General features: G+C 43.7%; 1 protein-coding gene across 1 annotated transcript; it reads right to left on the bottom strand.

Annotated features, from left to right (window-relative positions):
* Positions 1–20036: 20036 nt before the first annotated feature.
* Positions 20037–108132, bottom strand: FOXO3 (forkhead box O3). The gene is made up of 3 exons (XM_021553805.3): positions 107416–108132; positions 36055–37489; positions 20037–24159 (listed from the first exon to the last, which is right to left on the bottom strand). Exons 1-2 carry the CDS (start codon positions 108007–108009, stop codon positions 36089–36091), a joined length of 1995 nt encoding a protein of 664 aa, XP_021409480.1. The 5' UTR covers positions 108010–108132; the 3' UTR covers positions 20037–24159; positions 36055–36088.
* Between the last annotated feature and the right edge of the window lie 2246 nt (positions 108133–110378).

Genomic DNA, 110378 nt, shown 5'->3' with positions numbered 1-110378 from the left:
TATTTGTTTCTATTCGAGTTCTGCAACTGTTAATATAAGCATTTTTCCTCTTTTAACTAAAATATTTTAATTTTAGCTGAATGCCCTACATCATCTCAAACAGTCCAACACCATATGAATGAAAGGATATTTATCAGCCAGCTTGCACATTCTGGTCAAGGACACAGAAACCTTATTCAATGGTCTGGTCTTACAACTATTACTCATGTTATTCCTTATACTTTCCTGCCTACCCTTATCAATTACTTCTCCCATCTTTCATGACACAGAAAATGTAAAGTAAATACTGCAGGGGAGATTCTGCATTTTTTTCTGTACCATGTTGTCTTTATCACACACATTTGGAAGGATGAATAAGTAAAAAATGTTTCAACTGTCCAGGTTTCCCATTGCATATACATTTATAGCATTGCCAAAAAGACATCTAACTTGTGTTTAACCTCTGAAAACCGAAGTGTTGCAGCTTAAACCATCTTTCTATACAGTTCACTTCTTATGAACACATCCTACCTAGAAAACACAGAGGAATAAGTAGGTCTTCAACTGAAGACCCATCTGAAATGTTTTCAAGGCTAGAAAGTGAGAAGCAGGGCATGGAATCAGGGCCATCCCATGTGAGAGCTGTGGCTCAGTGTTGGACCAAATCCATGACTGTTACGAGTTATCCTGGCTCCCCTGGCTGTTCAAGCACAGCAGTTTCCACAGAGTGAGAGTGCCAGTCACCAGCACTCTGGTTTGGGGTCTGCTAACCAAAATGCAGGCCTGGGACTGGATAATTTCAACAAACTCAGACGCACAGCTCACTGTACAGTTGGAAAGGTCTACGTGCCGTGCCCACCTCCTGTTGTTTCTGCCACCTGTTTGGGCAGAAGCAACAAAATAGGTTTTGTGTGTGTGCCTGTGTGTATTGCATAATTCACCATCCAAACTGAATCCAGAATATTTGGATGATGGCCTGCCCCACATTTGCTTGGTGGAGCTGGAGAGGCATGCCAAGAGCAGCATCAACAGCTGGTGGCCCAGGATGCTCCGACCCCCAGACTGGAGACACAATCCAGAGACCTTACAAGCAAAAAGGGTCCTGTTTTTATTAAGTCAGCTCTGTAGGCAGCTGAGGTTTGCGGCAGTGAAAGCAAAGTGAGAGGCTGCTTTCAGCTCAGATACAGACCACCTCTCCTACCAAAGCTCTGCAGGTCATTCATTCCTTGCAGCATTTTATTTTGGTGGTGACTGGGAATCATTTCACAAGTCACTGCTGTTGTACAGGGGGAAGCTCAGCTGAACAACACCTGAGAGCAGTGAGGTAAGGACTTGTAGTGTTTTATGCAAAACTGTAAATGTTCTTTTGCCTTTCAGTGCTGCTTGCAACCCAAGATTTCATTTGAGCTGGTATAATACATACTTGCATCATTAACAGTTACCAGTCATTGTTCCATTTGGATTTCTCATGCTAATTAGATTCACTCCGACAGTCTGTATGGCCCATAAACACAACCCCAAAATAGGGTATCTTCCCACAGTGAACAGAATGGAATATGAATAATCAGTTTAATAATTGTATTTGACTTAGCTTCTCAACACCAACGTGTTAATCAAGAGCCTGCCAGGACTTCCTGGTGGGAGAGTCCCACTCTGCTCCTGACTGTTCTCACGAGAGGAGCCGGAGCTTGCCTGACTGCTTTGTCAAGGCTGCAAATGCCACGTGGGTCTTACACAATCATTGAGAGCCACCACTTTTCATTCTTGCAGTTTTGCATGAGCACCCACCTTTTCTCTGTCTCACTCTTTTCTCACATTCTTGCCTTTCTCTCTCACCCCTCTCTTTAGAAATGCAGCAGTGATGGAGATAATATTAGCTCCTAGAGGAGCTGAAAGAATTCTGGAATGTAACCTTGCAGTCCCTCTGCAAAAGATCCTACAGCCCTGAGCACTTCTGCTCCCCTTGCTGACCTGAGTACTGGGGCGACAAACCTGGGCTGGAAACCATTGCTTGGCCACTTGCTGGGCCATGTCTGACAGCTCACTACAGCAGCCCCTCTCCCAGTGCATCTCAGCAAAGACAACGATGTAGCTTCCAGACCCAGGCTGTTCCATGTCTGACTGGCCTGAGGCACAGCCAGAGGGTCAGGTTGTGCTCGTACCTCTTTGGTTAGGCTTCACCGGGGGCCCTCCTGCAAATTCCCTTCTCCACAACACATGTATGAAAACTCTAGTAATTGCTAGGCAGAGCAAGAGATAGTTGGTTGCTTTGGCTATGAATCATGCAGACAGGCAGTTGTTTTTATTCATTTTTTCATTGCTTTTCCAAGCTTAAAGGAAAAACATTAAAACAAAAGCAATTGCATGCCACTACAACTGCTCCTCACAGAATGCCACTGTCACTTGGACCCCTGATGCTACAGCTCAGCTGCCACAGGCTGGAGGTGGAAGAGCTGGCAGCTCCCAGGACAGAGAGTGGAATGTGGCTCCATGAACAATGATTCATTGGTACCAAAGCACTGGGAGGCACCACTGAGCTTTTCTCTTTCCTCCACCCTACCCCCATTTATGCTTCTTGTTCCAGGGGCTGCTTTTGACCCTAATCCAAAGAAAATAGATGTGGATATGCTAGTGGTTGGCAATAACTGGGGGCTGGCCTTAGGTTGGAGTGGGGAGCACTTGGATACTTGTGACAGCAGAAGGGTGCCTGTTTCATCAAACTCCATCCCCATCACCACATGCATGTGCTCCAGTAACGCCCCAGGAGAATGGCCTCCTGGGAAAGAGGGTCTCTGGTCTCCCTTGCAGATCTTCTCCGCTGCTCTGCTGTTAATACATCTTTCCCAAAAAAAAAAAGGGTAGGAAGGAAGGAGTGTTGATCTGGGCACTTCTTAGTTGGAAATAGGTGCAACATCAGAATCAAGGTGGCAGCACACAACTCCCCTGTGAGTACCTAAAGCTGATTTTTCTTTTTCCTCTGTTCTTTTCCCAATTGATTCACTCTCTGCTAATAGCAAAAGCCACCTCTGACATCAGTTTTCACCTGCATGACTCTTTGTCTTTTACTTGAATGTCACCCTCCTTTTATTACAGCCATTCTCCAGGTGCCCTGCTCATCCTGCCTGGCCTGCAAACCACCTCCATGCCAGCAGTGCCTCATGGCTTTGTGCAGCACATTTCATCAGCACAATGCTCACATGGGCCAGAAGCATGCCATTAACGCAAACAGTGAAACAAAACTGGTCCCAAAATTCCTGTTTGAAGAACTCTCACAGACAGCTTCTCCTAACCTGAGATCTCCAGCCTCAGCACTCATTGTCTCCTCCTCTTACCAACAACACAATTTCTCTAATAATTTATTTTGTCTCCAGCAACATCAGTGGTTTCTCACTTGACATCACAGCAAATACATTAAAGTAGTCTAGATAAAGGAAATCTGGCAGATATCACCTGTCTGGAAAAATAATTGTTTTATCAAAGAGAACCATCGGGTTAGTCTGGCAGGATGTGCCTTTAGTTGCATTTCATCCAATTTTTGATGTGCCTTTGCATTTTTAATTAACCTTCAAGGCATGTTCCAAGGCCCTGCATACCAGTGAGGTCAGAGTTACAAGGGCGCCGATGGTTGGCTGGATTATTTTTTAACCCTGCACAACTGAACACGTTGTAATGGATATCCTGCAGTCACGGGGTCCCTCTCTGACTTGGCAGATCTATAAAAACAGTTGCTAGCAGACGTGCTACCTCTCATGCTGGTCTTTCCAGAACTCCTGGACAGGCATGACCTGCCTTCCTGAGAGGAACACCCCCTGCTCTTTGAGCACGGTAACAATTCTATTTACATATCCCTGTTCCCATTAACATTAGCCTTCTTTTACCCCTAGGATTTGTCTTCCTTAAACCTGAGCAGTGGTAAAATGCTCCTTTGATTGCAGGCCATGCCTAAATTATCTTTAATATCATTTACTGCACAACAGTCTGACTTTGCTTTTCTTCCTTTCTTACTTGGAAGAAGTTTTTCCCCATTTTTTCCTGGAATGCTTTGCAAGTTTCAGTTCAGGTTTGCTTCTGATGCTTACACTTAATATTTTTCGGCCTCTAAATGATAAAGTCATCTTTCTACAAGGCTCTCCAGGATTAACCAGAGAACTGAGCAACCCAGTCACGTGGAGCGAGCAGGCAGGGTGCAGGATGCCTCACCTCCACACCCTGTCTGTGCCTCCCCTGCACAGAAGCCTCCACTTTCTCCACTTGAGACAGCTTTGCTGAGGAACGTTGCCCCACTTGTCAGCTTGCCCACTGGCAAACTGAGCCTCAGACACACACATATTTGTGTTTGTTCTCCCCATTTGCTTCAAACAGGGAGAGCTACTTAGTTCAAAGCTCTGCTCTGTGACTAGATCTCTAGTAACTTAATTGCACACCAAAACAGCATCACTTTGTATGACTTCACTGATGAAGATGTTTGTTGCTTGTCAAATCCAAGGGTATCTGGGCCTTACCATTGCCAGCTTGAAGCATCATTGAGTAATGGAGGCTCCTCAGATTGCCAAAGCACTGAACAAAGATATGAATAATTTCCAAAAGAGTTTTTATCTCAGCCAAAAACACGAACAGCAGCTAAAGGAGTCAAGAGAAAGTGTACTGTGACCCCGCAGCTTTGTTCCTGCTGAGTTTCAGAGGTCATGGGACCATCAGAAATGTGAAAGCTACTCAGCAAAACATTGCCACAGATTTCTTTGCTAGTAAATTTGTGCTTATCATCCTGAGGTGTTCTAGCATGTCAGAAAATGCTCCTCACTACCTGAAGAACAGCAGCAGGCTAAGTCCGAAGGGTATTGGAGAAGGTTTTGAGGTTTTGCTTGACTGTTCTCTCCAGTGCAGATGAGTGTGTGTTTGCACCCTCTGCACAAAGGACTGTCTGGCCTTGACTGCATGAGGTTGGGATAAGTGTCAACACTGATTCTTTCAAGATCTGCTCTTAATTTCATCTGTCCTCATCAAGTACTGCTGTCTTCCAAATCCTGTTGGATGTGTCAGCCTAGCAGTAAAAGAAAACATCTTCTCCTCTCAAGAGCAGACACACCACAAGTGCTGTCATGTAGAATTTCATAGAATCATAGAATGATTTGGGCTGGAAGGGACCTTAGAGAACATCTTGTTCCAACCCTCTGCCATGGCTGGGGACACCTTCCAGATTACTCACAGTCCATCCAGCCTGGTCTTGCACACTTCCAGGATGGTGTTTCCACAACTTCTCTGGGCACCTGTTCCAGTGTCTCATCACCCTCACAATGAAGAATTTCTTCCTGGTATCTAATCTAAACCTGTCCTCTTTCAGTTCAAAGCCATTACCCTTTGTCCTTTTACTTCATGTCCTTGACAAAGATCTCTTGTAACCCCTTATAGGCACTGGAAGGTCCTGTAAGGTCTCCCCAGAGCCTCTGCTTCTCCAAACTGAACAACTCAAACTCTCTCAGCCTGTCTCCACGGGAGACGTGCTCCAGCCCTTCGGTCATCAAACTATACAAGGACTGAAAAAGTGAAGTCAGTCCATGCATCCTACAGCACACACTATGGGGTGCTATAGGACACCAGTCACATAAAACATCTGAGATGCTCCCATCTGAATCCAAGCCTTAGCAGAGATACCCTGGCATGGCCTGCTCCACACCTTTCATTCCGCATTCAGCAGCAGGATGCGAAACAACAATTACATTGTGAAATGTCATGGGTCTACTGGGAAGCAAAAACACATCAATATTGTCTCCTGGTTGCATTGAGCCATGATGATTTTGCTTGACTGCATGCCTGGATGAAACAACAGAGAACACAAACAGAGATGGGGCCAGAGCTTGCATGTGCACTAGTTTATCTTCCTGCCTTTCCAGTGCACCCATCGCAGCAGCATCTGGGTGATAAGTGTGTCTCTTTGCAAAACAGGAAGACCGTGGGCTGGCTGGCTTCTCTGACGAGCTATAAATTACAGGGGTTTACCTGGCTGCCAGCCTCGCTGTGCACTAGGTAAGGCAGGCGTTAATGCAGGGTGCTGCGGTGGCCGGCGATAGGATAATTACTGTTATTGCATTAGGAGAGAATAGCTGGGACTTAAGAGCCGGAGGGAAAAAGAGTCCCAGAAATTGGAGCACTGAAGGCATTGCTAGCTCTGTGCACACAAAGGCGGCCGACCTATAAATAATCTGACCTCTTTGTTCCAGTAAAATGGCACAAGAATTAAGACCCCAGTTCAGGAAGAAACTTAAAATGCATGACTAAACCCGGCATAGCTGAGCAGACCTATTGACATGCCGGGGGCCCGAAGGCATTTCTGCTCTGTGAGCCTTTGTGCTCACCTGTGAGAGTGGCTGCTGGAGGTGTCCCGCTGGCAGAGCTGCTTTCCAGAGGCTGTGGGGGGCCAGCTTAATTACTGCAGGTAAAGGAGCAAAAGCACCCTGTCAAATTTCGAGCGGGACTTCTCAATAGTCTCTAGTCTTCCTCTGCTTTCTAAGCTACAGCTAAAGAAAGAGACCTCTGTTAACCTCAGTTACCTGATAGTAGCTGGCAATTTGAAAATTAAAGGCTGACATGTAGAGCAAAAATATGAAGTGTTAGAACATGAGCCTAATGCATATAGCCCTGAAATATTCCAGTAAAACACACCCAAAAAAAAAAAAAAAAAAAAAAAAAAAAAAAAAAGAGATTAGCCAGCAGCAGAGCAGGTCATCTCAAGGTTAGCTTCACCCTGAATGTATATAATCTCTCAACTTTTGGGAGAAAACCCACCCAAAGATGTGCTTGTTCAAATAAAGGGCTTGTCATTAGGCTCAGAAAGCCCTTGGAATCCTTGATAAAGTAAAACTAGAAGTATTTGTGAAAAGAAAGCTTTGATGGTTGCCTGAGTTTCAGACTAGCGCCATTTACAAATATTTTTCTCCTAGCTCTTGATCACAGAGACCTAGAAAAAGTATATCTGAAAATTATTAGTGAATATAAATTTATTATAAACCCTTCCCTGCTCTTGCTTTTTATCTTTGCAGTAGAGGGAGAGAAAATAACTATTCTCCTGATGCTGGAGGTGAGGAGTAAGCATGGAGAAGGTGCAAGACTGACTTAGTGTCACCCACCACCAGCCTCTAAGCTGGCCCCCCAAGTCTGGGATCCACAACAAATACATGTGTCCCAGGGAAGACATATGCAGGGGGCTGTAAGAGCCATTTTGTTCCTTGGGAGGTGAGTAACAGGGTTTGGTAAGCAAACTTGGGTCAAGTGGGGTGTCTGACTTGATTGTGTGCTGCTGGTTCAGCAACTTAGCAGCTGGCTGGCAAAACAATAATCCAGCAGCCTTTTTCCCAGGTGAGGGGGAAATAACAGTGATCTGCCAGATCACGGTGATCTGCCAGAAAGTTTGCAGTGGAGATTTGGACAAAAGCAGGAAGTCCAGCCACTCTCATTTGTGCTGTGAACACCTGGACAATAGGGAGCTCTCAGGTGCACACCTGTCCCTTTTGCCTGCACTGTTTTTGTTGCATCCAGGGACAGTAAGGGTGAGGAAACAGCCACATTCTTCTCTTATGACTGCTTATCCCAATCCACAGCGCCTCTCTACCAGCCTTCCTCGTACCCCACACGTATACACAGCCCCTAAAGCACGCACTTTAAAACTGGAAGTGTAATCCAAGTTTGCACTGTAATTCTTCCTAGGTAGTTGGGTCATTAGTTACTGTGGCGCAATTAGGAGCTAACAGGTCTAGCAGAGAGACACGGTGTTTTCTGGTGGCTTTTTCCAAGCTCCCAGGACAATTTTGGCTGTTGTCCTGGGTGGTTCATAGCCCCACCACAGTGTTATCTGTCAGAAACTCAGTGGCCCCAAGCTCTGCAGCACAGGTTGTGTGTGCCCTGTGCTTGTGCCATTTCCCTCTCGGAGCCGTGATGTTAAAAGCCGTATTGTCCGCCTGCTTCTCACGCTCCTCCCGCGTGCCTGGCCCCAGCGTCCCAGAGAGCCTGGCGGCTTGGGCTGCCAACAAAGCCAAGAGGCAAAGTTCATCTTTTTGTTCTGAGGCAGCACAGCGCCTGGCACAACTATTCCTGGTCCCTGACTCAGAGCTCAACCATCTTTGAAATAAATAAAACGAAGAAGGAGAACATCTCTGGGCCTATATTTGACACTTGTATTCCCACACCACTTGGCTTTATGTAAACATATGAATTGGTATGGTGGTTAGTTTGACTCATCTGCTTAGCAATCATTTTATTTTAATCAATATTTATTTAACTCACCAGCTAGACAAAAGCTCCCTAATTTCTTCATCTGATTTAATTGATGTTCCCTGACAGAATGAAGCTAGACTGGATAAGACAGTACAAGCTGTGCCAGTCTTCTTTGGTTTGCATCTCTTTTAACAAGTCCTGTGACTGTCGCAGAGCCAAGGCACATCTTACATCTCGCAGAGGAATTGGGACCATACGTGGCTGTATATCCTGGGACAAAGAGCCAAGAAACACGCCAAAACAATAAGTGTTGACACAATAATTAGCATATTGATTCTCCATGCAAATTACCTCTTCATACATTGTGAAACACTTTGCATTGTCAGAGGACTTCAGAGGAACCTGGAGTTTCTTACAGGCATCACAATAATTAAATACGCATCTTCAGTTGTAACATTAAAATACAATTCTGGGTGAAGGATCATAGAAAGAAACGTGCATGTTGTGCAGATAAAAATGGATGGGATAGACACCCCTACCCCAAAAGAGGGACCATAAATTATATTCCTGAAGGAGCTTTCAGACAATGGATATTTCAGGCCTTCAGAAGAACATTTTGCTTTTTATTAGAAGGAAATGATCTGTACCTTGTGTCACCTCAACCTCATATCAAGGGTGAGGAGTGGCTGCAAGTAGAAGGATTGGATCACAAAGCTCAATCTTAGCCCAGTACTCCACTTGCCTGGAAAGAAAGGTTCACTTTAGCAAACTGAAGGAAAGGCCTAAAGTACTGTCCTGTGATAAAAAACCCACCCCAAACCCAAAAGAATGTATAGGCAGAATAGTGATAGGAATTTGCACTTTTCCTGCCTGTGAACAATAATTCATGCAGTTAGTGCTTTATCAGAACTAATTTAACCCAGTTTTTCATTTAAACTACAGGAAAGCAAGTTCAAATAGGTTTCTCTAACACGAAGGTCATCTTTTAACCCAACTTTTGCTCCTGTTTACCCCACCCCCACCCCATGCTATTAAATGGCTCGAAACATGACACAAAAATACATCTTATCGTATCAGTTGGCTTCTCTCACTACAGCAACCCTTATCAACATTCAGCAGCCCTATTAATGCAGTCCCCATAAACCAGCATGAAAAAGTAGCACCCCACAGATCTCTGATCTGTCCCTTCCCAGTATCCCAGGCCATTTCTGGATGCCAAATAAAGAGCAGGAGCTCTTTTAATGCCAGCAGTTTGTTCCTTTACATCTGGCCTGCATGCCCATGGTCCACAGCCCTCACAGCTTGCTCCATGGCAGACCCTGGAGGTGCCAGTCTCACATGAAGCTTCCCCAGATGCAGCTGTGGAGCCTGGCCCTGTCCCACAGTGGCAAGGCTGGGAGAGCCCTGTGCTTACGCTGTTTGTCCAGCACGAACTTTTAGGGGAAGCTTTACCTGTGTAAGTATTACATATATTGCACTGATAACTGCAAACTGCTCTGAAAAGATAGATTCTTGAGAGAAGTGATAGAATAAAGTTCTAGAAAAGCATTCCTCATGAGCTGCCAGAATTTTTGTAGAAAAGAACTATGGAGACCCAAACCTACAGAGACTACTGCAAGAAGCAGAGCTTCAGGAGTCAAACTGTTCAGGAACTGGGAAGTGGATACCCTCAAGGAGCACTAAATTTGACTTACAAACCAGAGAAATCCAGACTTTGGCAGATATATCTCTGTTCCTTTTAGTATCACTATGTTTACCATGTTGTAGTTCTCATTGGATATATTGGCAAGCCTTTTACTAAATTTTCCTTTGGGTTATTTTCATTTCATGGGCAGTTGAATTTAATTTAAGATTCCCAAAAATCTACAAAATAATGTAAACAAGTGTTTTCAAAATTGTTTGCATCTCTCCTATTCCCTCCCATGGAACTGGGTTGTCCTTGAGATATACTGAACCTTAGCCAACAAACTGAGAAACAGGACTGGCAAAAACAGAGGAAGGATGTTACAACATATCAGCTGAATCTTTTCCCTTGGGGTCTTGAGTTTGGCCTGGCCAGAGAGGTTGGCAGGAGGTGAAGGGGACAACCTCTCCACTTTTGCTCCATGCAAAGGGAGGTTTGCAAGGAGGAAGCCTGTTTTCTATAGATGCCTCTTGAGCAGAGTTTACACCAGGTTTGAGAGGTTATCTGGGGTCTGCAGGACACCCCAGGGCCGTGTTTTTCCCCTGAGGCCCCATGGCCCTCTTTCAGGGCATGCAGGTCAGGTAGGGAGACACAATCTCTGCAGACAGCTTGTGTTGCAAGATAGAAACTGCAATGCATGGTTGCTAGCTATGAAAAACTATCCAGGGAGAAGGTTTCTCTCTTACGAAATCCACCTCCTGATCATCCCGCAGAAATCATTCTTGCCCTTGCTGGTGCTGCCATTCCTCAGCTTTTCAGTTCTACCTTTGACTTCCTTACAAGCTTTTAAGAACGTCCCCACATGAGGCTGCCAAGCAGTGACAGCTTTGCTGCCTTTCCTAAAATGTGCACTTTGAGTTAGAGGAAAAGAAACCCCAACACGTATCTCAGCTTCATAGTATTGGTGCAAATGGTTTAAGCCTTACTGGGGCTTATCAGATAGAATTCTAGCTAATCCAAGGTCAGTTTCTATAGCTAGAGTGTTAGTTTATTATTTTAATGCACTGTTTCGTGATGTTATTGACACATAAAATGGCAAAATAAATGGTGCCATGATCTTCCCTTCAAATATTTAGTCATGTGCACAAAAGAAGAAAATTTGTACTTACCTGACCATTTTGTTTCTCTATTTCCAACATTATCCTCCAGTGTCTGGAGAATTATTACATACAAGAAAGAATCATTCCACAGTTAAATAAAAGCACATGTGCTTTATTTGTAGGAAAGGAGGAAAAAGCAGATATTTTTATATTGCCTCTAAGAACTGTTAACATTGTAGGAATGAACTAAATTTGGACCAGTCACCTAAAGCCCAAACACAAGTATTGCCAAATCAGTGCCCTTTTTCGAGACTTCTACTTTGCAGTAGGTTGAACATTAAAACAATTTCTTAATGTTCTTAAACGTTAAACTCCCTCCACTTGGTACAACTGCAATTCAAAAGGTGTAAATTGCTAACATTTGTGGAGACACACTTATTTAGCTGTTAATCTAGGTAATCATAGGTTCTCAGTGCCCTCTATGTGAAACTCCTCTGTTTCTTACCATCTGCACATTGTCATCATCAGGGCAATTAGTGGTGATAAAGAAAACTGTAAGAGAAAACTTCTTCCAGAACTTTTGGCTTTGATGTTTACAAGGCACTGTGTCTGTCACACAAGAATTCAGTCCCCAGAACTTCATATTTATATGAGGTGAACACCATTTTCTTGGGGAAAAGGAACAAACCCCTCTTGCCAATCAACTTATTAGGGTTTTTCATTGTTTTGATGGAGTGATTTAGGCATGACTGGGGAGCAGGCTCTTCAGGAGCCACACGCACATGGATTACACAACACACAAAAAGCTTGATAGTGTCATTACCACACCTCTGTTTTTTTAAATACACTTCCTCCTGCTTTTAGGTTGGGTCCAGTTATTCATAGGGAACACCTGGCTCTGCACAAGGAAGTACTAAATCCTTTGCCTTCAAAGCACACAGACAGCAAGGAAGGTCAAGTATTATTCAGGGATTTCTCACCAGATCTTCTGATCAGATCTCTTATTTTCTCAGTAAAATGCAGCACAGAATTTTTGCACGTTCAGCTCTGGAGCTCTTGATTAAACAAGTGAAGCTAAACCACCTCCCTGAATGTCGCTAAAGCAGGAAACATAAAAATCAGCATTTAAATGTACCATTGAGCAACTAATCCCACTTAATCCCAACAGCCCCTGAAAGTCCCTAGCGGCACAGGACGGGCAGGGAGCAGCCATGTCCTGCAGCCACGGATGGTGCCAACAGCTGCACAGCCAGGAATGGCACCTCTCACCCAGGGGCACAGGGGCTGCAGTCCCATGGCATGCCAGGAGTCCTCAACACCCCACCAGTGGGACCAGCAGAGTAGTCAGCCAGAGGAAATTTCAGAGTAGCCCTCAGCACCTTGTTTGTCCACTCATTCTCTCCTGAGACACTGAGTCGCCCACCCCTCAAAACACCAACACCAGCACAAGGGAGCAAGAGACTAATTTATCATAATTTGGATTGAACGGCTCTAGTTTTACTCATAGGTAAAGGCAGTTGTAGATGAAAGAGCAACAAGGACAAGGACAGACCCCTGGCAGGTTTTTTGCCAGGTCTGTGCCCTGGGCAGGGCAGGCAGATAGGATCTGCAGCACCATAAATCACCTCACAGCAAAGGGAGAAGAGAAACGGATTGTGAAATGAACTGTAAAATAAACTTCTAATGTAAACATGGCACAGGCAGGGGGTTGTTTTTTCTGTCTGGGAGTCCAAGTCTGGTACAGTTTACTGGCTGACTGTGCTGGGACCTTGTTTGGTGAGGTTACTGCTGGCCCTATTGCTGGGCAAGGAGGCAGCCATCACTCTTGTTTGCCAGCAGGAGAGGAGGATGGTGCTGCCATGAGCATCTTCTCGTCCTCTGGCACAATTTGCTCGCTCAAGCACTGGAGCTTTGCCCACAATTGCCTCTACAGACTGTCTGGATCCTCCTGCCCCAGAAAGGCACCCTCCCAGACATCTGCCTTGGTGGCCTGGCAACAGTGATGGGGACACCCCAAAAGGTTTCAGCCTACATCTTTCACCAGGGCCTCTTTCTGATAAGCAGGTGTTCACACAAAGCTGCCTTTTCCTGACATGTGGCTGCCCACTCCAGTCCTGCTGCTCACAGTCAGTGGGGCTTTGCTCCTTGCACCTTTAGCTGGTCTGGCCCATTGTCCCTTCCAGGAGGTCCAACACATGTCCTCAGCAGGGAAAGCAGGCTGCCTCTGAAACAAACATGACCCAATGCAGGAATATCTATATTTTCACCTGCATTTATACGTCTGGTCCAGAAGGAGTCAGACTCCATGATTCTGAAGGGTCCCTTCCAACCCAGCAGATTCTGTGATTCTGTGATTGTGCTGTATCAATACCTCCCTGGGGTCGGGGGCACACCCTGGCTCATGCGTCAGCACAGTGGGACAATATTACTCAATACCTGTTACAGTCAAACCAGCAAAAAAGATAACAGTTTGCTACTGTACATAGACACCTGTGCCTTAGGTAGGAAAGTACAGGAGCCTCTGTGCCTTTTATTTTTTTTTTCTTCCTTTTTTTTTTTTTTTTTTTTTTTTTGTCTTGTTTTAAAGCCACTTTAAGTCCTTAAGGCAAATCATAGGAGCATGACCTCAGGAGATCATCCTCCTGCTCTGATGCAGGGCCGTGGAAAACATTTTGCTCCCAAAAAACACCCTTAATGAAGAAAAGTCCACACCTCTAGGAGATGTGTTAATTACCTTCATAGCTAAGGGAACATAACCTAAATTTCCTGCAGATGAAACATGGCTATGTCCTCTCCTTAGTGGGTATGAAGGGTGGGCAGTTTTTAAGTAATTTTCTTCATGAAGTAATGCAAAAATATTTTGTGTCCCCTCGCAACTCCTTCTAACAAATAATATCACCCTTCTCCTCTTGGTCCCCATTCTCACTGCCTTTGCTCATTCTTGCTTCTCTTCAACCTGGCTTAAATAACCAAGGGGGCACCAGTGCCACAACTCCACAGGTGAAGCTCAGACAGCTTCTACCTCATTGCTGCCCACAACACCTTTTTTCCAAGGCTGCTGCTTGTGCCCCACTTGGCGTTTGCCATCTGGTCTCTTTCCTCAGCACAGCATCTTTGTCTGCTGAATCTCACCTGGCTGATTTTCCCTCCCAGATCCTCATGCTGGCAGGTGGTGGCAGTCCTTATTCTGCATGTGGGCCTTGCTGGGTGCTGGGCACATGTCCTCCAGCTGCTGGGCTGCCTGACCCTGCACCAGACTCAGAGGCTGCTGCCAACTTTTGGCTTTCCAGGGCCCCGCAGCCATGGCATCCAGCCAAGGCTGGGTGGGTCAGGTGGCAGGAGGACCAGGGGGACAAGTGTGGCACAAGATTAGGCTCACAGGAGGAGGATAGAAGGGACAGCTGGGAGGGGAGATAGCACATGAGTCCTACTTTTAGAAATGCACACAAGCAAGCCAGTAGTTATTGAAGTGTCTTGGTGAAAAAGTAGTTGCTATCTCCAAATTCCTCTTCTCTGGTCAAGCACCTTTGGATTTTCTGACATGTGGAAGGTAGAGGTGCTGAAAACTGACAATTGGCCAAAAGATTTGTGGGATACAGTGGAGAAATACCCAGGATGTAGGGACTGGTCATTTTTCCCCAGCATGACAGTCTGCATGCCATAGTGGCCTACCCAACATTTGTGAGTAGACTGATTAAACACAAAGTACTTCAGCAATTTGTCATAATTCAGGTTTCAGTAAGAAGGGTCAGAACACCCTCTTATGTAATTCTGCTGCATCTCTTTCTTCAAACATTTCTTTTGTCAGACTCTTATTATTATCTTATGTTTCAGGTGCCAGATTCAACCCACATCTAACATTTCTAGTATAGCTTTATCCTGATACTCTGGGCACATGGGTCATGTCTAAGACAAGGCTAGACCAAAAAGAAATGTGAGTGACCTCTGAGTGCGTGTGTGTACAAACTTAGATAGGTCACCTTTAGATGGTCTTTCCTCAACCATGAGCTCACCCAATCTGCCCATACAGTAAATTTGACCTTTAAGTTAGTCTTGAAATGCTGAACATGTGCCTACAGAGGACTGCCAGGTATTGTGGAAAAGATAAGCCTTTTGTTAGCTTATGGATGAGGTGATCAGCATGAAATTCTGATAACCTTCAGCTGGAAAAGTCTGCAGATTCTTGAATCACTGAACTAGAGAGAATCATAATTTTTCAGTTTTATTTTTCAGATTATGGCCCAAGGAAGTATTGCAGGTCACATGTGCCAGCACTGCCAGAAAACAGACACCGCTGTCAACTTTGCAGCTGGTTGTTCTGGGCTGCACCTAAACTGTACAAAGTTACTTCACAATATAATTTCTCATAGAAAATTTTGGCAGAGCATGAAGAAAGAGAGACACTTTCTAAAAGAGCAAGGCATTCATTTCCCTCCCATTTATTTGTCTGTAGCAGTTTGCTCTGAAATGGTGGGCTCACATCCCTTTGAACTGCCATACCTGGCAAGAGGTCCATAAACCATTTGTACTCTCAGCTCTACATCTCCTCACCTTACCTGTGAATACAACCACCAGAACACACTGGCTGCAAACTTACTATTCCAAGTGAAGCAATGTTCAGGGTTTAGCCTGTGTTAGGAAAGGGTGGCTGATGCAGCTAGAGTAGGAAACTTTGTCTTCAGACTCAGGTGTAGCTTGTAGCAGATAAACAAGGAGTGTTTCTTCCCAGTGCAGCTGGAATGGTGTGACTTGTGGACTTGTGCTGGCAATGAGTTCTAACTGTGTTACCTGGGCTTCTTGCTTAAATAAAAGCCTTGTAAAAAATAATCATGTCCACAACTTACATATTAACCCAACATTTTAATAACTGGCCTTAGAAAAGCAGAGAATATGAAAAAGTAAAAAGAAAAGAAAATAAAAAGAAAAAAAGAAAAAAAAAAGTATTTCCAGAAAAGATTAATGAGGATTAAAAGATAGGAAGAGCATTGCTGGAGAATTATTACATACAAGAAAGAATCATTCCACAGTTAAATAAATGAAAATCACTAGTGACTTTAGATATGGATTGAAGAATGACCAAAGGGAATGAAAAAGTGGCTCCGATGCCCCCATGGCATTGTATAATTTAAAGAGTTGCATTTTATGAAACCCTTTCCACTTATCACTTTGTTTTTCGCTCGTGTGTGCTCACATCTCTTGAGATTTTCTCTGCACGTGGATCACATGCATGGTCCATGAGATCCATAAGGTGGGAGCTGGACACTCCCCTGCTCCTTACACATCCCTTTGTGTGAGAAAACCAAACCTTGAGAGTCTCCTGCTAACAGCAACATCATCTTGTCATCCCAGGGGCCCTTTTATAATAAGGGAACAAAGTTTTGTCAAGGGAAGGTGAAGACATTGTGGAAAAGCAAAGATGTTCAGGTAGGAAATTTAAGAGGCTGGAAATGCAGCCACATCCCCCAGGACCCAGCAATTCAGGGCACTTTCTGCAGGCAACTTCTCACCTTGACGTCCTCTGGTGAAAAACTGAGTGAAATGGGCTCACCCTGAAGTGCTTGTTCTGGGTGAGAAGGGAAGAGAGGCTGTGCATTTGTGTTACTCCAGGGAAACTTCCCACATGACCGCTGCTGTCTGTGTAACTTGGTTGGTGGTGGCCTTCTGGTGACAGCCACCGTATCCAGACTGCAGAGCAAACACAGCTCCACTGCACATCCCCTGTGCATCCAACTCCTGACCTCCCCTCTGCTGCCTTCTCCAGAGGCAGAAACTTCAGAGAAGACACCCAAAGGTAGCTGCCTTCCTCAGGAAGAGACTTTGATCCATCTCTGAAAGCCAGCATAATTTTACAACTGCTATGGCAGAGTAGAATTTCAACTTCAATTGTGGCTTTTCCATGGGAGGCTGCTAGGCTGAGTGACAGTGCATGGCAAAATCTTCTGTATAAATGAGACAGCCTCGCCATAAATTTTGACTAACAGATGCACAGTGAGACTGATAATGATATTGCAAATATGACTCTCCAGAGAAGTGTGGATGAATGACAATGGGTTTAATTTAATGAGTAAAAGGACTTTGGGTTTTTTTTTAATTGTATGTCTTTTATGAATTGCTTTATTGCTTGCTAAGCAGAGACTTTTCTCCATGACATTCATCCATGAATTAGTTAATGGTGTACAAGCCTGGTTAGCCTTAAGAGAAGCTTAAGAGAGATTTAAGATAAAGTGCTGGTGAAGTATGAATTTTCTATTGAAACAACAAATCCAAGACAAATACTAGGCCAGTCATTCACAGCAGGACCTCTCCCTCCTGAAGGGGAAGGTGTCAGGAGCAGCTTCCTCTGCTGCTCTCCAGGGAGCACCTCTGAGGTGACTCTGCCAATGCACACTTTTTCTCTATATTTTGCTTTCGAGGTCAGAGGTAGAGTACAGCTGTATTTCTTAACTAGCACTTTCTAATGCCATCCTTTTCCAAGGTGGTTAGGAGCAGCAGAAGGAACCATTGTTCATGCAGCAGGCAAATCTTCAGAGAGGTTCTCACACACTAGAGCAACGTGCTGGCACCTGCTGTGTTTGCCCACACTGATGTCCTTCCCATCCTCCCATGCTGGGCCTCACTGCACCAGCTACGGGATAATTCAGGGTTTACAGTGGCCCTCAGAGCATGAAGTAGAGCCAAATTCTGACATTCCTGTGGTGCCAGGGTGCACAGGTGCCAGCAGCAGCCTCAATGCCCATTGCAGACAGCACTGCCGGAAGGCTAATCCCCAGGGAAAGGCAACATGTGGGAATTGCTCTGTGCTTTAAATTTCAGCAAAAACGAAGTTTTAAGGTATTGCTTCAAAAAGAGTGAAAATTGAGGGAAAATACTCCTGATTAGCATTGTATTTGTCTTGGAAGCTGGAAATATGTTTTATGAGATTCATGTATTTTTACAGTTTTTCCCCCATTTCACCACGTCACTCATAGGACATAGGCATCTTTAAACCTGCATGGCATAATATAACATTAAAAGAATGTTACAACAGTTAACCTCATTTATGCCAGCTGTTCCTACTGAATTGGGACATTTTGTCTCATTTTCTAGATTAAATCAAGTCCTTGATATGTCATCAAACCATCAAAAAATAAAAGCAGGAGATGCTTTGTTTAAGTAAGTAAATGTTTTGACATATGCAAAACTGCTCATATCATGAGTATGCAAGAAAATCCAGGTGCAAAAATAAAAATTCCAAACTAGAGGTTCTGAATTTTGTCAAACAACTCCGAAGTTTCTCAAAGATTTAAACCTCTGTAAAATTTTTTTTTAAACAACTTGGGTTGTTTGTTGCTTTAGTGGAATTTTCTCTGCTTTGTACTTATGTGATAAACACGTTTTCATTTTTAAAAATTCCACATGCAGACCCAGTGGGGAAAAAGCTCTGTGGGCTGGGTTGGGCAAACAGAGATACCATGAGACAGCACAGAACCCACTGGCGATGGGGTGAATGTGTATACCAGCAAGAGCAGTATCTACTCCATCTGGCTTGGGCTCCACTTCATCCAGGAATACTTCCTTTTGAACGGGAGATTCCAGTCATGATGGCTCCAACCAGTAAAAGAGGTAGCCTCCCAGATTTACTTATCTCAGCCTTCTTGAAAGCACCCCTAACTTCCTTGGCAGCAGTAACCAAACACAAGCTGTAAAATACTGTTTTCCCTGGTCTGGCTGAACTCACAACTCAGCATATGTGGTGGGGAGCTCCTAAAATAGCTCTCTGTTGCCTCACCAGCCTTGGCAGCAACTTGAAAAGTCTTTTGCCTTCTGGGACAATTGGAGAAGTTTTAAAATGTTTGGACTTATTTTGAAAGTACTGTGAAAGATAAGAATGATCTATTCCAAGGCCATGCAAACTGAAGGTCTCGGCTAAGGCATTGCACAATAGACCCAAGTAGGTTTGGCACAAAATTTGCTCAGGAGTTGATCAGCTCATCTTCATTGCTGTGACCATCCCTGCCTAAATTCAGGTTAAAGCTGAGTCCCTTTGACTTGGCACCTCACTAGGCCAAACAATCACAATAGTTTGTCCCAAACATCAGTGGGGTGATGCCAAGGCAGCGGGCACAGGTCCTTCCCTTGTTGGAGAAGACAGATCCTTGTTGGAAAGCCTTCTGAAAAAAACCAAGCAAAACAGCTCTGTTTGTGAGGGGAAGCTGTAGTTGCTGCAGGACAAGTGCACTCTCACTCTGGCCAGTTTAATGCACACTTTCTCCTGGTCAAAAGCTATTTATTCTCTGTCTGGATCTTGTCATGTTTTAGGCTATCTCTAGTTACAACAAAACCTGAACAGCTCTTGCTATGTTTACCAAGGGATATCCCCAAGCTGTTCTTTACTGGTGCAGTACTTCAGGGCAATGTTCCTGTGGGCTCTGCATGGACAATATCACGTTTTGTCCCCCTTAAAAGATGAAAACCCCCTCCCCCTTTTTCTTGAAAATATAATTTCCTCCTGAAAAACAACTCAAAAAGACCATTATACATCTCTGGCTTCCCATCAGGATGGAAGAAGAAATTTTGTTGACATGTCTCTCATTTCTGAGCACGCTCTTCAGTGCCTCTGCCAGAGCCCTCAGTATAACTTTCTGCTGAGTCAGGCTGCTGGTTTTATTATCCCAAATCCCAAACGGGTGGTTTCAAGCACTCCAGGCATTTTTCAAAGACAGTCTGAAACCCAGCCAAGCCCATGGTGGGGGGTGTAACCCTTCTCAGGACAGGTCTGCAGCCGGACTGGTTCTCTCCCAGGTCAGGCGAGCTGGTCTGCAGCTGCAGCGTGCAACTGCCACCCCTGGGGACAACCCCGCTCTGTCCCCAGAGTCAAGTGAACTTTGTGATTTTTTAGCAGCAGTAAATAATCCCCTGGGGGTTATCTGACCTCCAAAACTACACTGGCTTGGCTGAAGGATTGAAGGGCCGAGGCCCATGTCAATATGCATTGACAGATATTAGAGGATGCAGGCTTGGGACCCCTGCCCAGCCCCAAGCACCCCACCAGCCATTTTCACTTACTGCTTGAAAAGTCACCCCCTCTCCAGGTCCTGTGTAAACACGTCTGTCTGTGGCACAATAAAACAGAGCAAAGACAAATGTGCAATGTAGAGATCCATTATGCTTTATTTACATGCGTCACCATCTCTTTTACAAACTAGATTACAATTTAAAATGGAATACACAAGGCAATATCTACTAACACCAAGTGGAGTAAGCACTGCGTCTCTACTTCATTTGGAAAGGGGCAGGTTTTGCTCCAAAACAAACTTCCTTTCAACCTCTGAGTAGTAAGGTAATATATTCCTCCAGGGCAGCATCTTTTTTCTTGGTTTTCTTTTTTTTTTGTTGTTTTTTGGTTTTTTTTAAATATAAAATCCTCAGTAAGACTGCAACGTGAGAGTGTCTGCTTTCAAATGAAAGTACAAGATAGCCCAAATGAAAAATATAAACTGTTCAGCTCTTCAGTATGTAAAGACGGCCATGCGCGATAAGGCTGTGGATTTAATATTCTTCCAATTTACATGGCTTGAAACAGAAACAGATAAAACAGTTTTACAGATACTGTATACATATTTTTTCCAATCATGCAACTTTTGTAAAAAAAAGTTAAACATGTGAAGCCAAATGTACAATCCATTTTTTCCAACCCATAGTTACGAAATGTATCTGGTCCCCCTTCGCATCTGTTGGCAATTCCAAAGGTATATTGTGTACTTGAAACACTTACAGGACACCAATTGCCAAGCAATGATATAATTTTGGAGAAATACATGACCTAAAAGGTAACTTTTTTAGGCAATGGCACAAAAATTTCTGGAGTTAAGCAGTGTTTAACTATCTGATTATTAAGAGAAAATTTCTTTTACAAAATCATTAAATCAAGCCCCAGCCTGTGACTAGAAACTGCATAAATAACACCTTTTTAGAACTTTTGTTTAGACCAAGTGTTCAAAAAACAACCATGTAATTGTGACCTTGACCTTCATCTGTTTTACATCGTTTCACAAGGACAACTTCTAGGCATAAACATGTTTAAAGACTCAAAGGCCAAATTTTCAAAAAGTAGGTTCCCCAAACTAGCTATTCAAGGCTTAATTTTGACACCTAAATAACTGGACCTTTGAATTCAGGGAGATTTATTTAGCACCTCTGGAGTAAAGGGCCTTTGCTGGGCACCTCAGCAGGTGAAGAGGGTGATGACCTTGCCCTGGGCCTGGGGGGACCTGTCCCCTCCCCTTCCTTCAAGAAGCCATGAGAGCTGAGCAGCTCATCCCCTGTGACCACGCTGGAGTCCCTGATGTTTGGTGCCTGACACCAGGCACTTCTGCTTGAAAATTTTGGCCCCAAAACTGAGCAATAGAAACCAAACCAAATTGAAGAGGCTGGCCAAGTCCATTCCTCTTCAGTGAGTGCTGGGATGCTCTTCAAAGCAGGGGCCCAAGCTGTCCCAGCCACACCAATGGAAATGCTCCCCTTGACATTGCTGGGAGGCTGGTTAAGCCTTTCAGCCACTAATGCTTTTATTATTTCTTAAAAAAAAAAAATAAACTTCTCTGCCATTGATGGGCTGTCTCTAAATCAAATGTTTTTTCTCAATTTTCCAAACAGAGCAGGCCATAGTTTTGTTTCTCATTTCTGCCAGTGGAAAGCAGCTCCTCTGAACCCAAGCAGACTAAGTTGCTGGAACAGAGCAGAATTTGCAGCCATTTCATTTAAGCTTTCAACAGGCCTTCCCTTGCCTTTGACAAGATCTGAATCTGTACCAAGAAAAAAAGAATTATGGGGTTAGGTCACTTTGGCCATACCATCAAGTCAGGCTTTACAGATCTGTCAGTGACAGTGGGTCTTTGGGCAGCACCACAGGTCTCACTGGAGGCTCATCTGTATAGGGATCAAAAGCTGCACCTCAGCCCGGGAAGCCACCAAGTGAGCTCTGCTGGCAGCCAAAACCAGAGAAGCCTCAGCAAAAGAAACACCAGAGGGAAGTCCTTCAGCATACACTCAAATTTTGGGGTGTGCCAGGAAGCTAAGAGCTCATGGCACACACTCAGGGTAGGCCAGTGATGAACTCCTGACCAATTTCAGTAAAAGGTGCCTACAACTGGACTCAGGTCAGCAGGGTGCCCAGCTGTGCCACACATGCATCCTGGGAAGCAGGCTGCTGATAGACATGGGCAATGTGCACCAGCCAGCCCCAATGAATGCAATAAACTAGGCCACTTGCTAGCAAATAGAACCCCTCAGTGTAAAAAGAAAAGTTTTTTTAAAAGGCAAATGATAAACCCTTGGCTGCTTGAAAGAGTTGATATGCTACAGGTTTATGCTAACCACAACTGCACAGAGCCTACACAGTCGTAACTGCAGGGAGAAACCAAGAGGTGCATCTTTATGAGAGAACAGCATGGGGGCTACGGTACAAAACCAAAACTTCCATCACACTAGGAGTCGTTGTTTCACCAAAATCACCTCAGGGACCTGGAAAGTAAGGAGTGTGGAAGGGCCCACGAATGCTTGTGAGTGTTGGTGCATGACTGTGCATGTGTGGTGGCAGTGGCAAGAGAGAGTCACTCCACATTGCATGGGATATGGGTCGGTGGGAGCTCATGCACTGAGACCTTGGGTTAAAATGCTAGTTTTGTTTTCCTAACATCCATGCATAATGATCCATTTCTGTACATAATAAAATATATTTATATATTTATATGCATAATGCTTTTATGCAAAGGAAAAAAAACCCTCATATATCGCTTTGGAGAATTATGTATACACTGTCCTATTCAGAACCTCTTCATACCAAATTCCTATGTACCACTGGTGTCTTCCCCTCTTTTTTTTATCCCTCCCCCCCGATACTAATAAAAAGTAATCAAACTTTCCAGATTATAGAGAGGATCTATACAGCACCATACCTTTTATTCATTATTATTATTAATTATTATTCATTTTACAAAAGAAAAATCTTAGAAGCAAAATATATAAAACTGCCTTGTCTTTCAGTGTCATTTATCCTGCTACAATCTGCGCTCGTATGAAAAGCCATTTGTATGATACTGTCACCTTGCCATTCCTACTCCTGCTTCTTCTGCCACAATGGATTATACATAAAGAGAAGGAAAAAATAATCAAGGATATGTCCAAAACAACAACAACAACAAAAATAAACAGGATCTCTAATGCCATAACACACGCTGCAGTGATCTGTGCCTCAGCTCCTGGCACTGTCACTGCAAGTCACCTGCCGATGCCCGGCCGCTCGGTTTCCTTTAATCTGTGTTTCCGAACACATCTCTACAGGTGACTGCATCCACCTTGCGTGGCAGCTCAGCCCAGAACTCCTGACCAGCTCTCTGTGGCAGCAAGGGCAGCTTTGCTAAGGTAAGGCAGGAGGGAAGCCTGCTCCAGCCGGCAGGAAAGGGGCTCCTGCCTCGCTGCGCTCGAGGGCAATGGCACCCGCTGGCAGTCCGTCCTTGTGAGCCAGAAAACTCACTAGCTTCCCTTGTTTTGCAACCAACTCTGGGCTGACCCTTATGGCAAACAGGGGTGTACCATTAAACTTAAGGAAAGAATAAGAAAGAAACAAAGCAACCAACCCAACAAACAGGCCACGCACATCCTCTCTCTGGAATCCAGCCGGCTGATAGGAATAACAAACGCTGTACCTTCAGAAAACCCCGACACCTGAGCAGTGTTGGGTTACAGTCATTTCCATGCACGTGCACAGTGCCTCAGATTCCCCAGGGAGAGAAAGCAAAAATGGTTAAAAATCTATGGAAATCAAACTGGAGGCTGTAGGGGGGAAGGTGGGCAGATAGGGAAAATCTCTAAAGCCAACTTAAAACAACCCATAAACCATTAATATATTGAAACACCACATACTCATTGACAAGTAACTAGTGTAAAGGCTACACAGTATGTTCTTAACAGGATGGTGCTGAACATTGTCTCCACAGCAGGTGCTTGGCCATCCCAGAAAAGGAAGATTTTGCATACTTCAGAATGAGTTCAATTTTCAACAAAAAAAAGAGAAAAAAAAAAAAAGAAAAGAGTGGGGTGGGAAAATAGGTTCTTCACTCCAGTAAGGGGCCTATTAACAGTCCGCTTCATTAGGAAAATAATGCAGGGTTCACAAAGGTTGTAAGCTGTAAACAGTATCACTGTCCACTTGCTGACAGCAGATTTGGCAAAGGGTTCTCTCTCTACATCTCGTGTCAGTTTGAGGGCCTGGAGAAGAAAAAGAAAAAGAAGAAAAGACAGTGAGATTACTGCATGTAGGGAAAAAAAAACAAAACAAAAAACCTCACAACAAAAAAGGCAACCAAGCAAACATCCAAACAGAACAACAGCTTACACTGAGGAGCAATTCAGATATGTTTGCACCCAGGAGCTTGAAACATATAGCAAGGAATAAGATGACCCTGCCTGAAAATACTTTTCCCTTGCCAAGGTTCATGTGCTGTTGGAACTCAAAATGTCTCTCAGACATTTTTAGAGATTCCAGGCCTTGGTCAGGAGCATTTTAGACCCTGCCAGGCAGCTGGAAACAGCTGTTATTTTGAGTTTGAGCCATGGAATGAGTTACCAACTTTGGAGGTGGAACAAACAGTCACAAAGGGTTAGATAGTATAGTAAAAGTAGTTACAAACCAGAGGGGAAATTTTTTTAGTATTGTACAGGGGGGTTTTAGCACCTGTACAGGGGGTTTTACTTTGTACATGGAGGTCAGAAGTTCTAAGATGGAGGAAAGTGGGCTGATCCTGTTCTTCTTCCTTGCCTCCATGTTCTTGGTGATGCTGGCACTTATGGATTGGTTTAGAGTAGAAAAGCACCTTGTAATATAGGTAGTAGGTATTGGGGGGAAAACTATAAACATGTAATACGTAATATATCATATAAAAGATAGCAGCAGCCCTGGGCGGGGAGAGAGAAGAAGACAGCAGCAAACAGGGAGGATGTCAGTGTGTGTGTGCCTCTACCCGGGCCGCTGACCAAGCAGCCGCAGCCCGAGAAGACAATCTTTTAGATAATTAACAATAAACTGCCTTGAGACCGAACAGCAAGAGACTGCGGAGTTTTTCTTTGGAAGCATGGGTTGGAGGAGAGACTTTACCACCACACGAGACCCTAGACCAAGCCCGGGGTTCTCACAAGCTGCTACCAAACAGGACAGAAAAAACCCTCTCTGCAATGAAAAATGATGGGCAAGTCTGATTTACAGAAACCCAGTGCACTGTCCATTTGTTAAGCGTATTTACAGGTAGAAGCAATGAAGGATCTTCCAGCTTTTCTCCATTTTTCATGATCACCTTTTCTCAGCATTTGCAAAAAGCTGAATAAATCTTCTGTAAGTGTTTGTCATCCACCACGACCCTTGAAGGACAGATGAAGAGGATGCTTAAGACAAACAGTAAGGAGTCATGAATTTCAGTGTGGACTTTGGGGTTTTCCATTTTCCTGCTCACACAACACACCAGCAACACACAGGGTCCACCTGGCTTTAAAAACTGGTTTATCTATCTTATTCTCTAGCCAAGAAACTTCTCTGAGGAAACAGAAGCATGGGGAAGAAACCTTGGATACAGCATGGTGATGAGTATGAAGAAACATGATAAGTAGGTATAGCACTGAAAGCAGATGAACATTCCAACCAAGGGAGTCAAGGGGACAGAGTTTTAAAGGTACTCAGTGGCTTAGAGATACAGGCAGGCACCACATAGGGTTTTAGAAAGTATGTACATTTAAACATTCCCATGAAATCCTCTCACTCTTTTAGAAACTTCCCTTGGTAGACATCTGTGTTGCTGGGCATGTAGCCTCCAGCTTTGAAATACCTTCTGAAAACAGTGCAAGAACAAGGTGACACTTGAAACCAAAAAGCCATTGAGTTGATTTACAGGAATGTCTTTACTTTCAAAAGACCCTGCTAGCAGGCACCCTCACGAAAAATGGTGGATTTAGTGGAACTTTAACCAGGATGAGCATCTCCTGTAAGGAGACGTCTCCTGTCTAAGGTGCCAGGCACCTATCCTATGATAACAATTTATTCAAATGACCTATTCTGATAATGCTAAATGATTGATGGAAATTTAATCATTTTGCCTCAAGGTTATTAGAGCAACAGCATGACAGCTGCTCTCTGTGCCATTAAGGGAGAACTTCATTCAGCACAGCTTAGGGAGCAGACAGATTGTGCCTTTCACCCAAACAAAATTTGGCTTTAACCTTAATTATGTGGAGGGGTTTGGGGTAGACTGTTTTGTGAATAAAGGGATTTCTGACTGGATCAACATATTGATTTCTTCATTTTCAAAGGGCAAATTAACGCTGGCCGTTCGTTAATGTGACTATCTGCCAATGACTCCATTTGGTGTGCCCCGATGGCCGTAACAAGGTCAGCAGAAGATACCCAGACGGGCCTGGCAGCCCCCAGTTAAACCTGGCTAGTGGCTTGTAAGCAGCTCAAACAAGTGCAAGCCCATTTCTCTACTTCTTAAAGCCTGAGCACCAGAGGGGGCTGGAAATGAGGTCCTCCCCAAAGGACAACATTCTCTGAAGGCAAGGCTCGTGTCCCACAGCTCAGCAAGTCAGCTCCTTCTCAGACAGCTGCCAGTTAATGTTGAGCATGAGCTTAACTGTGGAACATGTGAGACGTCTTGCTGACTTTGAATAAAACTATTTATTAAAAGTAAAAGAGTACAGAAATTCCCAATAAAGAACCGGAATATTGCTTAATGTTTAAATCAAAATCTCTGTGAAGTATTATACTGTGAAACCAAGTGATGAGAAAAAAATTGGAGATGGGATAAGTTGAGCATCTTTTGTGGACAGTGGCACTGCCAAATATTTTTTCTTGTGGGACCTGTACTTCAGACAGTGCCAACATTTTGGAGACAGATGCACAGCTGAGGTGTGCATCACATAGCATGACAAAACTATGTTCCATTTTCACAGCTCTGCTTACATGAACTTTGTAAATGGATTAAAAATGAAAACAGCTATATCAAAGTCTTAACCTGCCTGCCTTCAAATTACCCTGTTAAAGTTTGTAACAAACTCACACAGTCTTGCTTTCTGTCTCACCACAAAAAGCCTATTTACCCTGACTTAGCAGCCAGATACCCCACAGTGATGAAAACTGTATCAAGGCAGGGAAACAAGTGGTCCAGTTATATCTTCATTTATCACAGAATCACAGAATGGTCTGGGCTGGCAGGAACCTTATAGATTGTCTAGTCCAATCCCCCTGAAGTGAGCAAGAACATCTTCAACTAGATCACGTTGTTCAGAGCCCCATCCAACCTGGCCTGGAGCAGTTTCAGGGATGGGTCATCCACCACCTCACCAGGCAACCCGTTGTGTTGTTTTACCACCCTCATTGTAAAAAACGTTTTCCTTTTATTTTATCTAAACCTACCCTCTTCTGGTTTAAAACCATTTCCCTTGTCCTATTGCAACAGGCCCTGCTAAAAAGCTTTGCAAACAGTCATGCAGGAAATGAGATGCCCCTTTCTTCTGTCCTATTCTCTGCCCTCCCATGCTCTACCTTGCTACTGACCAGTTCCAAATGTTACTCTCATTCTACTCTGTGGCCAAGCTGACTGGTTCTAATTTCCCACCAGCAACAACATTTCTTCACCTCTGTCTCACATCATTCCACCACTTAACTGGACTCCCAAGCCCCATGCCAGCTTGTGCACCATCAGAGCAGCTCTGAAGAATCATTTGCCACCTGTTACTTTCTCCCTTTGATTCCCAGTGGTGCCAATTATGACACTGGACATTTCTTCAGAATAGAAAGGTGACACAGTGATGCTCCCCAGAGCAGGGCATAGATAACATGCCCTGGTTTATCAGTGAACCAACACAGCTCTAAAGTTTTCTGTTTATAATTATGGTACAAGAGTCTGCACTGCCAACACACAGCTCCTCTGTATGGCAGCCTAACATGGATCTCCTGATTTGGCGGGGAGGCTTGCTGGGTGGATCTCATATTGGAAAATATCACCTTTCAGAGGTCTGTAAAACAAGCGTCCTCCCTGGGTACCACTTTGCAACAACTCTCCAAGGACAGGAATTCCCAGTTACTACTTTTACTGTCTAGACACTTGGGGCACAAACATTTTCAAGGAAACTTGTGTCCTTTAGTGACAGATGTGCATTTGTTCTGGTGCCTCTGCCTTTCGATTTGTCATTGCTTCCAGCAACTGAGCTTCTACTCCAAAGTGGGGGTAGGCTCAAAAAACAAGACTTGATTATGTGTGGTTACAAGTTAATATTCTGCCTGAGGTTTCACAGCTGAAGACTGAAAAATACACAGAATTTGCTTAAAAACAAGTAAGAAAGGTAACTTCTGTGGCCAGTCTTTCTGTAACGACAAAATTACAGCACGAAGCTTATATTTCAAGCACAATAAAAATTGGAAATCCCAATGCCACAGCATGTATGCCACAGTGACAGCCTACAGGCTTCGCAGACACTGCATGAGGATGCCACAGGATGGCCCCATGCTGAGGGACAACTGTGAGGTATGAGGACAAAGCCCAAGGACAAAAAAAAGAGGTGGCAACTTAATGTGGCTTTATTTCCTGAACTTTCAGGCATGTTGCAACTTTGCTTTTTCTCTTTAAATTCTGCTCATAAAAATAGATTTTTCCCAGCTCAGAAGTGGGAGCAGAGACTAAGGGTTGAAGGATGGAAAGAAGAATGCCAGCACTGAACTAGGACTTATGTGAGATAAAATGTTGCAGTGCTTGTAGCTGCATAAGCACGTAAGGCACGAAAGCGTCTCTTGTCCTTCTGTTGCTGTTCTTCTTCCAAGGAACACTGCAAAACCATAGGATGACCAAGTATTTTGGAAGTAAATGTAACTTAAGACAGCAGATCATTTTCATATCCTGCCCTGGGAAAGAAGGCCAGAACTGTAGTGAGGTGCCACAACTATTTATAAGCAAGTTATTCTGATATCCCACTGCTCTACAGCACCATATAAAAGTCCAGGCTGGAAGGGACCAGCATCGTCTGGTCCAACTTTCTGTTCAAGGCAGGGCCTTAGGTAAGACTGTTCAGAATCCTGTCATATATGGAGTATTTCCAGCACAGGAGAATCCACTGCTCCTCTGGGCAGTTAATTTTACCCACAAAGAGTAAAAGTCCCATTGTAGGACTTTACCACAAAGGGTGAAGTCCCATCTACCCATTTTATAGTTGAAAAGGAAACTCTGAGCCCAAGCACTGTTGATAGACAATTGCTGTTGAGAACCATCACATCAGGCTAGGTTTAATCCTCTGCCCTGGCTAAGACAGGAGAGCTTAGATCCAGGACAACTTCTTTCCATAAAGTTATCAGGTTTCTTATTTGACAACTTTTGGTCAATTTTATCCCCTCTATTTTGCTCAGGAGCCCAAGGAGGGGGATGGAAATCCTGCCAGTTATGGGTGACACTGCCAATGACTGAGAGACATTAGCCCAGGTGTTCAACACAGCCCTCTAAAAGCAGGATGGACTAGATGAAGAAGGCCAAAAATACTTACAAAATACATCTTTTTTTAGGGGTAAATCCCATCAGTTGGAATAACTGTGCTTTCTTTAGGCACTTGGGAGCACTGGGAAGGAGATGTCTACAGTGGATCACAAAAAGGTGTGTACCTACTACACCTGTGCACGACCAGAGAAGGATTTTGCTTGCATTTTTGAATTGGAAGAAAAAGAGTCACATTTTAGAGTGAGAGGTGCCTGCATGGCTAGAGACATCCTGAATTATGGGTTTATAGTGCTATGGAAACATGCTATGTACCCGTTATTCTGAATGTGCTCACAGACAGGTTCTTTTTCTTTGCTAGGTACCAACCCTCTTCTAAAAACATCTTCCCTGCTATGGAATTTTCTTGTTTTCCTCTGTGGTAAATTGAAAATGAGGCAAATACCATGTTGATAAAAGACAGGACATCTTCTATTATAACTTACAAGTAGCAGAAAAGGCAAGAGAGGAAAGATCCTACCTCAAACCTAGATTTTATCTACATTTGTATGTAGATAAAAGCCAGGAGACTAGGCAGTGCAAGGGAAAAACAATGGCTAAGACATTCAGCTCCACTGTAGAAGTGCATAAGCACAAGGCATTCTCCACAGCATCATCTGGGAAACACGGCCTTTTTCCTGGAGTCATGGCAGACAGCCGTGGCTGCACAGCAGCTTCCACCAGCCGAGCTGTGTCCCCGTCCAATTCCTGCTCAGCAGATGTCCCCTCTGCCAGACTCCCTAACTGCCACCCTGTGCAGCAATCTGAGTGGAAAAGCTGGTTAAACAGCCCTGGCAGACGGGACCAGAGCGGGGCACTCCCACCAGCCACCACAGGTACCTGATTTAACGGGGAGAGCATCACCACACACCGTTCAGGGGACAGTGCTGATGGGAGCATCCTGCTGGAGATCCTTCACCATTGGTGCCAGGAGGCCAGGGTGGCTCCTTCCTTCATCCCCCTTCCCCAGGCCAGGACAGAAAGGTTGGCTTTCGTACTGTGTATTGGCACACAGTACTACTCAAACATGCACTCCCACCGCCCACACTGTACCTGGGCTTTTTGGCTGGCATCAACAAAAGACTTAAACCTCTCCAGCTGTCAGTTCATCACCTGGGCTGAGTGCCCAATTGATATGAAAAAAAGATCCTGACCTTTCCTCAGCTGCATGACGCTATGTTTCTAAAAAGGAGCTCTTATTACGCACTTCTTCAAGAAAATATGCTTTCCTGGAGGCTATTTAAAAGTCTGGCTCAAAGGAAGGAATGAACAAAGAAAAGCCACCTGTAACCAGCCCAGTTATCAGGCAAACCACATATCGAGGGACCAACACTGATCTGCAGCTCTAAACAATCATTAAGGCTCATTCACATGAGACATAAGATTTGCAAAGACTCATTCTGTAACAAAACCTGTTCACTGCTGATCCAAGGAGGAAAGCACTGGGGAGACCAGTTGATGCGGGCTGTTCTAAAAATATCAGTTTGTGCTGTCATCTGTGAGAGTATGTCATCCTGTAATCTTAGCATCTACAGGGACAGCAAGTTTCTGCTTAATTATTGCTGCTGAATCACATGACAAATCATGAGGTTCTAAAAAATACATCTATATAAAACACCAACAGAAGAACACCCAAACCACAGGATAAGACTGCTGTCCTGGCTTCAGCTGCTTTACACTCACAACACATGCCTGTGGAGCCAATCCTGGTTTTTACAGATCTTTTCCCTGCATTCATAAAACCCCAAACAATAAACCCAGATTAAAACCATACCAGAACAAAAAAGCCCTACTCCCAGAAGCAGTGAGCAATTCATTGTGTTTGTGTGTCAGCTCCTGCTGTCTTCACACAGCAATCACAGCATCTCTGCCAGCCCAGGACTGGCCTCTGTATGCAAGGGGCTTTGATGAGCTTCAGTGGGACCTCAGGGGGGGCAGTCACAATGGGGTTTGCCCCAGTGTCCCCTCTCCTCCTCCCTAGCAGCCATGAGCACAGAGTTTCTTCCTGTGCCACTAATATGTTCCCCAGCCACTGAGGAGCCTGCTCAGGGTAGGCCCTCCTTGGAGTTGAAGGGATCCCTGTTCCCCACAAAATACATTTTCTACATAGATATTTTTGTTCAAAGACTAAACTTGGCATGTGTGGAGTTCAGCTAGTCACAAAACCACCTTTCAAAACTTGGGCTGGCAGAAACAACATTTAAATGTTACAAGTGCCACCACCTTAACCACTAGCCTACTAGAAATGGAGCAGAAGAATGTGCTGCTCTTGAATTTCTTTTAGGTTTTTTGAAGGCAGACAGCCCCACCTTAGCTCTGTGTAAGAAACCTGGCAGCCCTATCCCTAAGAGCTCATTTTTGAAAATAAGAAAGCAGGAAGTGCAGCTATGGTTCTGAGGTAGTCACTTGTCATCAGGTAAGAGGTCCAGCAATTCAGTTTTCATGGGCAGAAGTTTTCTGGCAGGAAACAAAAATCATCTGCTTTGTGACAAACTATGCAGAACTCTCTGATTCAAAACTTCATCCAAATAGAGATCTTCAACTACCTGTTTTTGCTTTTAAGATGGTGTTGTAAACATGAAGTCACCCTCAGATCAATTTGTCTTAGGTATGAATTGTACACAGAAACAGGCTGAACACCAATTAACAAACTGGCAAGTATTCCAAGCTGATATGGACTAATGAAAGACTAACAGACATTTTGTTAGGTTTCCTAAGATTTTTTTTTCACCAGAGATGTTAATCATCAAGTGTGACGTTGCTATTTGCAGCTTGTGTATTCTGCAATAAGATGTGGGACCTAGATGATACTAGTGGAAAATGAGTGACTTTAACTCATCTGTCAAGTATTTTACATGTAATTTTCGAATAAGTCAATGTGAGTCCAGCACAGCTCTGTTACAGAGCCCAGAGGCACCCTGATAAATGACACATTGAAATCTCTTTCAGAAGATGCAGCTTAGATGAGTTTTTCAGACAATGACACCAACTCAGGAAGTTCTTGCCCTGCCCATGCTGTCAGGGTTGGGCTGCCCATGCCCAACCCTGACAGAACTGCTGCCTACATGATGCCATTGTAAACTGGATCACTGAAACAATCCAGGTAAAAACAACTTCTTGGATGAGTTTTGGTGCTGGAGAAAATGTTTGCACATGCAGCAACTGCTCACCAGCTCCTGCCCTTCCAGGCAGCAGCACATGTCCTGAATAGTCTTCCCTGATGCTCTTTTGGGATTATTCTTTGGCAAAAGCCAAGTCCCTTTGAACTTGCCAGGTGAGACAGACCCCGGAGCAAAGTGCAGAGTTGTGGGAATCCCAGACTAAGAGAAGGACCCATTAATTTCAAAATAAAAGGTATTCTAGAGAAAGGTGAGGGAATAGTGATGTCTATTTATTGCTAAATCTGCTGAAATACCAAGGTGATGATTATCTGAGTGGGTGGAGGACATTATCCAGTGCTTTTGGAAAGCAGGTAGAGGGAGAAGAACAGAGGCCCCAGGCAGTATAAGTGGAAAAAATTATGGCTGAGTGAATAAAGCAAGAAAAAAAAATTGATTTTCTCTATTCCTTCTTGTAAGAGAAAAATAACCAAACCAAACCCAAATTCATCTATATGGCTCAATGAGGGCCCTCTGAAAGGCTGGGCCTGGGCAGCCTCATGGGCACAGGTTGATGGAGATTGAGCAGGGCTCTTTGCAAGGACCATGCACAGGCTTGCGTGCAGCAAACGTGCACAGCCACTAAACCTGCAACAGTGGCATCTCCTGCAGGGTTTTTTGATTTCCCTATGAAGAAACTGTAGTTGATTTTTTTCCAAAGTAAACCTCCCTCTATACCTAAGTATGTATAAATTAAATATCTGTGTATTTGCCTTCTTTCTTTTCTTCCTGAAAACTGACTCCAATGTTTCTCTTATTTTTAATAGAAAACACAGCAGTCACTAGGTATGCCAATAATCCACTGTAACTGCTTTTGCCTGCCTGCAAAACACACCTGGCTACCCTAGTGAAATGGATTTAGCATAAGCAATTGCCAGGCTGCTCTGCCGAAAGTGTTCTCCAGTCTTTGGGCTTGTAAGGATTCATTACTGGGGTCATGAACATTGCTGAGAGAAGATTTTCATTCAGTGGAGAGTAACCAAGAAAAGCAATTCAGAATGATTGCATCTGATGTCATGCGAGAAGCCCCTATCAAAACACAAGATGCTCTCAGGGAGGCAAATTCTCAAACAGCGCTGCTTAACAGATGAGAAAGGGTGCATGATGAACCAGCTCAGCAAGAAATCATCTGTGCTTGCACCTGATACCAGAGGCACCCCACAGCAGCTGGTCCACTTGTCAGGGAGGGGGAGAGAGGCTTCCACAGATGACTGGACAGTAATCCACTGAGGAGAGCTGTCTCGTTAATAAATCTGTCCTCTGCAATGAGACTCCGCTCACACAGATGTGTCAGTTCCTTTATTCAGAGGGAGCAGCCTGAAAAAGATCATGGCAGCTATGCTTTCCATAGATGCCAGAGGCTGGGGTGAAGAGGCAGCAGGGAGCATCAGTGAGGAGGTGGGGTGTTGTGTCTCCTCCACACTGCCCATGCAAGTCCCCCGCGGTGGCTGCTATGGCTGCTACCTACACACAGCACGTGAAGCTATGGAAGCAAGAGGCTGCCCTATTTGCCTGTGTCAAGCAAGACCATCAATAACACCTACTTTTCAGGACCCATTTGACAGATTGTACTTTTGGATGTTGCACAGCAATAAAGTCCCTACAGCTGGTTTTTTCACATCATGCAAAGAAGGTTTTTAAATCCAAGCAGCTCATGCACCTGAAGGAAAAGAGAACTGTTCAGCAAGCATGACCTGCTATAAACTTTTGCTTCCTCAACCTTGAATCAATTCTGGTTTTTCTCCCTTTCTTTTCCTAAATTCTCCAGTATCAGAACTGAAGAAATCCCAAAATTCATCTTTGGCCCTGGTATTGCCAAGTTGCTGCCTTGCTCGGGGTCCTTGGGACGCAGCATCCTCTACAGCCCTTCTCCACAGCTCATTTCCTGGCTGTGCACGGCAGTGCTCTTGCTAAGAGTCAGAAGATGTGCAAGAACCAGAGGAAATCCTTGCACTGACAGAGAAAGGACTGTGCACACCAAGAACTTCATCAGAGCAGGGCAGCTTTGCAGATTGACTGAAAGGAGACTGCCTGGGCAGTCTTGTTCTCCCTCACAGACAGCAGACCACAGCACATCTCCTGAGGTGCTCCATACACACAGGAAACAGAACAACATTCTCCACGTTCACCACTGCTGCTCACCTACCACAAGGCTTCCCCTTGAACATTTAAATGTGCAATAGTGAATGAAAACTTAATTAAAGATGAAAGGGGTAAATTATGCACTGTAAAGTCAAAGGACACTGACTCCTTTCTGTCCGTCACCTGGAAAATAAGAAAGCTTGAAGTAAGCTGTAAACTGCATGAATGCCCCATTTAACCTCACCACTGAGATGCTCTACATACTATTCTGAAGTTAATAGAACACTTTCAATAATTTATAGCTAACCTTTTATCCTACTACATTATGAAATTTACTCCCTTATACTAATAAATAAACAAAGGAGAAAGGGCACTTTGTGTGGCACCTGCCCTATGAGTCAGGGAATATGTATGTGTGAGCAGACAGAGGTATGGGCAGGATCCTGAAGAATCACAAAAGAATGACAGAAACAATGATTACAAGTCCCCAGCTGTGGAAAAAAATAAATGGGAAAAAACATATCAATCTGGAAAAAAATAATCCGAAGAAGTTAACATTTAAAAAACACCTATGTCAAAACCCAAATCTCCAGATATTCCCTTGGTGGAGTTCAAAAGAAAAAGATACCTACCCCATTCAGGGGCAGGGAGAGGAGGAAAACAGTTATTGCATACTTAAAACAGTAAGTAGACCAGGACATTCCTGAGACCAGGATCCCACCAATATATAATTCCTCCATTTGATACCTGTTTTTTGGCCAAGAAATACAATTTTACAAAAAAGCAACCCTAACAACTTTGCTAGTGTTGCTATGCCACCGCAGATCAGCAGAATCAGCACAACTCCAATTCTGCCCAGATCTGTCCCACACACCTGATCCCAAGTGAGTGCTGTGATCCTGCAAAGACACACTTCCTCCTCCCCCACAGCAACACTGCTCCACTGACTGCAGAGCCCCTCGCCCCATCCCAGTGTAACACAGCTTGGCTACACGTGGCTTCAGCTGCAAGAGGGAATCCATCTGTTGTGACTTCAAAGAAGACAAGCTAGAGCTCTGTGATTCCTAAAAACCACAAATATTCCACCTTGGTTTGCCTGATTTGTGATTTACATTTCTCATGCCTAAATTAAGAAGGGTGCTGAACACCAGATGCGTGATCAACAGTGTTGCAGTCAAGCAGCTTAGCCTCGTTTCCCTCCACACCTCCACGTTTCTTGGCTGTGCCTGTTGCATACCAACACACAGCAAGCCATCAGAAGCCAAATTACTATTATTAGTGTGCACTAACTATTAAGGGTTTGGTGAAACTCCAATAAAACTAAGGAACCAATCATTTTACCACATCTATGGGGCACTGACCTGTTTGCCCGTTTTCCCTGTTCTCAAAGATCCTTCAGCCTGGTACCCAACTCTGTGATGAAGCCTGTTTAGCACCAGTGAAGTTCCCCACATTCAGACTGACAACGTTCTGAGCTGAGATGAGGGAATCAAAGTTAAAATCCAGCCCATCGGCATCCATGAGTTCACTGCGGATAATGGACTCCATGTCACACTCCAGGCTCCCATTGAAAATATCCAGGTCCAAGTCACTCGGGAATTTCTCATGTCCCATGACCGGGAGGTTCACGCTAGAGGAGTACAAAGAGGAGCCTGACAGCGGGTCAGAAAGTGTTTGCATAGACTGATTGACAGGTGACTGCTGATGTTTGCTGGATCCCAAGCTGCTGGAATCACTCAAGCCTATGTTACTGATGGAATTGGACAAGGCACGGCTGCCACTAAGAGAGGAGTTGTGGGACTGGTGCTGGTGATGGGACAGGTTCTGATTGACCAGACCGCCCTGGCTGGACTGTGCGGCAAATGACATCATGGGGTCGTTGCGGAGCATTATATTCCTGCGGGAATTCTGGGCGGACACAGCCGTGCTGGCTTGTGACATGAGTGGGTCAGACTGCGTCATCATGACATCGCTGTGACTAAGCGCATCAGAGGTGAGGAGATCCTGCAGCGTCTGGTTGTTGTAATGAGAAATGGAAGAGAAGGTGGCCTGCTTGTTCTCCTGAATTGTCTGCATGGGTGACTGGCGGAGGGAATTCAGGGACGACGGCCCAAACACAGCATTGTTGAAACTACTTGATGGGGAGCCCAGTCCTGAACCTTTGGAACCATAAGGAAAACTGGAGCTTCTCTGCATTATCCCTCCTGTGGGTGACTGCTGGGAGGGAGGGAGTGTTATATTGTCCAAGAGATCATCCATGAGGTTATCAGTCAGTCCATCATTCAAGTTCATTGTCCCAGCCATATCAGTCAACCTAGGCAACTCCACAGTACATGGTTTGTTTACTGATGGGGACAAGCTCGATGGACTACTGTACAGCATGGGAGAAAGTGGAGCATCATCATCTTGAACATCATCGAGCTCGGTGCTTGCCAAAATTGGTGACAAGCGGCCACTGATCGTACTGGCATTTGAATTTGTACGGGAGCGAAAATCTGTCCACGCATCCAGCTCGTCGCTGCTGCGGGAGGTGGGACTCCCTGGCCACTTGGAGAGCTGGGTAGGGCTGTCCTCACTCGTCTCCTGGGCTGTCTGCAGGGCTGCCTTTTTCTTTGCTGCCCGCCCTCTGCTCTTGGTGTACTTGTTGCTGTTGTCCATTGACACAGCGCGTCGCCGGGGCGCCTTGCCGCCTTTTCCACCATCTGGATTGATCATCCACCAAGAGCTTTTCCCAGTGCCTTCATTCTGCACCCTGACAAATCGGCTATGGAGTGACAAGTTGTGCCGGATCGAATTCTGCAGAAAAAGAAGAAAATAAAGCATCAAGACTGGCACCCCACTTCTTTTACAAGTCAAATCTCAATCATTAAACCAACATCCCACGATAACAGCAACATGAATAAAATCATTGGACCCTCCTGGACATCTCCATGAATTTCTCTGGTGCTGGATATGGGAGAACTGGAGTGTGACTGTGGCAAGGCAGCGTCCTGCTGTAAAGCAAGCCCCAAGCTTGCACTAGTTGTGCATTCCTTATGCCTATCTCCACATCCCTAAAAGCTTCATCCTAAGAAAAGGAGAATTACATTCCTGCTAGAAAGGAGCTAGATGTTTCTCCCTTACTTTTTACTCAAGACTAACTATTACTATCAGTAATCTTGCCATCAGTTCCTTGAAATAAAAACTGCAAAGGCACAGCAAAAATCTGGCTGGAGGGATAGTCACACTCATCGTAGCCTCTGCAAATGTCTTTTTAATTCTTCATGGGCACGTGTGCTGTATATTTGTTATAATAGTTCCTGAGAAAACTGCAAGTGCTGCTGCTCCTCTCCCACAGGCACGCTGTGCATGACTAAGCTGTACTTTCTCTCTTGATTAGAGGCACCAGAATTACGCCCATACGGCAGTAGCTGGCCAGCTGTCCCCTCGCCATAGTATCCTCACAGTCTTCAAAACGTGATGTGACACAGTATGCAACGATATCCCTGTCCCTGTAAGCTGCTGGATACAGAGCTGTATGAAGCTGCTGTACACAGCTGGATACTCCATGCTGTACGGGATGCTATGGATTACTGGGCTCTCAGGGGAGCCTGCACAGCTTGCTCTTGCACCCTACCTGCTCGCACTAGTCAGCAGCATCAAACTGCCCAAACACCATGTTGGCTCAAACCGATGATAACCACCTCAGAATCAGCAAGAGCCTAAGAAAACCAGCCCATGGTACCCCCAGAGAATCAGCACCAGATTTAAACCAAAATAACTGAGATGAAAAATCTCGCTCCACTCATCCTGCTGATCTTGTGCTTAAAATATGGATCAAAGAAAGGAAAAGCAAATAGTATTTGTTATTGCGAATGCTTCCAGGTTTGGTAAACCAACATTTTTTTCCCATGTGGAAATCAAAAGATTTTTGGAGCTATCCCATATTCCTTTGAGAAACCCCTTGGGCTATTCCTCTAGGCTTAAAGAGTGCAGAGGTTTGTTTTTTTTTTTTTTTTTTAATTTTGGCAACTACCAGGTGTATCTATGAAAAGGATAAAATAACATTTGTCCTATCAACATCTTTTAAAAACACAGTCAGCAAGACCATAACACAATTCAGAACAAGTGCCCTTCATTTACAAAAAGCTGAAGAAACTCCAGATTTAAATAGGTCAAGAATGAATCGATCAACAAATCATTCACCAGCACCTCCTTAAGAAACATGAATGCTTGACATAAATAAACTGGAGATACATATAAAGTACAGTCCAGCTTTTTTTTAAACCATTCTTTTCAGTATAAAATGCCCTTCTTTCCCCACTGCTTTGTGGTTTTTGTCAGATTGTGAAATGGAAAACATGCCTGAAGTTCTCGCATGCAGACAGCAGACGTGGTTGTAATTATCACTTAATGAAAAGAGAAATCATATGGACCACGCTTCAAAACAGCAACTGTTATGTTTTAAACAATTTACACAAAGCAACTGATCAGACTTTGCTGACATGCTCAAGAGAAGTTTGGGTCGGTGCCTCAGCTATAAACATGTCCATTTCTGAGGGACTATCATACCATCAAAATATGGTGGATTGAGTTGCACCATAATAATTCTTCATTCTAAGGAGGGAAAAAGCTTTTTATTGTTTAACTGATGGCATTTTAACAATATTTTGAGTGTGTCAACAGTCTAACTTCTAAAAACTAGCTACCACTCCTTACTTTCTCAGGTTTCTCCCTGTAAAACTGGCTGGAGAACCAATGTTTTTTTAAAAATAGCCTTTCTTGATATTCCAGCTTGTACTGCATCTCTGCAGGTAGCTCTCACCCTCAGTCCCTGTAATTTCTATGGACAGCCACTTGTGAGAACATCTGTATGGGGATTTCTCCATTCAAAGTCCACACCAGGCTTCAAAAGCCATACAAACCATGCTGTTCTCCACCTAAAAATGCCATGTATAAGAACACATGGCATCATGACTCTTGCTAATGAAAAATGAATCTTAGAGAGGAGAAACACCTGAGGTGGCACATGCAGTATGCCAAGCACACCTTCAGATATAAAAACACTCAGCCAAAGTGCCAGCAGCTAACAGCTTTCAGCCTAATGTATTCTCATAAAAGGGCTTATTTCTGCTGCTGGTACCTGTAGGATGAAAGTATTTGGCCTAAAACCATGAAAAATCCTAAATAGTAAAACTGTGAGACTGAGGCACCTTTCAGGACGAGGACTCCTGCATGTGTGGATATGTATGTGCACATGTGTAATTTTCTTCTTACTATATATTTTTTCTAAGTGTCGGTTTTACACAAATAATAAAAGAATGTAATAATCCTTCTGCATTGAAAATTGGTAGTTATAAAAAATCCAAGCAGTTTGTTTTCCTTTACATTAAACACTATGCCACTTACAATCCTGCGTCTGTTTTTCTTTGCTTTTCTTCTGCAGGAAGATTTTCTTAAGCATAACTGTGGGCTAATTTATTTTTGTGTACCCCATCTCCACCCTCTGTTCAAACACTGCCTTAAAACCCACTTCTTTCACGTAACCTCCCCCACTAACCTCTTCTGCAACAGTATCTGAGTTTTTTGGTTTCTCCTTCTGTTGGGTGACCTGCCAAATCAAATTAAGGCTGGATCCTATTATCCTTTCTCATGCAAGTTTTGCTGCGGAAGCCACCAGGATTGACAACTCACATAAGTAAAACCTGTTGCACTGTGCTACCAGGTGGCAATCTGGATGGAAATAACTGTCTTTTCTACCTGTTTTCTGAGCTGTCAAAAAATATTCCCATCTGCTTAAAAGACAGGAAAGTATATGGGGACAATCACTGCTCACAGCTACGTGCATTACTAATATATGACCATGCAACAAACCACAAAGGAGGTGGGGAAGCAAAGAAAATACAGTTTATCATTTGAACCCACTGCTGATGAAATTAATGGGGATTTGTCTATGACTTATGTGGGAGATGAATTAGGCCATGATGATGGAAACTTAACACATTTTTCCATGCCAAAATGCAATGAGAAACTTTAAAAGATCCATAAAGGAACTTCCATCATCTGTCCTGGAGACCATATGTAGATGGGAGAGATGCTAGCCAGGCTGCAGACAGCTCGGATACCACCGATGGGTACAACATATGGACTGTACTTGAGCAGAGCAAAAAAAGAAATATGATGAGCTCCTCCCTTTATTAGTGTTACTATTTATATTGGATTTGAAGAACGTTGTGCGCTCTACTGAACACCAGAAGACTGAGGTTCCTGCAGATAACATCTAGAGCATCATGTACTGCCCTAAGGCCAGACCAGCTGGGTTGAAGTCCCCTTTGAAAGTGGTGCTGCAGGAAGAGGGACTATCCCTGGAGACAAGGAAGACTCAGGGCAGAGGAACACATGAGACTGGGCAAAACTGGTGTTAGCAGACGATGGTGCAGTGCCACGGCAAGCAGTGCTGCTGTCCTCCCTTGGCACCAGGAGAAAGGGTGAGCTGGGTGCTCAGAACAGCCAGGGCAGCAATACCAGGGCTTATACCCCTTTCCTCAAACTCAGGGACATGCTCTCAACTTCAACAAATGTTGATCCACTGCACAGCATTTTATTCAGTTAATACTCCTCAAGGGATCCAGCTACATTTTGCGCTCAAGAAAATCCCCTGAGATCAGCTAGCATGTCCTAATTACACGAGTCTCTCTCAATATTTTGAAAATACTGCAAACAGGCAAGCTGACAGAGAGGACACTCAAACATTTCCAAAGTGCCCCATTCCTAATCTGATACAAACAACTAAATGAGTCTCCCAAGGAAGCTGGGACTGCATGTTATTTCAACACTCAGACCTGGTCAGACAACAGCAGCAAATGCTTGAGCTTTTAAAATGGAGAAAATTCGCCCTCCCTGTGCCCATTTCAGCTTCTTCCAAGTAGTGTTTACCTTGTGGAGCCTGTCCACTAACTCAGACACCAGCTGCAAGTGCTTCCATGGCAGTACAGAGTCTTTTTTGTCTGGAAGCAACATGTGGTATCAATTTATCATCCTCGACAACGCAACAAGGAATCCACTTGCTTTAAAAATAAAATGAGAGTTGTGTAACTTAACTCTTAAAAGTCCCTGCTTTAAAAAAAAAAAAAAAAAAAAAAGCCTGAATATTAGCAAGCTGAAGAGCAGCTGGTGGCTGGTCTGTTTTTCTTCAGTGTTTTGTAGTGAGTAGCAAATTTGTAATTTCAGATATGGGCTCCTAAATTCTAAAGTTAGGGCTAAATATCAAATGCAGTAGTTTAACAAGTGGGATATTAAGACATGGTGGGAGAAAAACAAACACTAGCTGCAGACCCATAAATTCTGCTAATGCTCACTTGGGAGAATTACACATTATTTTATCCTGTATTAACATATATAATGTTTTTATTCCACCATATGAAGTTGTATGGTAGCCATGCAGCAGAGAAAGGCATCAGATCTAACACCACTGAAAAGAAGCCATGAAAATAACTCCAGCTTATCAGCCTCCAGCTGAACAGAGGGAGTCCAGCTTCTCCATGGCTCTGCTTGCTCACTTGAATTTCAGTTTTCAGCTTATGTCATCTTGCTCAAAAGGTCATACAGATCTCATTTGGGATGAACACCCCTAGAGACAGCTTCCACCAAAAATTATTTTCTTTAAGAAAACCCTACTTTTTTTGCATTCAGTAGTTGATGAAACTGGAGTCTGTTAATAATTCAACACATTTTGCCCACCTGTCCAGACCAGTGTCTGTGCCTTCTCATGAAGTAACTCAAAACTTGCTTCAACTACCAGTTTTCACAGAATCACAGAGTATGTTGGGACACATCAGAATCATCAAGTCCAACACCCAGCCCTGCTCAGGACACCCCAAGAGTCACACCATGTGTCTGAGAGCATTTTCCAAACTCAGACAAGTGATGCTGTGACCACTTATCTGGGGAGCCCAACCACCCTCAGGGTGAAAAACCTTTTCCTGATATCCAGCCTAACCCTCCCCTGTCACAGCTTCATGCCATTCTCTTGGGTCCTGCCACTGGTCACCACTAGGAAGAGATCAGTGTCTACCCCTCCTCTCATGAGGAAGTTGCAGACTGCAATGAGGTCTCCCCTCAGTCTTTTTTTTCTCCAGGCTGAACAGACCAAGTGACCTCAACTGCTCCTCATACAGCTTCCCCTCAATGCCCTTCCCCATCCTTGTGGCCTGGTTTTGGACACTCTCTAATAATTGCTCAATGTCTTTTTTATACTGTGGTGCCGAAAACTACACACAAGACTAAAGGGGATGCTGCATCAGTGCAGAGCAGAGTGGGACAACCACATTTATATTTTACATATTTTACATTTTGTTTGCTTTAAAGTCCCCAAGGAGATTCAGTTGCAAGTAAACAAGAAAACAGATGCAGTGTCTAAAATTGCCAATTGTGTGCATGTACATAGGAATTTCTGGTGAAAGGGATTTGCAAGTCTAGGGAAGCTGATTTTTAGGAAGTACCAATCTATTGGTTCCATACAGTCCCTTGTTACTTAGCTGCATAAGGCTACAGTGCCATTCTTCTCAAAGAACTCTGAAATCCTAATGTGGTCTCAGAATTTACTCCTCTTTCCCATGAGTTTTTGCAAACCAGAAGGATGTATATAATTTAATAAAATAGTGAGGGTGCTCTGTAGATACAGAAAAATCAAGAACTAAAACATAAAGAGAAGTCTCCCACAATATCTACCTAGCCATGTTCTGATACACCCCTACCAAGCACACCCTCCTTCAGGAAAATGGAAAAAAAAATATCCCACAGATTTAAGAAAGTCAGCTCCACATCTGAAGGGTGGCTCTGTGGTTTCCCCTCCTCCTCCTGTCTTCAAAGGAGTTTTCTGAGCTTGGTGGTAGGGGAAGAACACCAGAAGAGGCTTCTGCTGTGATCACCTCTGCCTGCACCTCTGCCCATCATTCTGCACCCTAGAAGAAAAGAGCCTTGAGGGACTTAAGCTCCTTGGGAGAACATTAAGTCCAAAAAAGGTTTATCCCCTGAAATGTGCAGGCTCGGATAGGAGAGCAGTACACGGACCTGCCTCCTGCGTCCCGCACACGGGGCACCGCGCCGTGCCAAATTCCAACAGGAGCAAGTGATTAGCACAGGGAAAACAAACCCTCCCCAACACGCACACCACGCTCCTCCAGCCGTGCTGGCCACGAGGGCAGGCAGCGAGAGACCTGCCCACCAACGGGGTTTGTGCCCTCCTCTTTAAAAAGGAAAGCATCACAAAGCATGGGCCTATGGGAATTGAGTCATGACTTGAAAGTTTTTCCTTAAAAAAAAAATAAAAGTAAGAAAAGTTTAAAAAATTAATTCTAGTTAAAACAACCACTGCCTCTCGCTCTTTGCAAACAGCGATATTGCAAATTGCTATGCTGACGTAAATAAAACTTAGCTGAAAATATACACTGCCTGGAAATTGCCTCAGAGCACCATGCTTCCAGTTAGCAGAAAAATCTCCAGTTACTTTACAGTCAGACATGCTCTGACCACATGAGGACTCTAATAAGTAACATTTGTTTGCTGTGAGTAGAGCATGCTGGTTGTCATTTACACTGGGTGTTGGGAGATGGGAAGCAGAGTGCAAGGAAAATGCTGATACTTTAATGCAGCTGCAGAACAAGAAGGTCAGGCTCTCCAGCAACCCCCCACCCTGACCAGTGTCAGGAGCCAGGTACCTCAGCACCCTTTGCTATAGGAAATCCCCTAAAACGTAAAGTGTTATCTTCTGCATGCTATGGCAATGCTTTTCCACATTAGAATCGGATTTGGGAATCAGAAGGCAGGCACTGCCACTGAGGTTGCTAGGGCACCTTGTCAAAAGGCACCTTTTTCAGTCTCTTCCACCCACTTTATATTGTGGCTGCCCAAAATTCAAAACCACTGTTGATTTAAATAAAAGGATTTAAGTTAATTAAGAGCAAGAATTTACTGTGAGGCATTGTTCTTTTAAGCTGAAATCCCAAGGCAATTCATCACAGGCTCGACTGGGACATGAACAGAGTCAGCAAGAAAATGGGAGGTGTTGCCCCTCATTGAACTTAAACACAAGGAGCTGCATACAAAAAGGCTGCAATGGACACACAGGGCTGGGTCTTTGCAGAGCCAGAGTAAAACAGTTGTAATTTCTGTTCAGGAGTGACCAGCAGATAACATCTTTATTTTCTCCTACTGTTTCTCAATGGCAAGCCCCAGCATTTCAAGTGTTGCTACTGTAGGAACTTTGGAAATAACACGATGCTTTATTTGTGGAGCTCCTTCAGCACAGCATCGCTGCATTTCTCCTCCACGCCACAGAGCCCCTGGAGAAGTGCAGGCACACACAAGTAATCAACCTGAACATGTACATAACAGTAGCACCCACAAAAACAGCTGCTATTGTCAGCACAGCCCCAATCCACCAGCAGCTGAAGCTACTGGAAGAGTCCTCCCAAACCTCAGCGGTCATCCAGTTCAACCTTAATGAAAACAATGCAATTTTACTGCAAGGCAGACTTTCACCATTAAGACTTTGGGTTTGTATTGCTAGAAAGAAGATCTAGGGGGAAAAAAAAGCCTCTGTTTTTAATTTCTTAGATACAAAGATTCCAGCACAACTCTCACGCAGCATTGTGGAAGCCAGAGTGCTCAATTCTATTTTTATTCATTCTCAGCATATGGCTGTTACTATACATTGACTATTTAGAAACACGTATGGGCGTTCTTTCATGCCTTTATAAATAAATGTGAGTGATGCTACTGCTTATAATAATTCAGTAAAAATAGTAGCTTCCCATGGAAGATCACAAAAGCCTCTCACTGCTGAATCACCTATTATAAATCTTCATTTTTTGAAATTTTTTGCAGTCACGGGTTGATTTTTTTAACACTTTCTATGAAATGCAACTAAACCAGCAACAACTCCCACCACACAGTGACAGGGGAAGAATAAAATCTATGTGCCTGGAGACAGCATTCCAGGGCTCCTGGAAGCCAAGCTCAAGGCTGCCCTGCATGCGGCTCTGCAAAGTGCTAGCTCTGAAATGATAGATTGTTAAACACCCGGCCTGGATTAATTGGAAGTGTTGAGCTGCACACACTAAATTGTGAATCTGGTGACAGTTACAGCAAACATGCGACTGATGAAGAGGAATAGATCTGATGCACTGTCGCCTGACTGAGTTTGATCAGGCCTGAGCAAGCCCTTCAGAAGCCAGCACAGGCACCTGAGACCTTCTCATGAGAAAGCCCACAAGCATCCTCCAAACCAGCCCCCAGCATTTCTGCTCTGTTAACTAATCTGAAACAGGACCCCTCTCCTGTGCTATTTTAAGCACATAATTACTTTATTATTGAACCAGAAGATGCTATCTGATTTTTTAAAAAAATAACAGTGTTTTAAAATATTATTTGCTTCAGCTGGCAGCTGAGGTGGCAAAAGGAATGGTGCTGCTCCATAGAAATGAGCTCTGGGGGAAGCTAGGGATGCACCTAAGCGTGGCTCTCAATGGGTCTGACCCACTGACTTTTACAGGAAAAAAACCCTTGGGAGCCTCACAAAGGGCAGCTGGTGTGGGAACACGCAGCTGTGACTCCAGATATCCACCGAGTTACTGCAGCACTGCTGTGGACAGAGTGGGAATTAGGAGACAAGGGATAAGTGAACAGAACAACTTGAAAAACAGGTATCTCCTTCACGACTCTGGGCTGGATGGCCACCAGTAAATACCTAAGCACTCTTCAAAACGTAATGGCAGCTGTAAAATATTAATGCCCTTTGAGTGTAGAAAGTGATCAGTTTTCCTTCTGATGCATCCTGATGTGAGTTCTGCTTTCATCCTGAGAATAACACATGGGTCCTCCCCAACCTCTTGGTTACACAGATTCCTGTATTTTCCCTCTGCATTGGGGAACATAGTTTAAACACTGCACTTAGAAGCATATTTGAAGAATCCTACAGATTTGCTTTCCATATACATGAACACAGCTCATGCTGCGCCAGGTGACATGGGTGGACAAAAATACCCATCTCCATACCATTTTTACAAGAACAGTAGCAAGGTGGGTTTACTCCAGAAGTCTTTCCACAGCCCTTCTTTGATCTTCCACTGATACATTGCAACAGGGCACTCAGTCCCAAAACCAGGTCTGCCCAGAAACTCACCAGGAAGGCTCGTGGCGTTAGTTTCCATGCTGCGATGCCCTTGGAGGTAATCTCCAAGTTGATAGCACTTGATTCTTTTTTCCCTCCCTATGGAATAAGTTTTTCTGCAGACTTAAAATCTGGGCAGATCCAGGTCAGACCTGAGCTAGTGACACCAGCCACCTTTGGGAGTCCTGGGGAGAAATGGGCACCTCCACTGAACAGGCCCACCAGTCTGTCTTCCTGCTCTCGTCTGAAAGTGCCTGACCCTCTCTGCTGGTGGGGGTAGATCTCATCCTCTGGCAAGCAGGTTTTGGGATGGTGACTCCCAGTGCCTCCCAGGGCATGGCAGCTTCAGAGAGCTCCTCTGCACTCAAACCAAACTCTACAGTTCTGCATTCATCCCAGCCTCACCTAACCCCACTTATGAACTGTTTTAGTTTTCACTGAACCTCACCTCACTCAGATGACGTGCATGTTACTGGTTCTACAGGATTTTTAAAATATATTTTCTGTTTACTGCAGGGGAAAAATATACCTGAGGAGCTGACAAAAGGGAACATGACACCTATTACAATGCCAATGAATCAGCCCTTTGCTACAGCAAGCAGGACATTCCTGTTTCACACGTAGCTGGCAGCAGCACCATCCCAGAAACCCCACAATCCAGGTAAATGCACAAGTATGAAAGTATTTTTTTAAGCTGCTTACCTAATTTGAGAAAATAAGACCACCATCGTCAATACAATCATAATCCCATGTGCTGAATGTTGAGCCTAAAGCTAGACTGTGTCAAAATGCTTCAGCACTCGATGCTTTGTTCAAGCCTCACCCCAACACCAGAGCCTGAATAGCAGAATGATGAGTGGAGGAGCCTTTTCATGTTCTGCATTTCAACCTGCACACATGAGTAATCTCTCCTGAGGCCAACAGTTGGGCCACAATGGGGTCCTTCTATTGCTTCATACCTGCCTTTTTCAGAGGCAGCTGTGGAGCCACAGGGCTATGAGTTCTAGGACCTTAACTGTGTCAATAGAAAAAGTCCTCCCTCACCAGGTAATTGACAACTATTATTTACCCTGTAGGATGAAGTCTGGTTGAGCTCCAAGTGTGGGAAGGACTGCACCAGTAGAAGGCACTTGCATCTGAAAGTTTACAGCATCAACAGGCAGACAAATAAGCACTAACTCCATAAAGATTCTACAAAAAATAAAATCAAGAGACTCGTTTTGCTTTCATTTGCTTGCACAAACCAGCCTTGTCCTCCCTGCCCTTTGGGACAGGCCTTGAGCCAACTTCAGACACCATCTTATACTCTGGAAAATTCAAAGTTCTGACTTGCTGAATCAAAATTTATACATTTTGGGATTGCAATAGCTGTACTGACTCTGAGATGGTCCTACAGTTCCTCCAGATGTATTCCCTCACAGATAACTTTCTGCTTCTTAGAGAAACTATCCTGGATCTCACATGGATTGGGTGGACACAGGCCACATCTGGTTTTTAGGGGAAAACTGATGAGTTTTATTAGTGGAACTACACTGCTTGAAGTAAGCTTTTTTTCAACACCTACATGTTCAAGACACAGGGCAAATTTTAAATGACAATGCAAAGAATGATGATGCCTTTGTACATAATCTTTTTCTTATGACACTGTGCACAGCATTCATAGCTCAAGAATTCAAGGCCTCCTAAGTATGCCAGGTATCATTTTCATAAGCAAAGCACACAATAAACAAGCACCTTCAAGTTGAAGTTGAATAGATGAGGGCAAAAAGAGCAAGCAATGGCAAATACTTATGGGGCTATTTTCCCTCCTTCAGAAGGGGAAAGGACCCACTACCCCAAGAACCTTGAGATGTACATACATTATGACAGGTCTGCTAATACTTTTGCAATATGAGACAATATGAATAATATAAAAGGGGGTTACTAGTTTAGTGCTTTTTATTTCCTTCTTCTTCCCCTCCCCCCCTGCAATGATTGAAGTTTAGAGAAGATGGGATATCTAGAAAAAAAGAAATGAACCAGCCACTTTCTGATTAAGATTAGAAAAAGTGGAATGAAAAAAATAAAGAGATGAAAGAGTCCACACTCATCTCCAGTTTGACATTTTTCAAAGCCAGTGGAAATTAATTCTGTTTATGAGGATCTGCTCATGTGCCTGTTGCAAAGTGAGATTCTCACCTGAAAAGGCTTTTCTGCATGTCTAAATGCATATTAACTACTTTGTGTGCTTGAACAGGAATGCCCTCAATGTGCACCAGCCTTTGCTAGACTCTGCCTTGTTGACAAGGATAACATGAGGAGACACAGAAATTTCCAATTTTGTTCACAGGCAAGCTTCAAAGCTTGCAAAAGTTAATGAAAACCTTCTAGTAGTTTTGTAACAGGTTCTTTTTGAGGTGAAAATACAACATATTAATTATTTTCAGCAGAATTAATTAATTAATTAGTAATTATCTTCAGCTAAAATAATTAATTAATTAATCCATTCCAGCAGAAATGGATTTTTGGTGCCATCCAATCACAGCTATGACACCAGCAGCCCTTCTGCAGAAGAGTGACAGCTGAGTGACTAATGCTAAAACAGAGATAAGAAAAGGAAAATTAAAAAGAAACTAGGCTACTTCCCCTGAGGAGCAAATACACTATTTAATGGCATATTTTTATAAGGTTAACAAATCAAATGCTTCAGCTGTGAATTGTTGCCATCATCATAACTACAACAGGATGACCTCACACACACTACCTCCATGTAGGTTTTTTTCTCCCGTGACACATAAATAAGGAGGAAGAGGCCGGGAGCAGCCTGGCCTTTCACCATACTCTGGTCTTTGGGGAGACAGGTTGTGAGAGCCACACAGGAATTCAGCAGGACAAACAGGAGGGAGCAGCTGGGTCCTTGTCTTTTCCTGCATCTGCAGCAGCTGCCATCTTCATCAGCTGCTGCCCCTGTGGCATTCTGCCTGCACAAGCTGGAGCAGGCAGCACTTGGGTTCCTGTTGTTTAACTCACACTGAAGAGTTGTGTCCCCTCCGTGTCCCACTGCCCTTAAATGAGTGTGTCAAAAGCAATTAAAGTCAGGATGGTGAGAAACCTTAAGGCTCTGTGTACAGAGGAGCATTTTTTTACCAACACTGCAGAAATGTTGGGTACTTTGTTACAAGCTGTATTTTAGTAATGTAGCTAAGAAATACATGCATACTCTAGAAAATACCAGTTCAGCAGAAAAGTAAGGACAGAAGCCAATTCTACACAAAATCATCTGACAAGGCCTTCTGTATTAGGAGACCCTATATACAGTCGTAAAGTTTTAGAGCACAACAGGATGAAATTTTTGCTTGCTTATCCAACATCATGTTTGCCAGCAATAGCCCTGGATCAGGGTTGCACCAGCAGAGCTGCTTTTGCACCTTCAGGCCCCAACAAATGGTTCTCACTGCAAGAGCCAACAATGTAATCACAAATGCAATATGATCACTGGGTGGTTCAGAACGCTGCCTCCTGATCTGATAGCCAAACATGGGAGTGCACAAGATACTGGCATGCAGGGAACTGGGCCACCTGGGCAGATAATTCCTGGCAAGATCATGTGCTAGCCTTCCTTCTTGAGGGCAATGCCAGGGAGTGCAATGTTGGACACTGGTGGCACTGCATTTACATAGTCTTTTAAACACTTTCTCCGAGTCCTAGAGTTTGGCCAAACCCAGTCATGCTTGCCAAACACACGAAATTTCAATTTAATTAATTCCATGCATGTCTTCAGCAGACTCCCTGTTGAGCCGGCTTAAAGCACTCCATCCACGCCTTATCACAAACTCTGACCATGTTTTCATGACTACTTTAAGCATAATTTGAGCATGATGCCAAATAGCAAATAAGTTGCTGTTCGTGCAAAATGTCTGGCTGACCTCTGTAGGACTCTTCACATGAGAAAGTTTGCAGGATTAGGACCAAAGCCTGGAAGCAGGGTCATCTCTTCCCTCTGCCCACACACCCTCTCCCTTGGCTGCAGTATCCAGTACATGCTGTCCTCTTCATTACTTCAACACAGTCCTTAAGGCCTTAGATCTCAATGAAGAAAATGAGCAAGCTCTGTGATTCAGGGTATTTAAAAATGGAAAAAAAGGGCAACTGTTAGGCAGAATCTGCTAGGAGGAGGAGAAGCAATTGGCAGAGTTCCAGGAGACAAGAGTCCATAGTCTTCAAATTTCAAAGGTTTTCAGGATAGATGACCTCAAGATACTTTCACAAGCTAGTTTGAACAAGTCACAGTTTGGTAGTCTGCTGGTTCTTCCTCCTCCTTTTTTCCACCTGGATAACTTTGGATTTTTTCACTTGGTGAAAGACAAAGTAACTTTAATAACTTCAAATAACTTTACTCCCCCGTGGCACTTACATGTCAATTAGCTCTGGATTGCTGCTATATACAGGGACAGTGTACATGCTTGGGAAAGCGTCCCTGGGAATTGTGACACCATAAAATACCTCGGTGCTTCAACCCTACCCCATCATTCTGGTACACCAGTCAGTGAACACAGAGTGCTTTCTTCTGCCGTGCCCCTCTCTGTCCCCCACTCCATCCACGGAATTAGGACATTGCTGGAACTCAGCACAATGCTATTTGCAGCCATGCATGTTTGAAATAAAACATGAAGTCCAGGATTGTACCTCAGGCTGCCTGAGATTCAGCACCCTTCTGCTGCCCAAAATCACAAAGACAGTGTTTGCATGTTTAGATAACAATTATAGCAAAATGAAGACTAAAGCTGCAAGCAATCCCTTTTAAATGTAGACAGGGCAGGGAGTGACTGCCAAGACACATTGGCACTAACCAGAGGGAGCCTTATGAACATTTGGCTTGTTTTACCCACAGGTTTCCCCCCTGAGTCCCAGGTGCATGGAAGTCATCTGGGGACACTGCTGGGTTTGTTATCAAAGAACTCCTGGACGCTCATGTGTCAAATGACAATGAGCTCTGCTCTTCTGGTGAGGTATTTTTAACTTCAGCAAGTACCTTGAGAAAAGCTGGGGGATGAGTCCCATGAGACAAGTTTTCAGGGAAGCTAATAAGAAAAATGTCTGGGCAATGTAATGGTGTCATGCCATTGTCCTGTTAGATGGATATCTGGACACTGTCACACACACTGCAGCAAGGTTTCCACCCCACAGCCCAAGCACTGCAATAAAGGCACTTAATGGGTTAAATCACATCAGTCCTCCAGATTTGCAGTGGTTGATAGAAACAGGGCTGATTCTTCTTCAGGGAACAGGAAAAATCCCAAGCATCCTACAGGATATGATCCACGTTTCTCCATGACTGTCCCAAAACATAAGGGTAAAATGAAAAGCCTGGAACAGACGTCAGCAGCTCCCAGAGGCCTGACAAGCACTGGGAAGGAGAGCTTTCCAGCACCAAGAAAAGGCTGGGAGTATCACCTTCCCCTGGGTACATAGCAACAGTTGCTAGTTTTGGCAGGCAGCGAGATGCAGTGCAAGACGTGAGGGTGACATCATTTGATTATCACCTCGCTTCCCTTGGATTCAATTGGATTCCAATAAGAAATTATTTTTAGAATCGCTACAGACAAAAGCCTTTAAAACTAATTTATTACAGATTTGGGTAGAGGAGGCTGGGGACTATATTAATAGCGGACAAAGCCTTAAAAAGGCCCAAGTATTTGGAAACCAAAACTACATCAGGAATAGCACGTACATATTAACAGCAAAGATAATTAACCTTCTGAAAAACACACTTGAAGATGGGGTGGATTCTCCATTGCCTTAAGTTTTTGCATTTAAGGCTGGATATTCTTCCAAAAGGCGGGATGAAGCTGAAACTGAATTTGGGATTTGTTGTTGAAAGATCTGATGGGAGCGCTGATACTTTTACTCAGAAGTCCTGCCCTTAAAAAAAACCTAAAAGCCTGCCTGCTGCCCATGCTTGGGAAGTTAAGTTCCAGTTTGCTGAAATAGGAATTTGCAGTTTCAAAGTTAAGAATTACTAGAAGATATAATGGCATATGATGTTAACTCTCCAGAGAAAAAAAAAAAATAAAAGCTCTCCAAAATGTTAAGCCTGAGGTCCATTGCTTTTGCCCTGAACATAAGAAATTAACAACATAATTTCCTGTTACTCCATGACACTGAGAGCTTGAAAGTAATTGATCTTGCCTCCAATTTCAAGTTAGCCAAGGTGTTTGTTTAGGAGAAGAGGCTCACATGACAGGCTGGAGCTACTGAAGGACACCTTTCCCTGAAGTGGTAGCAGCTCTCTGGAAATAAATAACTACAGGGATCCCCAGGCAGTTGTGGAATTGTCAGCAGCAGTCCACTGCTTGGTGGTGCACAGCACTTCTTCATTATGTTTATACAACTACAGGTATTAGTATTTACAAGCAAGCAGCTTCTTTTTACATCCCTTACTTTGAATATTTGATATCCTATATGAACTCTAATGGACTGTTATACTGTCTTCTGGTTTTTAGCTTGTCATTTAGTATGCTTGTACAGTGACAGACAAACTAATGAGTGACGTGAGGAAACATGTAGTATGCCACAACAAACTTGTTTTGTAAAATAACAGGGCAGAGGTTTCTCCACTTTTATAGCAAGGACACAGACTCTGCTCTGCTTGCCCCAAGCAACAGTAAGAAAAAGTCTTTTGAGCAAGAAAGAAGGAAAACCAAAAAGCAGAACAGAAGCGAAACTGCACTGTCAGGTTTTCACTCTGTCAGAGCCCTTGTAATCAAACCCAGGAAGGCTACCCAGTGAAGGGCCCTGGGCTATCACATCATTCCCACTGCAAAACTTCTGACTGACGTAAGCAATTGACTTGTCTGCTAATTTGATTTCTACAACTCACTGCATCGGGACGTGACTGATAAACGCTGACTAGGAATTCCCAGAGACAGGCATTTTGCAGAGCCTTGCATGCTGTACAGTGTGGCCAACTCCACCCATTTCTTTCTGCACATGCCACTGTCACCCACAAATCTGAGGCAGACACACACGGCTCTATCAGCAGGACCATATGTGTCTGCAGAGATAGCAAAAGCCAGAGACTGCCATAATTTAGCCAAATAAACAACTTCACATACAAGAAATGACATGTGGCAGAAGAGATCCAGGAAAGGACATGATTTAAGCCTCCTAAATTCAGAGGCTTTATACTTCAAGTAAGAGAGCAGAGGCAAGAGGCAACCCAATAGCCACAGATTTCTCTGCAACACCAATTTCTATTAGGGAGAAGTCAAGGAGGACAAACCATACCCAAAACAGAAGATACAGACTTCTTCAAAACTGATGCTTCAAAATTGAGGATTTTTTGTGTGCCTGAAAGGCCTTGGATAAATATTTGGGTAAGAATTGGGAAATGAATAGGAAAATCAGATCAGCATGTAACAGGAGTAATGTGAAAATATTTGGTGGGGTAAAGTGGGCAATAAATGATGATCCATCTGGCCAATAGAGATTTATGAGAGACTGTCTGCCACTGAGGCTAGTGAGGCCAAGATCTCCTTTTTCTGGAGTGCAATAGGAGAGGAAGCACAAGGGCAAAGACTGAGACTCTTGTTCACTGGAAAAGTATATTCTTAAAAACCCTCAGAAAAGGCAGGAGGGACTTCAAAGTAGACTGCAAAAGCTCAGGCCTCCTGGAGCTACATGCCTTAAGCTGAAGGCTGTGCAGGTATGTGTTGCCATAACTGCCTCAAACAAAAGATGCAGCACTGCTGCGGGAGGGCTGGGAAGTGCCTGACCTTATCTGCCCAAGTCTCATTGCACCCTCCTTCTCAAGGGCCAGCAAGGATTTACTGCTTCCCCTGGGGTATGCAGGGGTCATAGAATCACAGAATCCTTAAGGCTGAAAAAGACCTAAGATCATCAAGTCCAACCACTAACCCAAACCCAGTATGTTCAGCACTAAACAAAGTCCCTAAGTGCCACATCCACACATTTTTTAAATGCTTCCAGGGGTGGTGATTCTACCACTTTCCAGGGCAGCCTGACCAACCTTTCAGTGAACAAGAAGGGTCAGTGTACAACAGAGCATCAAGCTGCAACAGACACTCTCCAGTGTGGCTGCATCCTTTCTCCCTGTCCAAAAATGACCACTGAGGCTCTGCGACCACAGCTCTGAGGAGTGGCACTCAGAGACCTCGAGTCCTGTTGGCCACTGATGACAGTGACCCCATGAAACAGCTTTCTCAAATCAAGATATGATTTACTAGTAACAGAAGGTAGGCAGTGTAATGCTTTCTAAAACTGACTCAAAAGAGGGTATTTGTCTCTCCTAGCTTGGTCCCATGCCAATACATGTTCCAGGAGCTGCTGAGAAGCTGAGATTCCTGCAACCTTACAGGCACGGTGTCTGATCCTAGCAAATGGCTCTCAAACTGCCTACTTTCTGCCTGAAGAGGTTTTTTTTAACTCTTGGCAGTTCCTTTGACCTGTTCCTCCTTAACATTGGCAAAAAAAAAACATAAGCTGAGGAGGTAGCATCTTCCCAGCTTCCGCATTGTATCTTAATCTCTCCTGAGGCATCTTCTCAAAGTTATTTTACCAGCAGCTGCTGTCCTGCCTGCCTGGTTGTTCTAAAAACTACTTTGATACCAAACCAACAATACACACATCCCTGAAGCAACCATCCCAGTACTAGGGCATACATCCTCTCCATCCTCAGCTAGAGATGCATGTCATGCTGGGGATAGAGAGCAAGGAAGAGAGGGACAAACCCCACGGCACACCTTTAGGCATTCTGAATGTCCAAGCTGGGAGTAGAGGCTAGTGAGGGACCTGACACTTGAGGCTTCTTTCAGAGGTCCCAAGATCAGAACTGCCCTGCTGCTCATATGAGGCATAGAGACATCTGAGGCTGGACCATAGTGATTTTGTCCTCTTCTCTCTTCCTGGAGATATTTTTTGAGTTTCTCCCTTTTCGTTGCTGGGATTACAAGGTCTGTGCAAGCTGTCCTCATATGCTTGCATACCCAGAGAAATAAACCAAATCGTAATAATAGCATATGAAAAAGCAGAAATTTATCTCAAGATCATGGTATTTTTATCAAGGCGACTGGAGGTAAACACTTATGCCCCAAATGATGGAGAAGGCAGGCAGGAAGAAAGGTATGAGAAAAGGAATTAGTAGTAGAAACAACATGATAATTCATCTCTATCAACAAAAAGGTTCTTGCCCTTCTCAAATAAATGACTTGTAACAAACAATAAAGGTTTGTCTAACAGTAAAGCAGACAAAACACTTAATATCTAATTTCAGCCTCAAAGAATAAACTATTTAATCCTTCATTTTTTAAATTTCTTTTAATTCTAAAAAGGATCACTAGCTCCTCACTCTGGTGCTTCCACAACAATTTAGCAAGCATCAAATGAGAAGATAAACTGATAAATCTCAGTCCAAAGGAGGAATCTGTCTACCCTGACTCAGAGGAGAAACTTTCCTGTTCAGCTCCCTCTTGAGAAAAGCTGGCATAAATAAATACAGTGCTTTTCCTACCTTCCTCATTTAGGAACAAAACAGCATCACCAGCATGTGATACAGACTCAAGACCACAGCTTTCTAGAAAGAAAGGTCAAGCGAAACAGTTCTTCCTAAACAGCTTGCCTGACTGCAGAAACAGGATCACACCAAGCAATGAGCAGCAGAACAAATGCATTAAATCACACATCACAGGTGCTTCTCCATCCTCCATGATGCCAGCATGGACAGCAAAGGAGTGGGGAGGTGGGGAGGAAATACAGGGATGCTGTCACAGTTTTCACACTAACCACACTTTTGCCTGACAGGTCCTGGAAAAGGCAAGGCCACCTGGCCACCAACAACAGCCAGGCGTTGGACCAGGCCAACAGAAGCCCTCTATCTCCATTCCACTGAGGTGGAGGCATGACCAGGTAGAAGAGAAGGCAGGAAGCAGTGATCAACTGGAAAACTACCATGAAAAAAAACCCAAGGACTACTACAAAAACACGAAAACCCAGGGAAAAAAAAAAAAATCTAATAAAATACTGTAATATATTACCTTTATGTGAATGACTCTTCACGCTCGCCTAGACTGAGTCACGCTGGGAACTGCCTCGCGGTCCATCTGGCTGCCAACTCCTGGCTAAACCTGAACATCCTGTGACTGAAATGAATGCATCAAAGGCTAAGGCGCCGCAAGGTAACAAGGTTCTCTTTGTCCAGCACTTCCAGATGCACCAGCATTCCCCTTCTGCTAACTCTCACATATCCTCTGGGTCTGTGTTTGGTATATTTCTGACTTTCAGAGGCTGTAAAGAAAGGGTAGACTTGAACTTTGCCTCTCACCCTAACTTCGTGGACCTCCTCAGTCCATCTCTGGCCATGTATCAGTGATAGTATAGTTCTGGATACATATTTGTACCCAGAACTGGATACAATTACTACCTGGAAAATTGTTTAAAATTTTTCCTTGCTCTGGACATAAAATTTTGCTACCACTTATGTCAACAGCTTTCAAATACTGGAGGATGCAGTTGTTGCAGATGAATGCAGGCATGGAAACCCCTCTGACAGGATCATACAGAAAGTGAGACTGCACTTCTGGATACTGCACTTCCACAGATTTTCAGCCCACTTACAGTTGTAGAGAAGGGGAAAGGAAAAAAAAATACATAAAAAAGTATTCCTTACATTCCCAGCTTTCCTCCCCAAATCAGAAACACTGCTATCTCTTAGGTGGCAATATTAACTTAAATAATCTTTCCTGCCCTCACTAAAACTATTTTTAAACTAGTAGTGAGGTACAAATGTCCCAGCAGTCAGGTACCAAACAAATGTCCCAGCTAATGCAATGTGTATTACTCAGTGATGATAAACACTATACACCCACCTAGACTTTTCACTTGATGTGGTTGGAAACTGCTATGTAAGGTGGAAAAAGTAAGGCAGGCTGCTTTATTTTTGGCATTTACTTTAGAGTTTAGACTTACTGTAAGAGTACATTTACTCTGGCTCTGTATGCTGCTTCCAGCCAACTGTGTAAAGCTATTTAGTGGCTAGTTTTTTGTCCGGAAGAAAGAGGTCTCACCCCCACCTCCCTTGTGTCTCCTACTCCGCCACACTGCCAGACTGCAAGAAGGGAGCGCACTGGGAGGGGACCTTCTCCTTCTCGTCTGACAGAGCAGAGCTCAGCAAGGTAAAGCTCTGTCTAGCCAACAAAGCTCTTTACCACAAATATCCTTATTAAACACAGCCTTATCAGAGACCAGTTTCTGCAGTCTGAAGCAGTCAGGAATTAACTCTGTCAATATAAAATTTCAAGCCAGGATTAGAGCCCAGACCCAATGGGATGTGCTCAAGCGTTCAAGCCCCAACAGAGTCACCTGACTATGCTCACACCATGTCAGGGGGCTGCCCCAGGGGCCAGGGCTCAGGCTGTGCACCCACCACCCTGGTGCTACCCCAGCCCCCTGAAGGGCTCACTCCCCAGACTGCTGCAGCAGGAGAAGGGGGATGCTGAAACTTGTCTGTCTAACAGGATGGAAGGGAAAGGTTCTACCAGCACTTCCAAGAGAGGACAGGTTGAGAGAAGACCCTGGTACAGCAGCATCATCTGTGTGCAGAGGGCATGAAAAGCCAGCCTGGAAGGGGTAGACAGCACTCCACAAGTGTAGCCCAGGACTGCCAGCATGGGAGGTTCACCAGCACCTCCCAAAAGCATGCCACCATCCAGCAAGGTGCATGGCCAAGATACAGACTCATTCAAGTATGCACCTTTGTCAGCCTCTGGCTGTAATCCCCACCCACAGGATCAAACTGTGTCTTCTGCCTTATCCACAAGACGAAGCTGTCTATCCTGACACAGCCCTCAGGGCTGTGGGACCAGTGCTGCCCGTGCCTTTGCTCCAGGGCGAGCCTCCTCCGCTGGCACGGCACGGCCGCCTGCCCGGCCTGCAGAAGGTGTGAGCTTTGCCCCACAACTCCATGAGTCAAGGCCTTAAGGGTGACCTTGCTTCTCCTGCTACATATTGAAAGCTGGCAATGCTATTGATGGACTCTGTGAAACATGTTTGTAATGCCAAGCTAATAAGGCAGCAGTGAGGCTATCGTGCCCTGTCATTAGCAATACCAGTGAAAGAGCTTTCATGCTGCCCTTCCCCACAAAATACCTGTCTGCCTCCCAGTAAGGCAGAAGTGCATTTCAGTGCATGCCTAAACTATAGTAATTTTTAAATTCTTTCCCTGAGCTTATTTTATAGCAGTTACTAAATGGTTAAGCTCATTACCGAGTCCAAATATGAACATGAGGAAAATACTTCCATCGCTTTTGGCACAAAGTAAGTACAAAAGTTGCCTTTCTGCTTGACTAAAAGCCTGAAAAGCAAACAATGCACACAGCATACATTGTTCAAGAAGGGAGTGCAAACAAGCCTAAAAGCAGATTAACTTTGAAGGTGTTGTGCAGGAGCAAAGCAGGCAGCACCTACTGTTCTCAGCCCAGCACCCCAGGCAGCGGGTGCAGAACGCAGCACCAGCTGGGATCCTGACCATTAATCTCCTCATCAGCACTGGGAAAGCTGAAGTTGCACTTCAGAAAACAAGCAGCTATTAAAAGAAATTCAAAATATATATTAAAAAAAAAAAAAAAAAAAAAAAAAGAGGTACAGTCCTAAGAGCTTTAACAAGACAAGGCCTTCACCCCCAAAGAGCAAAAGAGCACACATTCCTTATTTTAAGACTTATTCATCCTTTTCTAAACAAAATGAAGAAGCTTTCAGTGAGCCAAAACCTTTGGGGAGATTTTCAGTCACCACAGGCAGTAGCATATGCTTTGATTCCTACTCAAGTCAGCAGAGATCAGGTGCGTAACCCATCTGCACCTCTGAAATCCCCTCAGTAACAGCTTAATGCCACAAAAGGGAGAAGCAAATGAGTTTTGTCTATAGGCTGCTTCTCAAACAAAGACTACAAATTGCATGTGACGTACTGCTGCACAAGTTTGACTGTATGTGTCTATGTGCAAGTGGAAGGGCTAATGGAGAACTATGCCAGCTTCAGAAGGGCATATTGCTGCCATTAACTTTTAATAAAAAATAAAATTTTATAAATATAGCATCCCAGAGATTCTGTAACACCCTATTATGCAAGACCATTGATTTGAGCAACCTGCAATTTAGAAGTAGCATGTGCCACTGCCTGCCCATGGCCATGGACCCCATGAGTTACACAGCTCAACCATCAGAACTGGACTTGACAGCCACAGAGCACCAACAAGACTTTCAGCCTACTGTCCTAAGAGCTAACCCCACTCAAGCCCAAATCTTCCTCCTTTTCTTTAAAGGCATTTACCTCCATGGCCCAATGCATCTGTTTAGAGCAGCACAGCAACTCCATGGCCACAGCTGTGAAACAGACCTGCTGCCCAGACCTGCCCCTGGACTGTCCCCCTGGATTTTCTGGAGATGATTAGGTGGTTGCATGAGTGCATCGTTTCCCACCCTCAGCAGCTCCTTTGTCAGCTGCCTGCCTGCACACAGGCTCATGTTGGGGTGGCACTGCTTCAAACAGGGTTCTCAGAATCCACTTGTCTCTTTTTTTAATTCTTCTTTATTTCTCTCTGTGCTCTGCATCGTGCCTCAGTGAGCATGCGACCACTTTGGGAATTCACAGCCATGGCTTCAGACGAAAACAACCAAGCACTGAAAATTCAAGTTGTTTTGTTTTTTTTTTTAAAGTTTTGGTTCATCTTTCAAAAGCAGAGAAAGGGCACAATTCAAAATGTAGATTTAATCTTCCTATGTAGGATGTCTGGACTTAGGTAGGGAGCCAAGTCAGGCACCTATGAATTCAAGTTCTCACCTGGACCTGCTAGCTTCCAAAAGGTTCTTCTGCTTGTCATATCACAACACTAGCAATTGAATCATCATCCTCCCCACCCTACTCTTTATCTTCTGCAAATCTCCCTGGGTGATAAACAGTGAAGTTTGTAAACACACTGGCATTTTGATGTGGATTTTCAGTTCAAAAATATTCAAAGTGACACACGTTTGGCAGTACTGGAGAAATCATATGCAGAAGGTTCCATCCTCACACTGAGCACCTGGGGAGAAACATCCAGCAAGGTGCTGGGTGTGCTACTGTGAAATCAGTTTGTTAGGGAATAAGTTTGTAAGGGCCAGCACCTCCCTCAGTTGTTAGCATTTAAAAGAAGCCACGGCTTTCAGAGGGACCCAAGACAGACTCATAGAATTTCAATTAGTTCTTCTAAATCAAGGTTCTTCTAAAATCAAATCCAGTGCTTACACCTATAATCATACCTAGGTTTTGAAATACCTTTCTCCTTTTGTGTATGTGCAAGTCTTTATTGGGGAAAATCTTTCATGTGGATGGTTAACTACAATACTTAAGTATTTCTTGAAGTAAACACAACTTAAGCTCATTTAGATTTAAGTAGGTGCTTGCCCACTTGCTTTTCTGAAGGCAGATGAACTTAATTACATATGTACCTATTCTTCTAAACAAGGGCCCTTCGGACATCTAGCATTACTTTTTGCAGGGTTTCTTTTTTTAATCAAGATGTTCACACCTCACTACAGAGTTTATAACCTCAGTTATATTTATATCCTTATAATATTCTCAGACTGGAATACATGAGTACAGAATATACTTACGTACTTGGAATACATTAATTTTCATCTGAAGAAAACCATTTACATATACCCAGTTTCACTACAAATTTAGGCAATGTATGATTAGCACTAATTCCTGGATATGCTGTTTTACTGTGCAACACATTGATTTTCTAAAACCTTGAATTGTAATGTTTAATAATCTGTTCCTGAACAGGGGTCTAAACTTGGCTTCTCCCCATGTTTTGCCTTACTGTATTTGACTTGTTAATTATCTGCCCAAAAGCAGCACTCAAAGGAAAGTAAAATGTAAAGATCCATGTTAAGATAGGCGTATTTAGATTCATCTTGTTAGAAATCAGTAATGCTAACTTTTACATTCTAAGTAATGCTTAGATGAAAAATAGGCACTAAGTACTTTCCATTGACATGTGCAGACAGTCCCTATGTAAGATTTATAAAAAAAAAAGGTACAAGCACAGCAGACACTGAATGACCATTCTCATACACATCTGTGTCTAACTTCTCAGGAACTTGTACCTTGAACTCATACAAGCACACCACTTGTCCAGAGGATTGTTGGGAGAGCCCAGGACAGATCAAGGCAGGGTCAGTGACTAAGGTCAGCTCACTGGCTGTAACACACTTCATTAAAATTGCAGCTGCACCAGAGTGGAGGTTTTATGCAGAAAAGGAAGCAGCTCTGCCCTTTTGCACATCTGCAATGCAATGCACTATTAAGCAAAATTAACTGATTATGTAGCAAACATGGCAAAATGAAGCCCTGACTCCTCTGACAGTGCTATCTCCTTTTTAATGAGGCACAGAACAATCTGTTACCAGGGTTAGTGCTGCAGACAGTGTTTATGGTAATGGGTCCCAGCTCATCTATTTTTTTTATAGTTCAGTAGGTACTGGATGCCAGAGGTACCATACATTAACTGCTGAGCCTACAGGGGCACAATGTTTGGCCATGTCACTGGATATTAACAAACTTGTACAAAGGGCCTCCAACAGTTTAATATGTTTAATGACATCTATTCCACTCATCCCAATCTGTTCCTCCAGCTTGTCTCACTAACACTCAGTCCAATGTGTTCACACCTGTATGGCTCATCCTTCTCCATTACCTGGAATTTTCCTTGCCTCAAGTATATTCTGCTGGCCATGCCTAACTTAACAGGCTTTTGTAAGTCAAGGAGCAGCTGAAGAACTTTGCTCGGAAACCCTACAGGCAACTGCAGAATCAGCTGAACTGTGCACAAAACAGGTCACTTCTGCATTATCAAATGCATTTAGTGCAATTACAATCATCAGAGAAATGAAAAAATACAGTAAAGAACAGAGAAGGAAGGCAGGTCATTAACAGCAAGTGTGAAGTCCTGTTTCTTCACAAGAGAATGCCATCATCAGGTCACCCTCTATTGTAAAAGAACAGAGACAGTTTAAATTGGACACAGTTTTTTATTGAATAATTAAAGGCTGCAAGGAGGCATGTTTAGGTTTTTCAGTATTGTGATGAACATCAGAAGCAAGAGTATGGAATAAAGCATTAAAAATCTGTAACAGCAGTCTCTGGAAAGGAACCAGATAGGAGCTGCTACCTGTGAAAGAAGCCTTTCCACAAAGCCTCCTCATCACTTGAGACTTCTCAGAGGAGCACGTTGCAAAGGGGAAGAATGCACTTTGCAGGGCTTTTAGCCCATGAGACAGAGTAAGAAGTAGTTTTCAATTCCCAGTTCTTCAGAGGCCACGCATCTCTGAAAGACTGTCTCCAGAATTTTCTCCCCAGTGACCATCAACACCAGCTCTTCTGCCGGGATATCCTGCTTAAAATTCACATCCTGCTTAAAATTTGCACCCAACTAACTCTAATGAACAGCTCTCACTAAAGTGAGGCTGTTCCCCTAAGGAGTCAGAAAGTCTTGTATTTAATGTACCCTGACATGTGAATATCCTGCATTAACAGAGCAGGTTGACACAGGACATGAAGATGACAAGTGCTTTAGTGAGGATCCCTTCCTGCAAAAAGCAGTCCACAGGCTGAACTTCTTCCCATTGCAGACAGAATCACCTGCAATCCATTACAGCCTTGAGCGTTTTCATTATTTGAAATCACAAATGTAATTTAGCACCTTTAAAAGTAGCAAGGGCTTACCTTGGAAGTTAGGATTCAAACCATTTTGAGTGGTATAGTGTGCCATGATGAGTACAACTCTTGCTGTGTAGTATGCAGACTGATAGGAAAGCATCACAAGGTAGGGGGCATTCCATGTCACCCAAATTTTTTCATGTAAATTATCAAATAATTCCGTGACAGTCAAAATCACTCTCCTCTCTGTTCTTAGGACACACTTCCAGACAGGCCATAAGCATTTGTCAGGTGAAGTACTGAAGACACCCATTTTGCTTGCTGCATGGTTTCTTGTGCAAGGTGAATGCTTTCATCACCTAAACACATGCATTTCACAAATGAAAAGAAAAAAAAAAAAACTAAAGTGAAAATAAAACAATTCTGATTGCTTGGTTGCTCTCCATACTTCACTTGAGAAATACAGATTGAAAGATTACATACAAGACAGCACTGATGCAGAGGGATTGTGACACCACAAACCATAATGAGACTAAATCCTCCATCTCCTCCTAATCCCTCTGAGAATGCAGGATATTTACTTCTATTATCACCACTGCTCCACTTCCCAGCCCTGACTGCTGGTTACTGTAGTACAGTATGTACTCTTCAGAGTTGCTGAGTCAAAGAAAAAACAGCCCAAGTAATTAGAAAACAAACAAACAAAAATAGACTTTTCCTTCTGTCCCTCCCTTCCTCCTTAAATAAAGCAACATCACAGACTGTGAATCACATTGTGGCCATCATATGACCATATCAAAAGCCTGTATTTGTTATTTCTTTTGCTGCGTTCGCAGACAAGATAAAAATGTTCTACTGAGAGCTAATCATCATAAAGTACCCACTGAGACAATAATTTATCTTTGCATGCAAGGGATCTCAAGATCTAGATTGCTGTTTACAGACTGCAGATTTTTTGGAGGAGGGAATATTAACTACGGAGAAGTCATGTCATATGTTTGATCCTAATATTTTGGTGCTTTGGAGCAGCATGGTTGTGTGGGACTTGTTCAGTTTTAAAACGTACCTACTGATACTGAAAGTAAATGTCTTTTTACATGAAAATCAACAAATACTATTTATTATGTATATATTATGTAACATACTCTCTCTCTTTGTGCCTCAGTTTGGACCTAACACATAAACTAGACTCGTTAAAAGCTCCACTTGCACTGAAACTTAAAATTAACAATGTGTAAGCATGCCAAGCAGTACATGAACAACCATCACTATTTAAATAACACCCGAAAAACTAGAATCAATTTACAGTAAGTTCTCAAAACCAGCATTTAACACAGCCCTGAAGTCTCTAAGTGATACAAAAATGCCTACTTCCAGGTAGAGCTATGCTGTGGCTGTGTTGAAAGGCATGGGCAGAATGGAAAAGACACTCATTTCAGCTAACCACTGCCACTGTATTTCTCTCTAAAGAAAGCAAATGACAGAATTATCAACTGTAAATGACTTCTGGGTCACAGAAGGAGGTGGAAGGGTTGAAACCTTGAACTACAGCTGCTGATGCCTAGTGTCTTTATCTCCCTGCTCCCTATGGCGTGTAGTTGCTGGTTATCTCAAAGGATGAACGACCTGCCTGCAATGAATTATGCCTGCTTATCTTCCAGACGGGCTATACACCAAGTCATTAAGTCATCTAAGAGTATAGCCCCAAGGGAATTACCAAATGAATGTGAAATCCTGTCCTGCTTTTAGCCCATGTGACAGACTTCTCCCTCCTTCTGGTGCAGGCACCACAAGGAGCAGGAACGGGGCTTGAACATCTCTCACCTGCTGGTGTGGCTACTTGTTTTCTGATATTGACATTTTCTGCTTCAAAGGCTGAAAAGTTAGGTGATGTCAGAATAGTAACAACAGTCATTCCCCTCAGAGGAAGGGAAAAAACAGCCTCTCTCTGACCACCAATATTTCCAAACCTCCAATGTAGCAGATGAGACAAGCAGCCAACATGAGACTAGCAGAGAGCTTACGGCTATCATATTTGTGTTGGGATATAATGGATTTTGTCCAGATGAAAGAGTGCACTTCTTCTGAAGAGCAGCACATTTTTTTTAATTAAAAGAAATTGATTTAGTGACAGGATTTACAATTGGGTATCTGACAAGCCCACTGACCTTCACACACATATACAAACAACTGAGGCTTGATGCATTCAGAGAAACAAATTCTCACTTGAGACCACAAAACATTGAGATCACTGACTGCTACAGAACCCAAAGAACCCCCTCTAAAGCAGAGTGTATTAAAGGAGACTTAGGATAAAGATTCATCTGCACAGTGAACCTTTCCAGATAATACTTCATGCAGTCAGAGGGATAAATAACATCTTTAAATAGAGAGAAAAAAGCATGTCTGACAAAGGCTCACGCATGCTATATTACAGCCTGGCAAAGCTTTAGCTCACCATTTGCCTGGGATGCTGTATTTACTGTCCCTACTCCCATTGCTCCTTGTACTGAGTAAGTTGTGCAGTAGTCAAATATCTCCTTTCAAGTATTCTCAGCGCCCACACAAAAGAAAGAGGCTCAGCAGCACCCTTAATGAGAAGAGACACACTAGCACCTCCAGACAGCGCTAAACAGTTTGGCACCCAGCCTCTAAAGCTGTTTTCAAGGGGCTGTTGCTCAGGTTTGTTTTTAGTTTCCCATTATCTGCAGCCAGGCTGACGAACACCCTAGAAGGAGTTTCCTTGAAAGTGGTGGTGGGACAGCTTCCGTGTTCCACCCTGGCAACCTGAGTTTTACTGGGAAGGAAAATAAGCAGGATCCTCCGTGAAAGAACGAGCCTGTTGGAATGGAAATCTGCACCTTCACAAAGGGGCAACAACAATCTCTAACCTTCTGCCTGGTGATGCCTACAAAACTCATGAACAAATGATGCTCAGCACCATTTCGGGATCCCCTTCTAATTTTAAAATTATAGATTAAAAATAGTAATTTTTTAAAAGCTTGGTTTTCTTTATCTACAAGCTTTACTGAATTAACCCCCCCACCCTCCCCCAGCCTCGTCAACCTGATAGGTTTCTCTGGATGTTACAAGATAAAAAATAAAACCTAATCCTTGCTTGAATGTTCCTGGGACAAGGCCAGGATATTTATATCTTTCCAGGGCAAAACTCAAACTAGGCCTTGTGCTGTGCCAAGAAAAGTCCTGCTAGGACAAGGAAAGAGGAAATTGCTCCTGCTTCCATGTGGACATCAGAAAACGTCTGGAAAACAGAAGATGCCACACAGATGGTCAGAGAGCAACCAGACTTCCTTTAGAAAGCTACACACAACACTCCTCATAAAACTTTTATTTTTTTGGAGGATGGCTCAGGCTTGTTCTTCTGTGTGTTTTGGTTTGCCATTTTTTAATCAGAACCTTCTACATCAATAAAAAGTAATCGAAGTAATCCAAATTTTTTTTTAATTAGTACGTCATGCCCAGAGACATAGTGGGCACCTCCATAAGTGTGAATTTAATCTTATCTTCCTATGCATTGCGCTTTATATAAGGACTTAGGTTTTTTTCTCTTACATAAAACCTATTTTTTCAGACTGTACCTCCAGCCACTGCCATAAGTGAGGAATTAAACTGTCTGATGGTGAAAAGTTTTCACTAATAGGCCAGCTTCTAAGCCTGCAAGCAGTCTGCTAAAGGAAAAATAAAGGCAACAGATTTTCAGTTTTAGTGGACAAGGACAGCTCCCTTGTTAGCTTCTATTTATGGTCCCACGGCGGATGACCTGAATCTCCTCCATACTCATCCCCCTCTACAGAGCCTATAGCTTAGATTATTCACTTCTTAATGAAAACACCACCTGCCAGATGGACAAGAGAATAATTACATTACACTTACATTATTAAAATACATATGAGTCCCGTTTGCTATGCTCAGAGTAGTGCTATACATCTGGGTCTGTGTACAGTAGAAAGACTTTCAGAAATGGGATTTTCCTTGCTGTATTTTATGGTAATAAAGATCAGCATCTGATTCATGCAATTGCCTGATGCAGATCTACCTGATGTGGGAAAGGCAGCTCATGGAGTAATAAGCTGCCTTTCCTTATCATCTCAGCTGGCTGGGTTTTGTAGGCCAGGGTTCAACTATTGCATCCACAACACGTTGACATTCACACCTGAAACCCCAAACAGAATGGAGGAGACACCACCAGGAACTACACAGAAGGACAAAGCTCTATAGGGAGTCAAACAGAGGTAGGGACCTTATCTGAACTTGATAAAAAAGCTTTGGATTTAAGTCTAGGGGTGAGCAGAAGTTCAAGCCAATTACGCTCCCGTATCCCTAATACTATCCATGGCATCAGCCAACAGCACGTCCTGCCCTGGTGGTGTGTCTCAGGGAGCATGTCCACCTCTCTGGTAAAAGTGTCATTATCCATATTTCTGGGAGCCAGGGGTAGAAAATTAGAAACCAAAATGCCTGAATGGGCAGAGTAGCACATAATAGTTTTATCATTAAAAAGATGGCCACAGAGTGAGTCACTTACTGTATGGCCACAGCTGCATCTGCACTGAACTGAGAAGTGCCAAGAATTGATTTCCCCTCCTGAGAAATGTCCTGAACCTTTAGTGGTGGTTATCCAGGAGGCCAAGAAGACCAGAGAATGCTTTCTGCTTGTTGAACCCATTTCTCTCTTCCCCCAAGAGAAGCTACATCTTTTTTAAAAAAGGCCATGTTTTGTTAAAAACATGTTTTAAAGTTTAACATCCATAAATTGTGCTAACATAGAAATTTTGGTAATACCATTTCTTTCTGCTGTCCCACTACTTCAAATACTACTCTGGGGCTAATGAGACTTTTCCAGCCTATTCCTACTTCCTTGGCTCTTGTTCCTCAGATGGAGCAGAGCTGTAAAAGACCCTGTAGGGACTCATCAATGCATATTTGCAGACACTTGAAGAAACTACTGGTTGTTTTGGCTGAATACATAAATTCTGCCATTCAGCTCAGCGGTATCAGAAATGCTGGATGGCTGTTGTCCTCACAGGGTTAAACAATAGGAGCACAGTGTTCAGTGTGCACTTGGTTCACTGCCTCTGCTACTGGGAAAAACAGTAAAGTTTCTCCTTAGAGGGATGATCATATTTTGGGTAAGTAAATAAGATGGAAGAAGTCCAGAGCTCACACTAAGCAATGCTGCAAAAACCTTGCACACAAGCCATCCTGTCTTTCTGGCTGACAACTAAACACATATTTCCTTGAGGGAAGAAAACATCTCAATCAGTTTGTCTGAGACCCGAACTTCAGTCCTAGCCAGACAGCAGCCCTAATTTCACCAGAAGCCAGACTCCAGCCCTGGATGGTTTCCATCAGGATTCCATTAAGCCTGTGCATGTGCAGCTCTCACAATTTGCAAGAGCCACGTGTGTATCCAAGAGCAGATTTGGATGTTGTGTTTGTTTCTAGCTTCATAATGGTTCTCATGCCCCTTAAGTAACAGTCTGTTTTCTGGAAACTTAGTAATTTCTTAAATATGTTCACAAGTTTTTCCCTCTTATCTGGCAAACAAGATTGAAATTATCAAATGTCTGTAGCTTTTGTTTTTACTTTTGAAGACAAAAGACTGTTTCTCTGAAAGAAGATGTTGGTTAGACTGCAGAGTTTCCTGCTCAGGAATTTTTTCCTTTACCAATACCACTGTCTGCAGAGGTCCTGCCATGTACAGCTCCTAGTTTGTTTCCTAGGTTTCACTGAGTCAGTCTAAGGTGTCATAGAATTGGACTAACACCTATTTTATGAAACCAGAAATTACCTCAGAACACAGAACACCCAAAGAAAAGAACAACTTTGCACAAGAAATAGTTCAGGTAGCCTGTGATCTCAAGCAATTCCCATTGTTCTTGGCAAGAGCAGGGTATAGATCTAAATTCCCAAACACAGAAATGTTTATTGCACTAGTTTGGTGATTCACTAAGTACAGGATGTGCCCAATTATTCTGTGTATTTTTCCAATCCTATTTCATAAACTTCAGTTGCACAAGTACAGGAATACATTCTTTCTTTCTTGTCCATTAAAATTAATTTAAAGAAAGGCCATCTGACTCGAACAATAAAATCACCAACTGGTTATATGTGTGAGGCTTTTTTGTTTTGTTGTTGTAACCATGGAATCAAAAACCTTGGCTGTTAAGTGCATATATTCTGTGATACAATCACTTTATTTTTTGTCTCAACCTGCTGAGAAAAGTTTTGCTTTTAACTTAGGATGCTGGGTTTGTTCCAAATCCAAAAATTAAAAACAGCAGTTCTGAAGGACATGGATATCTAAGCCAACAACATTTGACTGTCTAACATAAAAATTAGCAGAACTGTTATTACTAGAAACAAACTATTAGATCTTTCCAAGATAAATAAAAACTTAGAATTCTGACTATCAGTCCACAAACAAAGCTTCTAATTTAGTTTGTTTGAACACAACACCATAGATAAAAGAGGTGTAACTTAAATTTTGTTATCTCTAAGTTAATTTCACTACTTTAAGCAAGCTGGCTGTAAACTGAAGCTTCACCTCATTTTTCTTCCAAGATATCTTATTACAAATAAATACAAATCTTTGAATTATCATCAGGGCTGACAACCATGCCCCATTCAAGACACATTCAAGATTATTTTATGAATGAAGTGTGGGGTTTGCTGCAAAAGTAGCAAAGGCAACAACATGCAAGACGAATGCAGTGCAAGGTCCCCAACTCCCACCACAAGGCACATGCAGCATTTACGAGAACCCCAGCAGCCAGGATGTGTTTGTTCAGCTGAGGTGAAGCAGGTTTCCCCTGAAGAGCTGGCTTTCTTCACAGGGTGACTCTGCTGGGCCCAAGTGAAATTCCTTTCAGAAGAAACGAAAAAGAAAATTCAGCTCCAGGGATGTACCAAATGCCTTAATGTCTTTGAATTAAGACTGAAGTATATGGAACAAGCAATACTTTGGGCAGATTCAACCCACACATGGAGTGGGGACATTTAGTCCAAAGGACCAGACAAAATCTAATCTGGAATAATATGTTCAGTTTGAATATACTGTAGATACAGGAGCCTCTGTACCTGCTGCTTTAATCGAGCCATCTTGTCCCACTGTGCCACACAGCAGGTAAAGCCCCTGTCTGTCTAGCATGGCGAGCTGACAGGCCAGCCAGTGCCTCTTGCCATGTGCGTAGGACAGACATCCAAAGTATTTTTCATGGAAAGCCAAGTATTGCACCAACAAACTATTTTATGCTCTAAATTTGAGGATGAAGGTACCTTCATGCTCCAGATCACAAATTCACAAAGCAGATCAGAGTTCTGGTTCAGCTTGTATGAGCTCTTCTCTCACATTGCACATTTGTTGAATCCCATCATAGAAAGCACACCAGAAGCGGCTGCCCACTACAAACCTGAGGCATCTACACCATTGCACGAGGCCAAGCAACACCTGAATCATCACTGATGTGAGCCATGAATGAGATCACCCACTCTTCCCAGTGGCACTCGGACAGCTGAGCCCAAGCTGCCCTGAGACACCTGCATCTGGCAAAGCAGTGCCATCCAAACCAGGTCAGCCAGTTTGAAGCAGGCTCACCCCCACTCCTGGCAGCAGAGGTTTACCTCCAGCAACTGCTCAGCACTTCAAGGAAATAAGTGTCACCTCACCACTTTGAGCACGCACTCCACAGTCACTGGTCAGGCTTTGCAACCTCACTGGAAAGAGACATGAGAGTAAGATAGACCAAATTAAACCCCTAAGCCCATTAATCACACCCTCATGACTTCAGATAATGCAACATGCAATGTGCACCATATGCTTATGTAGGTCTTGCCCTTGACCATAATCTAGATTATGGAATACAGTAGAAGCAGGGCTGTGGTGATAAAATGAAACAAACAGAAGGCAGGAGGGACAGGCAAGAGTCACATGAATTCACTCCCTCAATGGAAGGCAGTTATGCAAAGAGTTCATACCTGAACTCAAATGGCTCAATTAACATTCCTGAAATGAAAGTCATCGATTCTTCACATAAAATGAGACCAAAAGTGATGGCATGTACCCACTCTTTGATACCCTCAGTGCTTGGAGTTCAAATGGATCACTGCTGCATTGCAAAGTTCTCTGTGAAGAACTGCCAAAAGAACAAAGTTATGTGAAATATCACTTTATCATTCCTACAGTGGAAGCAATCACAGAAATGGCAGTGGAAGAATGCAGCTGAAGTAGTTTCCTCTGGTCTGTTGCAAGGCACCAAGAAAGCTCTTCAGCCTCACTGGAGAATTGCAGGAATCTCTGCATTACAGTGATTTCATGCCTCTATTTGCAGTGTTGAATGATATTTGTAGAGCTGCATTAATAGAAATCCTTTAAATAAACAACGCAAGTGAAAATTGGACATACTCAAATTGCATGATTTCCATGTTATGCTAAATATTAATGCTGTTTGGTATAACTGTAGACTACTTCACATGGAAAAAAAAAAACATTACTTTTGAGGGGGAAATGAACCATGTGGAGATACACAAAGATTTAAAATCAAACACATCAGAAAATGAGTATTCCTATTTAGACCAATTGCTTAAAGTCAGCTTTTTTTTCTATAAAACTGCTATATTTCCAACACATACACATCTGATATAGTATGTTTACAGTGGGTAGATGACAAGTCCCAGAGGAAAGCTGTCCCTGCAATCCTTTAACACTTAATGTGTTACACAGAATCACAAAATCTATTAGGTTAGACTTCTGAGATCATTGAGGCCAACCTATGACCGACATCACCCCTTGTCAACCAGACCATGGCACTAAGTGCCACATCCAGTCTTTCCCTGAACACTTGCAGGGGTAGTGACTTCATCACCTCCTTGGGCAGCCCATTCCAGTATCTAACCATTATTTCTTTGAAGAAATTCCTCCTTATGTCCAAACTAAACCTCCCCTGGCATAGCCTGAGGCCATTTCCTCTCATCCTGTCATTGGTTGCCTGAAAGAAGAGACCAACCCCACCTGGCTACCACCTCCTTCCAGGGAGATGTAGAGAACAATAAGGTCAGTCCTGATCCTCCTTTTCTCCAGGCTAAACACCCCCAGCTCCCTCAGCTGCTCCTCACAGGACTTGTGCTCCAGACCCTTCATCAGCTGCATTGCCCTTCTCTGGACTCGCTCCAGCCCCTCAATGTCCTTCTTGCACTGAGGGGCCCAGAACCAAACAAGGATTCGAGGTGTGGCCTCACCAGTGCCAAGTACAGAGGAAGAATGTTCTATCAAGAGTCTATTCTCCAGATACAAGTCGCCTGATTTTTCATTCTATCTCCCAGTGTATTTTTTTTGCCTGCAGATAATGAAAGATTGTTTCTAAGCAATAAAACTGTTAATTCCTGCAACTCTGCCTAGCAGAAACAGCAGGACACTTTAAACAATGTAATCTGCATGTAAGACATTTACCTTACAGGTGACTTCTAATGCACGCAATAGAAAATGTCCTTCTATCTTCATCAGTAGTTGCTATCAGCTCAAAATCCAATTAACTAAATAAAATAAAAGGAGAAAAAGTGGGGGGGGGGGGGGGGAAGGACAGAGTGAGGCTGGCAAGAACAAGGGTAGGACACAACTGCCCAGAATCTCTTCTGTATCTGAAGTCCCCTTCAGCCCATCTGAAAGGGCTTGCTTATACCTAGGTAGAAAGCCTAGACTGATGCTAGGATTGGGAAAGTATCTTTTTCTGACCTAAAGAGACCAAATTTAGATACCTGTGGTACCTAAGTGCTATAATGGAAAGATGGGGAGTAGAGCAAGTTTCCTAAAGAGAACAATTCAACACAGCAGGTGTGAGCTGTGTTGTGAGCTCTCCTTGCCTGCAGAGAGCACCTTGGACACACACAGCCACTGCAGTAACACCTGCAGGAGCTGATGGGGGGAAGCAGCCCCAGGTAACACTGCTTCACACTGAAAGAAGCCTGGAGTGCAGCAGGCACAGTAAGAAACATTGTGAAGACAACTATTTCACCTAAGCTTTTCAGTTTGAGTAATCTTAGATAATATGAGTGATAATAGTAGGTAATAAGAAAACACATGAATATACAACCTTAGCCTCCTGAACTCTTTTGATCTCAACAAACCATGCTGTCAAGCACTTGCAATGCTGTAAAGCTTGCCAGGATGGTTGGGGGAGACATCAAAAACACACCATCACAAATACCACACCTCTGAGAACTGATCAGTGCTATCTGCTCTGCTGAAAAGGAAGTTACAGAGCAAGAGAAAGGACAGCATGTCCTCCACAGCCAGGGCTCTGCCTGGGGGCAAACACCAGCCAGTATTCCCATTCCATGCACCCCCCAGCTGCCACTGCACAGAGTGGATGGGCATCCTGCCTGCCCAGCGGGCACAGGAAAGCCATGTTCTCTTGTGCTTGGGTTAAGCAGACTTAAAAGTCAAATACCTTTCTTGGACAAAGACTACAGGCACAAAAGCACAAGCCATGACTTTTATTAGCAATCCCTGTGCTGGAGCAAATGCTTTCTCTAAACATTCTGACAGGCACCACTGGAAGTGAACAATGCTTCTACCCCCCTCAACCATTCTTATTTATAAGACACAAAGGCATCATCTTTAGCGACCTTCCTCTTTTAACTCCCCCTCAAGCCAACAGTAGCCAACCACTAAAGGTAAAAGCTGCTCCATGAAGGTTCTAAAGATGACAGCAGTGCTGCATGCCTTGGAGGAATCATTTGTCCCCTAACATTTCAGGCATTCAGACAGAGATGGACAGAGAGACACTTGTCTTAATGCTCCCTCCCCTCTCCCCTCCCCTCCTTCTTGGAAATGGTACTCTGTTTGAACAGTTTGCTCCGACTACCCAGAGCCATCCTTGGCTTTAAATGCCTCCTTCCTCCAGGAATCATTTCAATGTAGGCCACTCTATTTATGCTACTCTTCTGTAATCGGGGGATGAAATAATATCGCTTGCAAGACATGCCTGCCTGGTTCACAGCCTATCTCCAGGCAGTGCTAACAATACAACTGCTTACAGCTAATCCATTTACTTGGCTTACCTGTTATATTCCCATCCCCTTAATAAGCAATACAGCAGCTTCACCAAACTTGGAAACTGCTAAATGACCTGTAGTAACCTCCCATGCGCCACGTCCTTGGAAAGCTGTGGATTTGGACTAACACAGAAGCAAACCAAAATTGTCATGGAGCTCCCAGTGGCCTGCCACTGAGAGAAGACGCCTGTGCCCTTCCCTGTGTAGAGACAGTGCTGTAACCATTTGTGGGTACAAGCACCTCCCTCTCCATGGCTAACCTTCAAGGAACAGAAGTCATGTACAACACAAACAGCAGCTCCCTTTTCAACATCTGAAAAAAAAAAAAATTCACATTATACTACATTTTTCTACACCTTCATGCAGGCTGCTGACCTCTGTGGTAAAAGGTCATTTAGCCTCCTGCAAGTGGCTCTGAGATACTGGAACTCACAGTTTCTTTTCTTCCCTTCAAGAAGTAGCAGCTTCAGTGCTGCTTCTCTTTGCAAATTGCTGTGCAAGGTAACAGCCAAACAAAAAGCAGGAGAAAATGGAGACTGGAGCTCCAGTGGCTTCAGAAGAGCTGCAGCTCCTACATCTACTAAAAAGCCCAAATTCTTCATCACATGCAGAACAAAATAGGGAAATGGATCAATAATACAGAATGGAAGACCCACATTATTTCTAATTAAAACAAAACACTTAACTTATTTGGGTAGGTAAAGAAAGCTATCTTTCCCTACATAGATGTCTAGAGAGGGAAGCAGGGATTTTTGGAACTCTGGCATCAGAAATATATTCAATTACAATGCTAAACAAATAAAAATCCACAAACTAAATTCAATTAAAAGAAGAAAAAAAAAATCAAAATCCCCCACAAACCCTGACATTGACTAAAAAAATTATTGGTAGAAGAAAGCTTCTAATAGGACTGAACTTTAATAGAGACCAGCTAGATGCTGTGGAGCAAGTGAAGAGACTCAAATACTATGAAGTGTGTTTGCAAGCACACTTCAGGATGCACCGAAGTAGCAATACTTACATAAATTTTATTAAGAAAAATAAAAGAGTACCAGAGTAAAGCCCTAAAAGATACAACTTTCAGGAGGAGCAAGAGGAGCCCAAGGACTCAGGTTATCTAAGAGAACACCTGGTCACTTGTACCTTCCCTGTGCAAAGTTCTCTGATATCAGACATCAGCTGATGTTAGCACACAAAAATGGAATATCAAAAAACCCAAACAGTGGCTTGACAAGTTCAAAGATGAAAAGAAGTATCAAACCTCTTATAACAAAAGAAAAAAATTAAGGTAATTAACCACTGGGAAAAAGAATTCCAAAGGCTTTATAATCTTAAGTCTTTAAATCAGAACTGGATGCCTTAAGAGTAACCTCAAGCTCAGCCAGAATTCACGTCCTTTATGCAGGAATTATTTGATTAAATTTAATGTCCTGTATGTCACACAGACATCAGATCATGAGCATAATCAGTCCTCCCAGCTTTAAAATGTATTAATTCTATTCTATGTGTGCTAGGAACTCAATTACATTTTGTAACCATCAAAACCTATACAAATATTATCACATTTCTGCAAAAGACAAGCTAAAGAAGAAACAGTTCATAAATCACAAAGCACTGCAGAATGAGGCTTCTTATAATGATGAAAGTGTATTAATAAATAAAAATTTTTTAAAAAGGTGCTTTATAAAACTCATCTAGATCTATGGCAATTCCTCCTCACATTACCCTACTTTTAAAACACAATTTTTAAATTAAAATTTCCTGGTTAACCAATAGTATCAATAATCATAACAAAATGTGTTCACCTATTTTCTGCTGCTTGACTGACAAAAAAAATCAAGACTAAAGGGAAGAAAAGACTCTTTTCAAATCCTACACCTGGACCATAGTTGATAAGAAGTGCTCTCTTTACAGATGCTTCATTCCAGAATGGAGAAAAAAAATTCTTATAGAATAAAAATACTTTTGAGTTGGAACAGCAATTTCCATTATTAGCACTAGAATACATTAGCAGTTAATGTCTTTCTCATAAGGATGCATCCTCCCTTGTGGCTGGCCTGGATGAGAGACTCACAGTGCTGGGTGCTACATGAACACAGAGTACCAAGAAATGTCTGCTCTCTCAAACAGCTCATTTAGAGCAAGCTGCCTTTTTCCCACATCTCAAGGAAATGCAGATGGTAGGTGAGAGAACCGTACTTTTTGGAAACTGCAGCTGTACTTTGTATCACTCCAACATCTCTCTCTTCCCTGCTGTGCCATCACCTCCCATCCCCTCTTGCTAAGGTTGAACAGTACATGCTTACTTAGACCTGTGATTAATCACAGCTCCTGATATATTAAATGAAATAGATGGGGCTCTATCATATTTCTACATGAATGACACTTTACTTAATCCAATCTCTTTATTTCACTCAAATATTAGACATAGTTTTCAAATTTGCATTTTATTAATAACAAAAAATTTTATGGTGATTTCCCCCCCCCCCCCCAACAAAACAAAAGAGGTCTAGTCCATTTTTTTTGAGAACGGGCTTTTTCTTAGTAATAAAAAGGATCATATGACAACAGTTTTGCAGTGTATCGTGCAAGCTCTGCTGGAGTCAATCCAATTTCTATACAAGTGCTGCCATTTGGACAACAAAGCCGCCTTATTGAAACGGGCAGGCTTCATCTTAATTCTGGCACTGCTGAATGGAGAATACACACTAGCTGGGGAACAATGAACCAAGAAAAGAGTTACAAATCTCTCGTGACAACTGCACGCCAAGGAAGAGAAGACGCATTATGATAGTGTTGTTTGCTCTGCTTCTTCCCAAGAACACTTTCAAACAAAGGTGGTTTTTTTGCTCTCGAAGCTGAAGGCTCTTTCCAGATTTTACACATGTACCTTCCAAACCCCAACACACATCCAGTGAAACCCTCCGCTGCTGCGCCATTCCTTGGACAAAGGTGAGGACAAAGAGGCTCCTACCTTCCCACTTCCTTTCCTCTCCTGCCTGCTTTATCTGCCACCCCTCCTATTTAAAACCTCCCCTGCTGTTTTCACATTTAAAGTACATACAGCTGGACTGTTGTATTGCTCTGGGGAAAAAAACATTTGCCCTTTATTAAATGTACTCAACTAACCTCTCAGTAAAATTTAACTTCTGGATTCCTGAGGTTTTCTGAAGTTAGGCTTAGTTCAAAAGTGCTTGCCTTGACCTCAGCTCCTGAAATGAGTTTGGCTCACACTGGTCCCCAGCTCACCTGGTGACACAAGCAGAAATTCCCCTCAACATGATGCATTTTGATGAACCATTAAATAAATGCTAAAGTGTGTAAGTGATACGATACATTGGGCAAGTGTGCATTACAACTCTTACAGAATACTGTGCATAAAATCCCTTACAGAATAGGTTTGAAAATGCTGTGGGGCCTTCCTAGTGTTTTGTCCCAATGCGCATTTTTACGTGGGAGTGTGAGAATCCAATATAAGCCTAGACAGGGGAAAAAAATAAAATTAAATCTCAAGGTAGCAGAAGATCACATGCACATCACTTAGTCCTGCCAGTGATTCTCAGGTACCAGGGGAACACACACACCTGGGCAGAAAGGGATGGTGACTCCAAGCCTGGCCCTCATTTGTAGTGAAGCTTCCCACTTCACTTTAGTTTGCATGGAAGAGACTGAGATTGCATCCATAGAAGCAGACCAAACCTTTTCCTGCAATTCAAGGCAAGTTCACCAGTGTTTGCAGGAGTTTCAGAAAACCTGGCAATGGGTATTTCTACCCACCATAGATGATTACAGCTCTTCAGGTTGCTAGCTTCTTGGTAGAGTGAACACAAGGACATATATACACCCATATAAACATGTACACACATAGGGAGATAGGACAAAACCTTGTGAAACCTGCGAAACAGGACAGCTCAGTCCATGAGCTTCAATGTAATGAGGTTCTTAAAACCTTTCAGGTATTTACTTTGGCAAATACAACCTGATAATACAGGTATTTGTAATATAAATCAAATGCAAGTAGGTGCATGTTTTTTTTTTAATTAAAGCAATTACAATCTTTTAAAGATTTGAATATAAAGCTTTGCTTGGTAATTCTGGTAAGAAGGATCCAGGAAAATACTAGCTTCAAAGACTCCTGGAGAGAAACACCAGCTCATCACAAAATGCTAGACATTTACAAAGAGATCGTTCAAGGACAACAGCACAGCTTTCTCTTCATATCCCACCAGTAAAAGCCAACAGGAGTTGAGAGACTAACTCTCCTGGTATACCTGAAATCTCCTCATTACTCTTCAAATTGAAAATTGGAAAGCATGAATGACTTTAAATTAAAAGGCATTTTAACTACAGCCTTTTCTGTCACACCTGGTTTCAGAAACTTGATGCTTCTAATGCTGATTTGTACAAAATGTCCCTTGGAAAGGAGGAATGGAGGGTCAAAAACAGGATGAGTACCCTTCCCATGTCCACACATACAAGATGAGAAGGAGAAAGATCTGGCACTTTCTTTTCCTCATTAATAAATAGCTTTGGATTCTCACTAAGCAAAAAGGAATTAATTTTATCTCCAGTGGATTGCAGCATCTTGGCAGGAAACACAGAACACAAGTTTAATCTTTCTAGACCAAGTCCTCAAGCTTGGCTGATGTGAACAAAAATATGCAATGGGAGTTTTTCTCTCTGCAAATAATTGTATGGGAGGGAGATGAAGCAAGTCACAGACCTAATGAGCAGAATTGCTCAGCCATTATAGTGTCCTGCAAGAGAAGCACAGCTTTTGTTTTCTTTGACAAATGAGAATCTTTTGAGACTCAGAGCCTGGGTCCACAGTCCACAACAACTACTGCTCTCTTACCTCTAATATGGATTAATGAAAGATGGGAGGAAAAATAAAAGCCCTAGAAGCCAGGAAATCTTGAGAACATCAGAAAAAGGTAAAACAGTAAGAAGTTCAGTCACTCAAAGTGCCTGGAGAAGAGCTTGGAGCTAGGAGGAATGTGGTTTGGAGCATGTGGTTCAGGCTGGGGCTGTCCTCCCCAGCTAGATGCAAAGGGTACAGAGAGACAATGACAGAGCTGGGCCGTGCCTAACAGGCTCTCCTACCAAAAGTGAATTACAAAACACAGCGTGAAAGGTACTTTAAGGAGATAACTACTAATCTGCTAATAAACACAAAGTTGACTGTGTTCAAAAAGTTGCTAGACCAGCTACATGGAGATCTCAACTCTCCACAGAACACTTCCCTTGAAGACTACAGCTAAAGCTGGCGTATACAAATCAGTCAAGAGTTCACCTTTTTGTCCATCAGAGTTGGGGCTCACAGTGCTTAGAAACCTGCAAATATGGGTACAACACACTGCATGGGACATGCACATCACAAAGACAGCTGAGGTCTCCAGCAGCTGTCAGGGATCCTGAAAGCCTCACAGCACCCTGACTTTGATTCCCAGGAAGTGCATCCATATCAAGGTGATTTGCATCCAAAGGCTTGGACTCCTCTGGGAAAAAAAACCAAGTTGTCATCTCCACTGTGTCAATCTTGCTACAGAAAAAAAAATGTAATTATCCAATCCACGACAAATTCTAACAGAAAAATTGATGATGAAAAGATATCAGGTTACACGTGAAGGATACAATGTGCTTTTGTTAAGGAAAATCTACTAACTTGCTCCCTAAAACTTGTGATCAAAGCTCTGAGAGACACAACTGAGTGGCGAAAAAAAGAACCTCCTTCATCACTAACACATTTAAATCTACAGGTAATAACTCTGATAAAATATACGAGATCTTAGACACAGTTCTACTTCTCTGCTTGCAATTTCTAAAAAAAAAATCCTAGAAAATAAAGAGCACCTTGCAAATCTATCATAACAAGTCCCTAGAGAAGAAGATTCAGCATACAAGGTTCCTTCATGCAAAGGAAGACGGAAGGTGACTGCTCTGGCGTCTGACCTTTTGTCCTTATTCAGGTGCCAGTAATTGAGAAATGCAATGCAATTTTAAAAATTCAATGAAGTGAGTTTGTGTGTTCTATCTGATTATCAGGTGGTTTAAGATTATGCTTGAATAATTAGATTAACAATGCTATAGGAAAGAAATACAGCTTTGACATAGGGTGTGTTTTTGTGATCCTTTCTGTTAAATGTATTGTGGAAAGCACGGATAAATTTCCAGCATTTTCTAGCACAGTAATACTGGAAATCTCCTTCATCTGAGTCAGGAATTCCAAAAAGGAAAGGAGAAAAAAAAAAAAAAAAAAAAAAGGGAAGAGAAACCAACTGTAAATAATGAGACATTTAGAAGTGCCCAGTCTATTCAAGGGAACTTTTAAAGTTCACGAACAAGCTCTTTTAAATCTTCTGCATTTGTCTTTGTTTCCAGCATTATAAATTCAGCCTAACCAAGGGAAAATTAACACAGACTCAGAAAGAAGTGCTGGGGAAATAAGATGAGCTCCTTTATGTTTCCCAAGTGAGGAAAGGTCACTCTCTAAAATAATGTAAAATATGGTATTAATTTCAGTTGGCTTGTCATAACTCATTGAAGGTCTGAGCCACTTTTCAGCAGCCCGTCAAGCCAGGCTGAAAACTATAATAGAAGACTGACTCCCAAGTGACATTCCTTCTAAGCCCAGAGACTCCCAACACAGAGTGGCAGGCAGCAGAGCCTTTTCACACCAAACAAACCAGCTTTTGTGCTGCTTTAACACAAACATTGGACACTTGCAGATGTGTCCAGCTTGGCTGCAAAACTTCCCCATGTCCCAGTGATGTCCCCTCATCTTGCCCCTTCCTGTCTCAGGAGAAGGATGATTTTGTGTTTCACATCCTTAAAGCACAGCCTAGGCCACATTGACTCTAAAGTAAGATGATGCCTAAATGCAGTAAATTAAAAATCTCAGTATGTGCTTCTATTGTCTGGGAAAGTTGTTCACACTGTTCCTTAAAAAATTTCACTCTTCTGTGAAAAAACAAGAGTTGTAGTCCAAAACTGATGTCATATTATGACATTAAATCAACTTTCATTCCCTCCTTTCTGAGTCAGAAGACACAGAAGAACATCTTGCATTATACAAAAAAATATATGGAATATTAGGTTCATATAAGACTTTTCTGGCATAGTCCTGCAGCTGTATTCAGATAAAATAAAAATGACAAGTAGGAAATTTCAGATTAATTTTCTCATTTTCCTGCTTAGAATCCAAGTAACTGCTTTTGAGTAGCAAACTAAGACCACCACACACACTTGGCTAACGAAACAACCTCCCAGAAAAATAATCTCTGGAGAGAAAGAAAAGAGAGAGGCTACTGGAAGGTAAATAAACCTTACCACAAAGAAGTACCTAAAATAAGCAAAGGATTACAAAACTGTTCTCAAAACCATTCCATTAAATATGAATTTTGAAATTATTTCTGTTGAGCAGGAATTAGTTGGCCTAGCATATTATGCACCAATATAATTATCAATACATCTTCATCTTGGTACAGAGAAGCAGCTGAAAGACAAAAAGAGTGATCCCATGACAACTACAATCCTCTAATATTTGCTACAGGAAAACAATGCAGTAAACACCCAGTCTGTAATTCGTTCGCTCTGAATATACCTAACTGCCTACAACAGAATAAAATTTTTAAGATCTTGCAAAGGAAACATTCAGGGTTTTGAATTACCTGCCTGCACTCTGCAATGAACAGAGCTTTGGGTTACATGGCTTTGATTGTCCCCAGTACCTCCCACCTGAGGGAGGACAGCTGTAAATCACACCTCATGAGACCATGTCAACATTCTCCACCTTCAAACAGCCTGGTAGGATCACTCCATACCTGGCAACACTTCCAGCAACACATAGGCAGTTGCCTCACAACCTTTAGGATTAAAATTTTGCTGGCCCAACATGGAAGGAAGACAGAAAAGCTCCCGAAATGCGCAGCCTCTTCTGAGCAAAACCACTTGCACAATGTGGAAGAGGCTGAAAGAGGGAGAAACATCTTTGGATTTTGCTCATGTTGCAAAATACTGAACACCTTAATTGCTTCATATATTAGAGATAATAACAAAGGATCTGAGTTGACTCTATGTGGAAACACAGCACTAATTTGAAATGAACACTCAGGCTGAAAAGAATAAACACAACTCCCTCAGTAAAGTACTGACTGGAGGCAGCAAAGATAGGAAGGCTGGACAACTGTGTCCCAGCACTGTAAAGAACTATTTATTCTTAAAGAAAGAGGCTTGCTTTTCCCAGGTGGTTGAGGAAGAAGAAGCAGAAGGTTCCTAAAGACAGGTTGCCTCTGATTCTCTTAATACACTAGATTAAAACAATTTCATTTCTTTTTGCCAGAGGTCTTGGAAACATCTATGTCTTGGCTAGCTTTAAGATACTTAAAAAACAATTTGGTCCCATCTCTTGCTATTTATTTCTTTAAATGACAGCATGAGGTATGAAAGACAAGTTCTTGCAGCCAAAAGGTATTTAAATACAGACATGCTATCAGATTGAAATATCAAATGCATTTATATTCTTCCCTTTCTGGCTCTCTTGCTCCTGACTCAGACATCTCCTCACAGGATAATGGGAGTCCTGACGAAGATGGGGAAGTCCCCACCAATGGACCCCTCAAATGTCTACAGAAGTCCTGGTGAACACTTCCTAAGAAACCACCCTAACTCCAGCATAGCAGCACTGATAGCAGCACAGTGGGGCCAGGCACTCCAGGCAGCTCAGGGTGGGGCACCTCTGCCCATGAAAAGAGATAGCAGACATCAATTATCATTTTGCCATCTTAAACATTCTGCCACTGATTTGGTCAGTTTTAACATTAATGCATGTTTTAAACAGGGAAGGACTCAAGTTCACCATGGTGAGCAGTAAGAAGTACTTTCTTGGCTTTGAAGGAGAAACCTGGCTTCACAAGAACTGCAGAGTGTGCCAGCTCAAGATGCCTCCCTCCTCATACCCTAAAGGCTGACCATCATCTCCTCCTTACAATTCAATCCCCCCTGTAGCAAGAGACATCCAGATGCTCAGTCTGACTGAGTGCTCCCCTAACCTTGCTGAACCTATGACTACCAAAACACCTGTATGAGAGGGTTAGCCAGGAGGCAGCCAGCAAGGGAAGGAAGTGCCTATGGAACTGGTAATGGGGGTGGATATTTCATACACCACCACAATGGAGCACTACTTAGAGGAGTGAGCTAGCCCTCTCTGGGCCCCTATTTGTGTTTGCAACAACATGCTGGGGAGTACAGATCCTTTTCTTTTGGTTCTCCCCAGCAGTAGTGGGAGACCCCACCAGAGGAGATGGAAAGTTGGCTACATCCCAACTAGAGCTGCTCTGCCTGGCCTGGCAGCATCTTCCCCATCAGCCACAGGCAGCAGGGTCACTCCCGAGGTACCACAGCTGCTCCAAAGCAGCAGAGCAGTCTCCTACCTGGCATAGCCCTGCCGTGGCAGTGGGCCCTGAGAGGCTTGTATCAAACACAGGGTGGTACCTGCAAATCCTCAGGATCTTTCTGGCTCTGCAGAGCCCTTTCAGAGCCATTAGGCAGGAAAAGGCTGCTGCCCCGAGGGACCTGGAACCACACATGGGCTGATAACCACACAAATGCACACACAAATGGGTGCACAGCTAGAAAAGCCAGAGGTGAAAGGGAATCATGCTTAAGATTAAAACTAACAACAAAAATTAATAAACTTTCCTTCCTCTCCACTAAATCATCAGAGGGCCTTGAATTCCTTCAGACATGGCATTTTCACATAGATTCTCTTTAGGTAGACAAACTGCTTTTAATTATTTTTTTTTAGACCTCACAAGACATTCATTAAATGCACAGAAACTGCAGAACACAGAGGTGACAATCTTACCTAGAATCTTTTTTGTCTAGGAAGCTAATTCACTTACTGCTAAAAAACAATTTGCACCTTAAATCAAGACCACCACTAACAACACTTCCTTATTTTAGGAGGAAAAGGTCACAAGCTCTAAATTGTACCTTTTTCAGAACCAAAGTTCAAAAATACAGAATACTAAAACTCACTAGTTAACAACCAAGAGGGTTTATATTCATTACCAAGATAACCACAGCTGCTTTTCCTAACCAAAGCAATCCAAATTCACCCTGGTGGCACCAGCTCAGCTCCTTTGCCTTCTGACAGGCAGACAAACTTTAGCCTTCATATGCAGCATCAACCTGTCCTGAAAACCCATGGAAAGCACAGAGGCTCTCAAAAGTTCTTAAAAATGTTGTGAACAGCTGTTTTAATTCCCCCTCCCATTACACTTACTGGAAAGAGGGGAAAACCACCACCCTGTGCAGTGCAGCCTTGCAGAGCCACACCATCCTGAGGCACACAGTAATGTCTAAGGTGAGCTGGGAAGGTGCCAGATTAAACAAAGGCGAGCACGGGACAGCGCAGGAGCCGAGCCCAGGCTGCTCTGCTGACCTGGCACACACCTAACTGCACACCCTGGCAGCTGAGTGGGGCTCAGATCATCTGGGCATTGCAGGGTGCAGGGATCAGACAGCAAAAATCTTCAGACAACCAATCTGTGCAGCCTAACACCAAATTTCTTCAGATACATAAATTTTAAAAATCATATTCAGCAAACAATAAAAGCTGCACCTGCAGCAAGCTTGGCTTCGTGTGGCAGATCATCCATCTTCAGCCTTTTGGAAGACCTCAAACACGAGGGGAAATGCTTGGTTTGGGATTGATTTTGTCAGAAACTACCCACAAAACGTGGCAATGGACCAGTGATGGAGAAGGGCTTTTCGTTTCCCCAGCATCAGACCAAAACCCTACCCAGGTCAGCTTCTGTCTGACAGCTGTTAAAAAACCTCTCTGAAACAAGCTGGCTGTTCTAATCCAATTTCAAGTGGATTGTGCGTAGATCCCAAGGTGGTAAAGGCTTTAGCAATGCAGTGGACAGGAACATACCCTTCACATAAAGCTCAGTACAACAAGTACTAATCAGGAGCAGCCATGCAGGAGAGGAGCCAAGGGCAGAGAGGAGGCTGGAAATCCAGTTACCCACTCCATTCCTAGAAATGATTCAGCTAGATTGGACTTACAGCAAAGGGGCAGAAGCACAACAAGTAGCTTGTCTTTGCTCCCTACATTTTATGAATAAGTATTTCAGCTCCTGAACCCTTGATCTTTCTTCTCATAAAATGCTATTGCAAAAGCCAACTCATATTTTCCACACACATGGAAAAGTATTTGCTACCCATTCAATTCCTTAACCAAACACACACACTTAATATACCAGTAGCTTTCTTCCTCACCCCTTTTGCATTTTTTTCTTCAAAAAATGCTTAAGTTTCTTCTTTTTAGATATTTCTTTTAAATATTATGATATTCTTTTTTGACTGCGCCATCACTAACTTTTGAGAGCAGCAGAACTCTTCAGGACAATGCAGTAAACATTAATACCAAGACTTCTGCTGTTTACAACCTTATCAGAGCATGGTGTTTTCCTGTGAGCAGTTGACAAGTGAATGAAAAATCAGTAAATGCCTTGACCGCACTGAAATAAAATAAATTTAGGAAAAAAGTCTAAAACCCTCTAAAGCACAGAATATAGGAGGGGCAAAAGGGGGTGTTTTGGAAATTGTACATGTGCAGTCATGATGTGTTACTTCCAAAAACATACTTCCAGCTGTTATGTATAAATATTGGCTTGAAAATTAAGCCCTAGATGACGTGCTGGCACTTGGTTGGATCTGTTGGCTGGTGGGGCACTCTCGGGTGACACCATGTACATGCTGTGCTGTCACAGAACATGCTGGTCGCTCCCGTCCTGGTGTGTCACCGGCATTGCATCACTGCCAGTGAAATAATGCAGCTGCCTCACTGCTTTTCTCCCCTTTTTTTTAAGTGACAGCAAATTTCAGTGCAATAAATCTCTGAGCCTGTGCCCAGCTTTACTGCTCACACAGGCCAGCTTCTCTGCTTTGTAGAATCATTTCTCCCTCAGCATGACCTCATTTGAGGAAAATAACATTCTCATCACCTGAAAGAGGTCGTGATTAAGCTTAAAATTTGGCAGCCACATTATTGTCTGTTGTCCCTTAGGCTCCTGGGATTACTGCTTTCACTGGCCATTATCATTGCCCTCCCTGAAGCAAGTGAGTTAGATAGTGTCTCCAAAAACATCTACAATCTACCACAAAGATGAGTACTGCTAAAAGGCCCCAGAAGTCACTGACAAATCTCAGCAGCAAAATACAGAAAACTTTTCTGGAATAAACACAGCAGCAGCAATAGGTGTGTAAAGACTGTCTTACCAGGCTGCTGGCCTTCACTACTGTTCAGCAGGCAGGAGGCAATGGCCAGGTTGCCCACATGGCTTTCAAAGAGCATCTCAATGCCATAATCAATATGCAGAAAAGTTCATTTATCCAGTTTTATCCGCTACTTGCCCACAGGAAACCTGCCAAAGCATCACACTGTATAATGGCAGAGCTATCTGTAGCCACTACTTGTCACTTTAAGACACCATAGCCCATCAAAACATCCTACCATATAGTTCAACCAAACACCACCATAAAATAAAAATTCTTTTTTTCTGTGTTTTGACAGTGCAGGAAAAACCCAATTTGTGAGAGCTTTCAAAATGGCTCCTAAGCGACGGACACATAGAAAACACTGCTGATCCCTCCAGAGCACCCTCTTTTCATTTTGACAATTAAACACATGAGCATAGGGTTCAGCATCGTCTGCAGCTGCAAACACTCTAGCTGAAACCTGCAAGCTACATACTTGTTCAACCAGATTCATGTTATTATCTTTTCCCTTTCCTTTCGTTGTGGCAAGAGTAACAATTTAATTAGACAGGGGAAGAGAAAAAAAAAGCCCGTATTATTTATAACTATAGCGCAATACATTATTTTTAGCTAAAGGACTCTTAAGAAAGAAATAGTGCCCAGACTGATTTTCATGTACAACTTCCTGAATTTATGATTCATAGCCAAATTTCAGGGACAAGTTTAATTTAGGTTTTGATCCTTTTGACCTTGGCACATTAGCAAGAGCTCTAGTTTTACTGCCTGCAGCTTTGCTTCTTCTGAGCTCTACAGATTTAAAGCTCAACAGGTCCACTGGCTGCAAAACCAGCAACGTTTCAGAACAGGCAGCCTTTGGAGAAACAAAGCTGTCATCCAACTGTAGCTCTTGGGGAAATTTGGGAGGTGGGGAGCATTCAGCCAGGCACAATACCACACCGATAGGAGCGGGACGTATCCCATTACGGGAACTGTGTGTTCACAAGCAAGTGCCAGAGTCACAGGCTGTTCTGCCATGCGGCAGAGATAACACGGACAGGCTTCACGCTGCAAATCCACCCTCCCCAGCCACTTTTTTTTTTTTTTAACCTAAACTATATTTGACTTCACTGTCAAGAATTTCGGCACAGCTGCTATTCTCAGGTTCTCCTAAAATACACACAGTAGGTACTGTACTATTGCACATACAAACATCTACCTTCCTACCACAGCTATTTATGATTAAAATAACTTTTCTCCATTTCTGATTTCATTTCCTTTCCCTGGGCCCTGTTTTACATTGTACAGGAGGTGCCTTCAAGACCAGAACTAGTCTCTAGCATTAAATAAAGAAGTAAAATGTAAGCCTGGTTAGAAGTTTAGAATTTAATGTCCAGTTTTCCTTGTAGGTGACCTGTAGGCAGGAGTTATCTCTGATGCCTCACAGTTCAGGGAAGAGAAAGGACTGAAAGTCAGCAATTAGCTAGAGGGTGGTGGTAAAGAGGAGCTGCCTGTCATCTGCTAGGCCCTCAGATATCCCCACTGCCCATTCCAGTCTCTGCTGGGTTTGTTACACTTGTTATTAGGGCTGCACAGCTCAAGTCCTCTCTAAAGATCTGCCCCAGCTGCAGCCATCACTGTCAAAAATTGTGCAGGTCCACAACACCTGCAGCACCTAGCAATGATCTTACTCTGTCTAAAAACAAATTTCTTGGGTAAAGAACACCACACTCGCTTTTCAGTTGCACTGAAATAGGATAAAATGGTGGCATGCAATTTATCACACTTTTCCACCCTTCTGGGACACTTCCATCATTCAGGTGTTCTCTGCTGATGTGATGGAAGAAAAAGAGTCAGTGTCTCCTCTGCATCTGGAAGATGGTCCCTCTGCATCGAAACCCACGGCATCACCTTCTAAACTCACCCATACAGACTGCAAAAGCAAACAGATCTTGTTTTCACCCACCCTTGCACCAAGCAAGAGTGGAGGTAAAGCATTAGCACCACAGTTACAGTGCAGAGGAGGCTATTCACAGGAGCAGACTAAATTTTTACTGAGCTCCAAGCAGAAGCTCTGTGAATGGTTGGGATGCTCCAACAAATGTTCTCAGCACCTGGTTCTTATCCAAAGCCTCCCTTAGAGGCATGTGTTCCACTCAAGAGGACCTTGCTTTCAATGCATGTATTCTTCCATAATTTAATGTGTTGAAGCCCAAAGCTTCTTTACCTCCCAAAGCTTTTGCATGAGTCGTAACTTCAGCATGACATTAGCTCTGATGCTTCTGGAGGGCTAAGCAAAACCCCTCCTACTCCCTGAAATATTACTCTGGACATAAGTTGACCAGCCTCATTCTTTATCCATGATCATCCTGCCTACTCAGCCGACTGTAGAAGAATTAACCCACACTGAGGCAAAGGCTCCTTTCTGCCTTATGGAATGGGGCCTCAAGTTTCCAGTGTGAAGCTCCTTTGTACTGAACCCAGTATGTCCTAGAAATCTTTCTGTGGGCAGCTGTACTCTGTATAAACAGTAACATAAACAATAGAGATTAAAGGGGTTCATCTCTCACTGATAAAGACAAACAAATACAACTGTTACAAATCATTCTGAGGTGATAAGAGATTTGGGGTGAGCAAAGCTGAACCCTGACTCCACGGCCCTGTGGCATGCATCCAAGTGCAGTAAGAGAAAGCTCCCAGTGGTCCTGAAGTTGGCCCACAAGCCATGCCAGAAGGGCACAGGCACTTCAGCAGCACTGCACTACACTCTGCCTCCTGTTTGGAGCCACCTCCCCTCACTTGCCAGTGCTTAAAGTTGGGTGCACCAACTGAACATTAATCCTGGGTTTTAGCACAACCCAGGCAGGAGGATACCTTCATGCATGCACATACTCTGAACCTGTCCTTTCCTTACACAATTTGATAGTTTCCCTAAACAGCTGCTGCTTCCAAAGACCCTTAGCCTTCCTCCTCCTTGCTTTTAAGCTCCTTTTTATTTAGAATTCAGGCATTTACATTTATAGGATGGGAAAAGGACATTTGTGACCAGACGTTCAAGACACCCCTCTACATCAGAAATCAGGGGACAGGAGTTTAAACTAAAATACCACACTACTACTGGCCTAGCCCATTGCTGGAGGAGTGAAGCTGCTGCTCTCCCTGGTCCAGCACTGTCAGATCTCCAAGGCAGAGCAGGGTACTCTTCTTGACACCTGCCCACTTAAACAACTGCTGGATTTGCAGTCAGAAAGCCCCCCTTCTTTGTTCTGCCCTCAAGATCAGACTGACAAGGAAGGCTGTTGGAAGATTTTTTTTGTCTTGACTTCTCAGCAGCAAAATACACAAAACTTTCTTGGGATCTCAATGGAATCGTCTGGATATTTCATTTAACAGACGTGCTGTACCTGCAGCGCCTTCAGTTTTTCCTGGTATCTGCATGCAATCCATTGCTGTTGTGGTCTCTGTTTTATAACTATAGGACTTTGGTTTGTCATAAGGTGATGGAAAAATGCATTATCTGACATGCTGTGGGCCAGATTTCTGAGAGACTTTGGAAAAAGTCTCATGGGTGACTAGACCAGGCTCATCCACTTCAGGGCCTTTGTAGACCAAAAAAAGTGCACATTTCTTTTGCAAAAAAGAAAATTACCACAATGTCAGAACCCAAAGTAACAAGGTTTTCTTTGAATTTTTTCTACCTACTTTTCATATCTTTCTACTGAAAGAAGAGGTTGCAGCATGGAGAATTGCATCAAACAAAACTCTGCTCAACAGCCTTATCTCAAACCCACAACATGTTAATTCAAGGTTGCTACCTCTTCCATCTCCTTTCCTTGCACAATAGCTAACAAACAAGGTACAAAAAGGGCACATAGAGAAGCCTCAGTGCAGTACAGACAGGACAGATTTTTTGATTCAACTTTAATCTCTTCACTTTCTTCTTTTCCACAGACACTAAGAAATAATGTACAGTTCTTGTACCTACATAAATTGCCCATTTCTAACTGATGCAGCCTTCAATAGATGACCTGCAGCATGGAAATCAAAAGTTACTTAAACTCTTCCACTCTCCATAAATGCAAAGGAAAACCTCAGCTGGCAGCCAGCACACTGCAGTAACTGACACTGCTCCTAAACCTACAAACCAGTCCTCAGCATGTGTTGCTGCAGACACTTATCTGCACTTTAAAGTGCACATTTGAATGTTTTTGAATGTGCAGAAACCAGGCAATGTAAATAGAAAACAGTTTTAACAGGACACAGAGATACAGGGTAATGCTCCCTCTGCATTACGCAGCTAAAGCTTCAGCCAACAGCACGGGCTACATGACAGAAATGCTCCATCAAGCCAGAGCTACGGCTCTGCAAAACTGTAAATGATTACAGAATAATGCCCTGCAATCAAAGAACAAAATGTGTGCTGCAGATTAATCACTTTCCAAGACTGGAAAGGAAAGATAGGCTTGAGAGATAAATCTGGCTGGGGTGTTTATGCAAGCGTATCATGCTCCTTAGTACTGAATGTCCCAGAACTTACAGAGGAAGTAAACAATGTGCTGGGGGGGTGTGCAGGGGGTGTGTGTGTGCCCGTGCTCACAACCCCAAGTAAGACAGCTTGTGAAAAATGCTGAACTTTCAGTTATGAAACACCAGCGTCAGGAGTCACTTTATTGCCAGCTGTACTGCTCCTGCCTGGGAAAATCTAAAACAAAGACCCCTTCAGATACAGCCAACGCTTCCCTCTGGCATTTCAAGCTTCCCTACAAAACTCCACAAGGATGCCCACGGACTCCTGAGCCCTCTCCCCCATGTTGCCTCAGCAGCTACAGCAGATGGGCAGTGCATCTGAAGGCAGGGACTGCGAGCACTTCTGGCTGGGATTGACTTCTGGAAGCACACTCTGGCTACCTACGTTTTCAGTGTCCCTCTAACATAAAATCATGCTGCTTTTGGCTGTTTAGGCAATACCAGCTTTCATGCATTCCTCTTTTCTCTGTAAACATATTTACATTTGTAACTCCTAACTGGCTTAACACTACACAGGCATCTCAAGGAAAGCTCTACCACCACTTGAATTAGATGTAACGCTTTGACGATCAATTACAAACACAGTAAACTGACAGCAGTGGGTGCAGGAGAGGCTGGTGGTATGGATTTTGATCAAGGGTGCACAGGTTTGTTGGGAAGGCTTTCTGCAAAAGCTCACCAGGGGCCTACACCACAGTAGACTGAGTCACCAAAATGACACATTACAAAAAAGTTAGAAAATCTTCATGCTGAGAGTTCTTGTTGTCATCAATGGTTTTGGAAAAGGTAGGGGCACCATGCTGCAATTCCTCGTCTAAGGATGATGGCCTTATACCAAATTTATTTCCACACAGGAGCTAATAAAAATTTCCTAAAAACTAAAGTGAGAAATAGTGCTGGGGTATGCACTGCAACAGTGCTGTGTATAGGGAAAATACTTCACAGAAACCAACTACTGAGGTTCCCTCTCCCTGCAAATATCTGGCTCTGTATTAAAACAAATTAGCAATATGCTACTAATAAACAAGACTGTGATATAGCTGTGAGGTTCCCCTAAAGCAAAATCCTACCAATGCTAGTAATTGATTCAGCAATGTGCACCAGTGCAATGGCACAGGCGTCTCCAATTCTTGGAAACATTACATCCACTCTAATTCTCCCCCCAAGGTCACCGCAACCATCAGAAAACCCCCCTATATCGTGACCAGAGAGCTGTGTCTAAACAGCCGCTATCAATAGCCTGGGAAACTGAAGTGCTGCACCTGAAAGGCATCAGCTACCCTCAGCCAACCACCTTGCCTAAGTGGCTGGAGAGCAGTGGCAGAGATCAAACTGCAGATTTCTCTTGCAGGGTAAAAAGCAGGGTGTGCTAGACTTGCCTTTGCACTATTTGTTGCAACGTGTGCTTGCATACACTTTATTGCAATGGAAAGAGGACAGGACACCCTGTTAACCTGACTAAAGTTTTGAACTTTTATCATGAAGGAACAAGAGACTCATAGATGACACACTCTATGCCAAGCTCTTTAACAGCTCAATACAAGGTTATTCCCACCAATAAATGACTTGGTCTAGCTAGCACCACAATTCAGTATGAGTTTCTCAATCTAATTCTGATAACAAAACCACTGTCATCAGCTTCCCTAGATGTGAAGGCATTTTACCAGAACCATTAAAGACCAAACATGAAGTTAGTATCAGAGGCAGAAGGTACAAGAAACCATGAAGTGATATCAGAAAAGGTCAGCTATATCATTATATTTTCAAGTCTAAATCCATCAAGTCGGAGAGTCCTTACTGGAGGACACAGAATATGCTATGACTATGGACTGTACACTTTCATGGCTTCTATTTTTTCAGTGAGGAACTTGAACATCTCCTCTCTACACAGATAAGGAAGGAAAAAGGAACAGCCCCTCACCATGGAAATAAGAGCAATTACTACCTATACCATTAAACACTTTAGAGACAGCTCAGTAGCCCTGTGAATTGTAGATTCTCAGATGCTGTTTGGTGTCTAGGTCAGGCCACAGAGAAGTAATACATCCCAGTCTCTCTGAGACAGGACCCTCCATCTCCTACACAAATGAGCAACCTCTCAGTACCCAGTATCAGCAGAAGGAGCAGGATTATCCCAATGACTAAGGATTTGCACACTGACAGCACCATTGATTGCTTACCTAAGGGTGGATCAGTTAAAAATATAAACAGTGCTCTAAATTATAGGTGGTGCTGTGAGCCCCACCTACACCTTGTATTGTCCAACACTTCCTACTCCAGAACCCTGTTTGTTCCTCAGCACTAATAACTTTGCAAACCTGAACTGAAACAGGGATTAGACACAGGATAAGTGGTCCAGGATAGGCAAGAAAGACACAGGAAATACACAGTCCTGGGGCGGGGGAGAAATGTGGAATGGGGAGCTGGACCAAAAAAACAGACAAGCTGGACTAGCAGAACAGATATGAAAACCACTGGGGATGGGCAGAGGTGGGGAAGGTCACAGGAAAAGGAAGGAGGGATGCATGGAGCATGAGAATCACAGAAAAAGAGACTGGGATGAGAGGGGAGGGGAAAAGATCTGGCGCTGGACAGTGCTCATCAGGGAAACCTATGGACACTGAGGCAAATGACACAGACACACACACCAGGAAGGGCGTGTTTCTGTACTCAGAGCCAAGTGCAACAGCTGTGGCACAGGGCCCACACAGAGTACGGGGACGAGCTGAAACCCTGAGTACCCCTTGAAGGATCCAGCCCAACAGGGAGAGTGGGGGTGGATGGAGCCTGTGAGCTCCTTACTAAATAACAGCGTCACAGCCGGCATGAGAAGTAATTTCAAGTGTTCAAGTGTTAGAGGCAAATTTATTTCTGATATTTTGTACTTCCCAAGCACTTGACTTCTGTCTATTTGACTATTGATACTTTTTTCTGTGTAGGTTTTTGGGTAAATAAAGAATGCTCTTATTTAGTACTTCTGCCTGGCCCTTCACTGAACAGTGAAAACTATCCATTGAGATACTCCAGTGATCTACAGTTTGTGGTCAAACCATGCAAAATCTCCCTGGCAGCTCCTAGAAAATAGGGTGAACCCATCACTGGCATTGCTCAAATCCACCGACTCACTCCTAGGGAGAAAGCTGCTGACCCCCACAAGTCTGTAATCACCTAGAAGAATTTGTTGTCTGATATCTGATACAATTTCCTGCAAAAAATAAGGAAAATACCACCTCTGTGACAATGAAAAACTTTTTTTTTTTTTTAACCAAACACAACCAACAGCCACCAACAAAAATGTCAAACCAGAAAGGAGGCACTCAAAACTGGATAAATTTAGTAAGATGTCATGATTCAACTACAATCAAAAGAAATCCATACTTAATTTCTCAAACAACTGTTATCATACAATTCAAGCAGTGTTTTTCCTTCAGGCTGGGAAGATACCAAATACACACTATTTCTCAATTTACTACCTTTTTCCTCCTTTCTTAGTTTCAATTAGAGAACATTGTCATTCGACATGCTTAGTAAAAGCCTGAATAGAAATGACACATGAGAAGCTTTTGCCAGGGTTAAGTCTTGACACAGCTGTTGGAAAAACCCAAAATGAACATTTTATCCTGGCCAAATCAGCGTTCTTTTCACTATTTATACTCTCGGATCCAGCAGCTGCAAGTGACACTACAGGTCATGTTGTTCAAAATGGCCAGGGAATCTGAAGATTCTCTCAAGTTCTGGAGGCTTGTTCCTACTTCTGTTCTTCCTCTCAGTGCTTCACAGCACTGCTGCACCACTGTTAATTTGCTGCAAGTTTAAGAAGAATACCAAACTCTGATCAGAACAGAATTTACAGCTAAAATTTCCATTCTTAATAAAAAAGTGCCTTTTTCCTGCTTTCATTTTTCAGCACCATAGGATCAACACTGGCTGCTCAGCTGATAATGCCCCTCTTTATTTGAAATTATTTTTCTCCTTTCACCACCCACATTCATCTGGGACTTATTCAGTATTATTCTGCCTTACACTGATCCAAAACAGCAAACAATTTCTGTAACTGCACAATAAGCTGAGAAGACCCTAACAGAGCTGCTTCGTTGTCTAAGAACCCCCTCACATACTGAAAATAAGGCTGAAAAACTTGTAGGGAGGCTAGATATAGCTGTGCCTTTAACAGCACAACCTCTCTGGTATTTTACATTTGGCATCTGGCATTTTACAAGCAGGGAAACATTTCTGCTGTACTTTGGCCTTCTGTCATCAGAGAGAGGTGGAGATTTATGCCCCTTCTCCTTCTAAATTAGACTATTTCAGTGCCTTATTTTATATTCCTCCTGACAGGTCCCTATTTTGTATAAAACAAAAAGTACTATTGTCACTGTGCTGTATGGCAAAAGCCCTTTCCAGCTGAAAGACAAAACTCCTGCCACTGAGTTAAGTAGCAACATGTAACTTTGGAGTTAAAACTGTGAGGATAAAATAACTTTGCCCAGACACATATTAATTTCCAGCAGGATTTGATAAAATTATAATTCGCTGTCCAGAAAAAGACTAAAACATTAAACATATTATACTGAGAAAGTCAAAATAGGTCATTCAATCAGCATTATTCCCCCTTCATTTCACACATAATACAAAGCAGTTAAGTAATTTCTCTTGCAATTAGCATCATCTTTGTCTCCTTGGTGTCTAAAATACACTGGAGATATGAAGCTGCTCTGACTGTACTGCGGCCCAGGCCCTGCTTCCCACTGACTCCTCAATAAATACAGAAGTGAAATCCTGTCTTCAATGATTTCAACAATGATAATTTTCTTTTGTTATTCCAATTTCCTGGTCTATCATCTCAAATAATAGACCTTTTCCCTCTGATTAAAAAGGAGTACAGGTGCACTCAAGAAGAACCCCAGCATTCTCCAGCAGCTAATGCACATCCCACTCCATCTTCCAACCAAGAACACTTGTTACCTGGCAGAGCCCAGCAGAAAGTGGGCTAGAAACAGCCTTCGTGAGAAACGGTGGGGTTTTAGGAGATCTTTCCTGAATGTGAGAAGTCTGACATATGCTTCAAATGCATTTTAATTTAGAAGAATGTTGGAAAGATTTATTTATGTTTCTAATTAGGTAAACAATATGCTTCTTCCACCTGCTTTGAGCTACCCCACTAGGCCAGTAGACGTCAGATGTCTATGAACATACATCAGGTTGATTTACACCCTACTGCTAGCTCACAGAATCCTTCCTCCTCCCAGTCCCGTATGCCACTACCTTATGGACTACACACTTCCCCTCTTTTTTGTATGGAAAATGGCCTCACTATTGATTTTCAAATACCTTCCTAAGCACCACAGCTCCCTTCCCCATAGCTTTATATAGTACAGTTCCTTATAAAAGATTTCTCTCCTACCCCAAGCATGCAAGCCTTCTAGTACATTTTAATCAGAAGTATTTTTGCCATGCATGAATCAGGATAGAAGAGCACTGGGGCAAGAAATATAACTCAACATGCCATGGGAAGTGAAAATCACACTGTCAACATCATGAACATAATATTAGGTCGGAGCTTTTGGCTGCTGTACAAACTAGGCTGGAAACCTCTGTCCCAATTCATGCACAGCTCTGACGTGACTTCCATTTGCGAATCAAAGATTTTAGATGTAGCCCACTTATCTGGGACGCATACATGGCTGAGGCAACAAATTCAAAAAATGCTTCAAGAGTTTTTACAGTGGCAGCATCTTTATCAGTGCCAATTTTCTTGTCCTACAAAGGCATAGAAGGGTCATCAGCCTCCCATTGTCGGTCTTGATGCATACTTAAAGAAGCACCATTCACTCTGAAACCTGACATCTCACACAAACGGTTTTGAATTCCCCCATACAGTGAAACTCAGGCACAATAGATCGTGTTGCACAAACACAGGGACAGCAGCTCCACATGTCTCAGCTTACAAGCATCTCGGGACACAGCTTGAACTGGTGTCACCTTCTTGTACAAATTCCTGAAAAAAAACATTCTCTGAAAATTAGTCAAGGTCCAGAGCAGTTGTGCAGAACAAACAGTAAGCTACAGGCTTTCAGGAAACCACATCACTGCTCTCTGCACAAAACTAATCAGCAAAAGTGGTGATAATGTGGGAGCCTGTGAAACACTAACAATAAGACATTCTTTCTTGAGCACTGTTGTCACTTGTCAGATGCCAAATTTTATGTACTAAAGCATATCTACAACTTAATATGTGAAACTGATAAATCCTCCATGAAGTCTTAGCAAATATATTTACACAAGATTGGGGTTCACACAGAGTCGGAAACTTTTGATCTGGATTAAGTCTCACATTTAAAGGTATGTTTACACTGCAAATTTCATGTAAGAAAGTGGGGTTAACCTTGGTCACAATGTGTCTTTGGAGAGCTGCAATAGGTGTTTGAAGAGATAGTGTGGAGAGAAAAAACTCCAGATACAGCAGGATTTAAAAGCACTGCTATGTGAGTACATATCAAGACAATTCAGTCCACATTCTAGACAAAACAAATATGGCCCTGGAATTCAGCCCATGCCCTAAAATTATTTCTTTAGAATAATATATTTATTCTTCTGCATCCTATTTTGGAAAAAGCATAGAAATCAACGTGATACAGTATGAGAAAGCACTAAGTTATAAGGGCAAATGGTCTTCAGAGTCAGAGGTGCTGACTGTCTAGACTAGGAGAGCAGCTTGTATTAGATATTACTAGGTAATTAATACATTTTTAAACAAAGCTTTGTTTACTTAAGTAAGACATTGTTACTAATGCTCCCTAGTCATACTCAGTTCTCACACGGGGCTCAGGCTCAGCTGCAACCAGGATTTTTGGCACTGCTGGCTTGACTCTGTCTAGCACTAATGCAAATGCTCCTGCCTTGACATGGCCTTTAGCAGGGATGAGACTCAGACCTGCCCTCTTTACTTCACCTACCCATGAAAGTTGCACTGTCATAAACCTACATCCATGCAAACTCTTCTTCATTCCCACTCCCAACTGAGCAGTCCCAGCAGCCAGGACGCAGAGCAAAGCCCCAGCAGACACATCCTGATGTTTTTGGGTGTTCCTCTATCTGTCCTCCCACAGCAGACCGCCGTCTGTCCTCATCAGTCTTCCAGCTTATCTGTCGTCTCCCACTCCTCTAGGGCTGGGATAAGCAGATGTTACCTCCCTGTTCAAGTCCTGGCAAGCAGCACACACCTGCCCTTTTCTGCTCACATGACTCAGGAGCCAGCAAACCTGCTGAAAACTCTTTTCTAACACTGAGTCCCACCCACTGATCATGGTCCTGGAAATGCCATGGCCTCCGCTGCTCCCTGGAGAGAGGCAAAGATCTTGGAAGGCCACGGATGTGGAGATAGGCTGGCCTGAAGACACTGAAAGGCTGAGGGCTGGGTTACGAGGAGCCTTCAGGCAGACCCACAGCACAACACAGAGTCTGAAAGCAGTGTGAGTGGTAGGTGTCAAAGGAGGAAAATGGCTTCTCTGGCAGCACTCCTGCCTCCTGCCCTCATTCCAGAGCTCTCAACTGGGTTTTGGTGTGGAGACGTCAGCACAGACCCACCCTTCACCTCGGCACGGGCAGTAGGCGAAGGGATGAAGAAGTGGCGTGATCCAGTGACTCACCCCATGGAAATGCACCTGACCACAGGCAGCACTCAGGTGTAGAGCAGCCCCAGGCTGCACAGGCAGAGCCCTGCACCCACAGCCTTCTGACACCCAAAACTGGAGGCACACACTGCAAGGGCCCTGACAACAAGCTGTCAGTGCCACACGGCATTGTCCTTGCTTCACCAGCTCCTCCAACAATGGTCCATAGGCTGCCTCTACCCTTCTGTACCAGAAGACACTGTCCTTACACTCATCTTTAAAGGCAGCAAGTAGACACTTCACCATCAGGGGAAAAATAATAAAGAAAAGCAAAATAACACCCTGCCAAATAAACATGTTCATGTGAGAACCCAGAATTCCATAATTCAACACTAAAGTATGTAGCATGTTGTGAAAGAGCAAGGAATCCACTCAATTTGTTAGCACAAATCTGTTGAAAAAGCTAATTTTCACAAGGCATTTCTTTACTAGTACAAATCCACAGAAGGGCACTTCTCTGTCTGTGAAATCTTAAGAAGGAATCTGAAAAAGTATTTAAATAGCCTTTATTTTTTAATAGGTACCAGGATACAGATAAAGAAAATTGCCCCAGTAAGCAAAGTTCAGGTAGGACACACACAGAGTGATTAAGCTGCTAACTCCCAACCTCCCTCAAACTCCCTGCAAAACAGCATTATAGGCATATCAATCCTCAAGTAAACCTACAAGGTGGGTCACCCAAAGAAAGGACTCTGGCTTTGCAGGGCAAGAGGGGCTCCTCCTGGACCTCACAACCAAGCACAGCACCAGGAGAAACCACTCTGGCAAAAAGCAGTGATCTTCTCTAGCCCTACTGGAAGGCATCTCCCTTGCTACTTCACACCAGTGATGAGGCAGAGCACTGATGCAATCATTCATTTGTTCCCAACTCCTCACACTGTGCTGGCATTGCTTTTCATCAGTCTCCAAGCTGTATCCCAAACCAAAACTGCACAGCATGCCCTGCACAGCTACGAGCCAGCCCTCCACCTCCCTGGGAAATGCAACATGCAACCCTCCCACTGGTGTTACAATTGGGAAGGTGAAGTAGGACATAAAGTCCCTGGAGTCTCCCAAGACAGGAATGAGAAACTGGGATATGAAAAATTGAGGCACGGATTTTTTTTTTAAGTATTGGTATTTGGAAATCTAACAAGTCCTCTCTGGTTCTTACTCCCCTCACAGACTTTAGACCAATGATCCATGACAACCCTTACCCAAAACACTACCCAGGAGATAATTCAGGTAATGTAGTTGATGAGTCCAGCAAGACTCCTGCTGTTGCTGGAGATGACACTCCACTCCAGTGGTGCTCTCAAAGGCTCCAGGAGCCCTAAGGTCCATCATCCTCATCCACAGAGAGCAGAAGATGACCTCCCTGTAAGGAACCACGGTGTGTCCCAGCAACTCCTACATCCCCTCTCCAGCCTCACACAGCTGAGCTTTTCCTACTCCTTCACCCCAAAAGGACTGGGGTCACATCACCACAGGACTCCAGATGCCCCTGCAGTTCCTGGCATGGCTCTTTGCCTCAAGCAGATGAGCAAGAGCTGTACCCACCACTAGCAGAAAATGCTTGGAAACATGCTAGTTTGCTTGGGAAGCTAAGCCGTTGTCAAATAAATGCCAAATACATATGGGTAAGGAGTTGGTGCCTATCAGTGGTACAACTGTATCCGACACACACAACTAGAGCATCAGGAAGCTGGTGCAGCCATGCAGAGAAGCCCGGGATACCCCAACCTGACTTCATTTGAAGCAAGTTAGAACAAAACATCTCACTCTGAAGGGAAATCCCCTTCTGTAGACAAGCCACTTTTTAATAATAAGTGCTAAATGGACTATTCAAGCAGGTAATTAATGTTAATTAACATATGTCAGGCCATAAATTGGCTAAATGCACCTCATTTTCCAAGCTTGGTGTGTGGCAACGCTCAGGAAATTGTAACAGAACAGCCTAAGTTTGTAGAAGCACAAAAAGAAGTGCAAATAAAAGGTTAAGCATAATCTTCACTTAACTCATGGTGTGCTGAGACAGCAGTACAGAAAACTGCATGACTATGCACATTACTCAAACACTTCATTTTGTCCCTGAACTGCCACACTATGCACATAATTGTCAGTCCCAAGAAAAGCCACATCAAAAAAACCCCCGCACCTCCCTGAGTGCTGTTATCAACCAGGCTTTTATCGGGATTGTCACTATCTGCCGGACCTGGAAGCACCTTCTGTTCCAGGGCCTGGCCAAGCTGTGGTCCTTTCCAAAGCCAATTTGAGAATCTCAGTTTTCCACGGCAAGGGGAACGAATCAGCAGGAGGATGGTCAGAGCTTGCCCTTCTCCAGACAGAGTACCTCCAAACGCAGAGGGCCCTTTGCCTCTAAAGCAAACTAATATTGCCATTTTGTAATGCTGCCCTTGGGCATGTTTTCTGTGGCAGACATAGTAGTAAGGCTTTTCTACAAGTGAGAGAGAAACAAGAGCACGCAGACTTTAGCCTAAGCAGCAACTTGCATTAAGAAACACTTTCAGTTTCTCCTTTGGCAAGCTGCCACTACACCAAGACCCACTTTAATTGCATTGCAAATAAGAAACAATCCTCACAAAAGACTTTCCATACTTCCACGCAAAATAAGTGGCTGCCAAAATCTAGCAGGGCACCTTTAGGAGGCTGCCACCTAGAGAAATGCTTTGGCTGCTTATCCTCAGTTCTCCCTATCTCAAACGCAATCCCTTCGGCCTCCCTTTGAAGCCAGCACACCCACCGTAATTTTCTGGGGTGGTTTCACATTTGTTCAACCCATCCAGCCCAGGTGAGCTGGCTGAAACCCACCCAGCCGCTGCAGGAGGCTGCAGGGGGCTGCCCCAGAGCTGCCTACCTTCCACTCCGGGCTGCTACTTTGTCCACATCAGCACAAAGAGCTTTGACAAAACCACACAGCTAACCCTAATCACTCGCCTTTCTAAAAGCACCAGCACGTGCCCAGCCTCCCCTAATCTCCCAGGATTACAGCAAAATAGTGTAGCACCACCAAAATGACCCGAATACAAAATGACCTCGAGAGTAAGACACCACTCGCTTCACCAGGACAACACCAAGCAGAGGCAGGAAGTCCAGGGCAGACGTGCCAGGACATTTCATCTCCCCAACCTCATAGTCTCAGACAGTTTGTTCAAGCCAATACAATACATCAGATATAGCTGCCATCAAGGTGATTTAATTTTTACTTGCATTAACTGTGTACTTTGAAACACACAAGTAAAAGTAGAAGCCAACCTCTGACCCTCAAGCTTCCTATTTTAAATATGCTCAAATTTTAAATATGTACAAATATTGACACTAATAAATCTATTACAGACAACCTCAATTGCTGCATGACTGTTTTAGGTAACCTTATATCTCTGAACAATGGAGGGACATCAATTCCAGCATTTATCATGCAGGTCTACCTGGCTGTGATAACTATCCAGCAGTACCACATCATCATTGATTGGAAGTTTTCCATTGACATCAAAAGTTGAGTTTATCATAGCCTGTGATTCTTTCCAGATGAAGACATTCACCAGGGTGATGTGTTTATCTGCATTTAACAAGTCCTTCAGCAGAGGTGCTCCTCACTGTCACACTGTGGACCAAACAATGTGAATGATTCTGGGAGAGCTACTTACTTGGTCTCTCTCTCACTGCTCTAATAGCTGGCACCTGCCTGCATGAGCTGGGGAAAAGTGAGATCTCTGATATACATTACAGATATGAAATAATAATATGTGCTAATATCTACATATAGTTTATACTAGAAAGTTTAAAAAGTCGTTTGTTACTGTGCTACTACAGTATACTCCTCTAGTATACTCTTCTTTGATGAAAGACATTTGTTATCTAGTGGTTTCAACCACTGGAACCACACGTCTTTACACTGCTCAGCACAAAAGTCATTTACAAATGTTTGAGTATTTTGTTAAAGCACAACACAGTAAGGCTTTGATCAGGTAAGATGCTTAAGCAGAAAGTTTAAGCACACAAGTAATCCCAGTGAAGTCCCAAGGATCCATTCATGTGCTTAAATCCATGCTCTCTGTGGTGGGTCAAAACTTAAAATAATCAGGCTACAGTTTGTAACTCAAACTCTTCGGTACAGAAGAATAAGGCAACACAAAAATATATATTAAAAATATAATTTTATAATTTAATATATTTTAAATATATTTTTAAAAATATAATATAAAGCTGAAAAAATATTCCTGTTAGCAGTTAATTGGGAAACAGAACCTTTAAAGAAATAAAAAAGAAATTTAAAAGTCAATAGAGGAAAAAAAGAAACTGACGCAGACTCCAGTTTTATGTTGCCACTTCTGATAAAGACATTGTGTATCAATCCAAGGAAGGAGAAGAAGAGAGTGGTGTTACTTCCTCCTCACATCTTTGCAAGAAGATGATAAAAAGAGTCCGACACATCTTGCTTATCAGCATCTGGCTAACAGATTTAGACATCTGTCTACATCACTGGCAAATTTCTCAAGCCTTTTCAAGTCTCAGTAATTAGAGAAGAAACTCGTGCATTTGCTACAACGAAGGGACTGCAGCCCTTTGGTACATACTGGCCAATAAAACATGGTAAGAAATGTACAAAGTTTACAAAAATCTCCCCTTCAAAGTAAATTCCCCAGCAGCTAGTGTTTATCTTCTATGTGGAAGATGAATACAACAAATTCTGGAAAACAGAATAGGCTTCTGATATGAAAAACAATTCAAAACAAATCAGCTACATTTAAATTTGGGAATTGCTGGTATCTCTCTATAAAGGACGAGATTCAGTCTTGCCATATCACTTAACAAAGAGGAAAATAGTCCCCCTAGTGTACTCTCCATGTAGAAAAGACTGTTTCACAAGATAGTGCTGCAAGAAATTACAAAGTAACATCGTGGGAAGAGGTATGGAATTACTTAAACTGTAGTGAAACTGGGCATCTCTACTACGTGCACATACAAGAAGGTTTTTCAGTTTCCTATTTCAAGATTATTGAGGGAAGTGAGTGCTTCACCTTAAATACTAGTAAGATAAAACCTGGTTTTTAAGTTGGCACACTAGTTTTGTGACTGAAGGACTTCGATTGGGTAACAGATACCTGAATGAGGAAAGATCTAGTCATCGGGAGTTCTGAAGAAGTACCTGGAACAGCCACCTGGCACAGTGAATTTCACAAGGGTGAAACCAGCTCACCTTGGGATCTCTTCCCGCTTTCGGCGATGATGAACATAAATACCGACCTTCTCTAAGTATTCAAGACAGAAGCCGATACTGGAATATGCATGGAAACCCTCTCCAGTGGTCTGGAAGTGTATGGGATTGTACCAGCTGGGGCTGCCCGCGGCACACAGAAGTGTCCGGAGTGTGGCACCTCTGCAGCACTGCACCGTGCACTACTGCCCTAGTCAGCTTCAGGCACTGTTGGGTTAGCCAACATCCCACTGGGGCCAGGGGGAGAGGGAAGCAAAGGAGATTGTTGGGGGGGTGTATTGGGCAAACCTTACCCGAATTACCAGAAACGTAATGTATGCCTTCCTAACCACATCTGAAATATTCACTTCTGCTTTAATGTCCTAGGCAGGAAAAAAAAAAAGTGATAGTTATAACTCTAATTTATAGCTCTTAAAATAATTGTTTGAGGAGAATAATACCAGCTATATTTATGGATTATGTTGTTCAGCACATCTCACTGGAAACAGTAGTAATATTTCATATATAATAATACATAAGGTAATAAGACCAAGTTCTCGTCTTCCCTTTGTTGAAAATAACAGTTTTCCCACTCAGTGGCAGAGCAGATTATTGTTAAATGAGTTTGCTACCTTCAACGATTAATTTAGCTGTGCAAAAATATTCTAAATTAAGGTAAAAGCCTTCTAACACAGAACTATCTTCTGTTCACTTAAAGTCTTGGTGTAACCAGCAATCTGAAGAAGTCTAATGTGAAAAGCTGACATTAGTTCCTGAAGAGTTGTATTCATTACCTGGGAAGGAAACAAAGATGATAATAAGATATAATGTGTTTTAATATCAGGAGACTAAGATGGAGTCCCCATATAAGAATATTGCCTCTGCACAAACTAAACTACTCTACAGCCAAGAAACTGACGTAGTCCTCTTCTGAATGTATACGCACTTAAAAAAAAATCCTAGCCTTGCTAAGGACTTACGTTTTCCAGTTTCAGATGCCTGGCGAATTATTAGCTCCTGACCTCCCCCTGGCCCCTTCCAGTATGCCCCTACCACCCACACACAACTACACCCATCGTTAATGTGACTGAATGTCTTACCCTAACTTTAGAGACATCTCATAATCAGAGGCAGAATTTGCTGCTACCAGTGTGACTGCATGTCCTGAGAAAGGTCATCCTAAAGGCTTGTGAGAAACTTCTGAACTAAATTATAACAGAAGAATCTCAAGGGATCCAAGTTTTTAACATTTTAATTACCTCCAAGTACCAGTTAATGCTGCTCAGCAAAGGAATCAATATCAAATTAACAGTATAAAGTGTCAAAAAAATTGTTACAGTATTAAGGATACTAATCAATGTAAGCACTTCATATTATGGCCCAGATTCTGCTTCTGCTAAAGTGAAAAGGAGTTTTGTCACCAAATTCAAAACAGTGTTACCCCCATTGTTAGGTAAATCTTTGTTTGAATAAGATATTGAGAATTCACTGAAAATTCAAAGTACCAGATAAAAATGCTGGATTTGCCGTAACAGCTGACATCTAAAGCCACTGCTTGTGTGTGAAACCGAACAACTTATGAAGGCACAGGCTGTCATTGGAAGATGTAACCCTTTAGCACATTCTGCGTCACACTTGTAAAGTCAGATCAAAATTCAACATCTAATACACACAAAAAAGCTGTAAAAAAATATGTGTGGTTTTAAAAGCCTTGTCTTCAGCTAGCCATGCCAGCAGTAAACTTTGTGTTTGTATTTTCTCCAGCCTAAGACAAGTCTGTCAACTAAATACTTCCTCTCCTGTGCTTCATTTGGAAGGTAAAAATCATACAGCCGCACTTCAATTCCTAGCAGCAAGTCCTACTCGGGCACCAAAATACATGATAAGGCTGCTAGTACAGAAACTGCCAGAAATGTTTCATCTATACAGCATTTGTGACCAATTTGTATACTGAAAGTTATCACCTGATCCAAATCTAGCTAAATTCAAAGAGAAAATTTAATTTTTTCTATAAAAGCACTGAACTTGCTGGCAAATTTACCTTCAGCCATCCATACAAAAACTCAGTGTCAGATGCTGCTAGTATCGGCCCTCAGCAGCAACTGAACCTTGCTGGGATTTCCTTCTGCAAACAGTATCGGCATCAAGCAGCACCTGCATTTTTGTACAGCTGCAAGTATGTGACATTTTGGCGTCCAACAGACGCTGACAGATGAACAGGAAAACTAAGGAAAAAAAAAAAAGCAGTTCTGAAAATCACTTCAAATGTGCTTTACATGCAGTTCTGGCTCCTGGTAGGCCTTATATGACTCTTTCTTGAGGGTAAAACCCTGCCTGCTTGCAACGTGCTTTTGCACGCGCTGAGCAAACAAGCCACAAAACCAGATATTTTTTTTTTTTTTCCCCCTCACTTATTAAAACGGTAGTACTCTTAGCTGCTCACTGTCGCAGTGCTGGACAGAAAATGCTGGGACTATCAGTAGACGGTGCTCTCATACACTGGAAACGTAGGAATCACAAACCACGCATTCCAGGGGCTGAACAGCCAATAACTCCATGCTTTGATTAACTTTATGAAGAAATGTCAAAACGCGAATTTCCCTCTACTGCTTTTGAGGAACACATGGGCAAAAAACTGGGGGTTTCCTTGACAAAAATAATAAAGTCTTTCTGTATTTGAGCTTTGAGATGCAGACTGACCATACATCAAAGCAATTCTGCTCGTTTCCAGCATTAACTACCTCCGGTGTTACCATAACTTAAAAAAAAAAAAAGGGCAAAGCAAAACCCACACACCTTACAAATATTTTTCATTTTTCTTACTCTCTCCCTCTATCTTTCTGCTTATGTGCTTTTGCATCACAAAAGTCAACTGAGCTCCAGCGCGTACTCTGCCCTCAGAGTCAATAGCCCTCACCGCTTGTACAAAGCGACAAGAAAGAGACAAAACTTTCCTTAATCCCTCTCCTAAAAAAAAAAAAAAAAGCAAAGCCGACAGGGCGACCACCATCAGCACAACCAGCGCCCGGCGGGCTGCTGTCGGGGCGAGCCGCCAGCACCCCGCTCCGCGGCTGCATCTCCAGGGGCAGCCCGCCCGTCGGGGCGGCGCGGCGGGAGCGCCGCGGCCCCGGGATCCCGCCTCACCTTCCACCCGGCCGAGCTGTTGCTGTCGCCCTTGTCCTTGAAGTAGGGCACGCAGCGGACCATCCAGTCGTAGATCTGGGAGAGAGTGAGGCGCTTCTCCGGGGAGCTCTCGATGGCGCGGGTGATGAGGTCGGCGTAGGAGAGGTTGCCCCACGCGTTGCGCCGCGACGAGCACTTCCTCGGCGCCGCCGCCGGGCCCCCGCTCAGCCCCCCGCCGCCTGCCGCCGCCGCCGCTCCCCCCGGCGAGAGGCTCGGTCCCTCCGGGCCGCCGCCGGGCAGCGGGGCCAGCAGCCGCGCCGCCTCCTCCGGCACGGCGGTGGTCGCCGCCGCCGCCGCCGCTGCTTCTCCGCCCGCGGGAGCCGCGCTGCCGACGGTCATGGCCGAGCCGCCCCCCTCCTCCTCGTCGTCCTCCTCCTCGGGGATCATGGAGGCGGCGTCGGCGGTCGACTCGCCGGCGGGCTTGGCTGGGCTGGCCTGCAGCTCGGGCCTCTGCAGGGGCCAGGTGCAGGAGCGGGGGCGGCTCTGCGGCTCGAACTCGGGGTCCAGCTCCACGTCCAGGGGCGAGAGCGGGGCTGGGGGCGACGCCTCTGCCATCTTGGCCTCCCCCGCGGGCGGCTGCGGGGCGCTGCGACGGGGCGGGCGGGCGGCCGCCGACCCCGCTCCTCCTCCGCCGCCTCCTCGGTGCCGACGGGAGCCTAGCAGGCGGGGGTCTGCCGGGCGGGCATGCCGCGCTCCGCTATGGGCTGGCCGGCTCTCCGCTGCGCCCCGAGCCCCGCTCCCCGCGGGCGATGCGCACGCCGGAGCTGGGAGGCGGGGGGAGAAGGGGAGGGAGGGAGTTAAAAAAAAAAAAAAAAAAAATCAGATTAGGAGCCGGAGCGGCCGCGCAGGGCGGCAGCACGGGCCGGGCGGTGCCGGAGGTGCCCGCGGCGCTGACCTCCGCGCCGGCGGAGCGGCGGCCGCTCCCGCGGTGCGTGTGTGCGTTTGTTTATGTTTCACTCCATGCGGATGCAGAAGTAGCTTCAGCGAGAACCGCGCTGTATCCAGCCGGGAGAAGACCCCCTCACGCCCCCGGTGCCTCCGAGCTCGCTCCTCGTCGCTTCCGCAGATATCTTGCCTTTTGGGGGGGTGGTCCTTCGCGCCCTCCGTCGGCGGGAGGGCAGGGAGAGCGGTCCTTTGGGTTACACCGAAGACTTTTTCCTTCTTCAAAACGCCCTAAAGGGAGCCGAAGTCTTAGCATACATCCAACTGCACACTAGCGTAAACCTGTCACTTTGCAGTGCCCCCAAGCCAAGCGCAAGCAACCCCCCAAAATCTCACAGCCGACGGACGAGGAGGCAGGAGAAGGCCACCCCGGGGGCTGCTCGGTTAAAAAAAAAAATAGTAATAAATCCTCCTTCTTGCAGGGAAAAAGCAAATGCAACGGGAACAAATCAAATCGCCAGTCTTCCAACAGGTCCAGTAGCTTTAAGCCCTCCCTAGGGCTGCCAAAGAGAATACGTTTTGTTCCAGCATCAACACCACATTCATAACCTCCTTGCTCCTGCTGCTGCCATCTTGACAGTTTTTCCCCCCTTCACTTAAGTCATTTAAAAAGCGCAGGCAGACGAGGCAGGCAAAGCCACATCGGGAGGGGCGGGAGACGGCGGGGGGGTGCTGGATCGAGAGCCACCTCCACAACCGGCAGCAATCGAAATCCGAATTCACGGGAGGAAGAAGCAGCGCTGCTGCATGGTTCCTGCTGCTCCTGCGCCTTCAGCTCCAGAGAGCCTTCCCTTTAAAGGCGAAGGATGGGAAAACGGCAGAGCGCCCGCTCCCCCTGCGAGCAGCCGGCGAGAGGCAAGCGATCCGCCCGCGCCCAGCCCGTCCGCCGCCGCAGCCCGCCCGAGCAGCCTGTCACCCTGCTCGCCGCCGACTTCCACATCCCTCCTCCTAACAACCACCGGCAGCAACACAAAGTTATAGACACACGCAGGGAGACTCAACCAAACCGCACGGGTCGGCAGGGCCCGCCCACGGGCGGGCGGTGCCGCGCAGGAGCCGCCCCAACGGGGCGGGAGCGCCGGGATGGGGGAAGGCGCCGGAGCTGGGCGGGCTGGAGAAGCCGCTGGCGCCTGGGGAGGGCAGCGCTTCTCTTCTTGCCGTCCCTGCGGCCCCGGAGCCCTGTCCGGCCGGCCCAGTGGAAAGCGTTCAAACCTCTCCAAGTACCCGGTAAATTTTTCCAAGAGTTGTATTAGGCCTGTTTCTTTTCTGTACTCATTTTCACTGGTCAAAAATTATTAGTGCACACGAGCTGTTCTGGTAAACTTTAAAATACAGAGTCTAATTTAGTAATTTGAAAACTTTCACTCTGCCTGTGGGTGATTCCAGGAACGTGTTCAGACATGTCCACACGTGAATACAATCTCGCTGTACCTCCCTCTTAGAGGCTATGCCCTAGCAGAAAGCCCTCCAAAGTACCTCACTTGAAGATGTAGTTAATTATGGGTTGAATAAAGGGGTGACCCACAAAACCAAGGAACATAAAAGCTATTAATATGGATGTAGTTATAAATACTTCATATGGCAACTTCTGTGTATCAGTTCTTACCCGGCTTGATACCGACCTAGACTGTGGTGGACTAGATTTAGTCCAACATTGTCTCCGAGACAAGATACAATAGCATGGACTGAGAAGCAGTGTGCTTCAGAAGATGTGCCGGATAAAATTAGCAGACAAACTATTCCTGATGTATTGCATTATAGACAAGTAGAGAGATTTGTAAACCATTCAGTTTGATTATAAAACAATTGAGACCCTGATCCTGCATGCCTCACGCGTGCTACTAAGTAAGGCCTAAGGCCCTAAGTGTCTAGTTCAAGAGCCACTGAAGTTAGGAATAGTTTAGTGTGATTTTATTACAAGGGACAGCATTTCAGCATGCATACAATTAATCCCTGGTTGTCTAAATATAGCAAAAGACACT

This window comes from Lonchura striata, chromosome 3, assembly GCF_050655825.1.
Source record: "Lonchura striata isolate lonStrDom1 chromosome 3, ASM5065582v1, whole genome shotgun sequence".
Taxonomy (NCBI): domain Eukaryota; kingdom Metazoa; phylum Chordata; class Aves; order Passeriformes; family Estrildidae; genus Lonchura; species Lonchura striata.
This window is presented reverse-complemented; position numbering and strand designations above follow the sequence as displayed.

Excerpts from the sequence above, each read along its gene's own strand:
- FOXO3 (XM_021553805.3), bottom strand. The coding sequence starts at position 108,009 with ATGGCAGAGGCGTCGCCCCCAGCCCCGCTCTCGCCCCTGGACGTGGAG. Across the intron at positions 37,490-107,415 it reads ACAGCTCGGCCGGGTGGAAG|AATTCGATCCGGCACAACTT; the intron begins GTGAGGCGGGAT and ends CTTTTTCTGCAG.